Here is a 121,896-nt window from a genome sequence, read left to right as displayed (position 1 = left end):
AAGTTCACTGAGTTTCTTAGATGTGTAAATTAATGTTTTTCATCAAATTTTGGAAGTTTGCGGCCATTATTTCTTCAAATATTCTTTCTGCCTCTTTCTCTCTCTTCTCCCTCTTTTATCCTCTGGGATTCCCTTTATGTGTATGTCAGTATGTTGATGGTATCCCATGGGTCTCTGATGATCTTTTTATTTTTCTTTACTCTTTTTTCTCTCTATCCTCAGCAAAAATAAATAATTGAGACTATATCAACCTCAAAAGCTTCTGCACAGCCTTTTTTCCTGTACAGGGGTCATACATTCTTGTGTCTTTGCCTGTTTGGTAATATTTTGTTGAAAGCTGGACATTGTAAATAACAGAATGTGGCAACTCTGAAAATCACTCACCTCTAAGCCTTTGGTTAATATCCAGAGTTCTGAAAAAAGTTGATTCAGACAATTTTTGACAGCATTCTCCTTGTGTTTGTAAAGGTAAAGATTTCTGGAGGTCTTTACTCTGCCATTCCAACTCACCTCATAATTATATTTAAGCCTTAGAAATAGCATTCTGGTTGCAGTGTGAGGGGTAATTAGAAGGAGACAAGCCTTGAAACAAGTTCAGTCCTGGGAAACAGTTACAACAATCCAGACCAGAAATGATGATGACCATAAATGAGCAGAGATGAGGTGGGAGGAAGTGAATGCTCTGGAGAGATATGAAGTCATTATAATCCACAATTTTGTGTTCTTTGTGAGAGGGATAAGTCAAGGTTCCTGGTTCAGGCACCTTGATGGAGTGTGGCACCATTCCCAAGTGGGGAATCCAGGGAGGAAGGGGATGCATGGCCCACGAAGCCAATAGTGGTGCCCACAAGAAATAGTCAGAAGAAACACCAGAGGTGTTTGTTGGATGCTCTAGTACCCAGTAGACCTGGATGTTGACAACCTGAAGACATGGTGACCAATATGATTGAGAGTCATGCCTGATAATCAGTAGTGCCTTGTAGGCAGTACCCAGCAGAGAAGGATTCATATCAGGAAAAGCATGGTAAATGCCACATGAGAGGTGACAGAAATTTTCAGGAGCTAACATAATTCATCCTCTGGGGAACCTCAGAAATATATCCAAGGAAAACAGGAACTTGCCAGGGGTTGGAAGTGCTACAATAGCAGGTGGAGTGAAAGCCAGGAAAACACACACAATCAATGTCAAAATGACCTCATTTTAAACTTCAGGTTACTGTGGCCTTATGAAAGACAAATGACAAATATACTTCCTGAGGCACTTTTGGGTATACGTCTTGGTCCAGGCTTGACCCCTTTTAATCTAGCCTACATTCTGTCCCATAATGTGGGGGTCAGGAAACACAGGCCTGCCACACTACCACCCACTAACATATGAGAGGACAGCATTAAGCAAAAAGCAATAAACAGGAAATGTTTGTAGCTGAAGAGACAAATGTGTCATGTTGTTCAAAGCTAGATTTTACACCAAACAGTCCGATGAGTACATCCTGTGTCTATTCTCAGACATAAATGCACGAGTTAAGGCCACAGAGGTTTCTTGTTAGCATCTCATTGCCTCTCATGGGAAAATGGGAAGTGAGACTTGCTGATGCCTTAGTCTGTTAGGGAGGGTGACAGTATGCCAGCGGGGAAGGCTGAACCGATGGGTCAGTGGTACAAACAATTGTAATGATGGGATAGGAAGGTGAGGGTTTGTTAAGATTTTCTGTCTTTTCGTAATCAGGAAAATTTTTTTTTCAATCTTTAAGCTAAATTCACCACAGAAGCCATGTTCTTCACTATGTCTTTCTCAGTGCAAGAAAAGAGAGAAGGAGAAGTGGAAGAGGCTGCTGTGAGGAGGGGGAGGCTGTTGGGGGGTAAGTCTGGGGGTGCTGGATGACCCGTGTGAAAAATAAGCCCAGGATTAGCGCATTAGCAAAATAGAGACACTGCGAATAAGAAAAAAACCACTTCCCTAGAAGCTACCTCTCCACTCTCTAATCCAAAGAGATCTGGACCATCAGGCCATCCTGTAGTATATCACATTGATCCATTGCATCAAGGTCTCCCAACCTCAGCACTATTGACATATTGGGCCAGATAATTCTTTGTTATATGGGGCTGTCCTGTGCATTGTAGGATGTTTAGCAGCATCCCTGGCTTCTACCTACTACACAGCAGTGGCGCCTACCTCCCTATTGTGACACCCAAAAATGTCTCCAGATATTGCCAATATCCCTTGTGGGGCAACATCATTCCCAGTTGAGAACCACCACATTTCATCAATGATACCACACTGAACAGGCAGGATGAGCAATAGGTGGCCAGCATGCTAGTGGCCTTGGTAAGACACGTATGTGTGAGAGAGTGGAAGGTCAATTCTGGACTGCCAGGTCAAACAGGTAAGGATGGGGTGCCACCTACTAGAATGCGGCAGATACACTGAATCAGTGATCTCCAACAGGAAGAATACACGGGTTTGAGAACCAAGAGATAAAAGAAGCAGAAGAAGCCATACTTACCATTATTCCCAGTTACCCGCTGGAGGGCTTTGTCCTTCAGGACCCTGGGCTCGGCAGGGTTAGATTTCCCATCTGCAACAAAAGTCCCATTGAACCATGACCTATGGCTGCCACCTGCACACTTTAGACTCCTAGTGTCCAGAACCAGCAGGCAAGAACAGCAGACTCATCTTGCCAGGATTAATTGACCCGGATCAGCAGGAGGAAAGGCTGCTGTTCACAATGGGGGCATGATGGAATTCGTGGAACTCCACTTGGGCAACCCTGGGTACTCCCTTGCCCAATTGAAACTGTGAATGTGCAAGTGTGGCAACCCCAGCCTAAGAAGAGTTTGGTTACCAGGGTCTTAGATCTCTTGGAAATGTGGGTTTAGGTCACACAACAGGTGAGCACTGACACAAACAGAAATGAAATCTGAAAGTGAGGGGAACTGAAAATGGATAATGGAGGAGGAAGACAGTGCGTACCAGTTGCAGCCCAGGATTGAGTGCACAACAATGACTGCAGTTCATCCTAGAAATCTTCCACTTTTAGTTGCCTCTAAGGAAGAGAGTCCTAGGGAAACCCTGAAGGAACAGATATCCAAACATGTGTGGAGAAATGGATCTGCATGGAACATGCCAAGGAGCCATGGAAACCATGAAGGTACACCACACTTGAAAGTTCTCCCTCCAAGAATAAAACTTAGTCAACTAATCTTTGTCAAGGGTGCCAAGAATACACAATGCGAAAGAATCGTTTCTTCAATAAATGGTGTTGGGAAAACCGGATAGCCACATGCAAAAGAATGAAATTGGACTCGTATCTCATATTACTCAAAAATTAACTCGAGGGGCTTGCCCAGTGGCGTAGCGCTTAAGTTCACCCACTCCACTTCAGTGGCCTGGGGTTTGCTGATATGGATCCTGGGCACGGACCAACAAACCGCTTGTCAAGCCATGCTGTGATGGCATTCCATATAAAGTAGAGGAGAATGGGCATAGATGTTAGCCCAGGGCCAATCTTCCTCAGCAAAAAAGAGGAGGATTGGCAACAGATGTTAGCTCAGGGCTAATCTTCCTCACAAAAACACACACACACACACACACACCAAAAAATTAACTCAAAATGAATTAAAGACTTAAATGTAACACCTGAAACTGTAAAACTACCAGAAGAAAACACAGGGAGAATACACCTTGACATTGGTTTTGTCAATGATTTTTTGGATATGACGCCAAAACTACAGGCAACAAAAGAGAAAATAGACAAGTGGGATAATGTAAAGGCTTCTGCAAAGCAAAGGCAACCATCAACAAAATGAAAGGCAACCTATGGAATGGGAGAAAATATTTGCAAGTAGTATATCTGATAAGGGGTTAATATTCAAAATATACAGGGAACTCATACAACTCAACAGTAAAAAAGAAAAAAAAACCCACACATAATCTGATTAAAATGTGGGCAAAGGACCTGAATAGACATTTTTCCGAAGAAGACATACAAAGAGCCAACAGGTATGTGAAAAGATGCTCAATATCACTAATCACCAGGGAAATGCAAATCAGAACTACAATGAAATATCACCTCACAACTGTTAGAATGGCTGTTATCAAAAAGACAAGAAATAATAAGTGTTGGCAAGGATGTGGAGAAAGGGGAACCCATGTGTACTGCTGGTGAGAATGTAAATTGGTGCAGCCACTATGGAAAACAGTGTGGAAGTGCCTCAAGAAATTAAAAATAGAACTACCATATGATCCAGCAATCCCACTTCAAAGGAAATGAAATTAGGATCTTGAAGAGATATCTGCACCCCCATGTTCACTGCAGCATTGTTCACAACATCCAAGATACAGAAACAACCTAAGTGACTGTCAACAGATGAATGGATAAAAAGTGTGGTATATCTATAGAATGAAATATTATTCAGCCATAAAAAAGAAGGAAACCCTGCCATTTGCCACAACATGGATGGATCTTGAGGGCATTACACTAAATGAAATAAGTTAGAGAGAGAAAGACAAATATCTTACGATTTCACTTCTATGTGGAATCTAAAAAATTCTAACTCACAGAGACAGAGAGTAGAATGGTGGTTGTCAGGGGTCTGGGGGTAGGGGGAGAAATGAGAGATGTTGGTCAAAGGGTACATACTCCCAGGTATAAGATGAACAATTTCTGGGGATCTAAAGTACAACACTGAAAAAAAGGAAAAGAAAAGAAAACTTGCCATCTGCTCCAAGGAGCACAGTTAACTGACAGCCTCCAGTTGCAACACTTTCAGGACCCCCCTCAGCTTCTGAGCCAAAGCCATGCTCTTCCCAGGCAGTTCCGAGCCAAAGGCTGAGCACAGCAGAGCTACCAGCTTCTGCCCAATACACGACTTCGCTACTGGTCAGTCTTTGCCCCAGAAGTCCCTACTGAGTTGGCCAAGGCTCTGTCAGATCTGAGGCTCTCCCTCCTCCCTTTCCTCTTGCAAGGGTCAGATCAGCATCACAGTCTGAAGACTTTCTCTGCCCACTTCTGCTTCCTCTCCTTTGTCTATAACAGACATTACTCTGCCCCCACCTGCAATAAACCTCCTGCACTCCTAGCTCGTTCTCGGCAGTGCTTCTCAGAGGAACTGATACAGCAGTATTGCCACCCCCATCAAGAGTGGTCCTAAGGAAAGTGGAGATGTATGTTAGGTCCTACCTGGAAGAAGATGCCACCTTGCACAGCCCTCACATCCCCCACCTCATGCAGCTCACACTGTCACCTGCTCAACCTTGGGTAGCACATTGGGATTTGTTCCTGCCTTCAGACAGGAGAGGCTCTGGGAAGAAGCACAAAATGCCTTCTAGACATTATTCCTCCCATGTCCTGGTTCTAATGCTTCTTACATTTATTTGTCCTTGCTGTAGTGGAATGCCCTGGGGGGATGAGTCCGGAGCTGGCAGAGGCCTAGTAAAGTGGCTGTCACCCAGTCTAAAGGTCTTCAGGCACCAAAGATGCAAAAACCTCACCAGAATCACAGTGTCCAAACATCTCCACTGACTCTCCATGGAGGCATACTCTTCCCCTGAGTCAGAAAAATGGGAATCAGGAGGATGGGAATTTATAATAGAGTTCACCTTTATTATTTCACTCAACTGATTATATTTACACACATATTTCCCAGAATTTGTCATCTGAGGGGTTATACAGAGAACAAAAGTATTAATGGTGACTGTCCATGCTCTTATAAATGGGTTAATCTTGAAGGTAGCCCACTCCTTTCAAAAAACAAAAGCAGATGACATAGATCCTGTCCTCAAAGCACGTATAAAGTGGTTAATATTGAAAACATCTGACCCTACATCTACCTGGCAGAAGACGCCATAGCTCTCATCTCATGTACCACCCACATCAGGCAGCTCTCAATATAAGGGGCTCAGCCATGGGGAGAACACCACCATCTTGGACCCAAGAAGCAACCTTCAGTATGGAGGCTGCGTGCCAGTGAAGCTGGGGCAAAGAGACAGAAGGAAGCTGAAATGTTGATGCTACACCTCAGACTGCCTACTCCTGGGCTTCTAGACACGAGCCACGATAAGCCCCTAATGTGTTTAAACCATTATTGTTTGAGTTCCCCGATTTTTCACCTAATTCCTAACCCTCAGGGATAAAAAAGGAGAAAAGTGCAAAGGGGTTTTCAATAACCTTTTCTAGAGGAAATCTAGAATTATACTTAGAATTTTAGAACCCTGCAAGATTGTCTAATCTTAGCAATTTTACATGCTTCTGATTTTTGTTTTAGTCTATTTCACTGTGATGATTAGCAATAAAATCTTTTGAAACCTCACAGACTCATGTTCATTTCCTCAGGGACAACAAGGGAGGGTAGACTGGGTCCCACTTTCCCTTCAGGCTTGGAAGGAGGAGAGCACTAAGGAGCAGCCACTACCTGGAGAAAGCAACCTGCTAGCCCTGAATCTTGCCCCAGTGGAGACACGGGAGCTCAGGGGGCTAGTGGGCATGGCAAGCAGCCCTGGGGAATGAGGAGGCCCACGGGAGTCCAGCTCCCCCGTCCTGCCATGCCCAGGGGTTGGCTGGACTGTGTCCTGCTCTCACATACCTGGATCCCCTGGTTCCTGAGTAACGATCTGTGTTCTGACCCCAGGCTGGCCTCGGCCTTGCTCCTGGTGTCTGTCCCGATGCCAATCCACCCACACAGGTGAGGTCACTCTTGTACTAGATTCTGACCCTTGACATCAGCCTAGTCTCAGAAGCCTTTTCCAGATTTCCCCACCTTATTTCTTCTTTCTCCTTTATAACCCCCTACCACCTGTCCAGCCTGATAATTTACTTACCTACAAAGAGCTACAGCATCACAGATGAGATGCACCTACCTCCCAAACCCTCAAAGTCATGGACCCTCTTCCCAGCCCACCAGTCCTCCCATGTCCCCACCCCAACCTCATGGTGTCTCTAATTGAGAAAGAGGCCCCAGGCATTTCAACTACCTATGAGAATATATTTTTTAAAGTCTCTAGTAATTTTGGGGGCTTGTGCTTTTCCTGGGCATTTTTCATTATTTTGCTGACCTTCTCCCAATCATAGGGGTATCCATGCCCTCCACATCTCCCTATTAGCTCATTGGCTATCATCAAAAGAACTTTTGCCTGGGCTTCCCTGGCTTGGCCAGTTTCTTTGTTATTAAAAGCACAAACTCGCCCCTCACACTTTTTAATTATCTTCTTAAGAGCTTTGTTATCTGTGTTCTTGAGGTACTCCTCAAGCTTCCCATCTCCTAGATCTTCCTTCCGGGTGAACACCACAATCGTATATTTCATAACTTCCTCTCCAAAGATGGTCTCCAGTTCCCTCACCACGTTTTCATCCTCCTGAGTGAACCGTCCCAGCTGCAACACCAGGACCAGAATCTTGCTCCCTTCTTCACAGCAGGACCAACAGCGTTCGACCTCCTGCTCCAGCTGGGATGGACCTCCCTCAGCACCGGGCATCAGGTGGAGTGAGGGAGTGTCCACAACCACAACATCCTGCCCTTCCCACTTCCTCCTGCTGCTCTGGCACGTCTTGGTGACTGGCTGCGCTAGAAGCTGAGAGGGGAATTTGTCCCTTCCAAGGATGGTGTTCCCCGTCGCGCTCTTCCCAGTCCCGCTCCTCCCCACGAGGACAATGCTCAAGGCCTCTGTTGAAAGGAAAGCGGGAAAGATTCGTGACCACGGGCTGATCAGGGTATGACATTCAAAGTTATGCCATACATTACAGCAGAGGATGCTCAGAGAGCTTCAAGGCAACCCTCTCACCTGGCAGCTCCATCCCCAGGCATGGGAATGGCTTGTTCTAGTCACCCGGTCTGCGAACTCAGAAGCAGGACTTGACCACAGTCTCTGCCCTGTGCTCATCCACTGACATGGCACTGTTCCTATATCTGAATCTGCTCTGCTCCTTCTTTCTACTTCTTCTTACCTTCTCTGACTCTCTGGCACATTGTGAATGCCACTGGCTTTATTACCCTTCACCTAGTCAGCTGGCCCTATCTACAACATCTCATCGTTGTCCTCCGCTCCTGCTGTGACTATGTCTTCCTACTGCCAACTAATGCTAACTACAGCAAAATCTCCTTGATGTAGTTGAAAAATTATTCCATAGACATGACTTCTCATGAGAAAAGGAACTACGTATACCATCGAAGGATTACCAGTTCCTTCAGCTGGGTCACACTAAAATCCATTTCTCATTAAAAACACGTGAAACTTAACTGTGTCTTTCATTTGTTAAAAGGCACTTCATAGTTATAATAATGAATATCTCCTAACACTGTTCTGTGTGGTGACAATTATGGAGAATAAATTTTCGTATATATGAAATTACAGATGCACAGAGATCTTACAAGGTGTATTACTGGGGGTTTCTTATGACTTTGCACTTCTACTGTGATCTCTCTCTCTCTCTCTCTTCCATTCAGGTCACTTCACAGTTCTGCTCAATTATGAATTCTTTACCAGGTTACTAGTATCTACCTCAAAACAAAGAGGGAGAAAAGCTCATTCTGTGCTCTTTCTTACAGGGGAAATCATTGAATTGCTTATGCGGAAGCTGCAATCCCATAGTTATGCTTTCAGGATGAAAAATAGATGAATCTTCTGACACCCCCATATTTGTCATGTATTTCAGTCCCTGCTTCCATAAAATCAGAGGGTGTGGTTCTCAAGTCCTCTCTAATCTGATCTAACCTACCCATCCCACGTTATCTAGATGTGTGAACCCTCCATCTCCATGAAGACTATTCCCTTTTGTTCCCTCCAAAGTGGCATGCTTAGTCCTACCTCCTTGCTTCAGATTGCTAGTGTACTCTCTGGAATGACTTTCAGCTTTCTGCTCAGCCATCTAAACTCTACCTATTCTCCAATGCCTGTTTCAAATTGGGCTTTCTCCACACAGCCTCCTCAGCTTTCTCACATGTCTGTACTTCATGAGGCTACCCAGCACCTGGCCCTCCAGGAGGAATTGAAAGGGCTCAGTAAACAGATATGACTTGGTCTGATGTTCTTCCCGGTGAGGACACTGAAGCAAAAGAGAATGGCATAAGTACTGCTGGGCTAGAACCTCAGCTCAGGTCCGTAGAACACAGAGCACTTAGTGGAAAGGGACTCCTGCTTTAGCAGTAGACAGGGTATTGTGACTGGGCTAATAACATCCATCTAGTGCCATGTGGGGGCCGCCCATCAAGAGCATTCAGGCTCCCTGTCCTGTCTAGTCAAAATGGCCTCCCCTCTCCAATAGAGAGAAGAGTAAAGAACCAAGAGAGTGGACAAAGAAGTCGAGAGAGAGAGAGTTGGGCTTAAGAGGAAGAGGAGAGTAAGCCAGTGATCCAGAACTATCTCATCACCAACACTGATCAATGAGCCCTGGACACCAGATACACTGTGAGGAAAACAAGAGATTGGAAAAGGTGAACTCCTTCTCTCAAGACCCTCACCACCCAGTTGGAGACATGAGGTAAGGGTCACGAAAGAATTAAAGACCAGATCAGGACAGCGTGCATGGAAAGGCACGTCTCACTTTAGTAAAATGTGATAAAGAACGGAAAAAGAGAAAAGAGTTAGTCAATAGCATGGACCTGTCCTTTTTATCTTCTCTATGCCCTTCAGAAAATGAAAACTTCTTGTATATTTTAGATCTATTTTTTAAGTATATATGAAATGTTTTCTACACATTGTTTACCTCTCCCTCTGAGGAAGCAGGGCTTGTTTCCATTCTGCTGCACCACGTTCACAATTTTTTCCAGGAGCTGATCCACCTGGTGTTGCTCCTCATCTCCTGTCACTCTGTAGTTGAAGGCGCTGTATCTGTCTTTACATTTCTTGATGAGCTGGTTGAGGGATTCATTTGTGTCTTTTAAGAACGTATCTACATTCTGATCCCCTAGATCTTCTTTCCTGGTGAGGAGGACGATCATGTACTCAAAGAACTTGTCTCCAAAATTGCTTCGGATGGTGTCCAGCACTGCCTCATCTTTCTCAGTGAAAGAGCCCAGCGGGCTCACCAGCAGGAAGGCGTGGGGGCCCGGGAAGGTGTGTTTTGAAAGCTCTGATTCAAGGACCTTTGAAAGTGAGATGTCTGGAGTGTCAATGATTGAAATATTCCTCTCTTTCCAGATTCTGCTCTTAGACCTAAACATCTGGGTTACTGACTGTTCACTGAATTTGGTCTCAAAGACTCGCTTCCCCAGAAGGCTGTTTCCAACGGTACTTTTTCCAGCCCCACGCTTCCCCACGAGCAGGACCTTCAGTTCTGACATCCCAGGGTTCCGCTCACATCCTGTGGCCTGCAGCTGCTTCTCCTCTGGCCCTGCGGGACAAAATGACAGATTCAGAGTCTCTTCTTGCACAGGACGCAGAGACGTGGACGGGTTTTATGATTTCTCATCCTTGTCAGTTTTTATAGATAATGGCAGTAGGGCACTGAACCAGTAGACCTCTAGTCCCAGAGAGAAGCCACCCATCAAAGTGAAAGCCACGAAAGGCGCCAGGAGCAAATTAAGAGATACATAAAGGGCTTCAGGTTTCCCAGGAACATGCAAATATTAAATTTGGCCTTCACTGGTCTTGGTCCTTAGGGTTCCTCTCATTTTGCTACCAAAAGTAAGTTCTGGGGCATGAAGTCAATGGGCTAAAAGCAGGACCAGGGAGAATCTGAGTTTAAAATGCCCCTCAGTGGTATATTCATAAAATAGAACAGAACTCAGCAATTAAAAAAAAAAAAAGAATGAACTACTGATATGCAACATGAATGGATCTCCAAAACACGCTAAGTGAAGACAGCCAGACACAAAACCACATGCTATGTGGTTCATTACATGAGGTTCAAGAGCAGACAAAATTAATCTATGTCAATAGAAGTCTGGAGATGGTTCCCTTTGGGGAGTGGCAGTAAGAACTTCTAAGCTGATGAAAATGCTCTGTATCTTTATCTAGATGGTGGTCACATGAGTATAGATATGTAAAAAGTCTTTGAGTTGTATACTTAAGATTTGTGCATTTTACTTTATGTAAATTATACCTCAATGGATTTCTGTAAAATCCTGCACCTCAAAACTGTCTCTCCACACAGCCCCATCCCCACTGTTCTCCTGTGGTCCAAGCTCAACACCAGACCTACATGCTGAGCAAATGGCAGAGCCAGCAACTACAAGGAATATTCACTGAGTCTGAGTCATCCAGGGCGCTATTGGTGTGGATCGTCACTCAGTATCTGAGTGGCAAGTCTGGGAAGTGGAGTGAACATGGCATTTAAAGAAAGCAGCTGAAATGCTAGTGACACCATATCCTTGCTATGTCCCCTTAGGAAAATTACTATTTTCCCCAAAATCACCTCAGACAAGCCTGTATTATATAAAAAGTCCTTTCCAACACCCTCATTCTGAGAGTCCCCAAAGTTCCCCACAATGTGCTATTGCCTCACTGCCATGAGTCAATAAACCCAATTTTGTTCAGGAAGAGGTATGTTGCCGGGGGTCTTGGCTGAAGGACATTGACAGAATTTTAAATCTCTACTGCTGCCTGAATTCACATATTTCTGGCAAAGTTTACTCATGCGTAAAATGAGAATAATGATAATAACACTTTGTTTATAGGGTTGTTATGATGAATATATATATAGGGTTGTTATGAGGATTATATATTATATGCTATGAGAATTATACGATTTATATATTTTCCAGCACATAATGTCAGTTGCAATTATCATTATTAAAATTATAATTATGATTATTATTTTGGGGAGTTCTATGAGGACAGAGATCTTGTCTATCTTACTCACTGCTGAACATTCAGTTCTTGCACAGAGCTGGGCCAGAAATAACCTGAAAGTCCATCAACAATGGGGTGGTTGAGTTAGTTGTGTAAGCCCATACTATGGACCAAATTGCATCTACTAAGCAGAACAAGGTAGAGCTACATGTACTGACTTGTGCAGTGTGCAGGATGTACCATTAGTGGCAATCATTAAATGGATGCTGAGCTCCGTCACTGAATTCTGCAAGTTAGTGTTATCCATGAAGGTCTGACTACTGCTTTCCCAGTAGGCATCAAAAATTGGGTAGTGCTGGATGCAGGGCCAGACAGAAGAGGCTGAGTCAGAAAGAAGCCGTAAGAGGCAAGCCCACCTTCGTAACATTTCAGAGAAGGCCAGGGACACCCATGCCATGGCCAGTACCTTTGCTGGTGCTGCACCTACTCACAAGTGTTAGGAGTTCCCTGGGAGACAAGTGGTAGGCACTGACCTGAGCTAGGTCTCCAGGTTGCATTTTTGTTCTGACTCATCTAGATAATTTTTCCACTTCATTTTGACATATAATGCATTCAAGAGAATACAAATAGGAGCTTAACATTTTTCTTTTTTTTGTGGTGAGGAAGACTGGCCCTTAGCTATCCTCCATTGCCAATCTTCCTCTTTGTGCTGAGGAAGATTAGCCCTGAGCTAACAGCTGTGCCCATCTTCCTCTATTTTGTATATGGGATGCCGCCACAGCATGGCTTTGATAAGCAGTGCATAGGTCCACACCCGGGATCTGAACCTGCAAACCCCGGGCTGCCAATGTGGAGTGCGGGCAAACTTAACCACTACGCCACCAGGCTGGCCCCGAGCTTAACATTTTTTAAGAATCATCTTACCATGGAGATTGTCCTTCTTCTGTGATGTAGCTCCATTCACAAAATCCTAGAAAATAGAGGAGGAAAACGATGCACACAGATCTAAAATCTCATCTTTTTGCAGAGTAAAGAAATGGAGACACAAGTGCAGTCATGTGTCGCTTAACAGTGGGGATGTGTTTTGACAAATGTGTCGTTAGGCGATTTCGTCATTGTGCGAACATTACAGAGTGCACTTACACAAACCTAGATGGTATAGCCTACCACACACATAGACTCTATGGCACTAATCTTATGGGATCACCGTCATATATGTGGTGTGTCGTTGACTGAAACATCATTACGTGGTACATGACTGTATATAATCCAGAGTGATCTGATGATTAGGATGTGGTCAAATCAAAGCCATGGTCATGGTCCATGCTGGCCTTTGTAGACCTGTTCATAATGATGGTCATTCTTGAGACCTCACTGCAACTGCTGCTGCTGCAACCAGTTTCCCAGAGTAAGAAGATGGGTCCTGTTCTCACTCAGAGGAGCCCCACAAATGCCATCTAACCAGGGCATTGTTCCTGAAGCTCTCTAACTTTACTTCTCCACAGTCCCTGAGAGTAAGAGCAATTCCTTCCAAAGTCTTCCAGAGTTTCTGCTATTCCTAGAGAAAATCCAAAGGCTTAGGAAGAGCTTCTGGACTCCCTGGAAGAAGAAACAAGCCCTGTAGTGCCTGTGATCTGCATTTGAAGAACAAGGGGAAGGAAGGAGGATGGGGATCAAGCTCCCCACAAAGCTCCACTGTCTTCTTCCCTCACTACACCCCTGGTACAGAGAAGAAGCTTCTTCTACCATGAGATGAAGTAAAATTTGGAACCTGCCCCATCCAGGTGGGCAAATGGAGGCCACAGAGGATGCGTAGCCAAACACACAACTGGCATCCCATTCAGCTGCCTGGTGAAGCCTTATACTCTCTCAAAATTTAAATTGTCATGGAACCAAAAAAGAAGGTGAGAACAGTGATATGCAATGTTGATGAATCTGCTACTCTTAGAGACTTCCTGTACTTTATTTTAGTGTTATCTTTGTTAGATCTCCATGCCAGACAAGGAAATTTCCCCTCTGCTTTCTCACTTGGCCCTACAGAAAACCATTAATACACTCAGTCGTCTCTCTCCCTGGGTCCTCTCCAGTCAGCTCAGAGTATCAGACTTCTTTCACCCTACACAGCCCAGTTCAAATTCTTTCATGGTTGTTTTGTTTTTTTTGTGTGTGAGGAAGATCAGACCTGAACTAACATCTGACGCCAATCATCCTCTTTTTGCTGAGGAAGATTGGCCCTGGGCTAACATCTGCGCCCATCTTCCTCCACTTTATATGGGATGCCGCCACAGCATGGCTCGACAAGCAGTGCGTCGGTGCACGCCTGGGATCCGAACCGGAGAACCCCGGGCCGCCGCAGCAGAGCGCGCGCACTTAACCGCTTGCGCCACCGGGCCGGCCCTCTCTTGTGTTTTTTAAATGCAAAAGATTGTCACAATGCAAATGTGTATGATATAAAAATTAATAATTTTTCCATCTCCAATCTACCAGAAAAGTGACAGTTTTATAGATAGATAGATAGATAGATAGATAGATATACATATCATATATAGAGAGAAGTACATATATATAGATATATAAGTTATATATATACAGATATATTCCTTCTATATTTTTCTATGTTTATACAAATACATATGAAGATACAGAGACTTTAGACTTATTAGGCTTTTTGTTCTGCAATTTGCTTAATAACATGTCCTGTACATCTGCACAAGTCAATGCATACAGATCAACCCCATTTTTTTAGTAGATGCTACTTGTTCCATAGTATGAACATACACAACTAACACAAACCATTCCTTTATTGATAGACCTTCAGGTTACTTCTGTCTTTACTATTTCAAAAGATGCTGTGATAGATATTCTTGTACGTACATCTTTACATATACAAATGGTTTTATTTCTGGATGATAGAGTCCTAAAAGTGGGAATCTTGCTCAGTCTTCTTTTTTTTTTTTTTGTGAGGAAGATCAGCCCTGAGCCAACATCTGTTGCCAATCCTCCTCTTTTTGCTGAGGAAGACTGGCCCTGGGCTAACATCCCTGCCCATCTTCCTCTACTTTATAGGGGATGCCACCACAGCATGGCTTGACAAGCAGCGTGGTGGTCCACGCCCAGGATGTGAACCTGCAAACCACAGGCCGCCCAAGCAGAGCGCATGCACTTAACTGCTGCGCCACCGGGCCGGTCCCTTGCTCAGTCTTTAGATTGTTAAAGTCCTTAATGTCCCCAGAATTTATTTGAACTGCATACACATCTATAAAAACAACAATAACAATAATAATAATAACTAATAGTAATTGAACACTTACCAAGTTTCAAGTATTTGCAAACAATTTTGTAAGCATTTCATTTAATCCTTAATACATAGCATTATTACCTCCGTTTTACAGAAAACAAAATGAAGGTGCTGTGATCAACAAAGCAGGTACGAGTTCTGTCCTCATGGACTTTGTGGGGATGCGCCCATCACAGATATATTTAGAGGAATCACTTGGTATTATGATGACTATATGAAGAGCACTGTGAGGGGGGAAGCTGTGGGGGCTCATCCAGGGGACAATCGGGGAGGACTCCCTGAGGAAGTGAGTTTAAGCTGAGGCAGATGGACACATAAAAGCAGATCGGGGATGGGGTGGGATGGGAGAAGGGAAGCCTCAGGCAGAGTGAACTGCAGGTTTGAGGCTCTAGAGTGGACATGAGCATAACTCAGGGACCAAAGGGAAGGCCAGTGAGATCAGCACATAGAAAGCAAGATAGATGGTGAGGGACCAGGTCAGGCCAAGGACTCTGAACTTGATCTGAAGACCAGCGAGGAGTCACTGAGGCATTTTAAATCAGAGGGTGTTCAGGTTACACTTAGAAAACTCTTTCTGTGCCCCTTCTCCCCTCTGCTTACATCCCTGTTCCAGGCCCCTTTCAAGGCAGAGACAGATGGTCATGAAGGAGAGAGAGAGCTCAGGCCTAGGAGACAAGAGAGCAAGTGACTTCAGTTCTCTTGAGCCTCTGGGGCCTCATCTGTAGAACACCAGCACACAGAGTTGTTGTGAAGACTTAATCAGTTCATGTATGTGCCTGGAACTTCGGAGGCGCTCAATAAATATCCACTTCCCCCCATTTCCATCCTGTTTGGGCTCAGTACTCAGCAGCTGTAAGAAAATTCATTCTGACCACAACTGCGACCATGCTGAATTCTTGCTTGCTTCACATTCTCCAGCACCTACATTTACAGAATTCTCTATACCAACATTCACTTACCTGCACTGAATCACTTATTGCTTTGTTTCTTATGCATAGGTCACTCCAATTGAAGGGTAAGCTCCTCAAAGGCAAAAGCTTGCATTTTTGTGTCTTCCGTAGTTATGAATACATTTTCCATTCCAGTTTAAAAATCAAATAAAATATCACTCTGGCTGTTGTGTGTGAAATGGATTGCAGGGTAAGGCACAAGAATGAATGAGGGGAAAGTTGTTGGTAGATTACTTATAAAATAGGACAGGCAAGAGGAGGCGGGCTTGGACCGAGTGGTGGTAGTGGAGATGGAGAGAAGCAGGTGGATTCCAGGTACACTGATCACCCCTTCGATATCAGCTGCAAGCTAGCAGTGGTATCAAAGCTGACATCTGGGTTTAGGTTTGAAGTTCATGGTGAGCAGGACAACCAGTTACTGAGTTGAGAGCAAGACTGAAGTCTTATAGATTTAAGAGGGAAAAGCAAAAGTTTGGACATGTTAAGTTTGAGATCCTACAAGAGAGCCATGTGGACATGTCAAGTAGCAACTGGAAAAAGGAGTCAGAACTCCGAGGAGAGACCTGGACTAGTATTACTAATTTGGAAACTGTTAGCAAGAGACAGAGCTAAAAACCGTAAGAATATGGAATCATCTGAGGAGAGAGTGTAGAGAATTGAGGAAAGGCTAGAACCAAGCCCCAAAGATGCCAAGTTTTACAGGTCATTAGAGGAGGACTCAGCAGTCTCTGGAGTAGCCAGAAAGAGAGGGGGAAAAGAGAAGAGGGTAGTTTTATTGAAGCCAAGGGAAGAAAGCGTCTAATGAGTCACTTGTGTGTCCAATACTATGAGGCTAAAGTTAGACAAGGACCTAAATGCATCCAAAGTCCAAGTCCAAAGGGTAATACTCAAAGTAACCAACCAGCTGGCGCCTCATCTTTCCAGACATGGATAAACATCTCCTTAAGCAATGCCTGTGTTCCATCACACAATGCAACATTTCACTTATTTACACCCATTTTCATCCTAATAGCTCTAGCACCATAGAGATCTTTGGAGACCTTAACAAGAATTCTCACCTGGAATCCAATGCCTTCTTTTCTGAAGTTCACACAATATAGTCTTGGGTTCTCATCCACCAAACGCTTGACCTTGCAGAGGAGCTCCCTCACCTGGGTGTCCCGCTCACCCTCACTTGCCTTGTTGTTGAAAGCACAGTACCGGTCTCCACAGTCTTGAACCAACTTCCTAAGAGAGTCATCGTCTTCAATGTAATCTTGCAGGGAGTCATCCCCCAATTCATCCTTCCGGGTAAAGACAATAATGATGTGCCTCTTGGCTTCAGCTCCAAACACCTTCCAGATGCCCTCGATTGTTTCTTTGTCCTCCGGCTTATAGTAGCCAATGGGAATTACCAGAAGCAGAACATGGAGGCTGGGAGCGGAGAGCTCCAAGCAGCGTTCAATGTTGCGGTGCCTGTCACTGGCACAAGCTACTGAAGAGAAAAGGTTGGGGGTGTCAATGACCACAACCTCCCCTTCTCTCGTGGCCCCCTTCTCCTCCTGGCACATTTTAGTCACCATCTGCTCGCTCAGCTTGGACTTGAACACAGCTTTGCCCAGAATAGTGTTTCCTGTGGCACTCTTTCCTGCACCATGTTTGCCTAGGAGGAGAAGCCTCAGTTCCGACATGGAGCAGCCTTCCTCTGACTTGCTCTCCAGACAGAGGCTCCTGCTTATTCTGTTGGGAGAAAAAGCAACACATCAATGTTCAACTCACATGCAGAGTGGAGAGAGGAACAGCAAGAAACTACATTTTCTTTTTCACTCAACTTTTTGGCCAAGGATTTGGGCCACTGAAGTCCTAGACTCAGACTAGACTGGGACAAGAAATCCTGTTTCCCAGGATCTTCCCTGGGCTCTTATTTCTGAAATAAACCCATTATTGGTAAAATGTCAAACACTGTTGATTGGCTAAACCAACAACCCCCTTCTCTATACACATCACCCACTCTACATGCTGAGGGAATCTAGGCACTCTCTGTGATGGAGAGAGTAACGCCCCACTCCTCCAAGATGTCCATGTGCTAATCCCCAGAATCTGTGACTACCTTACCTTTCATGGTAAAAGAGATTTTGCCAAGGTGATTAAGGATCTTGAGATGGAGAGATAATCTTGGATCATCCAGGTGAGCACAATCCCATTAAAAGAGGTCCTTATAAGAGGGAGGCAGGAAAGTCAGTGTGAGAAAAAGGAGATGTGAGGACAGAAGCAGAGGTGGGAGAGTGAGAGAGATTTGAAAATGCTACACTGCTGGCTTTGAAGATGGAGGAAGGGGCCACAGCCAAGGGGGATGCAGGCGGCCTCTAGAAGCTGGAAAAGACAAGGAAACAATTCCCCCAGAGAGTTCCCAGAAGGATCGCAGTCCTGCCCAACACCTTGATTTTAGGACTCCTGACCTCCAGAACTGTAAAATGATAATTTTGGGGTTTTTAGGAACTAAGTTTGTGGCAGTTTGTTACAGCAGCAAAACCAAATCATACATTCTCTCTCCCAGCTTCCCCTCCAACTAGGGATGTCCATGTGACCTGATGACAGTGGAAGGAACGTTGGCTTGGGCCTTCTGAGGATGCTGTTGTGTTCTTGACGGTAGCGGCAGACTCAAGTAGAGAGCTCCTGTTGTCACCTCTTCCCCCTTCATCTTATTTGGAATTTAAATGTGATATCTGGAATTGCGGCAGATATCACGGGGCAATGAGGTAACAAATAAGAGAACAAAAAGTCAACAGGCACCATCAGGCTAAAGGACAGCAGAGTAGAAAGATAGAAGGATCCCTGCTGACATCAGTGAGCTGCCAGAACACCCTCGAGACCACTTCTTTGTTAAATAAACAGCTAATATTCTTACAGTTTAAGCTGTTGCTACTCAAAGTGTGATTTGCGAGCAGGAATATTGGCAACAACTGGGATCATAGTAGAAATGCAGAATCTTAGGCGCCAACCCAGACCTGCTGAATCAGAATCTGTAATTTAACAGGTTCCAGGTGATTCTCATGAACACTCAAGTTTGAGAGACACTGGTGTACGCCACCGTTACTTACAAATTAGCATTCCCAACTGAATCAGAATCCACAGGAAGAGCCAAATTTCCCAACACCATTAGTTGAATAGTCCAACCTTTGTCCGATGATTCTGTCAGACACCAGGTGCCCCTATTTCCATGAGACTGTCCCTAGGTTCTTTGTTTTGTCCACTGGACTCAGTCTATTCCTGAACCAGAATGTCTTAACTACTAAAACCATATGACTTAGTATAACTTTAAAATAGATCTTAGTTATCTGTCGAGCAGCCCTCAACACCTTGCTATTGTTCAAAATTGTCTCACTATTCTTGGCTTTTTAATCGTCTACAGGACTTTTAAAATCAGGTGTCATTTTCTTTGGGAAATCCTGAAGGCCCCTGCACTGAACTGACAGCATAGTTTGAGAAGAACTGACATCTTCACAATGTTGTCATTCCCGCCATTCTTTTTGTTGATTAGTTTTAAATACGTTCTAATTTCAACTGATTTCTTTTTGATCCATAGATTAAGAGACGTGATTACTAAATTTAACAATGTATTGGGAGACTGGCTCTCTTTTTTGTTATTTCCAATGTTACTGCACTATGGTCAGAGAACAACATCTGCATAAAATACTTGTCCTTGGTTGAGATTTACTTTTTGGCCCAATAAGACTCTGGTAAATGTTTTGTGTGGGCTTGAGAAGAATGTGTAGCCTGTAACTGTGGGTATCTTTCACAGAGACCCCCCTCCATCTCTGCTACCTCAGCTCCAGTTCCCCAGAAGGTCCAGCATGCCCTTCCCTGCACTCCTCTCCCCTGTCTGCCTGGAAAATTCCTCCCCATTCTTCACACATAGCTTGAGTGTCACCTCCACATCAAGCCTTTCCTGATTTTTCCAGATTGAACTCATCATCGGCTCTTTTCTGGACTCCCGCAATAACATTATCCCTGGTCTCCCTGCTCCCACTCTCTTCCTAGAGCTTAAAATCCATCAGCAGCTAGAGTGCTCCTGCTAAAACAAGAGACAGATAATGTCCCTCATCCCTCCAAAATCCCCCAGTGGCTTCCCAGTCCCTCAAAGTAACAGGCAAGCCTTTATAGCAGTCTACAAGACCCTACCCAGTCTGGGCCCTGGCCGCCTCTCTGACCTCATCTCCTTCTCCCACCTTGCTTTGTCTGCTGTAGGCACATCGGCCTCCCTGCTGTTCTCCAAACTGTGACCTTGGGCCTTTGTGCTGGTTGTTCATCTGAGCTAGAACATTCTTCCCCCAGACTTGTGCAAGGCAGTTTCACTTTCTTTAGGTCTCTACCATATTGTCCCCATGGTACAGGAGGCCTTCTTCAGTGACCCTCTATTTAAGAGCAACCCGCCCCTCTGCGCCCACCAGCACCCCTGTCCCTGCACACCGCTCTGTGTTTCTCCCCAGCCCCCACTGCTACCATCCTTCACAAGTGCATCTACCTGCTTATCGCTTTCTTCTTGTCTCCTGCCTCTATAAGGTAAGTCCCACGAGGACAGGGACTTGTTCTGCTGTGTTCACCACCGTCCCTACAGCACAGAGAAGGCATCCCATAAACACTTGCTCAGGACTGAGGAGATGGTTGTTGACTTGAAGAACAAAGAAACGCAGCTGAAGATAGTGAAGAGTGAGAAAAGCCCCATTTCTGTGTAGCCATTTGACAGTTTGTCCCTTTTAAGAGAGCAGTGTCGTGGACCGCTGAAGGGAGAAACCGCACTGCAAGGACAGAGCCAGAGGAGGTGGAAAGGGAGGATGCAGACTCCTCCTTCAAGAGGCTTCACCACCAAGGAAACCCAGTGGGCTGAGGGGAGGAGAGCCCACCAGGGCCACACACAAGGGCCTGGGCTCCTCTCCAGAATCATCTGGATCTCTGCAGGACGCAAGAGGCCAAGCCCGCCTCAGCCTGAGACACTCACCCCAGAATGGTTACTCCAAGGAGAAATAGATGTCTTGGTTGCTTAAGTCCAGTAGCTGTTGGGACTCTTCTAAGAGCATCCTCTGACCCCGACACACCCCTTTATAGAGACACCCTCACCCAACCCCTCATCCCCTTACTCTCCGTTATTTTCTTCATAACACTGTTTCTATCTGATACTATTTATTGTGTCTACTTTTTTATTCTCCCTCTACTGCCCTTAGTATGAAACTCCATAAGCGCAGAGACCATGCCTGTCTTGTTCTGTGTACCTACGCCCTAATGTTGTCCCTGGCATACAGTATATGCTCAAGAAATGGTGTTAGGTGAATGATCCCGAAAGAGAGGGATGTGAGGAAGGGAAGAAAAACAGTTTTTAGAGTGGAGAGGGAGATTAAAGTGATGTCCCTTGAAAAGTAAAAGAGAAGTGACTTTATATTGTCTCCTGAGCCAGTGAAGTGGGGTGTTTTTGTACATTAACTTAAAAAAAGACACTAGTGGATAAATAACAAGCTGAAGGAAGCAGAGACCTCTAGCAGGTCTGAAGAAGAAAGGAATTTATTGCCCAAGTCAGCACCTCTGTTTACATTGTTCCCCGTCGTAGTTCATGGTGTGATTAAAGTAATGAGTCCGCTGAACCCCTTCCAGACGACGATGCCATGTTGAATCAGGATATTCTCCCTCTCCCTCTCTCTCTTTCTGTCTCACTCTCTACAATTGCCCAACCTTAACCATTTTCTCCCAAGCATATACAAAATACCTTGAAGGACAAAAGGAAACCAAACCCCCCTCCGTCCCCTCTCTTTACAGCCACATTTCCCTGTGATGAGCTCCCAGGCCACTCTGGAGACCCCAGCAGGGCAGCGGAGAGAAAAACGAGCTTTCTCTCCAGAACTCTAGTGGAGACTCTGAAGCAGGCTCCACCTTGTTCTCAGGATGCTCCCGAGGGGATGTGGCTGCAGGTCCAAGAACCCAAGGTTCCAGTGGTGCAGGGATTCCTCCCACAACAGGGGCAGCTCACACCCACAGAAAAAGGTGGTCAGAGAAGCTTCCAGAGCCCGGCCTGGGCAGGACTCAGTCCCAGCCCAGCAGGTCAGTCATGAGGAGGAAGGGAAAGAGTTCATGGGTGAGGACCCGGGTGGCTTACATGTAGGGAAAATCAGAACTACTGTTTTCGGCAAACGGCGACCACCTTCAACCTCAGCTAATGGATCCTAACTGTGCAAGGTTGGGAAACATTAGAAAAGTGAATGTGGAAAATCAGTGTCCAAACTGCCAGCCCCCTGTCCCCTGCTCCAGGGCGAGGCCGGCAGCCCCAACCGCTCCTGCTAGCCTACTGACCATGGCTGCTCTGGGGCACAATCAGAAGTCCAGGGGTTCCTGAGAGGGGGCCCCCTCCCCTCCTGCCTTCTTTTCCCTCCCCCTTCCACCAGGCCTTCATCTCAGCCCTGGAGGGAAGCACAGCCTCCTTCTACAAGGGCTGCCTGCAGGCTCCACTCCCCAGGGGTGTGAGCCTCTGTGCTCCCTCCCAGCCAGCTTGCTCCCCCCAGGCTGGGGAGAGCGCTGGATCAGGAGGAACCATCCCAGAGCCCCTGGATTCCGGCCCTCCAGGTGGCTCCTCTCACCGCCCGGGTCGGCTGCCTTTCACATCCTCGTCCCCACACGTGAAGGCACATATCCGCACACCACCACACACGTACCTCGGTCCTGTCCCGTGGCCTGTCACAATATCAGAACCTCCACGTTCCGCCTGCTCCCCTGCTGGCTGGGTGGAGGCAGCTGCAAGCAAAGGGAATCCTAACGAGGGCGGAGGGGCCTCGGGGAGGGAAAGGCAGGGGCGGGACCAGCTTGAAAGGCTCTGGGTCTTTCTGACTGTTTCCGAGGAGGAAGAGGTGTCTAGAAGTAGTTTTCACTACAAGAGAGGCACAAACGCAGTGAGAGGGAAGTTCAGAACTGATGCCAGGTCACAGGGTGAGAACCTCGGGCGCAGCCGGCATCAGGGAGGGAGGGACACGCGCACGCCCTCCCGGGGGCTGGCCCCGGGGGGTCGCTGACCCGCGCGGCCCTCGTGCAGCTGCACACGGACTGGACGGCGGGGACATGGGAGCCCCGGCTCTGCTTGGGGCTGAGGGCGCGGTGGGCCCCAGGCCGAGCTTCAGGAGGGTCCCTAGGAAGGACCACTGTGCAGAGGGAGCCAGCAGGATGTGCAGCGTGCTTCCGGTTCCCCAGAACGGAAATTATGGCGCCTGTAGGGGCCTTGGGCGAGGCCGGCGAGGTGGGGCCGGTGCTCTCCGCTGCCCGCTGCTCTCCACCGCCGCCTCTCCCGCACCCTAGACCCTTCCCGAGATTGAGGCAGAAACACCGAGACGTTGTTTACCTTCTTCCACCGCCTCCCCAACCCCTGTCCCCCTGACGCAGCCCTTAGGGCTTCCTTTAAAGGTTCCTCACGTCCCCTCCAGGGGACTTCCCTACCCCTGCCTGAGGAACTCAGGCGCTCAGAGCAGCGCTGCTTCCTGGGCCAAAGAATTCTTTCCCCAAGCTAGTAAAACACTTGAAATGCTACAACTTGGAGCTAGTAAAACACTTGAAATGCTAGAACATCCAGGTGGTACAACACGAAATGCTAGAACATCCAGCTAGTAAAACACTTGAAATGGTAGAACATCCAGCTAGTAAAACACTTGAAGTGGTAGAACATCCAGCTAGTAAAACACTTGAAATGCTAGAACTTGGATGCTTTCAAATAGCTCATAAAACGAAACCCTTTTCGTGAGAGAGAGTGTCAAAGTCCCTGGTCGCTGCTACAGAAGGATGTCAAACACTGAGCAAGACTTTTTTTATTTTATCTTATTTTATTATGGTAAAAAAAAAAAAAAAACCCATAACATTAAATTTACCACCCTAGCCATTTTTAAACGCACAGTTCAGGAGCATCAAGTACATTTACCTTGTTGTGCAAAGAGCTCTAGAACTTTCCCATCTCACCACACGGAACCTCTACACCCTTTAGACACTAATTCCCCCTCCAGTTCCTGTTCCCTCCCTGGTAACCCCCTTTCTACTTCTGTTTCTATGATTTTGACAACTTAGAAACTTCACACTGGTGGAATCAGACAGGGGTTGTCCTTTTGTGACTGGCTTTTCTCACTTAGCGTCATGTCCCCGAGGTTCACCCGTGTGAGAAGACGTCATCGGGAAGCAGAGCCTGAGCCCACACCGTCACACCAGGCTTGGTCTTGGGGCTGCACCTTGGCAGGAAAACTGACAAAGCCTCCCCATCCCCCACCCACTGACCCCCTTAGTGAAGGAGCACCGGCTGCAGGAAGACACCCCTCCTCCGTTGGGCTCTAGGTCAATTCACAGCAAATCAGCTCATCAAAACAATCAGACAAAAGCCTTCAACCCCGCCAGGCGGGTCATCCCAGATGTGTCACTCCAAGAAGTGGGGTCTGTTCAGGGACAGAGTTACAGGCCTAGAGGGATGTCATTTTCCCCAAAACAAGGAAGACAGCAAACCGAGTTAAAAAAAAGCTCGCTCATTCTTAAATGAAATATTAAGCATTTGAGGAGCACTCTGAATAAAACCAAAGCTTCAAATACCTCCTCAACGGTTTAGCAAGGTGATTATTTGCTGAGGTGACCATTTGCAAAATGGTCTTTCAGCAATTTGGCTTCTGGAGAATTGATTTCCATGGGGAAGGCTGCTTCTGATTCTGGCTGGGCCCTGATCTAGGGAAGGATGGGGGTTCCCTGCCCCCTAGTGGCTTTGTGGCTAATGACAGGGCAGCAAAACCGCTCCCCCAGGGGACTGAGAGCTCCTACTCTGCAGGTGAAACAGCCCTCCCCCCTCCCAGACTCTCAGAGAGGGCAGAAGGGGGAGGAGCTGGACTTCAAGAAATGGAATCAGCCAGGAAGGGATGAGTTACCAAGCAAGGAGGAGTCTACCAGGACCAGGCACGTATCAGACACAGTGGCTCAAAGACTTGCAGGACAAGTCCCCCACGCACTCAGTCAAATGATGGGAAGAGACTAAACCCAAGTTTATGAAACAGGGTAACATGAGCTGTCATGGAGATGTGCCCGGGGTGCCATGGGAGCAAAGGGGAAGCGCTACAAGCCACACAGGACCGAGAAACAACCAAAGGGGGAAACAAGCTTACAAACAAATCCACGAACCGCCCGTTGACTGTGGCAGGTGCTCTAACGGAGGAGATGATAAAGCACACTGGAGGAAGAAGCAGCACGAGGCCTGCCTGAAGTCTTGAAGGGCATGTTGAGATTTCCCTGCGAAGGGCTCTCGGCAGAGGGAGAATGGCGAACGCCACAGGCATTCCACGTGCTGAGAGCGGCTTGGGCGTGTGTGGGGAAACGGAGTCAGGCTTGAGGTAGGAGGATTGATTAGAGGCTACTGCAGTCGTCCAAGCTAGAAATAAGGACATGAAGTGATATAGTGACAGTGAAACTGGACAGTGGAAAGAGATTTCTGATATGTTTAGGGAGATGGAAACAGTGAAAGAATTTGAAAAAGATGAATTCAGCTTTGCTGTTACACTTGTTCAGGTTGCCGCATTGAAGGGAGTGCTTTCACAGCATAGACATTTATTATTTTGAAAAATTTAGTTATAAGTTGTTTTACTTCAAAGTCAGAAAATGTGTGTTTACTACAGTTTTGGCAGATGGCAGTAAAGTGTCTTGTAACTACATTTGTATATTTTGACAATTTTTTGATGGAATTAAATGTCTTATTCAAATAGTGTTCTTGTTGGCACAATAATTATTAAGAAATAATATGCTTATTTAAGAAGTTTTAATTTGAAAAAGGGACATCATTTTCTGATTAACATGAAGGCTGGTGGTGACCCCGGGCTGAATGGCTGTGGAACAGTCTGGAGTCCCAGCACTTTCTAGTGGCCCTCGTGGAGATAGGGCTGTGAGATGACAACTTCAGCTTGGGGACACTGAGTCTGGGCTATGGAGACAGGACAGGCAGAGAAGTCCAAATGGTCATGTTTCCCATCAGTTATTCCTGCCAACCCTCCCACTGAGAACTAAAATTAAACAGGATAAAAATAAATTTAAATCTTCTCAAAAGCATCCAAGAATCACTAAAGCAATAAGCAACCACCAGACCAAAGCAAGACCCTGGAGCCGTGAGCACCGATGCTTTTCCCTGAGGGCAGGTGACCATCCTGGAAGATGACAACCTCGGCTTCCCTGGGAGACAGGAACGTAAAGGAAAGCCCTGTGGGACGTGCAAAAGCAGAAACTGCCTTGGACAAAGGTACCCAGGCAGAGAAGACTCTATTCAAGGCTCTGATAACACGGGAGAGGGCCCAGAACTAAGACTGAACTCACCTGCTGGCACATCAGGAGGGATTTGAAGGGCTGGGGTGAGCCAGTGGAAAAGTACTGGAGGACGTGGGCCTGGGGGGTGGGGAGGTGGTCACCATGATTAGGCCAGGTGTGTTTGTTTACTGGCACCCCTCACAGGCTGCTACCCTCCCACAGAGACTGGGAGATGGGGGTGCTATCTGCCTTGACGGTTACATTTCAAAGGGATGGCTCCCACATCCTTGAGAAAGACAGTCCTGGGGTGTAAAACTGGCAGGTGGCTTTTTAAAAGGTTTCCATCTCAAAGGGGCAGAGATAGAATTCGCATATACAAGTTTTCTAAAGTAAATGCTGTAAGAAAAGGGAGGTCGGGGGCCAAGGATCAGGAGGAGACCAGTCTAAAGTTTAGACAAGCTGAGGGGAAAGTGAACATACTAGGCTAAACGTGGCCCTGGTCCACCCAACTCTCCACCTGCACCACGCCTGTGCCTGCGCAGCTGAGACTGGTGGACGGGAAACCTGCAAACCTGCTGGCTGACTTCACTTTTCATTCACGGTCACTGTCCTCAACGTGGGACGTCATCCCTCTGTGTTGTGGTCCATTCACTCTCCCACTCCCCTGGACAACTATTTCCTACCCTCTCCCCTCCCTAAACCCCCACCATCCTCCCATCCCCACTCAGTGGATGACCTCGCCTCCTCTTTCTCTAGGAAAGCAGAAAAGATGAGCAGAAAAACTCCCACAGCCGTCGCCACTGCATCTACCCATCCTCCCCAGGCTGTGCCTGCAGACTCCGCCTTCCTTTCTCTTCCAATGAATGACCTGCCCAGATCCCCAGCCAAGCCCAGCTCCCCCAACTGTGCACCAAACCCTGTCCTCTCATCACCCACTTGCTCCCGTGGGTCATCCCCTCCCCTGTCCATCCACACACCCCCTCTCCTGGACCACGGCCATCAGCATTTGACCTGCTGTCTTTCTCCCATCTTTAAGAAAGAATATTCTCTTACTCCGCTTCCTCCTCCAGCTCCATAACTTCCCTCCCTTACTGCACGTTTTGCTGATGAAGGTGTCTAGACTCAGGCTCCCTGGGGAAGAGGCCGTCCCTCCAGGCTATCATCCCCCAGCCCTGAGTGTTGGGGAGGGAGGGCTGGAGACTGAACACAGAGGGCAGCTGCTCCATCTGCAAATGTTCCCATCGGCACCTGGCAGGACTTTGATGTTATCACAAGGACTTCTGCCCCTGCCATCCAGGCTGCTGGCGAAGCAGAGGCAAGAGCAGGATTTTCAGTAAGCTGTCTTCCAACCTATTCTTTCCCTGGAGACTCTGGCACCCTGTGCCCAGGCCGCAGCCATCGACTCCGCTCTGCACCTACCAATTCAAGATAACCAGCAATTTCCCTGGGGTTTTCTCAAGTTTTTCTTTTTCTTTCTGGTATGTTTTTGGTTTGGGGGTTTCTGGAGGGATTTTTGCTTCTGCTGTTGGTTCCCGCAATCCTTGTCTGTCTCTCCCCTCTTCTCCAGAGAGGAGGCAGCAGAGGAGCAGCACCAGGCTGGTGCAGCCTCTTTGCAAGACCAGGCTGACCTTGCTCTCTCCCGGAGAAGCAGGTGGCTGCCCTGTGCTGCCAGCAGGTGCTGAGCAGGAGGAAGAGTTTAGAAAGGAGCACTGACAGGCCAATAAGAAGAACCCCTTGCCAGAGACCCAGTGGGCTGCTACCAGAAAATAAACCCAGGGGCACATGTGGTTTTGCTCCTAGTTCTCCACTTCCCAAGAGAAAACAGTCATGGGAACCTTTTCTCTGGTCTCTGCAGCTGTGAGAACCACCTTTCCACGCCTTGTAAGACCTGAAACAGCCTCTCCAAGGACAGTGCTCGGCACCTGGGAGAAGGGTGTGGCGGTGCCAGGGTGCTGGGGGCAGACCCAGAGGAGGGCAGACGGCTGCTTGGAGGGAACGACGCTGATGGGCTATCCTGAGCACTGGTTGTGCCTCCCTGTGCGACTGCTAAGCCAGACAAGTGCTCCCTTGTTATGATGATGAGAGTCATCCTCTCACCTCCTCAGCTGGCAGCAAAGGTATAAAAGAGTTGAATTGCTTCTGGAAAATTCTAGAGAGACACAGGCCAAGCACAAAAAGCCTAGAGACCTGAATCTGGAGTGAAAATAGAAAGTTCTTAAACCCTAAGTGACAGATAGTGGGAGCATTTGGTGTGGAGGGTGGGAATTGTGGGGCAGGGGTCTCCTCGGGCAGCCTTGCCCAGAGCCCAGCCCCTCTCGCCCTGGACCCTGACTCAGCAAAGGCACCATGGGCCCCTCCAGGGTGAGGCCAGTGGCTCCTTTGACCTTCCTACCCCTAGCTGAGTGTAGGTGACAACAGGCTCCAGGAGACATCCTGAAACTGGACCCTCCCTTGGGCCTATGGCCAGGCCTCAGGCCACATCCCCTGGAGGGAGGCCTCTCTCCCTAAGCCCCAGCCATGTACCCCTCTGCTCCCCGTACTCCTCTGCTCCGAGTACCCCTCTGCTTCATGTGCCCGTCTGCTCCGCGTACCCCTCTGCTCCGTGTGCCCCTCTGCTCCGCGTACCCGTCTGTTCCACGTATCCCTCTGCTCCGCATACCCCTCTGCTCCGTGTGCCCTTCGGAAATCCCCTACAGAGTGAGGAATCTTGGGGGTGCTCACTGGGGTGTCCAGCACAAAGCAGCCTTGTGAGTGTCTGTTGAACACTCAGAGGTCAGCATCTTAGAGGAACACAGCCATTCAGAGAGCTTAGCCTGCGGGAGTCCCAGTTCACACACGTGTGTGTGTGTGTGTGTGTGTGTGTTTATTGCTGACTTAATTGGGTCTTTTTCCAGTTCACACTTAACTCTCTTTCTCTTCTTAGCTTCTCCCTGCTTAGCCCCCTAGTGGCTTGCCCCACGACCCTGTCCCACCCCTCCCTGCCTGGAGCGGCCTTCCCCGGGCACACTCGGTCTGACTCTGTCCTTCTGTCCTCCAACAGCCCTGTGCCCAGAAACCCCTTGGCCTGGTTCTGTTTCCAGGGTCCAGCCTGGGTGGAACCCTCTGCTAGGTTGGTTCTTTCCCCTGGGAGTGCAGCCCTGGGCTCTCTCCACATCCCCCTCCTGAGTCCCCCTCTCCAGCTCCTCAACACCAGCCTTTGTTGGTTTCACTTTGTGCTGTGAACTCACAGCACCTCCCTCAAACACCTTGCATGCTGCCTTTCACACACCTGCTCCAGGTGAGGCCTGAGACCACAACAGAGCGGGGCCTTTCCAGCCCAACTGGAATTCCTCAGCTCCCCAGCTTCTGGACAGCACAGTGCCCACCGCAGCCCATGGCTTCCTCGTACCTCATCTGGTACGAGGAAGGACCCAGGACTGATCCCAGACCGGAAGGATGATACAGGCCTTGCCAGGAGGGAAAGCACCATCTTATAGGGGAAGACAAGGCAGGGGCATTCAGCCTCCACACCCACTCAACGGGGTGACTCACGGCTAGAAGGTGGCCCCAGCAAGAAGGTTTCATGCATCGAGTTCAACCCAAGGAAAACTCACCTCCATTCTGTTCATGGTGGAAGTGAAGAAATACGTGGCTGGAAGCAGCATGGAGGCCCAGCAGTGATTTCTAAACCTTTGTAGTCATAGAAAGAGAAAGCTTCTCATGTTATTCTTCCAGCCCAGAGTAGAAGGTCTGGAGTTTTATTGGGAGCCTTTTAGAAGTTCTGGAAATCTCAACCCACTGACAATTCCATTTCCATACCCCTACCCAGGTACAGGCCCCCTGAGCCAGCCGCCCTCCTCCCTCCTGAGGGTTCTCCTACCTCTCCCCATCACGCACCTCCTCAACCTGCCAGGTGGGAAGCAGGCAGCCAGGAGGGGGTGCTGTCCATGCCCAGGTTGGGATGAAGATTGAGGGGCACAGCCTGGAAACGGGCATTAGGGGAGGTGCTTTGGAAAAAGGGGTTGCTCCCCAACAGCCTCTCATGCCTTAGTTCTGGAACCTTCAGGGTGCAGAGAGCCAGACAGTTCTTAGCAGGAACCAGTTTCCCAAGATCACAGTAGACACGGGAGAGTGCAGATTCTAACCCAGTTTTGACACCAAGACCACACTCTTCCTACTACAGCCATTTCTGTATGGTGGCCGACTGAAAAGTCAGCAGATGCCTGTGCAACCCAAATATCTGCCTCTAACGTTCCCGCATCGCCCCCCGCCCCCCGCTTCCTGGAAGAAGATCCAGGGTGTGGGGACCAGAACCTGTCCCTCCTGGAAGTTGACATTAACGCTTCATTTCTTGATGCAATCTCTAGTCGTTTCTAGTGTTCCTCAGAATTTTTCTACATTTGGGCAAACACAGAAATTACTTCCAAAAATTCAAAAATCCTCTCTTAACTCAGAGAATTCTGTTACAGTTGGGCATCAATAGCTGAAATACTGGCACAGACTAGGCACTCCCCACCCGCAGCCCAAATCAGCATTCTGGAGTAGCCACACCGTCTCACCCGAGGGCTCAGAAGACGATCGTAATCACTCTAAAGACTTGATTCTCTCAAAAATCATTTATATCATTTTTCCTTTTAAAAACATTCAGTTCAAAAACAACAATAAAAGCCCTCAGAGCATCCCAGTGTAGAGTTACTGTTCTAGAGAGTCAAAAGTTGTTTCTTATTCAACTTTCCGCTGGACAGAAAAGAGCAAAAATCTTTGATGCAATTTTAGTTACTCACTGGCATTTGGAAAACTTTTCCTATTCTCCAGTAAATACAAAAAAGTTAATTCATTCTTCAGTGAATGCAACCACAAAATTATTTGGCTCAATTATCTAATTAGTTCATCTTTCTGCATCTTGACGGGACTGTATTGAAATCACCTCATATGTAAATGAAGCAAGGTGTCCCCTTGGCCCCTCCCCCTTCTCAGCCATCATGAACTCTTGGACCAGAAGAAATGGCTCAAACCAAAACTTTAAATCAGCCTCAAACATTTCCTCTCCCCTCACCAACTTTTTTAGGGGTAGCTTTTTTAGGGGTAAGAAGAGAAATTTCAAAACGCTGGAAGGATTAGGTACAAACATACTTTAATCTACTATAGAAATTTTCTAACACATGACAATGGCACAGAGAAGAGTGTCATGAGCCCCCAGTTACCTCTCACCCAACTTCAAATGGTCACACAGAGTTGGGTTGTTCCATCTCTATCCTCACCCCTCACACCCACCCCCAGACCCCAGAGAGCATTTCATTCAGTATGTTTCTCTGGAAGGTCAAGATCCTCTTATTGACATAAGCACAATGACCTAACCATAACTAATAAAAGATGAATAATTCTGTATTATCAAACATCCAATAAGTGTTCAAATTTCCCCAATACATCTACATTTTGAAGATTTACTTACAGATGAAACAGCCCCTACTTTTCAGCTGGTTGTTGTTTCTCACCCTCTTATTCCATCCTTCCTTCTCTCTCGTCTGCGGTCGGCTCAGCCTCCAGTGGGGTTGGTGCCCAGTCCCTTTTAGAATGTTGTCAGCTTGTATGAGCAAGCTTTCGTTGCTGGCTTTTCAGCTAATTCTCTTTGGAAAGTTACCCTATGTTTCCTTCTTATTTCCTCTTGAAACTCAGAAAAGAAACATATGTCTAATTTCTTTCCCTCCAATTTTCTCTTCTTCCCAGTATTCACCATCAGCCTTCCTTTCATCTCTAAGTGGACAATTTACTTTTACAAGTCTGCTTTTTTGACTCACTTCCATAGGACACTCTGAAAAGCCTCATGGTTCTATTTATTCATTCAACAAATATTTACTGACAACCTCCGCGGTGCCTGACTTGTACATTCTGATGTGAACGTAGCCGGCGGGTCTTAGGGCACCCGAGAAACAGCCCTCCTTACCAAGTCCAATTCATTCAACAGCAGTTCTCAATGTGCACTAGAGGGCGCCACTCTCCCGTTGGCATCGGTTACAAAAAATCCAGAGCAAGTGGATGAGCAGCCTATTTATATGCTTTTTTGTTTTAACTCAATAAATTTGACACATAACAGTGTGTAAATTTAAGGTACAAGGTGTTACTTTGATACATTTCTATATTAGAACATGATTGCGATATTTACCACATTGCATGATTATAGTACAATATTGTCGATATTCCCTGTACTGTGCGTTAGATCTCTGTGGCTTATTTACCCTCGTTGCAAGCTTGTACCTTTAAACAACATCCATCTTACCCCCCTCATCTTATTTAGGTTCTTTATACCTAGCCGCACAGTCAACCAAATGAAGGATCTCACACAACTTGCACCTTAAAGTGAAATAAATTCCATTTATTGGATGCATAGACAGAGAGGGAAAGATGGAAATTATATATTTCCCCAAACAGGTCCATTTATCCACTAGACATGGGCAGAATGCCTAGGGCTTACAGGTTTTATAAAATTATGAAAATGTCGAAGACTATTTTAATTCCAAATACCAGAAAACTGCAAAATTAAAATCAACAATTCTTCAATTAACTACCTACAAAGAGCAACATATCAGCTTTGCTACCTGTTAAATGTAGTCTCAAAAATATTTCTTTACATTTGAAACAATAAACAGGAACAGACATCAGAGGTAACCATGGGAAGGAGGTTTGTTCGGTTTTGGTTTTGTCTTGTTTGCTTGTTTTTGGTTTGGGTTGTTAATTACAAATAAATTGAATTTTAGCAAATGCTTTCTCTGCATCTATTGAGATGACCATGTTTTCTTCTCCATTAATCTGTTGAAGTGGTATATTTCTCTAATAGATTTTCTAATGTTGAACCATGCTTGCATGTGTTTGATAAAACCTTGGTCATGACATATTTTTAAATATATTTCTGGATTTGATTTGCCAATTTTTTATTTTGGATTTTTGTGATTATATTCATAAGTGACATTGGCCTAAAATTATCCTTCATTGTGCTATCCTTGTCTGGTTTCATCTTCAAGGTTTTACCAGCCTCATCAAATGAGTTTGGGAAGGTTTCCCCCTATTCTCTGGAGCTGATTGTATATGAAGGATTGTCCCATCCTTAAAGGTTGACAAACCTTCCCAGTCAAGGCCATCTGGGCTCCTATCTTAATCTTGGTGAATGAGGGTCACATTTGATTACTGATTCAATTACTCAAATTCCTATAAGTCTATTCAGACTGTTTTAAGTCTTTGGTAATTTATGTTCTTCTAGAAAATTTTCCATTTCAGGTAAATGTAAAATTGTCATAAATTGTTCATAGCATCTTTTATGATTTCAAAATCCCTACTGTGTTCACAGTTATAACCTCCTTTCCATGTCTAGCACTGTTGACATGTGTCTTCTCTCTTTTTTGCCAGAGGCTTGTCTATTTTATTTGTCTTTTCAAAGAACCAGTTTTGGTTTTATTGAGTTTTTCTAATATTATTTTGTTTTCTGTTCCATTAACTTCTATCTTTCTTCTTATTTTTCTCCTTCTTTGGGCATATTCTGTTGTTCTTTTTCTAACGTTTTCAGCGGAACTCTTGACTTCTTGATTTTCAAAATTTCTTTTCTCCCAATGAAAACATTTAAGGCTCAAGTTTTCCTCTAATTACTCTTGTAGTTGTATTGGCACAAGGTTTGAGATGTAGTGTTTTCATTGTCTTTCATTCATAAATATTTTATCATTTCCATTACAATTTCTTCCGTGATCTGTGAATTATTAATGTCTGTTTTTAAATCCTTGAACATATAGAAGCTTTTATTTGCTTTTTTTTATTTTGTGTTAGACCAACAGCTTTATTGAAAGATGAGGAGAGCAGAGCCCCCTCCCCACGTTGTTGGGGTGGTGTCAGCCTCAGGCTCGGGGTACCCTGGCAGCCTGAGAGCTGCTTTTGTTGTTGTTGTTAACAATTTCTAATCCTATTGCATTGTGTTCACAGAATATGACCTACCAGTGATAATTGGGGTTTTCTTGAGAGTTACTGATAAATGGGACTGCTGTATTCGCTGGCTCCCTTTCTTGATTTTCTCACATTGTAAGATTTCCCAAATATGCTCCAACGAGACCAAGAAAACAGTTCTATTTTATAATGCTCTCCAGGCACTAGGGAGAAGTGCCTATAATTTATACCAACCGGAAGGAGGCAACAGGAACTGAAAGAAGCCCCCAAAGTGACGTTTCTGTTCCAAGCCCAGCACTGTACCCAGAGCGTGAATCAGTCGAAGCCAACTCTCATGCAAGCGGGCCATCGCCTGTTCACTGGGGCCTCCCAGTGTCGGACACCGCGGTCCCAGACCCGCAAAACCTCCTCCAAGCCCTCGAGGGGTTTACACATGCGACAGTGAGCCATCAAATGATGCACAATCTGTCACTGACTGCAGATCAAGCCAAAAACACGAGAAGCTAAATCCTAAGAAAACAGTACACAAAAGGCACAAGGCATATGGGATAATCTACCGAACTAGAGATTTGCACAGTGCACGTTAGGGAGAAAACACAGAGCACTGGCTGGACCAGCTGGGCAGCCCAGGGCCTGTGAGCTGCCCCCTCTGAGAACACACGCTCCGGCCCTCCCTCGCGAGGAGTCCCAGCACTGACACTTGGCCCTCGGGCACCGTGGCCAGAGCTATTGGACCCGGCGTGTGCGCGCACCCAGGGACGCCAGCTAGAGACTCACTAGCAACGTTAGCAGTGCTGGGAGGATGGGCTCTGTCCAAGGGACACCCTAAAGGGACAGTGACCAGTCCCACCAAAATCTGCCTCGAAGAGTCCGCACGTGAGACAAAGCGGGGGCGGCACACAGAGCTGGTGGCGAGGAAGCCGAGGGCAGTGGCAGAAAAGAGGAGAACAAGCACTAACCACGAGCAGGAGGCACAGCAGCAAGCAGAAGGCAGCGGGGGCAGCAATGGCCAGTGGGCCCTGCTTCACCAGCCTGAAACACGCTGCCTCTTCTGCTCTGACGAAGACCGAGCCCTCCCCATCCCTAGACCTCTACGTGGTCCATTCTTCCTCCAGGGGCCCCACACACACCCCCAGTAATTACTGGGAGTGCTCACGGACAGTGGAGGCTGCCTGCCCCTCTGTCCCTCAGCCAGTGTCTCTCCCACCTCTCAGGACCCCACGGGCACCACCATGCCACCCGTCTCCAGAGCCCCTCTTGCCCCGCACAAGGACACAGTTCCCGCTGCTCCTATAAACAGGGCTCTCTTGAACCCACACCGTCTAAACCCAGTCCCAGGGGAGCTGCTGCCCCCTAGCAGGCTTCCACGTGCCAGGGGAAGGGCCAGCTCAGCCCCTCACCAGGGAGAGAATTTCAGGTCCTTCCCACTTCTCAGAGGCCCCTGTCTTCAGGTGCTCTGCCTAACAACAGCCTTCTAAAAATGATTATTGTTAAACACAACAGTGAACATGCCGGTCCGAAGCATCTGCGTTTGAAATGCTTCCCGAGTCCAAGGCTAGTTCAAGAATAGTGAGAATACTGGTGGGTATTTGTTCTATGTGGGTTTAACCAAAAGGGTCCGATGACCTTCCAAAAACAAAGAAGGTCTTCTCCAAGGTGACTTTCTGTCTCCACCGCCACAAACTGCAGTTCTCTTGCTTAAAGAAAAGAAAATCCAGTTCCAGTTCCCTGAGCACGTGCTACAGCGTAGAGGTGGTGGCAGCCGAAGGAAGGAGCAAGGCTGAGTCATAGGAACAGCTTCGGGACCAGAGGAGAAGGAATGCTGTCCTGGGGGCCACAGGGGCACGTGGGGGCTTGCTCACGTCTCCTGAGGCCTTGCCACATGGCCCATCACCAGCCCAAGTGGGTCTCGGCTCCTTACCACCCGAAAGAGCCCACACAAGCAGTGGGGAGGCAACTGTAGAATTTCAGACCTGAAAGAAAGAAACCTCAGAGGGCAGCTGGTGCACCGCTCGTTTCGTGGATAGGAAAATGGGCTCAAAACGGTAAGGACCTTGGCCAAAACCACACAGTCACTAGACCCCAAGCCTTGACCCCTGAACTAGATTCCTGTGCCTGGTCTCCAGCTGACGGGCCTCAGAGCAGCTGGTAAGGGGCTGCCACGCCAGCACGTGGGTCCTCTGGCCTGGCCTCTCACGAGGGAGATGGCCACCTCCAGTCTGTTAATCCATCAGCAGTTCTTCCCTGAAAGCCTGCAGGTGACCAGCTCCACACAGAGTCACCAAAAAAGAGACTAGTCATGATCTCTTATGTGTGCAAGATGCTCGGAGTGTGCACTCCTCAGAGATGCTGCCTTGGGTCGGAGTCCCCACGAGCAGGTCCTGAGACGAGGATTCTGTTCAAGGGGAACAAGAACTGTCGGGAAGTGCTCTCTGGAGAAGAGGAGTGGGAAGCAGGGTGGGGCAGGGAAAGGGGCCAGTGATGTGGTCTCAGCTGGAGACCAGCGTCCTCTGATCCCTTGGGGAGCTCTGGGCACACTGAACTTCAGAGCCGGCCCCTCCGGTGTCAGCGGTCATCCTTGAGGTGGGGTGGGCTGGGGGCAGCCCCCGAGGCTGGGCAGCTGTGCACCATCAGCAGCTTGGAAAGGGGATCTGGCACAGCTGCATCACGGCAGGCATCCTCTCACTTGGGCGTTATTAGGGTGAGGAAAGCGGGGCCTGGCGATGTTCTGAAGGGGGTCGTAGGAGGGTGGGGAAGGGGACGGGAGGGTGCACAGACCGGGTGGAGGAATCGCGCCAGGCCAGTGGCCTGCTTTCTCACCTGGACTGGCCCTTTTCTGGGCCTTTCTCTCCTGTACTGTCTTCTGTACTGACAGTAAATTCCCATGAGACCAGGCCGGGCAGGCCGGGCAGGACGGGCACCGCTGACTTACGCGCCTGTCCCCAGGGTGCGGTAGAGGCGACCGTGGCCCGGACCCTGGGCCCTGGCGGAGGCAGCGTCTTGTCTCTACATCCCACAAGCCTGCCTATGAGAAATGCCAGGCCTCCGTCTCCTCCCTTTTGGAGGTAGAGTTGATGGAACACCAGAGTGAAAAGGCCACCAGAGAGGTGGGAAAGTGACGCAGAGCAGAGCACCTGCATCACGATTCCCTGAGGATCCGGTTAAAATGCAGCTCCTGACCCGGAGTCCAGAGGGGGCTGTGACTTTGCATTTACAACGAGCTCCCAGGAGACGCAACGCTGCTGGTCTGCTGGTCGGTAGCAGGGGTGGTGGTCTGCCACCTGGAACACACTCGCCTGCCTTCTTGCCTCCGGTTTTCCCTGTGAACCCTCCCTGCCCCTGCTCGCGGACCGTGGACTCCGGGTGGGGCTGACCCCTCAGCGGCAGCGCTGCCCAGGCCTGGCCATTCAGAACACTGCATAGATGTGTTGGCGCGACACTGGTCTGGTAACAGGCCAACGAGTCAGCCCCGCAGATCCGCTCAGGGAGGAACCAAGCCTGGGCGGGCAGGGGGCTCCCTGTAAGCTGTGGCAGCCAACACCCAACACGAGGGAGAGCAGAGCCAAAGGCGGGCTGGTCCGGGTGTCCCATGGAGTCACTGCACTCTCAGTTACGTGAGGACTGTTTCCCCTTGTGGCATCAAGTGGAGTTGAACAAGTCCTGCCTGATTCCCTCCCCTCCCTCAGTCAAGTTTCAAAGGCCCTGTCCTCCAGTCACCACCACTGGGGATCCTCCTTGGCTGACAGAGACAACTGATGCAGCCCCAAATCTGGGTCAAAGAGCAAGGCACAGAAGGAACTGTGGGGGATCAGAACTGGCCACCCCAAAATGTGTCTCTTTGCCCTGCCTTGATTATTTTTAAGAATAAAAGACTCTAAAAGAAACTTTGGTCTTCCCCCTAACTGCCTAAAAGAATTTAAGATAAAAGGCCTGTCCCCAGGACAGGCCATCACCATGGATAACTCTGGGTATCGGTAGACTTGGAGGGTCCTTGCTAAGCCCAATCTTATCTACCAAACATTTGCTTTTCCATCTCCAGGTGAATTGCCTTCTTCCCCTTTGAAGTTCCAAACCACTACACCCAACATCCTCCTTTGTCTTTAGCTGAAGATGATATTTAAGCTGGCAGTTCAGCCCTTTTGGCGAGTTACTCAGCTTTCCTGGGTTTCTCTCAAGTACACATGTTATAAAGCTTTGTTTGATTTTCTCCTGTTATTCTGTCTCACGTCAATTTAATTCGTATCCAGCCAGAAGGACCTAGAGTGGGTAGAGATTTTGTCTTCCTCCCCAACAGAATGTCCTGCAGTGAGCCTCAGCCATGATCGGGCCCAGCCCCTCACCAAAAAACAGGAAGGAACTCACTCAGCCAAGTCTCATGGCTGCTGGTGGCCGGCCTGACATAAACTCCACTCTCCAGCACTTTCCGTGACAGAAGACACGTGGGCTGTGAAATGACATGGTCAGTGGCCAAGGAGGGCCCCCTTCGGCAGGAGGAGGAGGATGGCAAAGCCCTGCCTCTGCACTGTGCTGTGCAGCTTACAGCTTATGCGCGTTATTTGTTTCCATGACTCCGCGGGGTAAGAGGAGCAGGAATTGCTTTCCCCGTGTGACAGATGAGAAGACTAACCTCAGGAGAGTTATGTGACTGGCCGTGACTGGCGAAGATCTTCGGTGGAGATGGCCCAGCTCCGGAGCTGGATGGTCTCTTGACATTCAGCCACCCACCTCTCAGGTACCGATGGGAATCACCTCGCAGGTTCTCAGGCCTCACTGTGGGCTGAGCAAGCAGTTGGGGCTACTTCAAGGAGCCCCAATATCCGTTATCCAAATGCAAATGGCGGTAATCATCCACACTGAGGGGGGAGCCTAAACTAATTCACTGCTGCGGCCTTTGAGCTGTGTTTCCTCTAGCCTTTGGCCACCGCGAGTTACCGTGAATGTAACTCCCCAAGAAATGATGGAGCAAGCCAGAGGCCACCGCCCTCTCCCAGCTGAGCCCCAAACGACAAGTCCTCACACCCGCTCACGTCGAGAGAATGTTTATTCCACTCGGTCAGCTCCGGCAGGTGTCAGTGACCTACAGAAATATCCAGTCTGGACAAGCATTTACGCACACTGTTGCACAGCCATGGGGGGGGTCCCTCCTGTCCCACGGCCCCAAGTAGGGGAGGACCTGAGGCCTCCTCTGGCCATTATTGCCCAGGCGAGCCAGCCCACAGCCCAGTGATATGCACCCACCGGTGAGCTCACGGGCCCTCTCCCCTTTGGCACCTCCCAGCACCAGCCACCCCACAACCTCTAGCACCTGACCCATCAGCCAGTCGACACGTATTTCCTGAGGTTACAGGCCCAGCCCTGTGCTAGACCCTTGTCCACCCGGAGCCCACAGTCTCGTTGGAGATTCAAGACACACACACACACACACAGGAAGCTGGAGTGTAAGACTGCACATAATACCCAAGAGTGAGATGGTGATTAACACGGGTACTGCTCAGAAGAGGAAGGGGGAATGGAGGCTAGATGGTTAGAGAAGCTAGGCCCTGGTGGAGAAGAGGGCTGAGCCGGGGCAGGGGGTAGGGGCACATTTCAGAGCAATACTAGGGAAAGCAGAGGCAGGAAGGCAGATGGCACAGTTACAGGGTAGAGGGGAGAGGAGCTGACAATCAGCAAAGAAGGGGTGCGTCTGGGAGGTTCCCTCCAGTTGGCCAAGGATCAGAGCGAGTGCAAGCTCCTGGAGTGCAGAGTGCCTGCTCTTTCCCTGCTCCTCCCAGAGTGGTCTGTTATCCCAGGACGAGGCATACTGTACATGGTCAGTAACAAACTATGGCCTCCCGACAACCCTGACAGAACCCAGCCCCACCCTGGGCCCTCCCACCTAAACACAACTCTGTGCCCCCACAACGCACATCACCAGGGTTTGATCTAAATTCCACGACTAAAGGCCTCGCCCCACCCCCAAGGGTTTCCCTAAATATAACCCACTTTGTGAAGTCTGCTTGTCATCAAAAACCCACTCCAGGCCTGGTCGGTCACACCTTTTCTGATGGGCGGTTCATTCTGGGGAGGCCGGTGAGCACTTCCAGGCTCTAAGCCATCCTGTAGACCTGAGGAGTCCTTGCCCTGCCCCTGTCCTGGCATCCATCCGCCCCTCCACTCGTTCCGCTGTGCACTCAGAACACAGAGGCTTCCCTGCCCAGAGCCGGCCTCCCTCATCCTCCGCAGCCTTCCCCACATCATGCCAGGCTGAAGCTGCACGCCTAGTCTGGCAGGAGGCACCTCAGCCTGGGCGTGGCTGCTGGAAGCAGGATTCTTCTCCCAGTGTAGACTCACCAAAACTCTCACGTCCACCCAGCGTCCACCAAGGTTCCAGCTTTCCCCACCACCTTCTCAAGAAAATGAGAGCCCAGGCCTGGAGCCTGGGGCTGCATCATGAAGGCCAGCGGCCAGATAGCCCGAGCAAGCAACTCCAAACCAGAGAAGAACAACCCAGCCACGGGAGCCTCCAGCAACATCTGGGGAAGGGAAGCAAGGTTCAGAAACCTGCTGCACTATTCCTTAGGTCTGGGAGAAGAGAGTGACTAGAAGGGGCCCCTCCGCAGAATTCTTTATTCCTGAACAAGGGAGGAAGGATCGGCAGGGGGGGAGAGAGAATGCTACTTGTATGGTGGCCCCAACCCGGGGCTCTGCATCAGGTAAGGAGAGCGACGGGTTAGGTCCCAGGGCCGAGGTTCTCGGCCTGGAGTCCAGGAGCCCCTGGCATTGCTTGTAGATTCTTGGTCTACACAATATGTGTGTTTTCCTGGGGAGAAGGTTCATAACCTTTGTCAGACTTTCAAAGGGCTTCAGGCCCCCAGAAGTGCTAAGAACAACTGCCCTGAACAGAAAGTGAAGCCTGCAAGTACGGCTCACACCCGGGGGAAGGTTCTGTCTCTAGAGCCAGGTCTGCTACCGACGGGCTGTGTTCTCTTAGACCAGTCACTTCCTGTCTCTGGTGGGCCAGGCAAGAGCAGAGAAGCAGGCTGTCCACACAGGCACCATCCCTGTTGCCACATGAGAGTCAAGGTCTGCGGCCAGGCGGCCAGGACGAGCTCTTCCCCAGCTGTGACTCCCAACAGGTTTGGGGAGTTTGTCCACCAGGGCACAGAACCGGCCTCCAACTCCGGGCTCCATTGGTCCCTTCTGCCGTCACTGCAGGGCACCTCCCGAGGTAGGTCTTCTTAGGAGTGTCCTCATGCTGGGGTGAGGGCCCCATGGGGTCCCATTCCCAGTCTCTGTGCCCAGAGGTGCCTTGCACACTGCCCAGAGGTCCTGCCCACTCCGCATCTGTTCAGAGACAGAGACCAGGGTCAGGTCTGGGGCTGTGACGCGGCCCTGCCCAGCCACTCCTCAGCCACCCCTCTGGGGCTAGGAGGGAGCAATCAGCTGGGGCACCCTGTGTCTGTCCAGGACTTTGAGCCAGTCCTCTTAGCCCCCTACCAAGCACTCAAGGATTACTAATCCCATTTACAGATGAGACAACTTGGGTTCAGGGTATTTTGGTGACTGGCTCCAGATGTCCCAGGTCCCAGTTTAATCCCTCGATCTCTGTCACTAAATATTAGTCCGCATTACAGGATCCTAGGGGCAACAGGCAGAGGGCAATTGATCCCAGAGGAGCCGCAAAGCTCTGAGGAATGGCAGAGGGCGGGGCGGGGTCTGCAGCACCCAGCATAAGACTAGCCATGGAGCCAGGACTCTGTGAGGGCATGTCTCCTCCAAGTCCCAGTGTCCTTCCTCCCAACCCACTACTGGGGACACCAGGTCCCCTCCTGGCACCCACACCACCCAGTGACGCCCCTGCCCAGGCTCCTACCACGTGATCCCTGGTCACATTCCCACATCCTCAAAGCTCATTTTCCCACCAGTAAGAGCCTCTCTTAAAGGCGATTCAGTAGAGAGGAAGGGTCTTGGGGTCCAGAACCCAAAGCGAGGCCAAGGCTTGCACCACTGTATACCAAGTGCTAAGTGTGATTTCGGGCAGGCTTGTGGAAGCTTCGGTTTCCTCCTCTGCCAAATGGCTGAGGAAGCCCATGCCTCAGAGCGCCACCATGGAGTCAGAGGCCCCGCGGGCAAGTCCCAGCTCTCCCTTCTCACAGCACGACCTTGGTCAAGGCTCTCAGCAGGGGGCCTCATTTTCTCTTGCCTGGATGACCCCAAGACCCTCGAGGCTCCTGCCTGTCCCACTTCCATCTGTCCCCACAGTGCCTTCAGTTCTCCTGGAACTGCTCGTCGACATCACTGTGCCCTTCTCATTAAACATCGGTGTCCCCTGTCCCTGGCCACAGCGTCCTTTGCAGGGCAAATATGAGCCTCCACTATCCGACCCCGCCTCAGAAGCCGCCTTCCACACCTTGCTCTCCCTAGGGCACCTCCATCGTTCCGAGGACCCGGCTCAAACCATGGAACTGCCTTGGGTGACACTTGTCACCTACCCCAAGAGCGCTTTACATCTGTCCCCCACCGAAGCCTGCATCACCCTGTGTGAGCACCGGCATGCACCTCAGGCACAGACAGGGCCCTGTGTCTGTGCCTCCTCCCGGGAGCCCAGCCCAGCACAGTGCCTGGCACACAGGGGCGCTCACTGTTTCCGGACCAGTGGCGTCACCCTCTCTATCTAGTAACGGTAATTACGATCCTCACAATACCCCAGGGAGGAGAAGTCCCTCATCTTTGGCCTCAACTTACAGGTGAGCAACTGAGTCAAGAAGTGAAATAACTTCCCAAGGACACCAGATAGTAAGCGCTGGAGCCAGGAGACCTTGGGGGCTGGGGGCGGGCCTGGGGATTGTGGAGAGTGGCCCTCTCCAGGTCGCTTTCAACTCTGACGTTCTGGGAATGAAGATCTGGTAAGAAGATAGTCAGAGAGAGACCTGCAAGCCCAGTATGTCCCACCTCCCCCACCTGTCCCCACCCGACATCAAAAATCACATCCTCCCCCCAGCCTGAGAGGGGCGCCTACTGGCCCTCGGGTCTCACCTGCTCTAGGCCGGGTGAGCCTGAGGAGGAAAACCAACACAGGGACCCAACGCAGCCGTGTGCAGCCAGCCGGAGGGTCCTGGGGGAGGAGCGGAAGGAGGCAGCCCAGGCCTGGCAGGGGCCCACTCCTTCAAGACCCCAAGCCAGCCCTCCCCGTGTCCCGAGATCCCATCCAGAGTGGGCGCCGCGGCCCAGCGCCGTCTCCGGGGGTCACGGATGCGGCTCTGGGGCAGGAAACAGCCGGCAGGCCCGGCGCGCATCATAGCACGCGGCCTAAATGGGCCGCCTGGCCGTCGGGCCCGTGGCCATGGCTGCGCTGGTGGGTCTTGAGCGAGCCCTCGCGCGCGAAGCTCTTGCCGCAGCGGGCGCAGAAGTAGGGCCGCCGCTCCCCGAACACGCCGGGGCGGCGCGGGTGCGGCGCGGGCAGGCGCGCGTGCGTGCGCTGGTGGTTGAGCAGGAAGCGCGGCTCGCGGAAGCAGCGGCCGCACTGCGCGCACTGGTGCGGCTTCTCGCCGCTGTGGATGCGCTGGTGCGTGAGTAGGTTCTGCTTGAGGCTGAAGCAGCGTCCGCACTCCGGACAGGGGAAGGGGCGCTCGCCGGTGTGCGTGCGCTGGTGCACCTCGAGATTGTGCTTGACGCTGAAGGCCTTGCCGCACTCGGGGCACACGAAGGCGGCCGCGCGGCCCGCCCCGGCGTGCGCCTTCTGGTGCCGCACCAGGCTGGGCTGCTGCGAGAAGGTCTGGCCGCACAGCGGGCAGCGGTGGGGCTGCTCCTCCGGGGGGTGGTGGATTACCAAGCCTCGCTCGTCCCCCAGGCCCTCCTCCCCGTCCCCCGCAGGGGACCCGCCCCCGGAGGACGCCAGCTCGGTCATGGGTACTTCCAGCTGCAATCACCAGCCCCTAGGGAGGCAGAAGCGGAGAGAGGAGTCAGGGGGGACGGGAGGATCACCAGCCCCAGCCTCAGGGAGGACACCCCACTGGCCTCACACAGCTTCCAGCATCAGCCCCCTGCAGTCTTGTTCGAGCCAGTGTTCCCCTGGGGGAATGCCCTCCTTCTCCTCCACCCCTTAATCACATCCTGCCCCTCTTTCAGGCCCTTCTCCAGTGCCACCTCCTCCTAGAAGCGTTTCCTGATCCCTCCTAAACTTCAGGGCCCAACCCTGTGACCCTCACTCATCACACTGCATGCGGGTCAGTCCTGCCACCTCTGTCTGCAGGCCCCGTGAGCGTTTTAAGGTCAGAGCTGCCTTCTTTATCCCCAGCACCATGCACTGTGCCTGCCACAGAAGGCATTGGATAAATGCCGATGGATAATATTCAGGGGCTCCTAGTATTGTAAGTTATCCTGCACCTGGACATGTCAGCTCTCCAACCAGATTCTCAAGGAGGGGGGTAGGGAAGTGCACCCCAATCTGGAGGGAAGGGTGGGGTCACCAGTGGTTGCAAAATATTTTTGCAAAGCTTAACAGAAGAAACAAAACAAAACCCTGTACTTGAAAGTAACCTTATTAAACATTAAAGGCAGCAGCTCTTTTTTTTTTTTAAATCAACATGAGGCATGCCTGTAAGAGGTCTACAAGTCACTGAACCAGAGTGTGGGCTCCGGGGAGCCAGTCTCAGCCTGATTCGTCCTGGCATCCCCACAGCAAAGCTGGCCCAAAGCTGAGCAGCACCCTCAGTGCTCAACAAATGCCCCCAGGTTCAGCTCCATCCAGTTCAGCTAGTTCTCCAAGGGTCCTCTTCCCCAGGGCACTGTGTTCCTCTTACATTGTTTCCCATTGTCCTCACACAGCCCTGAGGAATGGGCAAGCTTATTGAGCACCACTTTATAGATGGGGAAACAAGCTCAGTGAGGTCAACAGACTCGCCCAAGGTCACACAGCAAGGTGAGCGAGGACTAGGCCCCAAGTCTCCTGACTCACTGTTGAAAGCTTTTCTCAATATACTAGCTGCTCACCAACTAAACTCCCCTCAAAATACACAGACACACATACAAGGCCACCACCACCATCCTGGCTGCCACAGAGCCATCCATTCACAGAGGGCACTGCTTTTGTAGGACACTGTCTACTGCCACCACCCCCATGCCTCCACAAAACCCTGGGCTTCTGCTCCTGCAGAGCACTGAGGCCTGCTCCAGAGCGAGCTAAGCTGGCCACTCCCCTGCATTCCCCCAACCCCATCAGGGCAGCTGGCTGGCCATTCCCCTGGCAGGCCTTCTCCACCCTTCCAGATCTCACTGCTTACTACAACCTCAGTGGATCTGTCTGCAGAGTGGGGTCTCAGAGATACCCCCTCTGTCTTCCCCTACCCTCAGGACAGAGAGGAACACACATTCACCCTGGGGAAGGGGACAGGCACTACTTGCAATATACCCCACCCACAAGTCTTTCCCCAGACAGCTGCATTGACATTTGCAAAGACAGATCATCTCCGTCCCTTTGGTGGCCAATCTCAGCCTGGCCTCTGGGCAGCCTCCTCACTCTCCCCAGCTGTACCCTGACCAAGGCCCGGCCCGCATCTGAGACGGTCCAAGGCCATGGCGCCCCTCTCTCCCCCAAGTTTTTCCATCCCATCCCACACTCACAGCCCAGGCTGCGCCCCTGTTCCTCCAGTCTCCACGGTGGCTCTTTCCTCTAGAGTCTGCGCTGCCCCACGCAAATACGGTAACTCTCCCGCAGCGACTCCCGCGCCCCTTCTCCTTCGCCCCCATAAAGACGGCCAGCCTCCCGCACCGCTGTTCTTATCAAATAGCTGCATTAATTGAAAGTGTCGGCCCCACCCACCCGACCCCTGCGCAGACCCTGCCAACTCCTGGGGCCCGAGCGACCCTGGAGAAATATGGTAAACTCCACGGCGCCACCCCACCCCCACAAAAATACGCAGGCCTCCTACCCTACCGCCGCAACCCACCCCACCCCGCTGCAAGCCCCGGATCCCTTAAGGAATGAATGCCACCCACTCCCCGCTCCCTCAGCGTTCCGGGGGAACCACGCCACCCTGGATAAATACGTAATTAAGTCGCGGAGCTCCCCACTCCCGGAAAGGGTCTGCGCGGCTCCCGGCAACTACGGTAGCGCGCCCGCAATGACCCGCCCCCAAGGGTCCGGCACTGGCCTCGGTAAATACGGTAATCTCCCGCCGCGGCCCCAGCCCCGGCACGGCCCGGGACTTACATGGCGCCGCCTCCCGAGCCCGCCGCCTCCTCCGCAGCGCCGCAGTCGCCCGCGTAGCCGCAGCCGCACAGCAGCCCCGTGAGGCTGGGAGGTCTAACAGGCCAACAACCTGGATGGCGGAAAAAGGAGGGCTGCGAGCGCTGCGCCCGCCCAGGCAGGAGAGGGAGGCAGGCGGGGGCAGGTGTGCGGGCAGAACGCCCCCCCGGGCGGGTCACCCCAACTTCCCAGGCTCCCCTGCCCCAGCCACTCCCATTTCAGGATTCCCGGAGGCCCCAATTCAGCAGTTAGAACCTCCTCCTCACCCCCTCATCCGAGGGCAGGGCTACCCCAGGCAGGCCCACAAACTGCCCCCAGCGCCTAGGCAGCAGCGTCTAGGGGTGCTGGTGGTACAAAACCTTGCCTTGCAGGAGAGAGAAGTGGGGGTGAACGCAGAAGCCCCTGCTGCGGAGCCTTTCTGAGTGGGGGTTTCGTGGGTGGGAGACCGAAGTCAAAGGGGCCGAATCAGAGGTGCCAGAGCTGACGGTTTTGTCAAAGCCACCCTACTATACGGCCCGGGTTCCATCACTGCGATGACGGGAATGGAAGAAGAAATTAAACCCCTACTGTCCCCTCCTCCTCAGAATTGAACCCATTAGGTCAAGCGAAAGATATCCCATAAAAGAGTTGCTTATGACACCCAGGGGAAGCAGATGGCGTGGACACGGCTGGGCTGAATTCCATTTTCCAACTGTCATTTAAAATAGCACCCTTTACCTATTCATTACTTCTCTTATTACAAAGCCCTTGTATATATTATCTCGTGGGAGCCTTCCAGTAACCATGTGCTGTCTAGATTATACAGATATTACTATCCCATTTTATAGATGGGAAAATAAAATTGAAACACAGAGCAGCTTCCCCCAGGACCCACAGCTCTAAGTGGCAGAGCCCAGATGGGAGGGCAGGTCCACCACCCAGCTCACTCTCCCTGCACCACTCTGGTACCTAGACCCCAAAACAGAAACAGGGTGTGTTGACCTGGGATCGAAAGTAATAATCTCGTCCAGAGTGAGAAAGTGCCTCAGAATTTACATTTTATAGATAAAGAAACTGAGGCCAGAAAGGCCAAGCGATTTTTTAAAGTTAAAAGTGCTAGAGGAACAGCAACTGGCCTTTTTCTCTGGGGCCCCTCTGCAGCTGCCAGGTGGAGGGAGCAGCTGGGACTCCACAAGGCCCAGGCAGGGCTCGTTCCAGCAGATGGTGGATGTGGCTATTGAGGTGGCGCTATCCCAGCCTCATGAGGTCCCCCCTGCAGCTCTGCAGGGGCCTAATGTGCTTTTCAGAGCCTGGAAACTGAAGAATTCCAGGTGGGGTCCACCTGGCAGGAAAGCCAATCTTGTATCCCCAACACCAGCCCTGAAGGTCAGGCCCGCCTGCTGTCACAGCTCGCTCCCGGAACCTATCCCAGCAGGTCCCCCCGGGGCAGGCTCAGCCTCCCGGGGACCCACCCCCATCCATGCTGCTCCTGGGGCACCTCACCAAGGTATACAGGACTATGAGTTAGACGTCCCAGGGAGATTGGTGTTTCAAATAGAGGCAACAGGGAGGGAATTCTGGGAAGCCCAAAGAAATGAATCCACCAGGATAGATGTTCCCCCCCAGGGCCAAGCATAGAGTTCCCATGGCATTGACAGCAGGACCTCTCAACCACTGATGACAGCCCACACCCACCCTCCACTCCGGCACTGGAGGTTCGCTCCTGGAACAGCCACACCTCCCAGCTTTCCAGCCCTTGTTGCAAAAGTTGTCACCTGCCAGAGTTACCAAGTTTCATCCCTCCTGCAGGCTACAGGAGAAATGGGGACACTTATAAATGACCAGGGTTTTCAAAAGCAAAATCAATAATAGACCAGAGGATGTCGCCCATATTTTCGGCAGCATTTTCTAGGTAAGCTGTGCCGAAATAGAAAGGAAAGGAACCCAGCAGGGGGCAGGGTAGGGGGCAGACAATAGCACCCAAAACCCACCCCGACTCAGCAGTGGGGCAGAGGACCAGGGTTCCAGGGGCCTCCGTCCTCTGCTCTGCCACTGGATGATTTCTGCTGAGTCACTTGTTTCTCTGGTTTCATACACATACACCCCCCATCCCCCCATCTCCCCAGGTTGTTCTCACGGGCTGTGATGAACACAATAGAATGGCAATGTGGAAACGTTCTGCAAACGCAGCCATGCTTCTGCATACAGAAGGGCCAGAGGCCGGCATGGCCATCACCACCATACCACAAGGCTCAAGTGACAGCTGGACGCTGGACCCTAACAAAGGCCTGGGCTGCTCACAGCCAAGGCATCCCAGAGAACAGCTGGCCCGTGGCCCCCATGTGGGTAGAGGTGTGTACTGCTCAGCCAAGCCCTGCCCAGGGCCCTGCACTGTACTCTGCCCCCACCCCCACCCCCAGGGCACACCAGACAGACAAATGATCACCCCGTGTGCTGCCCTGTACAGCCCCAGACCGCTGCTCTCACAGATACCAGCCTGGCCATCCTCCAGCTCCTTCTGCTCGGGGCTGCATCCCCAGGGCTTCCGCACTCAGCTGGGCCACCACCTCCCCCTGACCGGCTCCTCCCATCTCCCGGGACTGGACAGTGATCGTTCACATCCCCCTCCAGAGCATCTTGTACAACTTCAAATAGGGACTTAGCACCCCTTTGTTTCCCCCTAGGTTGTGAGCTTCAAAAGGCAGGCACTGTGTTTTCAGCACCTCTGTGTCCCAGGTGCCCAGCATAGACTAGCCCCTCAGTGTCTGTTGAATGAACGAATGAATGCACTTTGCAAGCAACACTTGAGAGCTGTGGAGGGAAAAGATGCCCATGGCCAGCCAGTGTGCCAATGTAGCGTAAGGGACGGGGAGCTGCAGGCAAAGCTCCAGCTCCAGCCACAGCTTCCAGGGCTGGGAGACACTGCAGGGACCCGGAGGGAGCTGTGGGCTCCAGGTGCGAGGTCTCATCTGCTCTGAAGTCCTCTTTCCTTGAAGTTAAAACCCAAGATGTGATTTATGACATCAATTCAGCCAAGCCTTTAAACTTGTTGCAGGCCTGCTTAACACCAGGGATAGTTACTTTCTTATGGGCACTGAGCTCTATGGGGAAAACCCTTTCCTTCTCTTCCATAGTACAACTTCCACTTCTACAAATGTGGTGCAAGCAGCCACACATGGAGTTTATTAAAATAATGATTATAACTGCCCTCTGTCGAGTGCTTGCTGTGTGCCAGGTACGATGCTACATGCTTTACATGGGTGACTTGCCCAAGGCCCCACAGCTTAAATGACAAAGTCAGATATTAGCCCCAGAACTGTCTAACTCTGTCCACTATTTCCAACCACAAAAGAAAGCTCTTTCTAGCTTTGGGCAGCTGGTGGGGGAGGCAGGGAGCTTCTTCTCAATAGGAGCAGCATTCTCAGGGCGATACTGTCCAATAGTCACCTGTGCTATTTAAATTTTAATTAATTGAAATCAAATAAAATTTAAATTCAGTTCCTCAGCCTCACTAGCCACTGGCGGCTGGTGGCCATGGTATTGGACAGCACAGAGACAGAACATTTTCATCATCACGAAAGTTCTACTGGACAGTGCTGGTCTAGGGCACCTCCCCGTCCAGATCTGGGTAACCTAGGAGACACCCTTCTCTTTTTAACCCAAGGGACAACCTACAGGATACCATTCATCTCCCTCTCTTCTCCACCACCACCCAGTAAAGGCAGTGATATGTGAGAATATACTATTTTTGGCCCCAACACTCCTCCTCTTGCCAAAAGGTCAAGGATATTTCTTTACCAAACCCGAACTACTTGAAAAAAGAAAGGTCTCAGCAGAAACCCCCACTCCCGCCAGGTGCTCTCTCCCAGTCAGTGTACCTGTCAGCTGGCCTCGCAGCCCACTCTCCCTCGGGCAGCTCCCTGGGACTGGGCAGTGGGGAACTAAGCCCTCCCAAGGAGGCTGAACACCTTGCTGGCTGACTTGAACCTCATGTTGCTTGCCAAGGGACAACCATTTTCCAAGTACCTGGTTGTGTTTCTTGGCTCCCAGCCTGCTCCTAACAAAAGACACAAGCATGATGCAGGCAGTCCCAGGAACCCCAGCTCCACCAAGCTCACGTGGCCTGTTGGAAGCTTCGCTGCGGGTCCCCACCGCAGACCTGCACTTACCTGGCTGTGGACAGGAAATAAGTCCTTTAAGATCTTCATTTATTCGCTCATGGTTGTTTTCTCTTCCCCTATGCAACCCTTTTATCTCAGCATGCTCTGGAGTATTCTGGATTGTAAACCACTAGGATAGGGCTGACCTTCTTGTCTTTGATTTTCTGGTGTGCCTCTTCCTAAATATTCTCTGACCTAGTTTTATTATTTTTAAATGAAAGGGAATGAAAATTGAGGTTGACAATGCCAGGCCACCCTTGGAGAAGCCTGTGATTGTGACAGTAGAAGTAGCTTGGCTAAGAGGAGGCCTGGGGCCTGCAACATGACCTGGTGGACTAGCGCGACTGTCGCCATCCCCCTCTCCTATATCACTGCCCTGCCTAGGTCACTGACTTGTGGTGAGATTAGACGAGATGGTGAATAAGAAAGCCTTGCTAAGAGAGCCGGGGCTGGGAACAATTTATTCAAGAGCTGACTATATAGACTGTTCCAAGCTGTGCGTGTATTAAAACGATTTTCCACGAAGGTCCATGAGCTCCTCGAGGGTAAGGACCATGACTGCTATTGACTGAATTGTGTCCTCCCAAAATTCATGTATTGAAGCCCTGCCCCCCAATGCGATGGCATTTGGAGACAGGGCTTTTGGGAGGCAGTTGACATGAGGTCGTGAGAGTGGGGTCCTCGTGATGAGTTTAGTCTTTATAAGAAGGAGAGAGATCAGAGTGCTCTCCTCACTCTCTCCCCCTGCACCTTGATCTTGGACTTCCCAGCCTCCGGACTGGGAGAAGTCAATGTCTGCTGTGTAAGCACCCAGTCTGTGATATTTTGTTATGGCAGCCCGAGCCGATGAAGACAGTGGCTTATTCATCGCACCATCCCTGAAGTCTGACACAGTGCCTGGTACACAGTAGGCTTGTTTAGTAAGTCAGTGCTGTGCCATCCCGACCTGGTCAACGGACATACACCTCACTAATTCTTCACTCTGATAGACTTGGCCCCATCCCCATTGGGACTCAAAGCACCCATTTGTGAGAGGATCAGTCACCTGGAGTCAGTGAACAGGCATTCTCACGACTTTGCATAGGGAAAAAAGCTGCCATTAGGTCTCATTAACCCCAAGTCAAACCAACACAGCTGTTTGATTTGACCATTAAACATAGGGCATTTGTGGACGATAACACACTCTATTGTACAGAAACTCCTGCCCACTGATCTCTTCAGCGTCTGCCTGCACTTCCCCTTGGGCACCTGACTCCACAGGACTCCAGTGTTTCTGCAGGTCTGTCCTTGCAGACAGCAGCTCTCTAATGCAGGCATGGGACTCCGGGATGCCTTCCTGGAGGAGGTGGGCTTGCTCGAGTTAGTCTCAGGATTTGCTAAGTGGCAAAGCAAATGACTCTTGAGCCTTCCCCACGGTTAAAGCAGGTTTTGATGAGATCCAAGGCCCTTGGCCTCCCTGAGCAGGGCAGACTGGGGGCAGAGCTGCGGGAGACGGGCAGGTCCTTACCAGAAGACAGGGAAGTACCCAGGGCTGATGTGGGTCAGACTGGGTGCCTAGGAAAACCTTTCTGATTGGCTTCCTGCTGGGCCTGAGAGCTGAACTCTCAGAGGAGCTTACCTCCCAAATTGTGAGATTCTACACAGCATGGTCTGTGACCAAAGACCTGGACCAGGAGTCGGCAGCCCGGGCTGAATGCTAACCATTATGGGCGCTGTCACCTGGGTAAGCTGGATCACCTCCATATGTCTTTTTGCGACGCTACAACAATTAGAGCTCCTGCCAGATGAAGGGATTAAACAAAACCTGGAGAGAGGGGTGACTGGAAGCCAGGGTGAACACCGCAGCCCCTGGAGAAGGCAACACTTCTCTGAGTTCAGAGAAGAACCCGGCAGCTCCTGGGAGGCAGGCACAGTTCATCCTCCTACAGAATCAAACTAGGGTCCCCCCTTTTTCCTCCCACCTTCCGGCTATCCAACCCTGGTACCCCAACACCCATCCCTCTCTGCAATTCCCTCTCCTCTTGTGGGAACACACAGCCCAAGGTTACAGCCCAGCTAGAGCCCTGGGTTTTTCTGCCAGCACTAGCGTCCCAGCACCCTGCTTTGGAAAGGCATGAGGGTGACCTCTGGGGGGCTAGGGGCTGAAGGAGCGATGAGGGAAAAGATCAAGTTGTCTTAGAGAGAGGAAGAGAACACTGCCCTCCACCCCCAGCAAGTACTGAGCCTGGGCAGCTGCTATGCTCACGGCCAAAGCTCCCCGTCCTGGTCCCAAGCACACACAGAGCCAAGTTCAGTAAGGGAATCTTAGAAAGGGCATGAGCCCACGTGAGACAGTCAATCCTTCATTTTCCTCTTCTGCAACACCGCCATTGATAAGGATCCAAGTTTGCCAATCAGCCACATGGCAGGCCCCAGCCCACAAGCAGGAGCAGCACATTTAGCTCTCTCCTGCCGCAGTCCCTCCTCAAGCCACCAAACCTCAGCTGAGACCACCCTCCTTGTGCCCCAGCCCCTGACCACCACACACATACCAGTCCTAGGGTCAGGGCAGCCTAGGGTCCCGTACTCTGTGCAGCAGGGTACTCGGGGTTAAGGACCATGGAACCATTCACTCCTTCCAAAAATGTACTGAATGGCCGTTAAGTGCAGGGCCTGCCCTTGGCACTGTGAATACGCTTGCCCCGCCTCAGTCACAGCTTCTGGCTTCCATCCTCGGTGTCTGTGAGTCTGTGAAGACTCTCCCACGGGGACGGCCCCTGGCCATCCCACAGCCCGAGTGTGACACGCTGGTGCTACAGCTGACCAGTCCAGGCCTGGGCCATTTCACACCAAGGAGCCTCTCCCAGAGCACCCACAGCCCAGTCACTCGGTGCCTGAGGGCTGGGGTCCCGCCTCTGAGGAACTATACAGGCGGAGGCTCCAAGGCGAAGAATATTTGATCTTACTTCCTCCTTCTGCCCGCCCCGGAACTTTCTCGTTCCCCCTACGGGATGCTTCTGGAATTCTGTTCTCAGGCCTTCAGAGCCTTGAGGAAACCACCTTTTGATAGCGTCTTACCCCCCGGGGTCCTAAAAGCCACTATTCCTGACCATTCCCCACTCCCCACCCGCACCCCCGCAAGCACCCCCTGGGGGGTCTGCTGGAGTCCAGGCGCGCTAAAGCGCCTCGTCCTTGGCGCTGGGGGTAGGCGCCAGGGCCCCCCGGTGGACGCGCTGGTGCTTGAGCAAGTGCTGCTTCTGGCTGAAGCCGCGGCCGCAGGCGGCGCACAGGTAGGGCCGCTCGCCTGTGTGGTTGCGCCGGTGGCGCGTGAGGTTGGGCTTCTGGCTGAAGCGGCGCCCGCACTCCGGGCACGGGTAGGGCCGCTCGCCCGTGTGGATGCGCCGATGGATGGTGAGCGCCGACCACCACGAGAAGCTCTTGCCGCACTCGTTGCAGATGAACTGGCGCTGCTCGCCGGGCCCGGCCAGGCCCGCCCGCGCTCGGCCCCACAGCACGGTCCCAGCACCCCGCGCCGGCTGGGGGCTGCGCGGCGGCGCCGACAGGCCCGGGGGCCCCTGGGCCTGGGGCTCCGAGCGCGGTGCGGCGCCCAGCCCGGCCTCGGCGGCGGCGTGCGCGCGCTGGTGGGCCCGCAGCGCCGCGGGGCTTGGGCAGCTCTGGCCGCAACTGGGGCAGCGCGCCGCCTGGGCGCCGCGGAGGTGCGTGCGCTGGTGCTTGAGCAGGTGCTGCTTCTGGCGGAAGCTGCGGCCGCAGAGCGGGCAGGGGTGCGGGCGCTCGCCCGTGTGGTTGCGCAGGTGCCGCGTGAGGTTGGGCTTCTGGCTGAAGCGGCGCCCGCACTCGGGGCACGGGTAAGGCCGCTCGCCCGTGTGGATGCGCTGGTGGATGTTCAGCGACGACCACCACGAGAAGCTCTTGCCGCACTCGTTGCAGATGAACTGGCGCTGCTCGCCCGGCCCCGCCGCGGCGGGGACTGCGGTCCGGGCCTCGGGCTGGCGCCACCACCCCTGGCAGAGGCCCAGCCAGGCCCACTCGGGGCGCCCCCGCGGCGGCCCCGTCCGCAGGCGACGGCCCCTGCGGGCCGCGGCGTCCCGGAGCAGGTCGTGGAGGCTGGCGCGGGCGCCCTGGCGGTCCCGGGCGTGCGCGCGCAGGTGGATGCGGAGGCCCACCTGGTGGCGGAAGCAGCGCTCGCACTCGGGGCACGAGAGGGTGGCGGGCCGAGAGTGGGTCTTCTGGTGCTTTAGCAGGTGCTGCTTCTGGCTGAAGCGCCTGGCGCACTCGGGGCAGCAGAAGGGCCTCTCGCCAGTGTGGTGCCGCTGGTGGCGCGCCAGGTTGGGCTTCTGGCTGAAGCTCTTGCCGCACTTGCCGCACAGGTACGGCTTCTCCCCGGTGTGGGTGCGCTGGTGGATCTTCAGGGACGACCACCAGCTGAACCTCTTCCCGCAGTCCAGGCACACAAAGTGACCCTCGCCAGCAGAAGGAGCGGGGTTCAGGGGGCCAGGGGCTGCCCCTGGAGCCCTACCGGCTAGCCCTCGGTCCTGCTCAGTGGGAGGCGCCCACCTTGGACCCCCGGTCTCCTCCTGTCTCCCTAAGGCTCGAGGCTTCCCCATGGTCTGGCATGGCGGGAGGCCCCGATGCTGCTGGAAAATGTTTTCCTTATCCTTCTCGGAAAGGGCGCCCTGCGGCACTGACGTCTGCAGCAGCCACTCCGGCTTCTCTTGCTTGATCTTCATCAGCAGCCCATCTCCTGCGGGAGGCAAACGGGGAGAGGACGGGAGAGTCATTCGCTGTCGTGGGGTGGAGAGAGAGCCCGAGAGAGGAAAGAAGTGCTGGCGGGGCAGAGCATAGCGGAAGGTAAAGCGGGAGAAAAGAAAGCAGGAGGAAGATTTTAAAAGGGAGAAGAGGAAAAGGAGAAAGTGGAGAGGAGGGGAAGATAGAAAGGACCATAGGTAAGGGCAGGTTGGGGTGTGGAGATAGCAAAGAAAAAGTCCAGGAAAGGAAAGAGGAGTGAATGCTGCTGTGCCAGTCACACACCGCTGCCCGCCTTCTCTGCCCGAGGCCCAGGAGAGGCAGAGGTTAAACAGACCAGTCAGAGAAGTCTTCCCACCCAGGGAGCAAGCAGAAAATGGCCAAGTTTCAAAAGAGCTCCTTCTTTTTCTAAGAGGCTCCATGTGCTAGGTGCTTGCTAAGCAAGTGCATGCCCAGTCCCTCCGTGGTTGGGTGTCCAAGCCCCACATCACCACCAGGCCCTCTCCAGGGCAGCTGCCATAGTGCATGGGCACCTCATCTTCTTTGACCTTGGCTGTTTGGCAATCTCACCTTTTTTCCACAAAACCAAGAACAAGAAAGTAGGCCAGAAAAGTCTCAGCACCCAGAATAGGTGCAGCCTTGTCCTTGTACTAAACCTAGTCCATTTTACTCTCCAGAGTCCCCCACACACTGCGGCTAACCCTCTGGTACACCGTGCTCAGGCTGAACACTGTGCTCAGGTCTGCCGGCGCTGTGTTTCCCCAGCTCGTGGACATGAGGAGCTGTGATGGAAAAGGTCTACTACAAACACCTAATGCAGACTGCATGATTCCATTTGTATGAGGTTCAAAAGCTGGCAAAACTAATTGGTGAATTAGAAGTCAGGATAATGGCCCCTTAGAGAGGGAACGGTGATTGGAAGGGGGCCTGAGGGGACTTCCGGGCTTCTGGCAATGTTCTTTCTGGATCTGGATGCTGGTTACGAGGGTGTCTTTACTCTATAGGAATTTATAGAGCTTGCAACCGATGCACTTTCTGTGTGTTATACTTCAATAAAAAGTGGGTGAAATGAAACAGTTGTCAACAAAGAAGAAAGTCTAAACAGCAGGTTCCAATATTAAAAAGACAACAAAATAAACCCAAAGGAAGTAGGAGGAAGGAATTAATAAAGATAAAAGCAGAGATTATATGATAAAAGGAACAGATAAATATAAAAAGAATCCTGAAAATCCTAAAATACTATGTATAGATGTTATATCAATTTGAAAAATCTATATAAAATGGATGATTTTGTGAGAAAATATAAATTAACAAAACTGACTCAAGAGTAGGTAGAAAACGTGTCTATATAAACTATTAGAAGAGACTGAAAAGAAAGCCAAAGTTCCACCTCGAAAATGGGTAACAGGCCAGTTAACTGTATAAACTAGTTCTACTAAAACTTCAAGGGAAGAATCACTCCCAGCTTACATAAACCAGGACAGTGGCTGGGAGAAGAGGAGGGAGGGAGCCTACTAGCATGATCCAGTAGCAAAACAAGACAAGGGTGGGGTGGGCAGGAAATTGTAGGTTTATTGTTCTTTCAAAGTAGACACAAGAGACAAACAAGCAAGCAAGCAAAAACATTAGCACAGCAGGTTCAGCAGTAGTAAAAGAACAACAGGTCATGACCTTGCTGGGATCTTCCCCAGGAAAGACAAGATGGCTCAATATAATTCACAACATTAATTCTTTTTAAGTGAAAAACCTTATACCATCTCAATAGATGCAAAAAAGTCATATAAAATTCAACACCATTTCTAGAGGGAACGAAGGAAAAAGCAAAGGAGGGAAGAGGAAATAAAAAATGAAGGAAGGAAGCTCTTAGCAAACTAGGAATATAATATAATATAAAACACTTTCTTAGGTTGACAAAGGAGCTACACTAGAAACTGCAGCAAATGTTAAAACCAAAGCCAAAAGGTCAGAAGCCCATTCAGGTTAGGACAAGACGAGGATGCTCACTGCCACTGCCACTCCTCAACACTGTCCTTGAGGCACTAGCCAAAGCAGAGGGGAAAACAGAAAAATAGGGCCAGCCCCTGGGGTCTAGTGGTTCAGTTCAGCGTACTCTGCATCAGCAGCCCGGGTTTGGTTCCTGGGCGCAGACCTACACCACTTGTCTGTCAGTGGCCATGCTGTGGCAGTGGCTCACATAAAAAATAGAGGATGATTGGCAATAGGTGTTAGCTCAGGGTGACTCTTCCTCAGCAAAAAAAAAAAAAAAGAAAGAAAAAAGAAAAATATATGTAAATATTGGAAAGGAAGAGAAAACTGGCATTTGCTGATGATTATTAACCTAGAATGTACAAGAGAATCCACTGACAAAGTATTAGAAATAAAAGTTTCAGCAAGATTGCCAGATACAAAAACAAAAATTCATAACTTTTTGTGTGTGTGTGAGGAAGATTAGCCCTGAGCTAACATCTGTTGCCAGTCCTCCTCCACTTTATATGTGGGACACCTGCCACAGCATGGCCTGAGAAGTGGTGTGTAGGTCAGCACTCAGGATCCAAACCTGTCAACTCCGGGCTGCCAAAGCGGAGCGCATGAACTTAACCACTACGCCACTGGGCTGGGCCCCCAAAATTCATAAACTTTAAAAAATGGCAATAAAAACTATAATTACTGAGAATATACCTAATATACATGCAAAACTTATATAAAGAAAAATATTAAACTTAATTGAAGAGATAAAGAAAATGTAAGTAAAAGGACAGATACATCATATTCCTAGATGAGAAGGCAAGAAGCTCTTTACTGCAAAACGAATGTTTAAATTCAGTGTAATCCTAATTAAGTAACTTATAATATTTACAATGTGCATAAATCACCCAGAAAATTCTAAAACTGAGCAAAGAAGAATTTGCCTTATACAACATTAAAAGCTAAAATACTACCACCACACACCTATTAGAATGGCTAAAATCCAAAACATTGACAACACCAACTGCTGGCGAGGATGTGGAGCAACAGGAACTCTCATGCATTGCTGGTGGGAATGCAAAATGGTACAGCCACTCTGGAAGCTTGTTAGTTTCTTACAGAACTAAACATACTCTTACCATACAATCCAGCAATCACTCTCCTAAGTATTTACCCAAAGGAGTTGCAAATTTATGTCCACACAAAAACCCGCCTACAGATGTTTTTAGCAGTTTTATTCATAACCATCAAAACTTGGAAGCAACTAAGAGATGTCCTTCAGTAGGGAATGGATAGACAGTGGTACACCAGACAATGGAGTATTATTCAGCAATTAAAATAAATGAGCTATCAAGCCGTGAAAAGACATGGAGGAAATGTAAATGCATATCACTAAGTGAAAGAAGCCAGTCTGAAAAGGCTACATATTATATGATTCCAAAGATATGACATTCTGGAAAAGGCAGAACTATGGAGACAGTCAAAAGATCAGTGGTTGCCAGGGGCTGGGGGGCGGGGCTTGCAGGGGGAAGGGATGAGTAGGTGGAACACAGGATTTTTAGGGTAGAGAAACTATTCTGTATGATACTGTAGTGGTGGATACTGGACATTATGCACTTGTAAAACCCACAGAATGTACAACTCAGAGAGTGAACCCTAATGTAACTACAGACTTTATTTAATAATAATGTATTAATAAAGGCCCATCAATTGTAACAAATGTACCACACTAATGCAAATGTTAATCATAGGAGACACTGGAGGGCGGGGCTCTAGGGAACGCTCTGTACTTTCTGCACAATCTTCTGTAAACCTAAAACTGCTCTAAAAAATAAAGTCCATTAAAAAAAAGTTTTGGCTGATGCAGTTGCTATTGATTTGGCTGCTCCACGGTGAGCCTGGTGAGGTGAGGCTGTGGATCAGATTCCCTTCCACCAAAGGAAAAAAAGCTAAATACAATAATTAAAATGGTGTAGAATACACACCATAGACAGATCAATGGAACACAATCGTTTGATATACAATGCAAGGTGGCATTCCAAGTCAATGGTGCAAGGCTGGCCTATTCACTGATTTAGGACCAATTAACCATCTTTTTGGGAAAAATATTAAGTTAGATTCCTAGTTCATACTGTTTATAAAAATCAGTGCCAAATGGATTTAAGTGCTGGTTTAAAAGAAGAAAGTACAAGTATTAGAAGAACTAGGAGAATTTTTTCAGTATCTAGAGGTAATTAAAAACTTTCTCAAACAGGATACAAAACATAAAAACAAAAGCTACCACAAACATAAGTAAAATAGGAATGATAGTTTGGGGCAGCATTTTCCAATAGAGCTTTCTGTAACAGTGAAAATGTTTTACATCCGAGCTGTCCAATACAGTAGCCTCTAGCCCCATGTGGTGACTGAGCACTTGAAATTTGGCTAGTACAACTGAGGAACTGAATTTAACTTAATTTAAGTCTAAATTTAAATTTAAATAACCATATATGGCTAGTGGCCACATATTGGACAGCACAGGTCTAGGAGAAAATGTGTGCAGATACATAATAGATCAAGGATTAATATCCAGCATATATAAAGGACTCCAGTAGATAGGACGAAAAGAGGGTTAACCTCACTAGTAATCAGCAAAATGCAAAACAACAGTGAAGTGTCTTTTCACCCATCACACCGGCAAATATTGAAAAGATTGATAACATCCCTACTTCACAACACATGTGGAAACTACAGAGGGCAGGGGGAAGGTGTGCTGGGGGCATAAACTAGTTCAGTTCAGTTCATAAACTTTTTGGAGGACAATTTGAAAGTGATTACTAAAATTATAAATGTGTATAACCTTCCACACAGCATTTCACTCTAGGTGTTTATCCTAAGAAATATTTACATATAAGTGCAAAGAGGAATGTCCAGGAACATCCACTGAATATTGGTAATTAGCAAAAAATGGAAGAAAATCTAATTACCCATCAATAATAGTTTAACAAAATTATCACTTCCTTCATAATATGGAATACTATGCAGCAACTTAAAAGAATGAAAAATACCTATGTATACTGATGTGAAAAGACTTCCAAAACATTTTGAGAAAATAAAAAAATCAAAAACCAATACCAATCATTTGGTCCCATTTATGAAAAATAAAACTATATATTCCTCTCTATGTATGTATATATGCATGACCCAGGACAACTCACACCAAACTGAAGATGGGGGTCACCCTGTAGATGATATGGACAACAGAAGGACTGGATGGAGAGGTCAAAGGGGACCTTCACTTTATCTGTATTGTTTGAATTTTTATGAGAATGTTCAAATATTATCATTTAAAAATCTTTAAAATATTTTAAGAAATAAAGAAAAAACCTCCCCTCTAATCTGGCAGCCTTTAGTTCTAGGGCCAAAGAGCTCTGCTCCACTCCACAGCCTTGCTGGCCATCATGAGGGCACAGAAACTGATAGTGACCATGGGGGATAAGGGTTTGGGTGGGGGTGTTATGGAAAGTACCCGCAAGGGGGCAGTTTTCCTCCTGGCAAAATGATGTTGTGAGGCCTCCCCAGGTGCTTGGTTGTGAGAAATCATGTTAGCAGGAGTAATAGTTTGAAAATGAAAGTGGCGATTTAAAACTTATACTGGCAGGAATTGAATATACAAGTGAAATGAGTTTAACGGATTATAAAAATGTTTCCTTAGACGCACTGCAGTGTTGGCCAGCGGAAGTATTTAATGGGGCTACGTGTCCAAAATATACTCAAGCAAGAGGGGCACCACTGTCCCCGAGTGACAGGGAACCCATTAGTGCCCCAGAGCCCCACAGAAGTCACTGCCTTGCCCTGATTAAACCTGGCCTTGACATCCATCACGGTGGCTGATGGCTGTGAAGCCTTGCCCTCCCCAGCGGGAAAGATGGCTCCGGCCTGAAGGCCCAGAGAACACTCACGTCCACTGCTATAGGGCACCGGGCAAGTACAAGGGACACGGCTGTGTGAGGAGGCCCTGAAGCTCAGGGATGTGGTGTGGACGCTGTGAAGGGCATGTGCTGGGACTTTAGTGGTCACAGGGCACCTTCCCTCAGGAGGACAGGCCTCTGGAGGGAGTCCTGAAACAAAGGGAACGCTCCTCAGTCAGCACAAAAGGATCATTTTTTAAAAATTCTGAATGGTTCAGATAAAATAAAAAGGTGCTAAATGGGGAGCTATTGCTTAATGGGTACAGAGCTTCTGGCGTGATGAAAAAGTTCTGGAAATGGTGGTGATGGTTATCTAACATTGTGAATGTAATTAATGCCACTGAACTGTACTCGTTAAAATGGTAACTTTCATGTTATGTATATTTTACCACAATTCAGAAAACCATATAAAATAAATAAAAATTAAAAGGTGCTAAAAAGAGGTAAGTGCTCAATAATCTGAAAACTTTGTCCATCAGCATGAGTCATTCTCTAAGCCTGGCCAGCAGGCGGCAGGTGCTGTGGAGGGCCCAGAGCTGGCAAGAAGGAGCTGCAACCCAAGGGGGCCCGCAGTTCCCGGTGCCTCCCGGATCCAGGCCGGTGTCTTTCCACCTCTTCCCTAAGACCAGAGGGTGCCTCAGAAGTTGCCGTAGGGGGAGACTGGGCTCTGGAGGACTCCATCGCTTACATCTGAATTAGGGTTCCACTTACGAGTTTATCTGGGAAAAAGGGTCCTTCTAAAATACTTGGGGGCCGGCCCCATGGCTTAGCGGTTAAGTACGCACACTCCGCTACTGGCGGCCCGGGTTCGGATCCCGGGCGCGCACCGACGCACTGCTTGTCCGGCCATGCTGAGGCCGCGTCCCACATACAGCAACTAGAAGGATGTGCAGCTATGACATACAACTATCTGCTGGGGCTTTGGGGGGGGGGGGAAGAAAAGGAGGAGGATTGGCAATAGATGTTGGCTCAGAGCTGGTCTTCCTCAGCAAAAAGAGGAGGATCGGCATGGATGTTAGCTCAGGGCTGATCTCCCTCACAAAAAAATAAATAAATAAATAACACATTTGGAACTACCTACCCTACATTTTCCTGCAATTACGGTAATGTCAGCATCACGCACACCCAGGGCTCTCAACGCTGGAGTGACAGCCAGCCGTGCAGGCAAGGAGGCAGCCGGACTGGGAGGTGGTGTGGCCACAGGAGCCAGCCCCAGAACAGCGTGGTGTGCGTGTATCACACTGGCCCCCTTTGAGCAGGCTGCTTCGTTTCTTCTTTATCCTACTGCCTGAATTTTGTCTCAGTAGTAGGTCCATTGAAATGATTATCCTGGGAGGCTAGAGGCTCTGGGTCTATGGACCAACTGCCCTGGGCAGAGAGGGAGGTAAAGAAGCCTGAGTCACTGGGCCAGCCTCGGGGCAGTGTTCCCAGGGACTGCGGATGCTCCCGAACCCCACTCCCTCCCAGGGCCAGAGCCATTCTTGCCCCAAAGCTCGCAAAAGAGGCTGTGAGAGCTGGCCTCAGACGCTGGGGTCTGCTCCATCCCAGAAGTAGGGATCCTGGGGAGGGGCTTCCGCAAGAGCACGTGACTGTACAGGGGAACTTTCTGCTTGCAGCAGCACCTGCTTGGGAGACCCCACAACCCGACTGCCATATTTCCTCTCAACCAGCTCTAAGTGGTGCCAGCTGATACAGACCGAGAACTCGGAGTGACCCCAGGAAGCTTCAATGGACCAAACTGAAGACACTTTCCTGACCCACGAAGAACAGGCTTGTTTCAACCACTCCTCCTACCCAGAGAGCTGGTTTTCAACGTTGATTAGCATGCCCACCATGGACTCCCCATTCCAGCACTTAACAAACACCTCACTCTCCCTGTGTGGCAAATTTCTACACAGGGTGTGTGTGTACGCGTGTGTCCCCTTGCCTGGCAAGTCATGGCTGGGCTTTGTCCTTTTCTTAGCTCCCACAGTCTGTCTTTGTTCCATTCTTTGACATGACCCTCAATGTCCTGGTCCTGCCCTGCAATTCTACAGCCCATAAGCTACTAGTGAGGGCAGCAACTCACGCTCAGCTTGGCGGGACAGGGAAGACAGATCTGGGGGAGGAACTGCGGTTGGCTCCCACCTTCCTTCTCTCTTACCTGTGCTGGCGCCAGCCAGGCCACTCTCCATCCCTGGAGGCCCCTTGGCATCAGCGCGGCAGCTCCCTGCCCTGCTGTCTGCGGGTGAGATGGGAGCAAAGAAAGAGAGTTGGTCTCGGGGACAAGGACAAAATGGGATTCTCAGTCCTCCTGTCACCTCATAGAATGCATTCCCTCTTTTTCAAGAGCTTTTCTACCCATGACCTCAGTTGAAATGTGCAGGGGTTTTTTTTAAATTGCACACATACCTGCTAGGCAGGTAAAATAGGCATAATTCCCATTTCATGAAGAGGAAACTGAGGCCAGAGAGGGCCACTGACATGGCCCAAGTCACAGAGGTGGCTGAATGGCAGAGCTGGGCAAGATCCCAGGTCTTCTAACTCCCAGACCAGACCTCACGCCCACACTCTCAACATCTGCAGGGTGGGGTGTGAAGGTTGCCACACGTGAGAACCAGGAAACTCAAGGAAGTTTAGAGACCCACTGAGTGGTCATGCAGACCCCCTGGAAGGTCCCCCTCTTCCAAAGTCCCCTTCCCCATTCCAGCACACACCTTCCAGGGAGCCTCCCAGCCATCCCTCTCCCTCCCAGAACACACACAGTCCATCCAGGGTACTAGTTATTAACTAGCTACTAGTTAACTAGCTCGCCAAGTTGGGGCTCTTCTTCCTCTTTAATGCTCAAGTCCTTGAACATCTGACTGGCTCATTCCATGCCTGGAACATGATTGGGATGAGTCCAGCTGCTCAGTGGCTTCAGGCTCTGCACTGGCTCCCTCAGCGTGGAGTGCTCTGCCCTAGATCTCTGCAGGGCCCCCTTGCCTCTTTCAGGTCTCTGCCTAAATGTCACCTCCTCAGAGCAGCCTTCCCTGCCTACTCTGTAAAGTCACAACGAGAACTCCACCTCACGTTCCTCCATGACACTTTTCACCACCTGACGTGATATTTACTTATCTGTTTATTCCCGTCACTGCGCGGACATGAGCTTTTCGTGCTCACTGCCGAGTCCCCAGAGTCTGGGATAGAGCCCCCACACAGAGGGCGCTTAACATCCTTGTGTGGCATGAAAGTGCTGCCCGCTGACTACACTCACATGGGCTCATCTTCTCCACGCTGGCACCTGAACTGCCTAAGAATAGGGATCTTGTTTCATATGCCTATATCCCCTTAGCCCCCCGCACTCCCAATGGGCGCCAGCAAGGATCTCGGGTGTCTGCTCAGCTCATGCTGTGCTACCTGCACTACCAAGGGGCTTTTCCGGGTGTCAGTCAGCGCTTCCTTCCAGGCCCCTCGGCTCAACCACCTCCCAGGAAACCAGGCTTCCCTTGCTCCCCACCTCAGCAGGTGGGAGAGCCTCCCTGAGACCCCATCCTTAGGGTCTCACCCCTCCCCTCTCCCAGGTCCCCTTCCAGCAGCCACTCCGGGGACAGAGACCCAGGCTGGGAATCCGGTCCCCACCCAGAGAGGTGGGGGCAGGGGTACAAGAGTAAATACAAATCTGAAAACAAGAAAAATCATTTTCGCTGCTGCAAAAAGGGAGACTTTCCCCATAACCACCATCTCTTTCCTTAGAAAACTTGTCATTGTGAATTTTTCTCTGCCCCTTTGAGATGTCTGTAAATCTTTTTAAAAGCTAAATAAGCCTCTTGCCAGCTTTACACCCCAGGACTGTCCTTCTCAAGGACCTAGGAGCCAGCTCTTTGAAATGTAACCATCAAGGGACATGGGGCCCTGTCTCCCAGCCCCCATGGCACCTGGCCCCACGCTGCATAAATACCTCCTGTCACAAAAATAGGAGAAGTGTATTTCTCCTTTGGATAAAGGCAGTCTGCTAACACAGGTGGTCACCCCAATTACCAGGTGAATTTAGGATGAACTCTGTGTGCAAATGGTGCCGTTCAGTCCTCTCACCTGAGGACCAGGTGTGGCATCTGCTGGGCTGTATAGCAGGGTGAGATTTCTTTCTGTCTTTGCAATCTCTTAGCGGATGGCTGGTGATGTGCATCTCATTCTGGTTTAATGCTTATTCAGTTAAAAAAAAAAAACAAACTGTTCTCTTTCTCTCCTACTTCTGTGGGGAGCTTTTCTGAGTTGGCAGGAGATTTTGTTTTTAATTCTGTTTCCCCAGCAGGGGTCTGTTCCGCACCCCTACTGTGGTTTCTTATAGACACTAAAACCCACCTGTGGTGCAGAGAAAAGGTGGCCACAAGAAGAGGGGAGGAAAAGGCCACTGTGGGGCCCTGATGGATGCTATTGCTCCTGCCTTAGCGCCCCTCTTCCCTCCGGGTTACTCTGTGTCCCACAGCTGGGGAAACCTCTCACCAATTGGAGATTCAACATCTGCCTAAAAAGACTCAGAGGACTGGCGAGCAGGGAGGCCACCTCGACACGGGGAAACTCACACGGGGGCGCCAGAGGCCGGGCCACAGTGCAGGGGGGTGAGGACGGAGGGAGGGCCTTGGCCTTATTCACAAAACCCGGACACAACACAACAGAGAGCCCTGGAGCCCAATCAAATCAGTCCTACTTGATCCATTCTTGTCTTCCAAGAAGTATTAGGACGTACAAATTGCCTCAGGGACAGAGGGCTTCAATTCTTGGTGAACAATTCCCAGGGAGTTACCAGAGCAGCTCCTCCTATCCCTAGGCACCTCTGTCCGGCTTCACCAGGGCTCAAGGAAAGCAGGGCTGGTGGTCCAAGGAGGCACAGAGTGGAAAGGGAAGGAAAGGGACCCTCATGGGCCCCAGGGGAAGAAGTAAGAAACGAGAGGGCAGAGGTAGAAGGGGAGGCACAGAGCACAGGATGGGAGGCAGGTAGGCCATGTCTCGGGGGCCACCTCACCTCTGTGCTCAGGTGGGATGTGTCTGGAAACAGGCCAGCAGGTGTCCTGCAGACAAAACCCTGAGATAGCCAAACGGAAAGTCCCCGCGAAGCCAAGTCTTTCCAGGTCAGCGAGCCCCAAGCTGCACCTTCTCTCTCGTTCAGCCTTCCGCCCTGCTACGCCACACTGCAGGCCCCTTCCTACACACTACCCGCCGGCCCCACCTGACACATCCCTCAGCTGACCCAAGAGATGCCCAGGAACCTGGCAAGCAGGCCACCCAGCAAAACGCCCCGGTCAGAAAACAGGAGGCAACGGGGGCTGGCCCGCCACCCCCACCAGTGCCCACATGGAGTCTCCAAAGGCCGCTCAGTCTGTCACACAGGGGCAGACCCCAATCTCCAGTGACCTTTCCCCTCCCTGCCCAGCAAGTTCCATGGGGAGCAGGGCACACGCAGGGGATGGGTCTCGGGACAGCGCCTGGCCGCCTCCCCCTTCCCAGCACCTGGCCCTGGGCCCGGCCCTCCCCACACCGGGCCAGGCTGCAGTTGGGATGCGAGCCCTCTCAACAGGAAGGCCTGCGCCAGGCAGCTGCCATGACAACTGCCAGACCACACAAAGCGGGGATTGTGGGCTGCAGCAGGTGGTGAGGTCTGGGGACAGGGGAAGGTAACAAAGGAGCTTTGGTCTTAGCAGAAACTTGGGGATAGGCAGGGGGCGGACAGCAGTGGGGGTGAGGAGAAAGGCCACAGGCCGGGAGAAGCAGGGCAGGGACATGTCTGGATCTCCCTATGTCCTCCCCAGCTCAGGCCCCGGGAACTTTTGTACCAGCCAAGCACATCTCTCTTCACAGACTTAGGCCCCAGGTGGGGAAGGAGAAGGGGATGGCGCCTCACATGTCCTTTGTCACCAGTGGGGCGGGGACTGGCCACACGCCTTCCATCAGGAGCTGAGGCTTGGAGGGGTGACATCTCCCGACTCTAGCCAAAGGCCCAGCTCCCAGGCCCTGCTCAGCCATGAGCCCCACCAGGGCCACATCAGGCTGCTCGCCTGTACCCACAACCTCCACCCCCACAGGAAACAGGGACAGGAGCCGTCTTCCCCAGGCACGCCCTCCATGTGCAGCAACCCCCTGCCCTAGTCCGCCACACCAGCAGGGGGCCATGCTCCTCCACCTTTCCCACATCTTTCCCAACCCCCAGCCGATTTAACCCCACCTGGTCCCCAGTGCATCGCCTACCCCACCCGGCCTCCCACCCTTTCCCTGACTGGACCCCCCTCAGCCTTATTTCCTCAGTGGTTCCAGTTTCCCTGTGGGCAGGCCCCGCCTCTCCTCTCCTTGCCCTGACTCACCGTGCAGGCTGCGCAGGTCAGAGCCCAGGGAGCAGGTCCAGGCCAGCGTTGCAAAGGGGTGGGCAAGGGTGCATGGGCTGCAGCCTGTCTCCACCCCCCGTGAGGTGAGTTCTCAGAGTGCTCCCTGAGTGCAGAGGCTCTGCCTCTCCTACCCTCATTACTGAGAGAAGCGGGGGCTTCCCTGATCCCCTCGATATTGATCTGGCTATGGAAAGAAGAGGGTGTGGTCAGCCAAGACTCCAACAGGGAAAGGGAGAGTGCCACCTCCTGCTGCGCGCCAACCGTGTACCAAGCACAAGCATTGCCATTCCATCCTTCACAACCATGTATGGCTAGGGAACCACAGGCTCAAGGTCACACAGCCCGTACGTGCTGGGGCCAGGACTGAAGTAGGGTCAGCCTGCCCCACGGCACCTCTTAAGAGAAGGTACGGGAATTACCAAACCATTTTCAGGAGTTTAGCTTCTATACCCACATATGGTTATTTAAATTTATATAAATAAAATTAATAATTCAGTTTCTCAATCACACTGGCCACATTTCAAGTGCTCGACAGCCACATGTGGCTAGAGCTGCCGTAACGTCAGCGGAGAAGATTTCCACATTCACAGAGTTCTATTGGGGGGCATTGCACTAACTGTCAGCTCCAGGAAGGAGCTGCCCAGGAAGGGGGCTGCCCCGCCCGGTCCCGCACATGCAGAAGGTGAGTGAATGAATGAATGAAACAAATGGGGGACTGAAGAGGGGGTTCCTCTGGCCTCAGCGCTTCATCACTAACCACAAATACATCAGCACTAGTCAAGGATGTCCTCCACCTGGGAAACTGATTTCAGTTAATATCAGTGGATGTTTCATTTAAAATATCCAGTCATAGGCACAGGAGAAGAAACTGGTATAAACACGAAACGCACACATAAACACATCTGGAGACAATCATATCTACATCTGACACAGCTAAGTACACAAACTTCAAAGATGCAAAAGTACAGAAATATGACAACACCTGGACAACTACACATGGGAAGTACAGAGAAATTGAGATATCTGAAAACCCACAGAGACACCGACAGATCCTCAGAGACACAAGCATGCCGACAGGAACCATATAGCACAAGTCACACCAGTGGAAACAGAAATGCGCATCTACGCTGACGCAAGTACCCTCACACGTCCATGCCCATCCCAGCGGGCATACTGCTCCCAGGAACGGAACTCAGGGGGAGAAACGAGTGACACGTCCACAGCAAGCCAGGAAGCTCTGACCAGAGACGGAGCAGAGATGGGAGGTAGTGTGACAGGGGACAGACACCTGTTGGGTTACCTGTGCTGGGGGAGGGGCAGCATGAGGCCAGGGAAGGCTGCAGCCGGCTGGGGAGAAGCTGGAGTGGGACAGAGAGCCCTAGAAAGAGAAGTAGGCTCTGCCCAGCAAGCCCAGGGCAGCCTGAGACCCCTCCCAAGGCCATGCCTCCAGGGGGTCTAGCCCAGGAGGAAACAGGAGGTCCCTTCCCTTTCCCCCGTGACCCTCAGCCCCCAGAGGCTGGCTCCTCAGCCAGGGCTGCCCCTTGCAGGCCATGAGCCCTGAGTTCCAGCCCACCTGTCCTTGGCAAGTCACCGCACCTCTAGGCCCAGGTTCCCAGTGGTGAAGGTGATTGACAATACCTGCTCTGCGGGTTAGGAGCACCAGGTGAGGCGGTCTGTGGAAACCACACCTTCTGAAGCTATAAACCAGCAGTGTCTCTTCTCTCCCATGATAACGGCCTGAGAACAACCCACGCTCGCATATTCCAAGCCCTCTCCAAACGCCCCCACCGCCGTCACTCTTCCTAAACCATTCCTCCTTCAAGCTGCTTCAGAGTCTCCGGAGGCCCCAGCGCCCACACAGGGGCCCCAAACACTGCTCACCAACCTGAGCCGGCCTCGAAGGAGGAGAGGGCATAGACCAGCCTTATTGTCAGGACAGCCTGCAGAGCCGTGCGCTCTACAGAGCAGCCTCAGGTACAGCATTGGACCCCCACAGCCCCGGCGGAGGCTTGGTGGGGAGAGGGGCTCCTCTGGGCTGGTGAGGGTGCCTAACCCAGTCGCGGTGGAGGGGCTGGGTGGGCAGTGGGGAAAGCAAGAAAAGGAGGCTGGGGGCCTGAGCGCCAGGCAGGGGCTGGACTAGAAGCCATGGACTAGAAGCATGTGCTGGCCTGTGGCTCAAAGGCTCATCTCAGGTGAGCCCCGATGGCCTCACACCCCAACTTTGTTGTGGGGAGGGAGCCAGTGCGGCCTCTGTCTCCCAGGACCAGTTCCACAGCCACCAGGCCCTCCTCCAAGGCCAATCCTACAAAGGCCAGTCCTACAAAGGCCAGTCCAGCAGGAGGCCTGTCCCCTGGGTGGTGCTCTGGCGGGCCTCTGGATAATCAGCTCCCTCTCCAGGCATCAGTCCCCTGTCCCTGGACCCACCAGACCTCACACCCTCCTCTCATCCAGAGTTTATGACCAAGGAGGACACACAAACCAATTGCCAACAAGTGGCTTTAAAATGTTATCGCAAAGCCAGGACACCTGCTTCCCACCTGATACGGCCCCGTGCCAAGGGACAGACAAGCAGGCCCAGAGGTCCTATGCAGACCAGGTGAGAGCCGCGTCCATAATTTAGAGGCTGGCCTCCACCCCGCACCCCAGCTTAAGGCACGCCCAGCTTAACCCTAACCCTCTACAACTCCCACAACGGCTCCCCAGCCGCTCAGGGCCTCCACTTCATCTTCCTCTCCCTTCACCCACCCTGCTCTCCAAGAACACCTCCTCCTGACTCCCTGGATCTCACTCAGCGCTGGATCAAGTGTCCCCCCGTTGTTACCCGTCCTCCAAGCCCTGTCCCTTCCCCCTCTCCTACTCCAGCGTCTTCACACCTCAGCCTCCCACACACTGCAGTCCTCAGTCCCAGGAGAGGACAGCGGTGGGGCAGGGGAGGGGCAGGCCATCACCCACAGAACTGGAATGCCGTAGTGGAAAGAACCCAGGATGGGGAGGCCTGACACCTTGGGCTCAGGTTTGTTTCTGGTTAGCCATGTGACCCCGGGCCAGCCACTTTCCTCTCTGGGCCTCAGTTTCCCCAGCTGCAAATGGAAATAATCACACTTGCTCCTGTGTACAGAATTATTATATCAGGCAGGGGGAGAGTGGGGATAGTGTAAAAGGACTCTGAAAAATGTTCAAGGTGCAGGACGAATTCTTTTCAGGTCTCCTCCCCGCTCCCCACGCTGTAAGAACTGTACCTCAGGGGTGCCCTGGTAGGAACAGCCAGGTTAGTGACTTCAGTTGCTTCCACCAGCATTCCCTGGGAAGCAGCTCCATGGATGGCCAGGCAGCCAGGTCAGCTGCCTTATGCCGACATGCCTGCCCACCTCCTGGAGGTCCCTAGTTGAACCCCAGGCCAGTACCTGAGACACCTCCTTCCAGGACCGACCGCTGCCTCCACCTGCCCAACACGCACACCTTCGCTGGGACTGTCCCAGCCCCACCTTCCTGCCCCCAGGCCTGTCCTAACCCACAGCGTCCCCCTCCTGTCTGTGCTCATCCGTCTCCCTTTAGAGAGGAGAGAGCAGCACCCGTATTCCTCCACCCCAAGTCCAAGACTCAGGAGCCTGCCAGGGCCGGGGACCCCATTCCCTGATCTGAAGGCAACGGACAAAACCAACCGCTAACAACACTTTGAACAGGTGTCACATTTTAATTCAGAAACACTTTTCCACTCCTTGCTGCATTCTAAGGAGCTTGGAAAGGGTAAGGAGTGTTTCCCCCTTGTCGATTAGGAAAGCAAGGCCCAGAGGTGCCTTTCCCTGCCTCAAAGAGAGTGAGACCAAGCCCTCCCTCCAGGCCCCCCCCCAAACCTCGGATTCCTTAGCTTAACCCTCGCAGGGGGCAGGTGCGTGGACAGACAACCCCCCACCCACTCTGGGCATCCCCTGCCTCTCCAGGGGTACAGGGAGTCTTCATCAGGCCTCTCAAAACCACCACCACCACCACCACCCTCCTACCACAGACGCAACCCTCACAGTGCCCCGGTCACCAGCACTCTTTTTAATCCCTGCAAGATATCCCACTGCTGCTGCCTTAGTTCAGGCCTCACCACCTCTCAGCTGGAGACTGCACCCCTTTATAGCTTATCTTGCCCCTCCCACCCCATTCACCACCCAGAACTCAAAGCAATTTTCCCAAAGTTACAATTTGGACATGTTTCTGCTTTGCTTAAAATACTTCAGTGGGGGGCCGGCCCGGTGGCGCAAGCGGTTGGGTGCGCGCGCTCCGCTGCGGCGGCCCGGGGTTCGCTGGTTCGGATCCCGGGCGCGCACCGACGCACTGCTTGGTAAGCCATGCTGTGGCGGCGTCCCATATAAAAAGTGGAGGAAGACAGGCACAGATGTTAGCCCAGGGCCGTCTTCCTCAGCAAAAAAAGAGGAGGACTGGCGGATGTTAGCTCAGGGCTGATCTCCTCACAAAAAAAAAAAAAAAAAAAAAAATACTTCAGTGGGTCCCCAGCACTTTCACATTCAGCTAGAAGTTTCTTGGCAAGACAGTTTAGAATCTGGCCTCTGCTCACCTTCCTGACTGCACCCCAACCCACCCCACTGTCCCAGCATGCGGCTCCCTGACCTGGCATGTCTTCGCACGCCAGTGACCAGCCTTAGAATACCCTTGCCCAACTCTCCTCTGCCCAGCCCAGACCAGGAAGCCTCTTTGGAGATGCCAGGCTTGGTTAGGGGCCCTTCTCGGGTTAACCTGTGCTCCCACGCAACCCAGTACCATACACACGGTGTAATTATAATTTGTCAGCCTCCACAACAAGCCTGTAAACATCTCAACACAGAGAGTGTTTCTCCCCAACACCCAGCACAAGGTCCCACGTGCTGTAAACCATTGATAAAAATTTTAATAAAGAAACATCTAAATAAAAGAAATTTAAATCCAAAACAGATTAGAAGCACAGAATCATGGAACCTTAGAGCTGAAAGGAGACTAATACCCTCTAATCTCTTCCTTTCACAGATGAACACAGGAACCCAGAGCAGCTGACAGTGGAGCCTGGACATCACCTGGCCTCAAGCTCCGGGGCTCTGACCACACCCAGCCCCAGGTCTGGCTGACCAGGACCCGCTCCAGGCTCCATCCTGCCCCAGGGGCTGGAGAGGGCAGCATCTCTATAACCTCCACCTTTACAGGGAAAGAAGTCCCCAGCCCCTACCCCCTACCCCCACCCTCACTGAGATCTTGGCCCCTGTGCCCATTTTCCTGGAAGGGAAGTTTCAGGGAGACCCCTCACATACACACTTCCAATTTCCACGGTGCTTCCCTCTCATTGTTCTCACCTCATCCCGATGCCCACTCGTTTTATCATTTATTAAGCTGCTACTACTTGTCACTCTGCAGCGAGCACTGGGGTTCCTGCCCTCCGGGAACTCGGCCTTTCGGGGAGATTGACACAGCTCCTGGATACTGGGACACCGCTCTGGTCTAGCGCGCCCGGAGGGCCCGAGGGGCGTTGCCCCCGCTCACCTCCCGGTTCCCCGCTCTCAGGACGCTCCCCCCCCGGCTCTCTGCCCCAGCCTGCAGCCCCTTCCCTTGCACGACCCGGGCCCCTGTCCACATGGGCTGTGTGGGATGGGGAGAGTTCGGGGCCGGAGCGCGGGGGCTCAGGGGACCCCGAGACCGCCTCCAGCCCGAGGCTGGGTGGAGGCAGCGCGGGAGGAGCGGGCCGGGCGCTGGCCCCACAGCACGGTCCGTCCCTCCGCACGCCCCTCCCCGCCCGGATTCACAGAGACTCGCAGGGAGGGGACAGGAATAAATACCTTGACTTTGTGGCTAAGGTTAACGGGACCTGCCACCCCGGGGCGACTTCGGCACTGGGCTCTCCGGCCCCGCCAGTCCCGGGGCGGCGGGGCGGGTGCGCGCCCCTGATTGGCTGGCGGGCCTGGCCGTCCCCGGGGCCGCCCCGCTGCCCGATTGGCGGCGCCGCTCAGATGACCAGCTCGGCCCTATCGGAGAAGCCCGCGGGGCGGCCCCTTTGTTCTCCAGAGCCAATGCCCGGGGTGGGCGAGCTGACCTCGCCTCCTGCGGGGTCTTTCTGGGCCCCGCGCGGCGTTAACGCGTTGGCCTCCGGGCGCGGGGCCGGGGGCTGGAGCTCCGGGGAGGAGGGGCGGGGGCGGGGGCGAGGCCGAGCTGCTGGAGACCCGACGGCGCCGGAGACCCCGCTCTTCCCCACCCCGCCGACGCGCGCTCTGAAATCGATCCAGTCACTCGGCGACTCTCAGTCCGACTCAGGGACGCGCCCGCACCGCCCTTGGTGCCGGGATCTGGGGAACAAGACGCACGAACCCCGCTCCGACGCTCACACTGGCGTGTGCATTGGACACAGTGGTGGTAATTGGCAGTGCAGCACACCTGGTGTAGAGTGAGAGGTGCGTGTCCGTGCGCCTTCCGCACCCGCGTGGCCCAGGCACGTCGTGGGCGCGAGATAAATGACCCTGGGGTCTCTAGGAGAGACTCAGACATCGTTAGGTCCAACCCCCCGCCCCCACCCCGGTCTAGTTGAGGAAACAGCGACCTGCGGAGGTTCCGTTCCTAGGTCGAGTGTCACCGCTGATTTAGAGGTAGGGTCCAGACCCCCAAGGAGTGTCTCTATTCCTGGAGACCTTCAGGAAAGAGAATTTTCTCATCTACCCAGCCTGATTGGAAGGAAATTCTCCTTTATGTCAGTAGAATTCCTCACACTGCTACCTCAAGGGGGCCAGCTAGGTCAACTCCCGCTGGCAGGATTCTCTCCTGAGCTGCTTAGAAACCGCCTTTGAGACACGAGGTTGACACAAACAGAAGCTGGGCCTCTCTCTCAGTCTTGCTACAAAGCTTACTGTTAAGCTGGTGGACCTTATTTTAATGAACCAGTCAGCAGCTGCCTACTAAGCACTTGCCAGGTGGCCAGCTGCTGTTCGGCCTCATAACGCAAGGAAACTGGGGGACCGAGTTTCTGCCAGTTATGCCACAACGTTCATGTGCAGCTTTTACAAAAGACACTTTTTTCTGTCTCTGGATTTTGACTTATTCATCTGTAAAAGAGTTAATAATTTTCTAGTTATATATGTACCTTATGGATTTGTGCAGGACCCTAACTGGTTCTATGGTTTATAGAAGCATTTGTAAAGTATAAAACCCTACACAGAGGCCCGATACCACCAGGCCATCAACTCTTCAAGAGTCTCATTCGTCTATTTTCCAGAGTACCTGGTGGAGGTTCAGTAAAGGCTTGTTCCAGATCTGCCACTGGCTTCCAGTGGGCAAGTCACTTCCACTCTCGGGGCCCGTTTCCTCCTCTACAGATGAAAGACGTCCTCCAGATTCACATTTCATAACCAAGGGTACTTCAGGGTGGGAAGAATGAAGCACATCTGGGATCCTATTTCCATTAAGCAAAAAAGGGGGAGGCTACATATGTGTGTTTGCAAATGCACAGAAAAAATGTCTGGAAGGACACTCGCAAACTCTACATGGTGCAAAGAGAAAAGACATAGGGAGTGGAGTGGGGGAAATGAAGGAGGACTTTCACTTTAAAAATAAATCTAAATATGTCTGCACTGTTTAATTTTGACACGATAATTTAATACTTTTGTAACTGTAGAAGAAAAAAGAGAGAGAAAAACTCTGGACTCTTCAGAACAGAAGGGCAGCTCCTGTCAGCACAGCACTGACCCATCCAACGCAGGCAGTTCCTCCAAGACGCAGGCCAGCATGTGCCACGCTGAGCAAGGACTTGGGGCCCACCAGGCCCCCGAGGGACTCAGGACCATGGGCAAGTTGACTCTGTCCCTGCTCTACCAATCCCCTCAAGGACACTTCTGTGGCTTTTCCTGACCTTTGGAACTCTCCTCCCATCTCTACCCAAAAGCAGTGGGCAGCACAGCACTAGAAGAATCTACATCTGCCTTCCCCACACGCCAGGCATTTCCTTTAAAAGTGATGATTTTTCAAAAAGTCAGGACCCCTGGTCAGATTCCCTCTCCATCATCCTTTTCCCTAACCCCCTCATACTAACCCTAGATGTCTGAGGACCTGTCTCCTGCTCCCTGCCCATCATCCCCCAACATCTACCTACTTCCCTGGTGTCCCCCAAAAAAACATTGCTCCCTTTCCTTAAAGCCCTGGGCTCCCCTAACGAGATATAGTTAAATGATGCCTTCTTGACGCAATGCCCTAGGCTCTGAAAGATCGTTTACCATCGACTAGGCAGGTTTTTAAGTGTCCTCCTAACCCCATAATCCAAAACGAAGCTTTGAAGCTATCTGCTGCCATCCTACACACTTGGAGCCCCACCCACCCCACCTCCTCTCTCTACGCATTGTGTACACGTACATGTCCTCCCCAGACTTAGGATCGTAGGGGTAAGGACTGGGTCTTATCTTTGTAAACCCCCGTTTCCATCACAGCATCAAGCTCGTGGCAGGCACTTAATACTCATCTTCACCAAAAGCGCAGCACACTCCATTCCCCGGTAAACCCGCAGCGGTGGTCTGGAGTACAGGTTCCAGGCGTCTGGCAGACCCCAGCTGAATCACCTCTGGTGATTATAGGTTAGATGACCTTGAGCAAATGTTTTCTTCTGTAAAAGAAGAGTACCTACCGCACCAGGATTATGCGAGATAATTTAGGTCAACTTCTTTGGAAGGTGCCACTCCCATAAACAAACTGCTTCTTATGATGCACCAGACTCTGTGCTAGGGATCTATGCAGAAATTGCTAAGACAAGCAGGAAAAGGGCCTATTGATGCCTGTCAAAAATAGGCACTCGGGCCGGCCCAGTGGTGCAAGCGGTTAAGTGCGCGCGCTCCGCTGCAGCCGCCCGGGGTTCGCCGGTTCGGATCCCAGGCACGCACCGACACACCGCTTGTCAAGCCATGCTGTGCCGGCGTCCCATATAAAGTAGAGGAAGATGGGCATGGATGTTAGCCCAGGGCCAGTCTCCCTCAGCAAAAAAAGAGGAGGATTGGCAGATGTTAGCTCAGAGCCGATCTTCCTCACAAAAAAATAAGTAAATAAAAATAGGCACTCAAATCTCTACGAAGCAACCAGTGCAGGGAAGCGTACGTAGTAACAGATGTGGGTAAGCGTAGCAGGCCGGCCAGGGACGCATTGCAGGACAGAATCAAATCAGACCTTCCTCCCCATAACTGGCACCCAGAAAGTCAGACTTGACCCCACACAAGGCTGAACCTCTAAAGAATTAGTCCCACGTGCTGGGTGTGGCCCTCCTCCCCCCACCATGGGGAAGACCAGAGGCAGGGTGCAGAGATCAACAAGTCAGGGCACTTGGCCTGTTACCAAGGCCCCTGCAGCCCCCCTCCTCAGAGTACAGCGTGCTGCTCCTCACTCAAATCCACAGCTCCCCAGGAGAAAGGAACGCTTCTCAGCCACCAGTTCTAAAACCAAATCTTTATTTTCTAGTTTGAAAAGGAGGGTAAGTGGTTGTCCTGTTTAGTTCCAGAGAACAGAACAAGGCCCAATAGGTAGAAATTACAGGAAAGCAGATTTCATTCACTATAAGGAAGAATTTCTAACAATTAGAATTATCCTACAGTAGAACCAGGGCCTCAGGAGGTGGGGACTTCCTATCACCTCAGTGTTCAAGCAGAGGCTGGGCATCCATAGGCTGGAAATGTGGGATAGGAAATTCACCCCTATTCCCATCAGCTGACCCTCCGTCATCAATGGGGCGGTCCTTTCCACACGGGTTAGTTCTGGGAGTGAGGAGGGCTGCTGTTAGACAAAAGCCTGGACACAGCTGCTGACAGCCAGGGGATGCTCTAAGCGCCGCGAGGGTGGTGGATAAAGCAAGTCAGACCGATGGGGAAATACCAGGGGGTTGACCTTCTCGGAGGAAGGGGATGAGCTGAGCACTAACAGTAGACGGGTCTCTCCAAGTCTGGGTACCAGTGCAGGGGCAGGACGGAGGGGACAGGGTGGGACAGGTTAGAGCAGCTCAGCTTCACCTCCTAGTGCTGGAAAAGGCCCAGGTACTGCCTAACAAGGCTGGCAGGTTCTCCCAGGTTTAGCCAGCTGGCCCACTTTTCCTCCTGAGCACTCATTTACTAAGGGCTGTACCACACCTACCTCCAAGAAGGAGATGAAGGAACTCATAATAAAAGACTGGGACGTTAAGGCGTTAACACCAGAGGAGAAGGGTCTTCCTGTCCACTGGTGGCCCCTCCAGCCGGAGGGCTCTAAGTGGGGGGCTGCTATTGCTACTTTTCCAGGGCACAGGACAGTGAGGACGGAACCTTAGCAAACACCCACTGGAGGCTGGGGTCTGGACGCTCTGTAAGTTGCTTCCCTGGCCGCCTGGGCGGGCTTGACCTCCCTCTAACTAGGCCCAGCTCACTCCCCGCCTCTCTCCCATCCCTTGCCCACACCAGCAGCAACTCAGGCCCCAAGGCCCACTGCCACGTTCCCGGGTGAATGACGCCCAGGCCCGCCCTCCCGCAGCCTCCACAGCCCCTGCCCTCTCAGACATCATGCTTCTTCTGATGGGCCAGGAGCTTCTCCTCGTCATCAAAGGTCTGGCCGCAGATGGCGCAGCAGAAGGCGCCGTCCCGGATGTGGCTCTTGCGGTGGGTGATGAGGTTGGACTTCTGGCTGAAGCTCCGGTCGCAGTCAGGGCAGGCGTAGGGGCGCTCGCCCGTGTGGATGCGCCGATGGGACACCAGGTTAGACTTCTGGCTGAAGGCCTTGCCGCAGTCGGGGCAGACGTAGGGCTTCTCGCCGGTGTGGATGCGCCGGTGGGCTGCCAGGTAGGGCTTGTGGCGGAAAGCCTTGCCGCAGTCCGGGCAGACGAAGGGCCGCTCGGGGGCGTGGTCACGCCGGTGCGCCGCCAGGTGGCTGCCCTGGGAGAAGCGGCGCCCACACTCCTCGCAGGCGAAGGGCCGCTCGCCGGAGTGGACCCGGGAGTGAGCCACCAGGTGGGTCTTCTTGCCGAAGTTCTTCCCACACTCGGCGCAGGTGAAGGGCCGCTCGGCCGTGTGCTGCCTCTGGTGGGCCCGCAGGAAGCGCTCCAGCCGGAAGCTCCTGCCACAGTCATGGCAGCTGTAGAGAGATGGGGGGGCTGCCGTCTGGTCCTGCGGGGGCTCTCCTGGGGCCTCCAGCAGAGGCTCCGGTGCAGGCTCCTGGGCAGGGTGCAGCGTGGCGTCTGGGGTGGGCTCTGTCGAGGGCTCCAGGGGGCCGCCTGGAAGCTGGGGACTCCCCGCGCCAGGAGCGCCCTGGGCGGACCCTTCGGATCGCTTGTGGATCTTGCTGTGAGACAACAGATTGGGTTTGTGGCGGAAGCGGCGCCCGCACTCGGTGCACGGGTAGGGCTTCTCGCCAGTGTGGATGCGCCGGTGTGAGGTCAGGTAGGGCTTATTGGTGAAGCGCTTCCCACATTCCGGGCACTGGTGGGGCCGCTCGCCCGTGTGCACTCGGCGGTGGGCGATCAGGTTGGGCTTGTGCCGGAAGCGCTTGCCACAGCAGGCACACTGGAAGGGGCGGTCAACGGCGTCTCCACCGGGCCGGGGGGCGGTCACCGCAGGGCGGCCCCTGGGCCGAGGCCCGAGAGCCTTGGCTGCTGCCTCCTCCAGGGCCTCGGCTACATGAACCCGCTTGTGAGCAACTAGCTGGTCCCACTGGGCAAAGCTCCGGCCACAGTTGCCGCATATGAAGGGCCGCACCTCAGGGGCAGGGGGGTGGCACTGCCGCAAATGAGCTCGAAGCTGCTTTCGGCGCCAGAAGCGTCTCTCACAGTCGGGACAGGCGATGGGCCGCTTTGCAGCTGAGTGGGCCCGCAGATGCAGAACCAGGGCCACCCAGCCTCGGAAGCTCTGCCCGCAGAGGTGGCAGGCAAAGCCCAGGTCTGGGGTGGCAGCAGCATGGACCTGGCAGTGCAGTGCCAAGAAGGGGGCGTGTCGGAAGCGACGGCCGCACTCAGGGCAGGGCAGGGGCAGCCGGGCCTGGCAGCGTCTGGCATGAAGCCACAGGGCCACCCAGCCCGGGAAGTGCCTTCGACAGTGCGCACAGCGATGGGCCCTACCCGGGGCTTGGCTGCCCGACGAGGATGCAGAAGTGCCTTGTAACCTCAGCCCACGGGGCTCCTTCTCCAGGGTCTGGGGCGACTCCTGGGAGGGCCCAGAAAGGAGTCGGGGCTGGGCAGGGCCCATGGCCAGGGGGCCCCTGCAGCGGCGTTCCAGCATCGGTGCTTCCTCTGCTGAGGGTGGAAAAGCACAGTCACTCTAGAGATCAGCTCATCCTGCCCCCGTGCCTCCCCTGAGGAGCCCACCCTCTGAACTCCCAGCGCCCCTGAATCTAGACTACTCTTCCACTTCTGTGTATGTTCCGTGTGCTTTCAGTCTCAGGCTTCTACATGCCATTTCAAGTATATTTGTCATAAGTCTTTACTGATTCCTGGAAACTACCAGACGGGAGGAACTCGGACACTTCTTGAAATCCCCCTCATGGCAGCCGCCCTGTATCTGGCATGGAGTAAACACTCCAGTGTTGGCTGCCTCAGGACTCCCTGGAAGACGGGGTCCCCTCTCCCAACAGGGCCTTGCACTTTTCCAGGTGCTTCCCCACGGCCCCCCGCTTGTTTCTGCTATGTCCTGTTGCCACATCTGAGCTTCACAGCAACCCTGTGAGGCTGCATGAACAGACACTATGCTTCGTTTGACAGATGAAGCAACTGTGAGGCATAAAAGGTGACAGGACTTGCCCGAGGGGACACAGTAACCAACAGCAGAACCGAGATTTGGGGACAGGTCTTCTAAACTCCCAGGCCAGTGTTCTTCCCTGAAAACACCTGGGTTTATGACCATCTCACTGAGAGACATTTCCATAGCCTTTCATTCCTATTATCCTCTCCTGGGCTCTAATCACACAAGGGGGAGGCACTTTCAGCCTCCCTAACCTCAGCCTCTCAGGGTGGAAGCCTGAAGAGCGAGCGAGAACAGCCCTTCTCAGAAACAGGAGGGGAGCGCTGGAAGCTACTCCCAGCATGGCCTGACGCCGGGCACTGCCTGTCCAGACTGCCCACACTCTGCCCGCCTGCCCCCCTCCACCCACACACACGATTAGGACATCGAGGGAAGGAAAGCTCTCCTGAATCCAAGGAACACTCAGCCTGCTGCCCTCGGGCGCCTGGATCCCTGGCTATGCCTCCGGTGGGGTGGTAGGGATTACTGGGGCAAGAAAAGGGGAGGAAAGAAGAGATTGTAATCTCTGTCCCCTGCCCAGTCCTGCCCCAACCCCGCAGGGGCTGCCCCACATTCAGCTCCTCCACAGTTCCGGGGAGCCCGGATTCCTGCAGGAGAGCCTCTTACACTCACTGAGGGGTGGGGTGGTGGTTAGACTCCTCAGGGACCCTCACTGCCTGCTCAAAAGCTCCAGACACATCCTCCGAAATTCCCTAGAGCCTGCACTCCCCTCCAGGAGCACAGAGGTGACTCATTCCCACCCGCCAGACTGAGCACAAGTAAAACTCCCAGGGTATGAGAATGTGATCCTTCCCCCCACAGGTGCTTTCCTTCCGCCAGGATGGGGGGGCCTGAGCGCTGGGGCTGTGGAATGGTTTGGGAACCCAACAAAGAAGGCCAGACTCTACCCTGGAGACAGTGGAGCTGGAGGTGAGGGTGCTTCCAGCTCCTCCTGGGAATGTTCCTGGGGAGACTTCTGCGGCTGCAGCGCCTGCTTCGGCCCACACTCTGGTAGCCCCCAGATGTCAGAGAAAACTGCAGCAGTAAAGACACCCCTACCCCCATGGCAGAGCTCAGACCTCAGACGGCAGAGAGGCCAGCCTTACCTGTGGGGAGGGGAGAGAAAACAGGCATGAGGCTCTGAGCTCCTCTAGGGCAGTCATCTTTGTGTCCTCGCCAGCCACCACCTCCTCCCCCACCCAAGCCTCACACCCCGCATTAAGGTCACTACCTTAATGGATTCTGGATTAATAAATGAATGGGCCCCCTTTACCAAGGAAGTGCACAGCTGCAGTCTGGGGGTCACTTCCTCCACCGGTAAGGTCACAGCACGAATTCTCCATGCTGATGGCCAAAGGCCGGCCGATGGTAGGAACTCTGGAATCCCTGCTGGCTCCCCTTCCCCCACCCTCCTCCCAACAGGAATTCCAGGCTCGTTTCCCAGGGGGCTGTGCAGGCGAGCTAGTGCGACCAGGACTCGGTCAGAATCTCCCTGCACATCCTGGATGGCGAAGTGCCGTGGAGACCCTACTCCTCCCTTTTGTATTCGCGCGTGTCCCCCTCCGCGCTCGCGGACATACGGCCCCGCGTTCCCCGGGTGGGCCCTCTCGGGTCCCCGCGCGGCGCGCCGCTCGCGGAGCCTGTGCGCAGGTGCGCGCTCGCCGCCACCCCCCCCGCGGTGCGGCCGTGTCCCCCCTACACAGCGCACACAGTCACGCGCCGGCAGGTAGGGCTGCCCCCGCCACGGCCCCGTGGAACCCCCGCGCCCTGCCCGGGACGAACCTCTCCGGCGGGGTGCGCGGAAGCGCGTGGCGCGTCCATGAGTCCGGAACGCCGGCGCCGGCGGCCCGCTCCCCACCCGCCGCCGCGACAGCAGCAGGTTCGAGTTCACCACTGCCAGGCCCGTGCCCGGCCCCCCCGCCGGTTCCCAGCGCCACGTGACTACAGGAGCTGCCGAGGGTCAGTCTCGGGCTCGGGCCGGCGGCCGCGGCCGGAGGGCGGGGCGGGCAGCGGCGCTGGCCGAGCGGGTCCCTCCCCCGCCCCCAGAGCTCCATCTCCGGCCGGGCCGGGCCGGGGACGGCCGCCGGGGGCAGACTCCGTTGCCATGGCGACCACAGCCCGATCTTCCGGGACAGGCCCGGCTCAAGTTTCCCGACGCTTTGTCCTGACTGCGGACGAGCGGCCTTGGACGACCGCGTGGCCAGACTGGTCACTCGGCTCGAGCCGCCCTCGCTGGCTTCTTAAAGGCTCCACGCTCGCCGGAGCCTTCCGAGGGGGCGCTCCCCGCCCCCGGGCCGACCCCTGCGCTTCTCCGGCCGCCTCGACCTTCGGCCCGCTGCGGAATCTGAGTGCCGCGGGGGGTGTGGCCGCGCTGCGCTCCCCTTGGTCGGGGGCGCGCGGCTGACCCGAAAGTTTGCCTTCTGGTTTGTTCAGAAGTGGAGAAAGAAAAGGCCCGCTCGTGTGAACTTTGAAAAGGGAATGCCCTCTATTCCAGAACTTGGCAAAGAGCGGGGCCTGGCCTCGGGGCCCGCGGGCCGCTCGCGCACGGGGGACATTTCTCCGGAAACGCGCAGCAGGCAGTTGGCGAGCGCGGAGGCAGGTGCGAGCCTGCGCGCGTGACTCAGCGACTAGCAGGTGGCCTTGGCTTTCCAAACGAAGCACTTCCTGGGTTTTCCAGGCTACGCTTTTCAACAAAGGCAGTTTTTTAATTGTACAATTATTTTTTAAACTGTTAAAAAATCTCTTGCATAAATACGAAATAGAATATAAAAATCTCTCATACTTTTAGCTCCTCGAGTGAATTACATGTAATATTTTGGTATGTATCCTCCCATTTTTTTCCCTGTGCTTACCCATGCGTATTTGACATAATTGGGATACTGCCGTGCAAAGATGTATTCTTCCCTTTTCACTTAACATTGTGAATTTTCTCCCATTTTATTAGATATTCTTTTATAACATGATTCTTAATAGCAGCATAAATGTACAAATAAATTGTTCATAAATTTTATGTTTTTCTATATCATTATAGAGTCATCTTTTCTTGCACATGCCTGATTTAAAAATTCTAGAAGTGGGGAACTAATAGGTCAAAGACAGAGTATATTTTTTAAATGTTTTCCAAATTCTCTTCCAGGAAAACGTATTAATTTTCCCTTGAGAAATGCGCATTTTTCCATATCTTTGACAAGACGGGCTATTTTTTTCCAATTTAAAGTCGTTTTTTCTCATCGTTTTGAATTTAATTTCCTAGATTGCTAATTAGCTTTGTTCTTTCACATAGTTATTTATTGCCTGTTTGTATTTTCTTTGTTGTGAATTTGCTTATGTCCCTTTGCCCACTGTTCTATTTGTCCATTTTAAAAAGTCAAGAAATTGGTTTTATTTTACACTGTTGGGGGTCCTCCTTATAAAGTAGACAGTGTTTATGGTTTCTGCCTTTGGGGATATGTTTAGAGAGGCCATGCCACCCCACCCCACCCCAAATTAGATTTTATGTTTGTATTTTTATCAGAAAATGAGTTTTAATAACTAGTAGTGTAAGTACTCCCCCTACACACAGATTCCTTTTTTTCCTCCAAAATTTCTTGGCAAGCATCACTCATTTCTTCTTCCCAGTGAACTTTAGAATTTCTTGTCAATATTTTTTAAATTTCTCACAAATATTTTAAAAACACATTTGAAGAGATATAAGATCCATATCTCTCCACTTGTTTGGTTCTTGTTTTACCTCTCACTGTACAGTTTCTATTTGTAGATTAAATGTATACCTTTTATACTTTTCATGTAATAAAATTCGCAAATATGAAAAAAACACCTGTCAGATCATGTGGTTTTGGGGTTCAGAAAATATAGTCATAGCATATTGTAGAATACACGTCAAGGTTGATGAGTACAGAAGAATGGATTTTTCTATCATCAGTGCGATCAGAAGATACTCCAGTTTCTACCTAAATACTTAGTAATCATAGTTAGTATTTAGAGAGTCCTTATCTTGTGTCAGACACAGGGATAAACTCTTTACATACTATCTCATTTAACCCTCTTAACAACCCTAAGAAACATACTCTTCTAGTCTTGTTTTACAAATGAAACAACTGATACTCAGAGATGTTAAGGAATTTGCCCAAGGCCACACAGCTGGATAGTGGCTGTTAAGAACCTGGCCCCACGCTTAACCCCTAAAGTTGTGTGTGTGGGAAAAGCACCAAGTGTAATTGTGAAATATCTGTTAGTTCATGAGTAAATGTGACACATCTTTTGCTGCTTGATGACTACATTCCCGCTAAAACCCTCACAGGGGACTTCCTGCACAGACTCACAAAGTATCTGCATCGGTCTGTAACCAGTCTCTTAGCAGAAAGGCTCTGGGCTTAACCAGGGCCCTGAACTACTCCCTCACTCCCCAGCCCCCACTGGAAGAAATGTCATCTCGCCCAGTCAGGAGTTCACCACCTGCTCTAACTTCCTCTTTTGGCACAGCCAAAGGAAGCTAAGTATAGTGTGTCTGGGCCTTCGCTCTGCAGACAGAAAATGAGCGGCAAAGGAGTTGTGAGGGATTCGTGAGCCTTTATGCCAGTCAGAAATTCCAGGCCTTGGTATTTGGGACTTCACTCCTCAATATACCTTAGGGAAGGTGGTGCAGCCACCAGCCAGATGGCGTAGCCCAATGGCGATTCTCTCAGCTTTGAGAGAAAGAGAATATGGGACCCGCTGGACAGCAAAAATTGTTAGGGGCCCTGGGGGGATCCATCTTCCCCTCCAGAAGTGCCGGTTCCCTCTACCGGATTAGACGGCAAAGCAGGTGGGCGTGCCAGGGATGAGGGGAACAATGGCTCCAGAAATCCTCCGTGGAGATGCCCAAGTGTAGTTTAGAAGCAGCCCTGTAGCTGCAAGAGGGAAAACCGCACCCACCTCTTGCAGATAGAGTGTCCCAATCCTCCCCACAGGCTTGCACATACATCCAACAAATATTTATTCAATGCCCACCATCTGCCACTGTGCCAGGTGCTGGGCCTTACCATGAGTCAGACAGAAACAGTCCGTGCTGTTTTTCCACAATGTGATGGGTGTTGAGAGGACTTTTAACCCTGGTTTAGTGATGGAAATATCTCTTGGGTTGGTATTTAATATGGAATAAAACCAAATGCTTGTTGACAATTTCTGAGTGATGACTGTTGAAAAGCTGGAGGAGACAAGGGAGCAAGAGAGAAGAGAGGCAACTTCATTCTAATGGAACTTACTTTATTGTGAACTTCTGCTTCCAACAGCATCCCGAAGGCAGATTTGGAAACTCTCACGGAGCTGATCCCAGGTGTTTGCGGGCAATTTGGGGAGGAGACAGTGAGCAGGTACCACCTGGGAGTGCCTCACGCGGGCACAGTCACCTGTGCGAGCTCACACAGCCCTCCGTCCTGTGAGCCCTCCCAGCGTCTGGACCTGGAGAGAGAGCAGCCGCGGCCCAAACTGAGGGAGGCCCTGACTGTCCCAGGCTAGCATCTTGGGTGAAAGGAGTCTTGCTGGGTCATGTGGAAACCCTAAGGAAAAGATCAAAGTGCTCCTACTTCTGCAGTTCTAAATATATCCTTGAATGCATGAACACATGCAGAATGCCTTTCTCCTATAAGAAAAGCTCTAGGTAGGGAGCAAATGTCGCCCCCCAAGCTCTGCTGCACAAGACACTTTTCTGTTGCACATCTAGTTCCAGGAGACTGTTTTTCTAAAAGAAGAAGAACATGGTTGGTCAAGAGGAAACCAGGTAGAGATCTCAGATTTCCTGTGGCGAGCACCAGTGCTTGGGCGCCATGGCTGTGAGGCCCTGCTCACCACTTCGAGCCTCTCCCCATGGCCACTGCGCCCACCTGGCCCCTGCAGCAGCTGCCTCCTACTCTCCCTGCCTCCCCTCTGGCCACCGTGGAGTCCAGTCTCCTGTCCTGATCAACCCTTTTAAACATAGATCAGGTTGCTCACTCCACATGGTGAAAACATGGCAAACCGCTGCCGTGGCCTCTAAGGTTCCACCTGGTCTGCCCGTGCCTGCCTCTCTAACTCCGTGTCACCGAGGTCCTGCTGGACACTGCCCAGCAACAATAGCTTGTTCCCACCATGGGGCCTTTGGAGCTGCTGTTCTCTCTGTCTACAATGCTCTTCCTCTGAATCTTTACAGAGGTCAATCCTTCACTTGATCCAGATTCGGCCTCAAGCATCCTCTCCTCAGATCTCACTTCCCGATGACACTCTCTCCTCTCCACACTCTCACCTGTACACTATATCTCATTCCTGTGGCTGCTGTGACAAATTACCACAACCTTGGTGGCTTAAGACAATACACATTTATTCTCATACAGTTCTGGAGGCCAGAAGTCCAAACTCAGTTTCACTGGGCCGAAATCAAAGTGTGGGCCATGTTCCCTACAGATTCTCCCTGGGAGAATCTGTTTCCTCGCCTTTTCCGGCTTCTAGAGCTGCATTCCACGTATGCCCGGGCTCAGGGCCCTTCCTCATCATCAAAGCCAGCAGAGCAGCATCTTGCTTCAGTCGTCACACTGCCTTCTGTCTCTGCTGCAGTCGGATCTCCCTCCACCTCCCTCTTATGAGGACACTTGTGGTTACATTAGGGCCACCCAGATAATCCAGGATAACTGCGAGGGCAAACACAAATTAAAACTAAGAAAAATAAGTTTTAATACTCCCTGGTGCCAAAAGGGAGAGACTTTCCCTACAGCCACTCCTTTCCTTAGGAAACTTGTCACTGTGGATTTTTCTCTGCCCCATGGAGATGTCTGTAAATCTTTTTGAAAGCTAAATAAGACTCTTGCCAGCTTTACAGCCAAGACTGTCCTTCTCAGGACCTGGGAGCCAGCTCTTTGAAATGTAACCATCAAGGGAGAGGGGGGCCCTGTCTCCCAGGCCCCATGGGAGTGGGGGAGCCTAACTTGGGTGGACGCCTGGTTTCAAATTGCAAAACTACCTCCTGTCATAAAGATAGAAGTGTATTTCTCCTTTGGATAAAGGCAATCTGCCAGCACAGGTGGTCACCCCAATTACCAGGTGAATATAGGATGAACTCTGTGTGACAAATAGTGCTGTCAAGTCCTCTCACCTGAGGACCAGGTGTGGCATCTGCTGGGCTGTATAACGGGGTGAGATTCTTTCTGTCTTTGCAATCTCTTAGCAGAGGGCCTGTGATGTGCATCTCATTCTGGTGTAATGCTTATTCAATAATAAAACTGTTTTCTTTCTCTTATACTTCTGTGGGGAGATTTTCTGGGCTGGCACGAGATTTTGTTTTTAATTATATTTCCCCAACATAATCTCCTCATCTTGAAATTCTTAGCTTAATCACATCTTCAGTCCCTTTTGCCATTTAAGGTAACATGCACCATTCCAGGGATTAGGGCCTGGACAAGGATTAGGCCCGTTATTCAACCCACCACCCACTCCTACCCCATCATCTTCAAGCCCCTCTACTCAGCTTTATTGTTCTTCATAACACTTATCACCTACTTGAAATTATTTAGATATTTATTCATTCAGAAGGCTTTTGTCTAGTTACCCACTACAATATAATGCACAGGAAGGCAGGAATTGGCCTGTCCTTTTACCCTTCGTTGTATAATCAGCCCCTAGAAAGGGGTCAGGCCCACGGAAGGTACTGAGGAAGTGGCTGTGCCCACAGGGAAGAGGAAATGTACGAGCTGCATCCCTCGGTTACTCGAGTCGATCAGACCACAGCGCGTGGCCTCAGCAGCAGTCTGAGCCAGGTGTTTACCGGTAAACTTCAAACTCTCTTCCTTTGGCTACTGCTTGTTAAACAGGTGATGCGAGTCCAGCAGAATTTGTAGTGAGAGAAAAATACCACTTTTTCTTATAGAAAAATTCCAATCAGTACGTGAGTGAGGCAAAAAACAGGAACCTGGAAAAAAACTTGAGTCTATAACTCTCCCACTTGAAGGACTCTGACTGTAGGTAGCAGTGCCTTGAACATATTCTTTTACCTGGAAGATTATTCCAGAATAACTGGAATGCAGGAACCGTTAGGGAACCTCCGGCTGAGAGGGGGCCTGTCGTGGCCAGAGTCACACGCTCGGCAGGGAGCGTGCTCCGCTCCCTGGCAGCCACGTTTACCACCGCTTGGCGGTTTGCTCTTAGGACCATACGTTGCCAGGAAAAGCTGCAACAAATCATCTTGGTGTCTCAGCCATGAGAGAAGGAACTTGATTTCACCTAGAAATCTACATTTCTTCCCTCTCAATGTCAAATCTAATCTATTATTCCAGTGCTATGTCTTTTAACTCCAGACTGGCATCAGATTATATCTTCTTCAATTTAATTCAAAGATGGATTTAGAAGCCAGTGTGTGTCTGATCTTGGCTTAAATTTACTAAAAGCCAAGCTTGATTTGGAAACAGAAGACAATTCTAAACAGAACCTCTGCAAAGTCTTTGCAATTTAGCAGAAGCAGGTGTGTTTTCAAGTGTTCTGTCTCCGTGAGTGGCCAGTGCTGCTGTTTGTGAGCGTGATCTACACACATTTACCAAATAACAAAAATATTACCTCTAACCTTAGCTCATTCCTACCCAGACTCCTCTCCAGTAGAACCACTTGGTGACTTGGAGGAATCAGAGTCTAAACCTGGCTTCAACTCAGTGCCTTCTGATCGGCTCCAAGACCAAAACTGGGTCACAGTTAAATTTGGTGCCTTCAGAGTTGGCCAGTGAAGTCGCAGAGAGTCTCAGAACTGGTTTGCCTTCGCTATCTTAAAACATGAAAAGAGAGTTTCCTCTTAACAGGATTTAAGAAGGTTTATTTTTTGGATGTTATTAGAAATTACAATATAACATCTTTAATGACTTATACAGTAACATTCTATTAAATTCCTACATTCAACAAATAATATACTAAATAAAATTAATTTTAAAAAGAACACTTGAAAAGTATTTAATGTCATAGCACCTAAACTACCCTAAGTGTCTTCCGCTGGCTGAGATGCCGGTATTATCCGTGCCGGCTCTGGTTCATAGTTCCAACAAATACTCAGGTGGTGTATAAAACCATTGCAACAAACTGGCATGATTTATGGGGCAGATAGAGTTAAGAGAAGTTCTCGGGTTAAACCAGGAATCAAAAGTGATTATAGGCTACCACAAATATCTAAGAAAATAATTCCACAGCCTTGTTATTTGAGAAAATAGAGAACTCGCCAAGTTTAAAGCATAAAGGACCTAGTTCATGCTCACTATCTCCATCTAGTGGTAAACCCTTGAGTGAGGTTTAGTGGAATCTGTTGGACATTTGGCTTGGTATTTGCCTTCTGACCACTTTGATTTAGGAAAGTATTTTGCACTCATGAATCTGATTCTTTATATGTACTTTATAAAGGTGCAAATTCCTTGTATTCGTTTGCTGAATTTCCTGGAAAGAGTAATTATAAGTTTCAAAATTTTAATGGAATGTTACATTAATGTTAAGGTGAACCCATTGATTAAAATCTGAGTTTCATTTCCTGCTCCATTAAAACATTAAAAGTGGCATCCTGATTTCTTATATTTTTTGAAGAAACAGTAGGATTCATATGTTTATTCTAGATAAGGCAATTTTAATTTTTTTAAAGCTTGTTATTAGCCATCCTGACCTTCTTCTTTGGCTCACAAAGCACCTGATTATTGTGTCACACAGACGAAAACTTCACTTTTTAAATAATCAGGTTGAGTGCATAGCACCAAGTCTTGGGAAAAGATTTTCTCTCTGCATGTGTACGTGTATGTGTGTGTGTGTACGTTTGCTGAGATTGCCATAACAAAGTACCACACACTCGGCGTCTTACACAACAGATTTATTCTCTCACAGTTCTGGAGGCTGGAAGTCCAAAATCAAGGTGTCAGTAGAGTTGGTTCTTCTGAGGCCCCTCTCCTTGGCTTGTTGATAGTGGAGTTCTCCCTGTGTCCTTACGTGGTCTTCCTTCTGTCTGTGTCCTAATCTCTTCTTATAAGGACACCAGTCTTATTGGATTGAGATCCATCCATATGATCTCATTTTACCGTAATACCTCTTTAAAGTCCGTATCTCCAAATACAGTTACATTCTGAGGTACTCTGGGTTAGGACTTCAAGATATGAATTTTAGGGGTACACAGTTTAGCCCATAACTATAACTATAAACAGATAGGTAAATGATAGATAGATAGATAGATAGATAGATAGACAGAAATTTTTCTCTAAGTAACTCGTAGACTCTGGTTAAACATGGTGGATTACACATGTGTGTTCATCCCTATCCCTTCCAAAACTCCATTAAAATGACAGTAAAGGAATAAAAAGGTATTAATTCAAAAAAGGAAAGAAGATGGCAGAGGAGACAACAGTGGACGAGACACATGACACGTTTTACAAGATGGTGGGGAAGGAACAGCGGTGAATGACTGAGTAGAGCAGAGTTCCTGCAGGGGGGCGGGGGTGATCTAAAGGGAGCAAGAGACTCAATCCACTGAACATTGAGAAGGCTCTGGACCGCGAGGCACCAGGCGCACAGGAGACGGGGAAGAGGCTGGGCACATCAGAGGAACATCCCCACCCCTCCACCGCTGCTGGAGACCAGAGGCTCTACTCTGTAGGATTGGAATCAGGTGAGGGCAATGGCCAAATGAAAACAGGAGGGGAGAGTCCAAGTCCCCTTGCTGATGGTCACTCTTAGCCTCCTGACCCCACTTGGCACCCAGAACACGACCAGCCAGGCTCTACTCACAGGCAAAAGCTCAGAGGACTCTTCTTTGAAACTATAAAGAAAAGATCTATTAATAATATCAATATTTAGGATCATTCAAACGAACAAACAAAAAATCAGGCTTACCACCTGATCAACTTACATTGCAGACTACAATTGACAAGGCCCCAACCTCCCACGGAGCTTTCAATCGGGCATCTGTGGGATGCCTCCAACATGAAAGACCAAAACCACAAACGGACATAAGGAGCAGAATGGAAGTTTTCAAAAAGAAATCCTATATTTACAGGATGGTATTTTTAAATAGGAAAGAGCTTTTTGATTTTTTTTTTAAAAACATAATTGAAATTTTAATTTAAAAATTCAGTAAAAGGTTTGGAAGATAAGGTCAAGAATCTCTCTCAAATTCCTAAGATCAGAAATGAAAGTGGGACATTACTACTGAGTCTACAGAAATAAAAAGTATTATAAGAGAGTACTATGAACAACTGTACACCAACAAATTGGATGACCTAGATGAAATGGACAAATTCCTAGAAACACAAAACCTACCAAGGCTAAGTTACAAGGACATAGAAAATCTGAATTGACCCATAACTAGCAAGGAGATTGAGTCAGGAATCAAAAACCTGCCAACAAAGAAAAGCCCAGGACCAGATGGCTTCACTGGTGAATTCTACCAAACATTTTAAAGAACTAACACCAATCCTTCTCAGACTTTTCCAAAATATTGTAGAGGAGGGAACACTTCCTCAATCATTCTATGAGGCCAGCTGAAAAGCCATTTGAAATTCTCTGTCTTTGAAGGTTGTGTTGCAACTATTTTTCTCCCAATTTGGTATTTATCTTTTGAATTTTTATGCTGATTTTTTTTTTTACCATGGAGAAACATTTGATAATCGTGAAGTCAAAGTCATCGATCCTTTCATTTATGACATTTAGGTTTTGCATTACACTTCCCCAGTGTGAAATTAAGCAAATAAACAAAATCCTCATATTGTCATCTGGTACATTTAATTATTTCATTCATCTGGAATTTATCATCGTATAAAAAGTGAGGTAGAGAACCAATATTATTCTTTTTTCCCCACAAGGCTAGCCATATATCCCAACAGCATTGACTGGATAACACATCTTCTTCCTAAAGATCCGAAATGGCACCTTTATCATATACAAAATTCTCGTATGTATTTGGATCTATTTTTGATGTTCCTATTCTGTTCCATTGATTTGTCTATTCATTTGTTAATACCATAGTTTTCATTATTTTAGATTTTTATTATGTTTTAATATCTAACAGGACATCTGGGCATCTAATAGGACAACATTACTCTTATTTTCATAAGATTTCTGGCTATTCTTGCTTGTTTATTTTCCTTATTAATGTTAGAATCAATTTGTCTTTTCTTGTTAAATTTAGATATTAATTACATCTTTATAATATTGATTCTTCCTATCTCTTTATTCTAGGTTTCTTTCATATCCCTCAGTATCATTTAAAACTTTTCAATACTCCTTGTGTTTTTTATTAAGTTCAGTCCTAGAAATTTAACCTTTTTTGTTACTGTTAATGGGATTTTAAAAAATTATATTTCTAATTCTTTTATGTATAGGAAGCCTATTGATTTTGTATATTAATTCCATATTCTGTCACCTACTAAATTCTCTCATAGTTGCCAATGATTTATCCCTGTTAATTCTCTTGGATTTGGTAGGCATACAATCCTATCATTTGCAAATAATGATATTTTTCACTCTACCTTTCAAATTTTTTTATCATTGATTTTTCATGCCTGCCTAATTACATTGGCTAGTATTTCTGTAAAAATGTAAAATAATAGTAATAGAAGACTTCCTTTTCTTGATCCTGAATCATCTTGATGGGAAAGTTTTTTATTTTTCACCATTATGTTGGTGTATATATATATATAATTATGTTAAGTATGTTGCTGTATATATAATTATGTTAATATGTTGGTATATATATATAATTATGTTAAGAAGGTATTTATAATTTCCTATGTTATCAAAGGTTTGTTTTTTAATTAGAAGAAGATATTGAATTTCTTCGAATGTTCTGTCAGGATCTTTGACAATGATTATATGAGTTTTTTCCCCTTTGACTGATTAATATGGTGTCTTATATTAATGGATTTCTTCAAATTTCTCTTTTCTAATTCGTACTTTATTTTTATTTGTTTCTTCCTTTTCTTTTCCAGTTTAGTTAGTTCTTCTCCTAGTCTCTTGAGTTAATACTTAATTCGTTTATTTTCATTTTTTTAAGTAAAGAAAAGTATTTAATTTGCACTTTTTGAGATATAGCTCATTGATTCTGATATATAATGTTTTCATTATTATTATTTTTAGGAATTCTGCAATCTGCTTTTCTTCCTCTTGGATCCAAGAATTATTTAAAAGAGGTGTTTTGGGCTGGCCCCGTGGCTTAGCTGTTAAGTGTGTGCGCTCTGCTACTGGCAGCCCGGGTTCGGATCCCGGGCGCACACCGATGCACCACTTGTCCGGCCATGCTGAGGCCGCGTCCCACATACAGCAACTAGAAGGATGTGCAACTATGACATGCAACTATCTACTGGGGCTTTGGGGAGAAAAAGGAGGAGGATTGGCAATAGATGTTAGCTCAGAGCCGGTCTTCCTCAGCAAAAAGAGGAGGATTAGCACGGATGTTAGCTCAGGGCTGATCTCCCTCACACACAAAAAAAGAGGTGTTTTGCTTTTTTTTATTGCCAAGTGGTAGGATTTTTTTTTGTAATTTCTAGTTTTATTATTAATGTCTCTTTCAATAATCAAGTTAACAAAAGGTATAAGAATCACATGCTTTGATTAAAAGCCAAACCTCAGGATTTAGCATCAGAAAATATTACTTTGCAAAGTCTTTTCAGGACCACCTGCCATTCCTGCAAACAGGTCCTGGGCATGTTCTTAGTCACAAAGAGCTAACGTTCCATCACGGAAACATGAAAACTAAGGCACATACTCAATTCTACAGCAATCCATGAGACTGAGTTCCTTGTGCATCCCCCTTTATATTCTGAAATTTGTTTTCAATGAATGAACGAAAGGAAAGACGCTTCCCTGGTGCAAAAAGAAAGAACGAAAGAAAGGGAAGGAGGGAGGGAGGGAGGAAGAACAGATAAACAGGAATGAGCAATCTTGTGGAAGGCAGTGTGCCTGCCCCACTGCAGGTCTCCTGCCTGGGAGGGCTCTGGGGCCAGGAGGGCCAGCGGAAGGGGTCCTCTGTGGCCAGGTGGCACACGCCTACCTGCATCTAGCCCCACCTTTTTCTGCTGTCCTCCTCCAATCTCTCCACTGCCCATCTGATTCCATTCCCTCCCATCTCAGAAACCTTGCCTTATTGATTACTCCTCTTCTATCCAATTAAAACAAAACAAACCGCACCCTCCCTTGACCCAGCTTCTCCCCAGCCCGGCCAGCTGTTTACCTTCTCCTCCTTCCCCTCACAGCAAATGTCTAGGAAGCGTTGCCCACACTTTCAGCTCGGTTGCCTCCCTCTCAAGTCTTCTCCACACCTTCACTGTTGCTTCTGCACCCACTCCCCGACCCCCCACTGCCAGCTCTTGCTAAGGTCACCCCGGACTCATTAAGTCCAATGGTTTCGGTTACCAGCTTAGTGGACCTCTGAGCACACAGTGCCGACGCCACCTCCTCCTCAAAACCTCCTCTTCCCGGCTTCTGTGACACCTGATCTCCTACAATCTAGTCCTTGCTCCCATCCTAATCTCTCTGCTCTGATCTCTACCTCTATGCAGATGATGCCAAATTTTCCATGTGCAGCCAGGGCTATCCATGCATCTCCATGCTGCTCACCCAGCATCTCCACTCACACACCCCACAAACACTCAAATGTCTCTTCTCAGGGCCTCCCCCTCCCGCGTCCCCCTCTCCCTGAGGGCCATCACCATCCCCACTGTTGTACAAGTCAGAAACCTGGAATTCACTCCTGCTACCCCTCTCCGTCAAGCCCACCTTCAATCTATCCCACGCCCTGCTGCTTGTGTCTCCTCGGGATGTCTGTTAGCTTCTACTTCTCTCCATCTTCCCTGCCCCCATTTTGTCCCAGCCACATTCATCTCTCACCTGGACAACCACAACTGTCTCCCACCAGGTCGTCCTGCGCCCAGACTTGTCTCCTCTCATCCACTCGCCACACAACCGCCAGAGTGAGCTTTCAAAAATGCTATTTGTTTTGTGACTTCAAGAGTTTTTAAAATTATTTTTATATTTTAATAGACAAATTATACACAAGATATGAAATTTTAAAAATATGGAAGGTATACTGTTTCCCCCTCTCCTCTTGCCTCAGCCAGACAGTTCCTCTCCTCAGAGGCAACCACTCTTACAAGTTTCCTGTTTTTCCTTCTAGAAATATTCCATGCATTTATGAACATATGTGGGTACACATCGTTCATAACCAGCATTTGACATGTGGTTAGCGTGACTGAGGTATTGGAGTTTCAGAACAAGAGACTAATGTTTCCCGTATTGCTTCATTCCACTGTCTGATGCATATTGAAAATATTTGTGCTCACTTTTCTGAACAGACTCTATGCTAGTGTCATGGACACAGTTGTTACAATTGTTCAGTATTTAAGCGCAAATGCTATGAAACATTGCCAGTTTATGGGACTGTTGAAAGAAATAAAAGACAATGAATTTAATAATCTTTTCTTCGCCAATGCACATTGGTTGAGTCATGCAAGGGTTTTACCAAGATTTACTGTATTGTTAACTCCAAGATTTTCTTGAAACAGAAAAATGCTAACCAAATATTCAATAATGAAAGATAAAAAATGGTCATTGTAAGTTTTCTCACCAATATCACATTTATCAAGGTAAATTTGAAGCTCCGGGGAAAGGAAAAGCTCATTTGTGACCTAGCCAGACAAATATAAGAATCTCAAATTATTTTAATAATAATGATCAATAGTTATAATTTTACACACTTTCCTCACATGAATCAATATATAAAGGATTTTAATCATAACAGACAGCATTATGTAAATTGGCTGCAAAAATTACAGGAAAAATTTGAAGAATACTTGGTTGATATTGATAAATTCAGAGTTGTTTTGAATTTGTGTTAATTATACTGAGTTGACACAAGAGTTAGTGAATTGACTTAACTTGGAGAGGTATAGTTTTGAAACTGATATGCTTTTGCTTCAAGGTCATATCAGTTCTTCTAAAAACCATAAACTAGTTTTGTCCATGTGGTTGTGAATGTTAAAGGAAAACGTCTTGGTACTCAGTTCAGTTACTGGAAAACCTTGAAGTCAGTTTGAAACAACCTGGATATGTGACTCTCCATTTTCAGCTGTGATGCCTGGGAAGGTCATTAACCATCATCAAATAGCTCAGCCCTGCTGTTGCCCTGGGTTGGGATGTGTCACCTGGGGCTGATCTCCGGAATGTGCACTAAGGGGCCCCAACACACCCCCACCCATGACTGCCTGCCGGAGCACTGCCCTCCTCTCTGAGTGCCCACCTCACATTCCCTTCGCCCAGAGGGGATTTTTTCCAGCTGTGTGACCTACATCGTATTTGTACACCGCCCTGGGTCTCCTTCCTTGCCAACCGCCAGCACCCTGCTCCAGTCCCCTCCCTCATCCCACACTGATGCAGCCCCCTGCCCTGTCCCCACTGTAGGGAGGATGACTTCCCTGCTTTCCTCAGCTCAAGTCCTACCTTGTCCTGGAAGTTTTCTCTGGTCACCCATCCCCAGGACATCCCCCAGCATGGGGCTCTGGGCTGGGAACTATCTTCTGTGTGTGCATGTAACCCCACCTGGAGAACCAAGATCCTGTCTCTCCTCTCTGCGTAATGATAGTCAACAACTCACAAATGGGAAGGAAGTGCCGATAGTGGGATTCCAAGCACCAGAACTAGCTAATTAAAGCCAAGGATCTTTCTGGGCCCCCAGAGCACATTGCAAAGCAAGCTCTCAGCCTCCTGGAATCCTGGCAGAGGTGAATAGGGAAGGGAAAACAACCTTATGCCAAACACTGGGCCATCAGTCACCTTCCACAGATCGGCTCATTTAATCCTCAGAACAACCCCTCAGGTAGGGTTCTGGTCCCCACCTTGCAGAGAAAGAAGCAGAAGTTCTGGGGCTTTGGGAAGTTAAATGAGATCCTCTATTTCAGGTCATTAGCATTGGGCCTGGAACTAGAGAAATGGACATGTCTGCTGGTGAAAGAAGGTGTCTAACACCACGGTCATCTCCAAAGGAGATGCCTTCCTTCTCAGCGTGGCTTTAGGGCTTGGGGGGCAGGGGGAGGGAGACTCCTCAAGATCTCATCTGATTCGAGGATGTCTGTACTTCTGGGAAGAATTTCCTGAAATGAGTGTCCGGGGGCCGCTGGGTACTGGTCACCCGGGAAGGGCCTAAGAAAAGGGCAGCCCTCCCTGGAGGCAGAGTGGCAGGGAGGACAATCCCATAGCCCACGGAGAAGAGGCCCGGCGGGTGCCGAATGCTTGGGCTCCTGGGCCAGCAGGAGGTGGGAGGGGAGGGCAGCTCAGCCAGGGTCAGGGTCAGGAGGCTGGCCCGAGGCGAGGCAGGCGGCTAGGATAGGGAGGGAAGGCGCTGGAGGCATGCTGCCCAGGAGGCCGGTCCTGACTGGGTGGGGAGGAGCCTCGGCTGTGCAGGGAGCTGGAGGGGGCCCAGGAGGTGGGAATGGGAGGAGATGGGGGCCGACCCGCGGGAGGGAGGGGCGGTGGCGGGGCGGGGGGACCGGGAAGAGGCTGACCGCCTGGCCAAGAGTCAGCCGCGAGGAGTGTAGGAGACACCCCGGGGCTCCAGAAAGGAGGTGAGGGGGGGAGGCAGCTGCACAGGAGGAGAGGGGGCGGGCCAAGGGCGAAACCGGTCACCTTGTCTGTGAGCCCTCGCTGAGGCAACACCCTGGTTGCCTTCACTGAGGGGGCCCCAGTTTCCACATCTGTGGCTTTCCGGTCCTAAGACCACCGGTACAGACAGAGTCCTCGGGGAGGGGGAGGGTCCACCCCTCAGGGGACCCAGTCATGGCTTGGGGGACAGGATCACAGGGGCTGGGAGAGGGGTGGTGGGGAATGCCCCAGAAAAAAGGCAAAGGAGGGAGAGTCTGCCTGAAGAAGCAGCCACGGGTGGGACGGAGGCGAGACCCCCATTTGGACTGGCAGCCCCAGGCAGGGAGGGTTAAGCATCCTTCCTCCTTCCCACCCAGCTCTGGGCCCCTCCCACGTGTTTACGTCCTCCCCAAAATATTCAGCCTCCAGCTCTTCCTATGCCCCGCTCCTCCCCCTCCACAAGTTAGCCTGGGGGGCGGGGGGGTGAGGGCCAGGGGCTGGGACCCCAGGAGCCACAGACTCAGGGTGGGCAGAGGATGGCGACCTGGAGAGGCGTAGGTGGGGGGAAGCAGGGGCTCTAGGGGCAGCGGGCAGGAGAGGGGTCAGAGTTGCAGTGGAGAGACAGAGTGGGCCAGAAAAGGGGGGAAGGGCCACAGCGGGCCACAGGACTGCTTCCCAAGCTGTTGGCCTGAGGACAAAAGGACTCAGCACCTCCCCAGGGAGCAGTGGGGGGCAGGGTGGGGAGGAGCAGGAGGATCAGGGGGTTTCCAGGGAATCTCCGCAAAGGGGCACATCCCGTCCCTCCCCCTCCCCGAGCTCTGCCCAGCATGCCCCCCACCTCACCAGAGCTCTGCTCGGCATGCCCCCCACCTCAGCCGCGGTCCAGGGAGTTGGTGGCTCCTCTGGCTGGCATGAAGAGATGAGGGTCACAGATACACCCTTTGCAGGGCCAGCGTGACTGAGGTGAAGCCATGTGGCAGCTGCTGATCCCGCTGGCCCTGTGGCTGGGCACGGCACACTTCGGCAGGGCCGAGCTCACGGCGGCCCAGCACCAGGGCCTGCAAGTGGCCCTGGAGGAATTCCACAAGCACCCGCGTGTTCAGTGGGCCTTCCAGGAGACCAGTGTGGACAGTGCCACGGAAAAGGTTAGTGGCACCGTCCAGGGAGGGGAGGGGGTTAGGGCCGCAGGCCAGGAGACCGGCACCATCCCGGGAAGCAGGAGCAAAAGTGCTTGGACTCTGTGAACACCAAGCTCTCCAGAGAAAGGGCACCACCCCAGCCACCTCCTTGGATGTGCTGTCTCACTGTGGGGAGGTGGGACAGGTCACATCCAGGAACTGCTCTGCCCGCTCAGCTGGCCGCTGGCCTTCCTCTGTCTGTCTGTCTGTCTGTCGGCAGCTCTTCCCAGCGGGGACCTTTGTGAGGCTGGAATTTAAACTCCAGCAGACGAGCTGCCAGAAGAAGGACTGGAAGAAAGCCGAGTGCCGAGTCAAGGCCCACGGGGTGAGTGAAGGCACCTGTGTGATGCGCACGTGCTTGTGAGAGTCTATACAATCGGGGTTTGGGTGGAGATCCAGCGAGAAGCTCTGAAGTTGGAGACCCCACTGTGGAGCAGCCACCCTAGAAGTTCACCTGGCTCAGTCTGAGCCTGTGCTTGTGATGGTTGTGGCTGGGCTGGGGGCCTGGACAGGCAGGAGGGGGCAGGGTCGGGCTACTCCTCAGAGGACGTATGTTCTTCAGAGTGGGTCCACCTTCCATCAGAGTTCCTCTCTCAGGCCTCAGGTCACTGGGAGAAGCCCACGGTGGGGTTGGTCTGGCCCCCAACCCAGGCCTGGTGAATTCCCCGTTTTCTGTGAGTCTTTAAGTGGAAATGGCCCAGCCTGGGCTGATTCATAACAGGGCTTGACTATAATCAGCCACTTTGGGGACAAAATCGCTGCCATGGGGGAGATCCGTGGGCCGGGAGTACAATCATCCGATCTGGACTCTAGCTCCGGCTTTGCCCAGCACCAGCCCTGTGACTTCCTAGGTTCTTTGAAGGCCTCAGTTTCCTCCATCTGTTAAAGCAGGGACTAGATACACTGCGGTTTTCCAGACTTTTATGCCAGGACCCTTGCGTTCAAATCAGATCTTACAAATGCAAGTAAATATAACAGATGACAGCAGTGCCTCTGGTGGAAGTCAGGTAGGGTGGACCCATCTGGGGGAAAAGTCCTGCCTACACACACACACACACTCACTCACTCACTCACTCACAAAGTTCCATAGTTGGAAAACCGCAGGATGGTTGGACTTATAAATTTCCCAGTCCCAGCGGGGGCTGCACCTGAAACCAGCTGGCCTGCAGGTCTGCCTGGCCCTCTGCTCTAGAGCCTGCCAGGGGCTACGATCCCCACGGCAGGCAGCCCCCAGCTTCCACCCTCGTGGAGCCGCATACCTCCCCTCCACCCCATGCCCCCCTCCCCAGAGGAAGCGGAAATGCCTGGCCTGCATCAAGCTGGACTCGAAGGATAAAGTCCTGGGCCGGATGGTCCACTGCCCCATAGAGACACAGGTTCAACTGGTAAGAGTGGGCAGAGAAGGAGGCCGAGAGGTTAGGGAGGGGGGCTGGTAAGAAGGATAGAAGCTGGGCCCATGGGAGAGGTCAGAGGCAGAAGCCCGGAGGACGGAGGAGTGAGGAGAGTGAAGGAGGTGGAGAGTGGAGAGGGGGGGTGAAGAGAGGGGTGGGGAGGTGAGGAGGAGCTCTGGGCCCGGCCCGGATATTCCATGGAGGATGTAGAGGTGGGGCATGGCAGAGGATGCCAGCACCCTCCCTGGGAGGCCACCCCTCGTCCCCCAGGCCCCCAGCACCGCTGCCGGGCTGAGCAGCTGCTGGTGCTGGCAGGAGCTTGAGGAGCACCTGGAGGCTCAGTGCAGCAGGGTGGAGCGGGCCAGCGAGGACCCCCGCAGCTACTACTTCCCTGGGACAGTTTGCCTTCTCCAGGGCCTGCCCCCCAGCTGAGGCCCCACTGGTAGGTGGCCAGGAGGGAGGGAGGGCAGAGTGCAGCAGGGACAGCCCTGGGGCGGGGTGTGGGGATGAAGAGTGGGCTGATGCTCGGCTGCTTCTGCGGCTGCAGGAGGCAGGGAGGAGAGGGATTCGGAGACTGGGAAGAGAGCCGGACTGGGGCCAAAACAGCCTCCCTCACATCCAAATTTTGTTTTTTTTTCCCCTTTCCTGTAGAATTTTCATCTGGCTTCCCGGACAGCTGTGGGAGATAACCAGTGAAAGACTGCCCTCCCTTCCCTATGCCCAGGGAGGACACTCCCATTATACCGAGATAATAAAAACTGCTCTCCAGCTGTGTTCTCTCCTCCCCTTGCATCCCCTCCCTCCCCTCAGCTCAATTGGTAGGAGGCCCCAGTAGAGGAAAGTCTGGGATGCTCCTGTCTTACAGGGAGAAGGTAAGGCCCCCAGGGGTTGCAGGATACTACCTGTCTACACCAAGAAAGCAGAGGCAGGGGGCCTCCTGTGTGCGCCTCCTCCTTCCTGCAGGAGAGAGCAGAGGCGGCAGGGGCCCCGTCTTGCTTTCAGGAGCTCATGCTTGGCAAAAACCAAGCACACCTGTTTGAAATGACAGGCAGTGATGCAAATTAAAACAGAATATTAATAGGAATTAGCGTGGGGAGAATGGGCAGTGAAGGCCCCAGGGAGACACAGGACTAGGGGGCCCACAGCACAGGGTCATTTGGACAGGCAAATTTGAAGGTGGGTAAAGCCAGCTTCCATGCCCTACCCACGTCCTCTCCCAGGGCCAGCTGCGACAGGAGGCACGCCATCCTGCCCTTCTCACCTTTAGCCTTAGGAAGAAGCAACTTCTTCCACTAAATCTCAGGCCCCAGCAGCCAGGAGTGGAACAGATCTGGACACGGGCTCAGCACGGGGCCTCCTCCCAGGCGCCCAGTGTAGGTGGCAGGACAGCCTCACACTATGCCAGCTGCTGCTGGAAGGCCCTTCCACCTGCTACAGGCCACTCAGGAGGTGTGTCCCTGAAGTATGTGGGCGGAGGGTGTGGATTTTCCTTGAGGTAGGAGAGGGAGGGAGGCGGCTGCTCTTAGGCACAGAGATTCAGGAAAGAGCCCAGTTTGCAGGGCCAGTGACCACCATGATGAAACGTGAAGGCAAGTGCAGAGGCAGGAGGGACAGGGCAGCTAGGCCACGAAGTGCCAACCCCAGAGTCACGTGCCAGGCTGTCTCTGGCCACAGCCATGGGGCGCATTCAGAAGATGAAAGGACGAGGTGGTTGCCCGCAAGGCTGAGCGCCTGCTGGGCCTGGGCCAGGCTGTCGCTGGCCTGGCGGTCCAGGTCGTGGCACTCCTGCAGCGTGTCCTGGAACTGCCGGCAGGCCTCCTCCAGGATGGAGCTGCTCCGGGTAGGCCAGGACTCCCAGTACCCGGGCTCCACCCAGGGCTGGGCCTCTGTGGCTCTGGGGCCCGGACTGGAGCTGCGGTGCAAGGAAGCTGTCCAGGTCCTGGCACAGCTGGTAGAACTCACTGCCACGCCCCTGTCACACGCTCGCCATCGACGACCTTCAGGCCCGGCAGCAGCTCTCGGACCACAGCCGGTAGGAGGGGCTGGCACACAGCGGGTTGCTGAGCCGGGCCAGAGGGTCCCAGAGGCGCAGGTACTCGAGGCCCCACAGTCCGGCCAGACACTGCAGCTGGCCAGGGGTGGCCAGCAGGTTGCCCGCGGCATTGAGACTCTGCAGGTTCTCACAGGCGGCCAGTGGCTCCAGCCCTGTCAGCCGATTATTGGCGACGTTGAGCACAGTCAGCTGGCGCAAGGAGGCCAGTGGGCCCAGCTGGGTGAGCTCGTTGCCCGACAGGTCCAGCCACTCGAGGCCCAGGCACTCGCCCAGGCAGCCCAGGTCCACCAGCCCCAGGCCCCGCAGCTTCAGCAGCAGGATGGACTCCAGGGCAAACTCGCCGGAGCGCGCCTTGAGCAGCTGGGGCGTGATACGCACCCCATCAGCCTCTCCTGGCTTCTCCTCCTGAGGCTCCATGAGATGAAGTCGGTCCAGGCGGCCTGGGCCCTGGCAGTTCCGTCACAGGGATGCAGGTGCCACTGGGAGTCAGCTGGCTGCTCACCCCAAAGAAGGCACCATCGACTCTGCTTGGGCCAGTGCCAGAGGCCTGTTTCCGACACCCCCACTCAAGGGCCAGAAGGTCCCTAAGGAGAGACAATTAAACAGTAAGCAGGCCTCTCCTGAGCACCTGTGACCCTGCAGCAGGTGACAGCACCAAGTACCACCCAGCTTGTACCTCCAGGGCCAGAAACCCAGATGACGTGGCAAGACCTGAGGACCAAGTCCAAGGTGCAGGAGGGAAGAGCCCCTCTGAGTGAGGTGGGCCAGGCACAGGCCCTCACCTGTGGGGGTCCCCGACTCGGCTCTGGCGGTTATGGCCGTGCTGGACGGAATTCAGGCCCAGTGTTACCAATTCTTCCCATTTTCCAAATCTGCACTGGGGGGCAAAATCTCATTATTTTCCTTTTTGGGTAACTGTTCATGATCTAGCCTTTCTAATTTTGAGGTGTTTCTTTTTAAATACATTTATTTTTGAATAGATAGTAGGTCACCCTCATCACCAATCTCGTTTCCTTCCTTGGACAGGTGTGCATATGCAAACACACACACACACACACACACATACAGCGCGCGGCCCCTTACTTTATTCTCTCAAAATGTCCTTGACTCAATCTTTAACGGTAGCAACGAATTCAACCTGGTTTCCGGCTTGGGTTCGGCTTCCGTGGGCCAACTTGTGACCTCTGGTTGCAGCTGCAGGCCTGAGGGCTCCGGCTTCAGTCTCAGACGAGGAAACTGAGGTTGAGCGGGAGAGGGGACGGTGAGCCTGGGGGGCAGTGGGGCAAGTGGCAGCACTGCTGGTCCCCACGCCATTGCTCTCCGCCCCCCGCCCCCACCCACCAAAACTCGCTTTTGAGTCTGGCACCAGCAGCACAGCATCAGTCACCATCTGCCAGGCAGCACAGTCCCACTTGCAAACATGACATTTCCAAAGAGGGCCAGTGGTGGGCGGGGGGGGGGGCAGTCAAGGCAGCTGTCCTGGAGGGAGGGGCACGGTGGCACCTAAGTTGGCTCCAGAAAGGCAGGGGAGGGAGGGGCCTTTCCAGTCCCCAGTGGCTGTGGGGCAGCATCAGCCCAAGTGCTAGTGCCAGACTGTGGAGCATGAGGGACGAGGCCACCCACACAGGGCTCAAGGTTTCGGCAGGGAGGAAAACAACAAGGGACCTCTGCTCCAAGTGGCAGCTTCCCAAGCCTGCAGACTCTGGCCAGGCCCAGGCGAGGCAGGGTGACGCCTGCAAAGAACCATGAGACCATTCACTCCTGCTGTTTACAGACCTGGGCCTCCAGAGTCCCAAGTCTGTATTTACATAATCAACGCCACTTTTTATTTCCCCCTCTCCAGGGAAACCAGTCCAGAGTTCCTCCCACACCCCCCACCAGGGACTTGGGGAGGCTGCTAACAGATCTGACCCCCTCTCCCCATCCTTCTCCACCCTATCTCTGAGCAGGGAGTCCCCACGTCTTTACTTAGCTCTCTCTCTTCTAGGCTGCAGCCCTCTAGCTCGTTCTTCATTTCTACCTCATTCCTTTCCAAAAGTGATCAGACGCATCTCCTAAGAAGTCTGGCTTACTCTATGCAAATGGGATCTGCTGGGGTCTGTGAGCAGTGATGATGCACTCACCTCTGCATCTGCTTAAAGCTGCTCTAGCCCACAGGATGGGGGTGCACGAGGGACACTGGGCACTAGAAACCCGCCATAAAAGCATTCGAAACAAGGATCCCACCGAGGGCGATGAGTGATGGACGGGAGGGAGGAGAGTCTAGACCAACTTCAGGGATCCGGCCACATGACTGGATGCAGGGGCTTCCTTCTCAAACATGTGGGATGTAGACGGGACAGGCTGGGGGGCAAGAAGCCACCAGTGTGAGGTGACTGTGTGGCATCGGTCCTAGGAGGACCAAGGAAGCTCTAGGCTGAAGGGATTGGGCATCCTCTGCAGAGAGGTGCCCAGCAAGAGCATGCAGCACCCCTGGCTGGCCTTTTTGGGGACACAGACCTCTTTAAGCATCTGTAAGCCTCTCTTCACGAATATGCATATCCTTCCCAGCCACACACACTATTTTGGGAGTGAAAGTGGTCAGGAACCCCTGGGATACAGTGAAAAAGAGAAGTCAAGGGCTAAAGCAGGGAGAACACTAACATTTATGAGGCTGAATAAAGGGTACGGATGAGCAGCCAGAGGGAGAAGAAAATGTGAGGCTTTCAAGGAGAGAGCGAACAACACGGTTAAACACCCCACAGCACTCAGACAAGACGCGGCCGCCGGGTGGGGCAGTCTCAGGCTTCGTGAGGCCACAGCCGGACCACGAGGGTTCGGGAGTGACGCCCTGCGGAATGGGGTCAGTGACTGTGTAGATGGAGATGGTGGCTGTGAAGGGAGGGAAGGAGGGGAGTGGCAGACAGCGGGAAAGGAGGGAGAACTGCATGTGCGCTCCCCACGTTACAGCTGGGAGGAGCCCTTTTCGCAGAAGACGAAACAGCGGCGCGGAAAGATCACATTAACTGGAAATCAGGCCTTCCACGCTCCCAAGTCCTGCCTGGCAGGAGATCCATGACCCTGCAGCACTCCGGCCTGGGTCCAGCCCTCGGGCCCTCCAGCAGTCAGATGGTTAGATGAAGGACAGCACCTCACAGTCTCGGTGGAAACACTGATTCTCCCGGGAGTCCATGACCTCTGCTCTGCTCCAGCGTCCTACCTCAACTCCACACACCTCAGCAGGCAGCTCTGGGCAAAACCGAGGCCAACCAGTGCCCACCCACCACTGCAAACCCAGCTAACGCACAGATGGGCAGCACAGCAGGCCCTGCACGATGGGAGAATGGCTCATCTACATCCAACCAGTTGAACATTCCTCTCTGAAAAACAGGAGTCATGCTGGTCCTGCTATGGAAATGAGGCCTTGGCCCAACACGTGAGTCTGTGAAAAGGACTCAGTTATGTGGATGAGACTGTGACCAAGACACAGCTGACACTCAGATCTCCTGAGGAGGCCCATCTTCCCCTGCTCAGCCAACCTTTCCGAGTCTCAGTTTACCTACGCAGGAAATGAGCCAGAAAATGATGCCCGTGAGTCAGCCCGGGAACGACAGGGCTAAGTCTAGGGGAGAAACGGTTCAACCCAGAGCAGCCTCAGGTGGACGGTCACCTGGCCGCTTCGGTGAACTGCGGACCCTACCTCTGCCCCATCCCTCCCGTCCCCAGCCTAGAGCAGGCTTCTTCAAGCCTGGCACTGTTGACAGCGGAGGTGGACAGTCTTTGCTGTGGGGACTGTCCTGTGCACTGTAGGATGTTTAGCAGCATCCCTGTTTTCTACTCACAAGAGGACAGTAGCAATCCCCCCACAAACTGAGACAACCAAAAATGTCTCCAGACACTGCCAAATGTCCCCTGGGGCACAAAACTGCCCCCGCTGAGAACCACTGCTCAGACGGCAAGCTTCCAGCTAGTCCTCTTCCTTTCACTCCTCTCCATCCTTCTCTCGTGTCCCCACCCCGCTGCCCCTCCATTCCAGGCCTCCCCCTCTCCACAAACACTGGAGAGCCAGCTCAGTGACGCCAAGAGCAAGGGGACGGTGCCTCTCCTAACAGCTCAAGGGATGGCAGCAGAGACCAGCAGGACGCCCCTAGGGCAGCTGTAGGGCGCATCACATTCCTGCCCCCCACCCAACCTACTGAATCAGAACTTGGGAGGGAGGCACAGGACACCGTACAGCACACCGTGTTTTTTAAGACACTCTCAGGTGATCCTCATTAAAGTTCGAGCTGCATGTACAATTTAAGGACGGGAGGCAAGAAGAGGTCCAGGGCTGGGTGCAGGGCAGCCCTGACCTTACCACCCAAATGCACTTGACCGACCTAGAGTGCGGACGCTGGAGTGCTTGCTGTCCCGCTCCTCCCCAGACAGGCCTCACTCCCGTGAACACATCCCCTCCCACAGCAGCGGCGGAGGAGAGCCCACCTGAGCCCCAATTCGGGGGCCACACTCTCATTCAAATCATGCTTCTCCAACCATTACACAGATCTCTACAAAGCTTTATTTAAGAACACACAGTTATTACTACACTGTTAAAATGAAAATACAGCACACTAAATAGTACAGAGAGTGTCAACTCAAGAAAAAGAAAAGAAAATATGTCAAAGCATTAACAGAGGCTGAGTGGAAGGATTATGGCTAATTTTTCCTGCTTCCTTACATTCTCAGTAACTTTCAAATGTCCTGTAGTGAACTGGTCATAGTGACACAGGACAGACGACCCCTCTGGGGGGGCAGGGGGACAGGCCTCTAGGCTCACCCCCTGGCCAGGGCCCAAGTACAAGTTAGGCCTGGGGCCTGCCTTGCCCTGCCTCTACCAACCTGCCGCCTCAGAGCCACCTCTCCTGGTGACCCCGCACCTCGGGAGAGCTAGACTCACGTCTGTGGGGTGTGACGGGCCTGCCCCAAACACTGCTCCTCTCCCGCTCCTTCTCCCACCTGACCCACCAGTCCCTGATCCCACGCCCTCGGGTCCGGTCCTGCACTCTGCCCTGGAGGAACTCTGGGTTACTGGTGGGTCTGACACACATCCTCTGTCACTTCCAGGTAGCGGACTTGCCCTTTAAAAGTGGCCAGGGACAAGGAGGGCACTGTAGGTGGGATAAATACTCGGCCCCCTAGAGCCTGGGGAAGCCATAGAAGCTCTGACCATAAGCTTTCACCATAGAAAGGAAGAAACTCCAAGGTTTCCAGCAGTCTGGAAACAACTACAGGTGAGAACAACATCTAGGGACTGCATGTCCCAGCTCGCCTCAGCCCACTCACCCTCGTCGGCTGGGCAGTCCCATCAGTCAGGTTCTCCGGCCACTCTGGGATCTATGGGAAAGTCCAGACCCCAAGAAGACTGGGGTCTGTGCACACGCACACACACACACACACACACACACACACACTTCCCTCTCACCATGGCTGCTCTCCCTTAGGATTTCTTCCTTTCTACAGTGACAGCAATTCCTGAAAGAGCTTCCATGGCTCACCCACGCTATAGGAGGCTGAGTACATAGCCCACCTGCCAGCACCCACGCCTCCCCTTGTCCCGGCCACTTTTTTTTTTTTTTTTGTGAGGAGGACCAGCCCTGAGCTAACATCCAATGCCAATCCTCCTCTTTTTTGCTGAGGAAGACTGGCCCTGGGCTAACATCCGTGCCCATCTTCCTCTACTTTATATGGGACACCGCCACAGCATGGCTTGACAAGCGGTGCGTTGGTGCGCGCCCGGGATCCGAACCGGCGAACCCCGGGGCCGCCGCAGCGGAGAGCGCGCACTTAACTGCTTGCGCCACCGGGGCGGCCCCCCGGCCACTTTTTGAGAAGCAGACTTCTCCAGGCAAGGACCCCTTGACCCACATGAACAAGCTGCACGTAGGGCCCTTAATACCCACCAATATTTCAAAAGAGCATTACCATTTATAAAACTACAAAGTACAACTCACAGTCACTTAGGAACCGAGGAAACTTTTTCTATGCACACACCGCTAGAGATAAATTAAGCAATGGGGGGATGGAAAATGACATCTCTCTGAAAAACAAATGGCAATCTGACAAGAACTGAGAAACCATCCCCATTCTTTCCAAATAGGTTTAAGATTCTGGCTGTCCCTGTCTAATGGCCTAGGACGCAACACTGTGCTCTCTCCTTTTATCTACTACAGAGTTCCTACAGGCAGATTTTGAGGGCATCAGACCATGAGGTCAGACTCACTGGCCTGCTCCCCCTCAGCCAGGTCTCCACCAGGGAAGATAAGGGGTGGGGGGGTGTAGTTGGGGAAATTCTCCAGGTTGCTCTTCAAGAAGAGGAGATGCTCAACCGGCTCCACCGAGAGAGGAGAGCTGTGCTCCACGATGGCAGGGCTGTCCAGGGAGGCAAAGACACTTCCAGAGAAGGCGCCCGTGGCAGGGCAGGACAGATAGACAGTGGCCAGTCTTGCCAGGGCTGGCCAGACCTCCCGCTTCTTCTCCCAGTAAGCCAGTGGGTCCTCCTGGGTGCCAACTGTCTCGTTCTCACGCAGGTACTTCTTGACGATGACGCTGGCCAGGTGGTTCTCAGTGACGAGCGAGGCTCCGCTCCTCTTGGACGCCAGCAGCCCTACGCTTTCCAGCTGCTCCAGCAAGCTCTTCTCCCTCTGGCCCAGGAGCAGAGACCCAGAGCTGCTGCCTCTCTGCACAGGCTCCTTCAGGCCCTTCCCCTCGGCCCCAGGGCTCTGAGCTACTCCGCCATTCAGGGTAGCGTCCACAGGCACAGCCCTGGGGCTCTGCAGAGAGGGGGAGGGAGGCAAGGAGTATTCAGACACCATAATCTCCTTCACCTTGTACACAAGAACTTGCTTCCAGTGGTCAATGTCGGCCCCCACAGGCAGGATGGCCTCGATCTTCCCCTTGAAGCGGGGGTCCAGGAGGGTCGCCAACACAAACTCCTCACGATGGAAGAGCTCATTGAGCTGGCAGTCTGTGGAGAGCTGCAGGGCCAAGCCCTCGGCCAGCCGGACGGCTGCACCCATCTCCCCGCCGCTCTGCTCCTTGAAGTGCCCATGCACCTGCTCCAGGAAAATATTCAGGTAGCGCAGCTGGGGCAGCACCTGGCTTAAAGACGTCTGCGCCGCGCCTGCCTCCCGGAACACCACCTGGAAAGGCTGCAAGAGCTTAACCAGACTGTCCGTCAGGCTCCAAAACATGGCCGACAGGGCCGTCTCGGCCTTCCCCAGCTGGTGTTTCTCCTCATACTCTTGCAGTGGCTGCTGCTGCTCCACTAGCCACTCCATCAAGCGGTAGGTGGAGACCCAGTGGTCAGAGAGCTCCCAAAAGGGCTGGTGGGCCGGGAGGCCACACTGCCGCTGCAGCTGGGTGAGGAGCCGCCGGGCCTCTGCAGAGCCTTGGAAATGGCTGCAGATGGCCCTGGCTGTGCCCAGGATGATCTGGACGCTATGATGGTGACACAGAAAGTTTTTCACCAGGGAGTCGAGGCAGTGGGCAAAGCAAGGGACCTGGGTGTAGCCCTCCATCCTGACTGTCTGCTCCAGGCTGGGGCAGCCGCTCGAGACCAGGAAGCCTGGCTGCAGGGAGCCACGGCCAAGCCACAGGCTGACCTGCTCCCGCAGCTCCCGCTGCCGGTCCTCCAGAGTGCTCTCCAGGGGCAGGCCTCGGACCCAGAGCACGGCTCGCTTCCTCAGATTCCCCACCACCACCTGCCGGCTCCCCGGCTGTATCACCCCCCAGTGGGCAGTGATGGCTACATAGTCCACAACTGAGACATGGGCTGCCCTGGACACAGTGAGGTGGAGGCGGCTGCCCTCAGCCCACTGCATCTCCTGACACACCTGCTCGCCCATCGCCTTGTGGAGCAGAGGCAAGGCTTTATCAGAGAAAAAGGCTGGAGATGGCAGATGGTAGCAAGGGTCCACCTGCGCCATAAACTTTCTGAAGGGTGGGGACGAAACAAAGGAAAGTGGCAGTGCCAGGCTGCAGAGCAACTCGGCGATGCTGTGGTTCCAGGCCTGTGCTCGGGGCTGGTTGGGGGCATATATGCCACCCCTGTCCTCCCCAACTGCCATGGGAGGAGCAGCAGGTTCATCTTTGGTGGGAGCAGGCAAGAGTGGTGGATCCAGTAACAGCTGCTCAGGCCTGCCGGGGGTCGGCTGCCCATCACTGTCACTGTCTTCCAAAGGTGAGGCATCTGGACAGCATCTTGGGGATGGGACTCCCTCACAGGCCAGGCTGGTGGCACCTGCGGGCAGGCCCTTCTGCTTCTCCCCTACTCCTGCCTGCTTCTCCCCTGGGCTGGCTGCAGCCGGCCTTCTCTCCCTCTCTAGCCCATGCTTACTCACCAGGTGACAGACCAGGCCTGAGGTTTGGGACTGCCCCTTAATTCTGCCCTGTCTGATGCTGGCGTGACACAGAGTGCAGGTGACGTGGCAGATGTTCTTGCAGTCGACGGTAAAGAACCGTCTGACATCCAACGTGGGCTTCTGACCTGTGGTGTCCAGAGGGCCCGGGGAACACCTGGGAGAAGCCCAGCCCTTGGTCTCTGCTTTGATAGTTCTGACCAGCTTCTTCAAGCAGGGCGGCTTCTGGAGGCTCAGCAAGGGTGACTTCTCCCCCACACCAGGAAGCAAATGTCTCTTCTTCCACTTCTTGAGGCGCCGCACTTCTCTGGCCAGACAGGCTATGAGGATGTCAGCTCGCCTTGCCTCCTCATTCACACTAGGCTGGCCCACCTCTGCCCTGTCCAGCCTGGTCGCCTGGGCCAGTGCTGGGGCAGCAGGGGCCTGGCCAGAGCTGAGCACTGGATCCCTCCACTTCTTTCCTGCGGGCTCCTGCTCCTCTCTCCGTCCACGTGCCTTCTGCTTGGACACCTTCTTCTCAGGCTGCACAACGGGTTTCTGCTGAAGCACAGACTTAAGGCCACAGAGTCTAGAGTCTCCCTTTGGCTTATTCTGCCCAGGGCTGGGCTGGCACTTTGCACTGGAGGCAGCTGGGTGAAGACCAAGCCTCCCCAGGGAACACACTCTTCTCTTCTCACTACAGACACATAGGCCCAGGGCACCTTCTTCCTGCTCTTCCAGGAAAACTTGGACAGGTGAAGGGACCAACAAGCTATTGGGGAGGAGGGAGGGCTTCTTCCTTTGCAGGAACAGATCCCTCTCACTCCCCTTTTGGGAGCCGGAGGGTCTGATCTTCCTGTGGCCACTGCCGGCCTTCTCGTCTACATCTACAAACTCAAGTTTGACCTCAGTCTCTGGCAGGCCCCCCCTGGCACCCCAGCCAAGTCCATGAAAGGTGTTGGTAGCCCTGGTGTTGAACTCAGGGCTGGGAGAAGCCAGGGTGGCAGCGGGGCTCTTGAGTCTGGTCATGGTGGTGTCAGCACACACAGGGGGCTCCTGCCCCACTGATCCTGAGGGTGTATGTCTCTTGGGGGGCTTTTTGACTTTTTCTACTTCCAACATGCTTAGGAACTTGGAGAAATGAGAAGATGGGCCCAGGCTGCAAAGCAAGATGAAAAGAATGGCTCTCAGCTGCCCTACTCAACTTTGGGAACCACTGAGGGAGAAGGCCAGGCCCAGAGGGTAGAGGAGAGAGACGATGGAAGGTATAGTGAGATAATATGAATCAGCCCCAGGACAAAACTCTCAAGACCTCAACCTCTTTGGCTAAGCCTGATTCCTTGAGAGTTAGACCGACCGGAGCAGCCCTCACCAGAGCCCCACAGCCCTCTGCACACCAGTGATTTCTGTGTCCATCTTCTTGGCCAAACTAACTGATGTTTCTCTTTTTTCTTTCAACGTTTACTGGGAACCTAGTAGGCACTTGGCAATTTTCCTGTGTTGTGGCTACAGTATAAAGCAGGTGAGGCCCTGTGTACACGAGGCCTCCAGGCTGGCGGGAGAGACAGACGTGAATAAAGACTCGTGCACATAAAACCAGAGCCACGGTGCAGGGCGTGAAGGAGCACGGCGCAGGCTGGGTGACCCCAGGAAGGGGACTGACTTCGCCAAGGGACCAAGCAGGTGCCCTGGAAGAGAACAGGCCAGGAGGGAGCAGAGCCTGCTGGTCCTGTCTCTCAGCGTTCGGGGAGTAATGCAGCCTGAGGCTGCCTAAGCCAGGGGCCTTGCTTAGATCCTTTGAAATTCCTTCTCTAGAAGTCAGCCTCCACCAGGGAACACAGGATGGAGTGGATCCTAAAGCCAGGGCCCTAGTGTCCTCTCCCTCTCCTTTCTCCATCACAGAGAAACTCTGGTAGGGCTGTTTATACTTTCCCATCTCCCACTCCCCTCAAACCCCACTCCTCTCTAGCTCCAGCCCCCACAACCTTGGCTCCTTACCAAGGTCCCCAACAATCCCCTTGGCACCACCTCCAGGGGACTTTTCTGCAACATCCAAAGCACCTGCCCACACCCTCCAGTTGGAATGCTGTTTTCCCGTGGCCCTGGGACCCCACATTTTCTTGGTTCTCCTCTCACCTGCAACTCCTTTTCAGCCTCGGTTCTAGTCCTTCTCCCTCTGCCTGTCCCTCAATGACGTTTCCCAGGGTTCCTTCCCAGGTCCCTTCTTCTACACTCTCCCAGGGCAGTTTCACCTTCTCCCTGACGGGGACTACATTTACATACCGACCACTGCCCAGCCTCTCTCTGGCTCAGAATTCTCTCTCAGGCTTCCTCACCTGCTCTTCCTACAGTCAACTCAGTCTTGGTAAACAGGACGTCTGTTCACCCAGAGGCTCAGACCCCAGACCTAGGCATAATCCTTAACTCCTTTCCCCTGCTTCATCTTCCTGGAGATTAGGTCAAATTCAGGGCTCTCAAAAGAAAAGAGACATGAAGAAGTCAGAAGAGAAACACATGGAAATAAAAACAGCAACTGAAGGGGCCTCTGCCCACAGAGGAGTGTGGGCCCCGTGATGCTGAGACACCCCTTCCAGCCGGAAGAGCCTCAGAAGGAATGAGAGGCAGTCACCTCGAGCCCGTCCCTCGAGACCTCAGGCAGCTACCACTAAGTTAAATGTCTGAAGCCCACAGGAAGTGGTGCCGTGTAGGGGCTGGATAAAGGTGCCAATGAAACGTGAGACACTGTCCTGGTGCCAGAAGTGCTCTAGAATGTCAGGACTGGAGGGGACTTACCTCAGCTCCCGTTTATAACTGAAGAAATGGAAACCCAGGGGGGCAATGTGGAAGACCACGGCTGGCTCTAGGCCTCCAGAAGCAATCTGTAGGCTTCATGGCTCCTAAGAACACAGAACTGGGTACTGAAAACAGGCCCGCGTCCTACCTGCCCTCACTGATGATGATGGAGAAAGGGAAAAAATCTGTGTTAGGACTGTATCCTGGGTCACACCCCAGAGCCTTCATCTGAGGACCTACTAGTCTATGCCAGTGCACTAGCCTGTTCTCTTCCCCACTCAGCCTTGTGCCATCACTACGTCTGTATTCAGCAGACACTCTTGATCTACTCCACCATTTAACAAAGTCATCAAATATCTACCAGGAGCCAGCACTGCGCCCTAAGGATACGAATGTAGGAGAGTAACTGCCCAGCTGGCACTCAGGGCTCAGGACGGAAACGGGCTCACGGCGAGGCTAGAGCAAGACAAGTGGTGTTGATTCTGTGGAGGCTGGGCCCCGGGCAGACCTGGAGATGAATCGAGTCTCGGACAGTGGCGTTTAGATTCTATCTTGTAAGGGGTTGCTTACCTTAGGCTACTCCTTCAGGATCCTTAACCCCTGACAGACTCCCCAGGTAGAGCCGGGACCTTGTGCAGTCATGGCACCGACAGTGATGCCAATCCTCTCTCTCCCACTGAAGCATGAGGATGACAGCGAGGCTGATGCTGTGGAGAGCCAACCTGGAATCTAAATGAACCTAAAATGTAAAATTTAAAAAGAAAATCATCCACAAATTCCAGTACTTTGGTTATTAGTAAGAAGTTACTTGTGACACGTTTCACAACAGACCACACAGACACACTTGAGAACAACTACAAGACAGACTCTTGCAAGGGCGCCACAGCAGGGCTGCATGAGGCAGGCACAGCACTGGGCAGCAGGAGGGGAGGAGGCCGGAGCGGGTAATGGCAGAGGGAGTAGCGGGGCGGGAACAGTCAGGAGAGCTACTCACGAGACAGATTATGCTTGAGTTGAGACGTGGAGGAGGAAGGGATACAGAGGGACTCTCTAGTGATCCCATTTACTAATACAGTTCAGTTTTGGATATACTGATTTCGAGGTTTTTCTAGAACAAATCTTCAGAAGTAGATGTGACAGACACATGGGTCAGGGGATAGAGGTCTGAGCTAAAAATACAGATGCATGTAAAAGTCTCCATAGAAACTGAGGGGAGATGCCAGAGGGAGAAGAGTGGAGGGTGGTTGCCCAGGCAACGCTGACAACGTGAGGAGGGTAGAGGATGTGCCGACTTCAAAGATGACTGACAAGCAAATGAGAGAGACACAGAAAAACCTAAAGTGATGTTAGGGAAGCTGAGGGAAGACTTTCCAGAAAGGACAGACAGGGTCAAAAGTCACTTTAGTAGATCAAGACAGTGGAGCCCGGGACTGTGCAATGAGAAGTGGGGGATGCAGGTACTTGCGATGTCCGAGGTGGGGTGGGGAAGGGACGGTCACGCTTTGGGAAGGGAGGGAAAAGGCTTGGCTATGTCTCTAAACAGAGAAAAGGAATGCAGTGAGAAGAGGTAAGGCTAAATATACAGGAGAGAGGGGGAATTGACGGCAGCAGCTTTCTGAGGGAGAGGGATCCAGGGCACAGGTGGTGGGAGGGTTTATCCTGGGAGACAAGAAAGAATCTATTTTTTCTGACATAGCAAAGAAGGAAGGATGGCTGTGGTGGTAGGCAAGTCCTTGGGTGTGGGTAGTGCAAGGAACTGAGGCAGTTTATGCCCAGGAGCCTACAGGTTCCCAAGGGGAAGCCATATATTCGTAGAGGCCAACCTGCTGGCTGAGCCTGAGACGGGAGGTGCCTCAGCACTTACATGTGTGTTGGCTCCACGGGTTAGGGCTTCCTTCCAACTCGTCTTACCAGTCCCTCCTCCACGTGCCTGTCCAGAAGGAAAGGGGCCATTTTTCTATTTCTCTTGTGCCTGCCTCACCCCAGGGCGCTGTGCAGAGCTCAGCCCACTCTGGGCATTCAATAGCTGTGCTGGCCCTTTCTCTAAGTTCTCACTCTGCCCAGTCCCACTGGCCCTCCATTCGCTCAGCTTTTGCACTGGGGGAGTCGGGGCGGGGGGGGGGTGTCTATCTAGCCCCAGACCCCAGGGGATTTCAAAGCACTTGCTGGGCCCCCAAGTCCTCGGCTTCTCATCCCCTGACCAACCCACCTGCGAGGAGATGAAAAGGTGGTGAGGAAGAGGAGGAGAGAAATGTGTGTAAGGAAAAGAGTAGAGCAAACCACTATATATTTTTGGGTTTTGTCCCAAAAGTAAATTTGGCTACTTGCAAACCCTAAGAGAGATATTAATAATCATGCATCATTAGATTTCACATTATGCAAAAGGCACATAAAATGAGATCTGTTTTAAACTACATACTTGAGCTCTTTTCTGGGAGGCTGCTTTCCATAATGGATTGAGAGCATGAAGTCCAGAGCCAGTCTATGTGGGTTTAAATCCTGGCTGCTACTCACCAGTTGTGATCAATGCGCTAGTGTGCCTCGGTTTCCTCGTCTATACCACAGGGATAATAGCACCCGCCTCACAGGCTTGTTAAGGAATAAGTGAATGTAGGTATATAACAGTGTGGTTAAGGGCAGTTCTTGGCACAGAGTGAGTGATGGATACGAGCCGCCGTCCAGTACACTCTGGCCTCACCTGGCGTGTTTTAGGCGCGGGGCACTGGGACAGGGAGACTGGCCTCGGAGGGGGACACCTGGGCCGTCCGACGCGCGGGGCAGGTCAGTAAAGCCTCCCCCACCCCCAAAGTCTCAGCGTCCACGTCTGTGAAGTGGGACCTACAACACCCCCTCCCCCGCTTACCTAAGGCCAGGGGTCCGGGACGGGGCCGGCCGCCCGCCGTGACCCGGCAGGCGAAGCCAAAAAGCCGGGCGCGACTCCCACCGCACCCGCTGGCGCCCACCCACGCACCCACGCGCAGCGGCCGGAGCCCCCGGGAGGGGCCACGGGTCCAGCAGAGCCGGGGGTGTGGCTCCGGCTCCCGGGACGCGCAAACGGCTACTTCCGGAAGCAACAGCCCACAGAGACCCCCGCGTCAGCGCCCCCCGCCCACGGTTGGTACATTCCTCCAGCCGACAGCCGGCACCGAGTGCGCAGGCGCGGACGGCCGCGGCCGGAAGCAGTGGAGTCGCACCGCCTCCTCGGCCGGAAGTTGTGCGCTGCTCCCGCTGTGTTTCATTGTTTCGTGGTGCTTGTGTAGCGGTGTGCTCTTGCAGGAAGCAGTCAGGTGCCTTCCCGGCCGACGGTGGCCTGGTGTTTCTCCGCTAAGGGCTCTCCGAGGCCCCTTCCACCCCGGGGTATCTGCGCCGCGGGAGTCTGACCGAGTGCCACCCGGGTCTCATGCACACGTGCGGACAGAAAGGAACCACGATACTAACGATAACGATCCACATGTTGAGATCTCTTCCCGCCTTGAAGACTCACCCAGCATTTCAGGAAACCCACTCAGGGTGTCTGCTGGGGCAAATTCCAGCTGCCCAGTGATGCCCCAAAGGCCTCGCCCGCGACCTGGGGGAAGAGTGTGCCGGCGTCCGCTGGAGCGCTTTGCCACCTCTCCAAGCTGAATTGTCCAGGGCCAAAGAGGCCACGTTCCTTGTGCTGAGTGGAGAGTGCCTCTCTTTCCCATGTTGGTTTGGTGCCCAACTCTTGTCTCACAGGTTACCCTGAGCTGCTTTCCACCTGTAGAGTCAGACAAATTTGAGGGTCTAGGCTGGGGGCACCATTGGGCCTTGGGCAGTCCTCCCTATTCATCCTCCCAGGGATGGTCTCAGTTTTTTCCATCTCCTTCCAGTGCCCCTCCTCTGGCCCCAAGCAAATCAACTCTAGGCTGGTCTAATCCTCCAGCTTGGGCTAAAACTAGGACCACTGCAACAAAAGTATACATCATTACACTTTATCAAAGTTGTTTTTAATCTTCTTTGATTTTCTCCTTGCCTCAGAGATAGAGGTAGTAGTTTCTCCGTTGTACGGATGAGAAAACTGAGATTCAGTCAAACAGCATGTTAAAGTAGGAGATGGGAAGAGCCACAAATGATTTTAAAGTTGTATTTTACATGAGGGTCCATATATAATGGGCTCAGGGCTGGCGCCTTTGCAGTATTAACCCAGAGGCATTCTAGAACCAGGGATGAATTAATCGTAAAATTGAGAGACACAGGATAATAAACTGAAAAAAACTATTATAAATGATAAGAGAATTCAGTAAGGCGGCTGGGTTTAATATTAACATATAGAAGTCATAATTCTCCATATGTATCTGCAAACAACCACCACTTAGGAAATACAAAGGAAGGAAATATTCCATTTTACTAGCAATAAAAAATATTAAACATGGAAAAAGCTTAACAAGAAATGTACAAAATCTATGTGAAAAATATAAACATTTAAACATCACTAAGGACTACAAAACGAATATCTGAACAAATGGAAAGGCATATCATGTTCAGGGTTAGGAAGACTCAATATCTTAAAGTATCAGTTTTCTCTAAAATAATCTACAAATTTAATGAAATCTCTGTAAAAAATCCAACAAGAGCTTTTTAGAACCAGACTAGGTGATTCTAAAGTTCAGAAGGAAAAATAAACAAGAATAGCTAGAAAAAAATTGGACAAAGAGTTGTAATGGTTGGGAGTAGGTAGGAACAAACCCTACCACATATAAAAATATGTTTAAAGCTACTACAGTTGAAACATTGTGTACCAGTGCAATGTATTAACTGCCAGATTAATAGAATGGAATAAAAAGTCTAAAAACAAGCCCAATATATTGCTTAAAGAAACCATGGTACATCCATATGATAGCATATTATGCATAGATTTTTAAAAATAAACCTCATGTACTGATATGGACTGATTTTTCAGGATAAATCATCAAGTGCAAAAAATAAAAAATACAAGGTAGAGAACAGTGTAGGTTTTTATGTGCTTAAGGAAAGAATGTATGTATATATAATATATGTGAGAATGTATGTGTTTGCTTCTGTTTCTGATAAAGGGATGTTCAAGTCTCCAACTGTAATAGTGGATGCATCTATTTCTCCTTGCAATTCTATCAGTTTTTGCCTCAGGTATTTTGATGCTTTGTTGTTAGGCAAATACACATTAAGGACTGTTATGTTTTAGAGAAACGATCCCTTGACGTGTTTGCTTCTACATGCATAGAACCTCCCTGGAAAGGTAAACAAGAACTTGTAACAGTGACTTCAAAGACTCTGGCTCCTTCTACATGCATAGAACCTCCCTGGAAAGGTAAACAAGAACTTGTAACAGTGACTTCAAAGACTCTGGGAGGGAGCCTGCTTGTGGAGGGGTCAAAGCAGGGACTTGGCACTGTGAACTGATTTGTATTTTATTTCATAGGAATGGACTAACTATACCAAAACTGCAGTAAAATATTTTTAATGCTAACAAGGAATTAGCATATAAATGTGCAACATCTTTTTCTTGTAATATTTAATTCTTTCCATTCTGGGCATCTTTTCTATATCTGTTGGCTATCTGCATATCCACTTTTGAAGTGCCCATTCAACAAGGTTCGCATTTTAAAAACAATTGGGTTGTTTGTCTTTTCCATATTGATTTACAGGAGTTGTTAATATTTTCTGGTTACATGTCCTTTGGCAGGTGTATGTATTGTGAATATCCTCTCCCAGTCTGTCTCTTGCCTTTTCCTCCCTTAATCGTGTATTGTGATGAACAGTTCATTGCAATGAAGTTCGATTTAATCAACTTGTCAATTTTCTTTTATGGTTAGTGCTTTTTGTGTCCTTTTAAAGAAATCTTTGCCTACCTCATGACTTGCATGTATTTTAAAAATTATTTTTAAACATAAAATATTTCAAACATCTAGAAAACCACAAAAAACGTTTCAGACACCTGCAAAAATATCTGAAAGAATAACTATATGTTTGCTTCGAGTCTTTAATCCACCTGAACTTTACTTTTGTGCCTGATCTGGGGTAGCAAGTAATCTTAACCTTTTTCTATTTAGAGAGCCAATGCTCCTACAGTCCATCATTTCCTCACTGATTTGTTCTGCCTCTTCTTTCATTCTCATATACATAGGGTCTATTTTTAGGTTCTATATTCTGTTCTGATGTCTTTCTATTCTATAATTGTTTATCCCTGCAGGAATACATCTCTGGTTTTTTTAAGGCATAATTTAGATCCAATAAATGTTCCAATTTTAACTGTACATTTCAATGAGTTTTGACAGATTTATTCACCCACAGAACCACCACCACAATCAAGATATAGGATATTTCTATCACACACCACCCCCCAAAGTAATAGATCCCTTTTGCTTTTTCCCAGCTATCCTCTCAGCCTGGGTCCCAGGTAACTGCTAACATGCCTTCTGTTATTAAAAATTAGATTTATGGGGCCGTCCTGGTGGCGTAGTGGTTAAGTTGGAATGCTTCGCTTCGGCAGCCCGGGATTTCCTGGGCCCGGATCCTGGGAGCGGACCTACGTACCACTTAACAAGCCATGCTGTGGTGGTGTCCCACGTATAAAGTAGAGGAAGATGGGCAGGGATGTTAGCCCAGAGCCAATCTTCCTCAGCAAAAAGAGGAGGATTGGCAACAGATGTTAGCTCAGGGCTAATCTTCCTCACACACACACAAAAAATTAGATTTACATTTTCTAGTGCTTCATATAGATGGAACTATACAGTATGCACTCTTTTATGTCTGGCTTCTTTTGCTTAACACAGTGTTTTTGAGATTCATCCATGTTGATGTGTGAATCAGGAACTCATTCCTTTTTATGCTGAGTAGAATTCCGTTATATGAATATAGCACAATTTGTTTACCCACTCACCCTGTTGATGATTTGAGTTATTTCCAATTTGGGGCTGTCACAAATAAAGCCCCTATGAATATACATGTACAAGTCTTTGTGTGGGCATACGTTTTCGTCTATCTTAGGTAAATAAGATAGCAGTGAGTGTGGTGGGTTGTATGGTAAATTTTGCTTAACTTCTTAAGAAACCACCATACTGTTTTCCAAAGTGTTTGTGCCATTTTATATTCTTGGCAGCAATGTTCAAGTTGCTTCAAATCCTCACCAATACTTTGTATTGTCAGTCTTTTTCATTTTAGCCATTCACTTGGGTGTGGTGGTACCTCATTGTGTTTTTAATTTGCATTCCCAGATGACTAATGATGTTGACTATGTTTTTGTGTGCTTATTGGCCATTTGTATGTCTTCTTTTGTAAAGTGTGGGTTCAAATTATTTGCCCGCTTTTAAAAATTGGGTTTGTCTTATTGTTGAATTCTCTATATTCTTTATTTATTTATATTTTGTTCAGTTATTTATATATTCAGGATATAAGTCCTTTGACAGATATATGTATTCAAGTATTTTCTCCCAATTTGTGGTTTGCTTTTCATTTTCTTAACAATGATTTTGAAGGGTGGGAGAAGAGATGGGGCTGTCTGATCTTACCCCACCCCTACACACACACACACACACACACACACACACACACACACACACACACACACACACAGAGTCTTCCTCTCTCTCTCTTCCTGGCACTACATTCTCTAGGATTAGGGAGACTTGTAGCTAAAATATAAAAAGAAATTCTATAAATCAATAGGAAAAAGACAAAAAACCTAATAGAAACACAAGCAAACAATACGAACAGGCAAATTAGGGAGTGGAAACTCAAATGGTCAATAAACAGATGAAGAGTCAAGCTCACCAGTTATTAGGAAAATGCAAGTTCAAACAAAATACCATTTCACACACATTATCTGATTGAAAAAACAGAAAAGGCTGACTACCAAACGAAGTCCAGGAATTCATACAAGGTTGAGAAGAGTGTAAATTGAAAGAATCACTTTGGAGAACAATGTGGTGATGTCTTGTAATGTTGAAAGTAAACATTGCCCACAACTCAGCTCTTTCTTGTGGAGATGTACAACCTAGAGAAGTTCCTTGTGCACATATATGAAGACATATGTGGGTGCTCGTCGTCTGTAACAGGAAGACCTGGAAGTAATCGACTGTCATCAATTAGGGAGCAGAAACAAAAAGTGTATATTACAGTGAACTAGATCTCTATGTGAAAACATTGTATCAGTCAGCTATGCCACCACAACGCTGCATCATAAAACACCCAAAAATTCTGTGACTCGTAACAGCAAGGATTTATTTTTTTTTCACGTGACCCTACTTCCACTGAGGCTTGGCCAATCTAGCCTAGGTTTGGACAGACTTGGTTCCAGGTCATTTCGTGATTAGTCTGC

The 121,896-nt window shown here is 51.2% G+C and overlaps 7 protein-coding genes across 28 annotated transcripts; 1 reads left to right on the top strand and 6 right to left on the bottom strand.

The window, feature by feature from the left end:
* Positions 1 to 5,581: 5,581 nt before the first annotated feature.
* Positions 5,582 to 29,844, bottom strand: GIMAP8 (GTPase, IMAP family member 8). Its single transcript, XM_058535233.1, has 8 exons — positions 29,830 to 29,844; positions 26,306 to 26,374; positions 23,006 to 23,287; positions 22,651 to 22,853; positions 17,032 to 17,692; positions 12,650 to 12,695; positions 9,699 to 10,325; positions 5,582 to 7,659 (listed from the first exon to the last, which is right to left on the bottom strand). Exons 1-8 carry the CDS (start codon positions 29,842 to 29,844, stop codon positions 6,971 to 6,973), a joined length of 2,592 nt encoding a protein of 863 aa, XP_058391216.1. The 3' UTR covers positions 5,582 to 6,970.
* A 10,885-nt stretch (positions 29,845 to 40,729) lies between these two features.
* On the bottom strand, positions 40,730 to 46,490 carry LOC131399005 (zinc finger protein with KRAB and SCAN domains 1). Of its 4 annotated transcripts, XR_009217051.1 has the most exons (3): positions 45,743 to 45,980; positions 43,157 to 44,055; positions 40,730 to 41,464 (listed from the first exon to the last, which is right to left on the bottom strand). XR_009217051.1 is itself a non-coding variant. In XM_058532969.1 (2 exons), exon 2 carries the CDS (start codon positions 44,025 to 44,027, stop codon positions 43,416 to 43,418), a length of 612 nt encoding a protein of 203 aa, XP_058388952.1. In that variant the 5' UTR covers positions 44,028 to 44,055; positions 46,332 to 46,490; the 3' UTR covers positions 40,730 to 43,415. The 4 variants fall into 4 exon arrangements, 3 of the variants coding, with proteins under 3 accessions (XP_058388952.1, XP_058388959.1, XP_058388944.1); XM_058532969.1 differs by lacking the exon at positions 45,743 to 45,980 and adding an exon at positions 46,332 to 46,490 and having other exon boundaries at positions 40,730 to 44,055; XM_058532976.1 differs by lacking the exon at positions 45,743 to 45,980 and adding an exon at positions 46,168 to 46,309 and having other exon boundaries at positions 40,730 to 44,055.
* A 6,342-nt stretch (positions 46,491 to 52,832) lies between these two features.
* Positions 52,833 to 73,374, bottom strand: ZNF775 (zinc finger protein 775). 3 transcript variants are annotated; one of them, XM_058532819.1, is made up of 3 exons: positions 73,313 to 73,374; positions 63,308 to 63,385; positions 52,833 to 55,247 (listed from the first exon to the last, which is right to left on the bottom strand). In XM_058532819.1, the coding sequence occupies exons 2-3, from the start codon at positions 63,336 to 63,338 to the stop codon at positions 53,662 to 53,664; spliced, it is 1,617 nt and encodes a 538-aa protein (XP_058388802.1). In that variant the 5' UTR covers positions 63,339 to 63,385; positions 73,313 to 73,374; the 3' UTR covers positions 52,833 to 53,661. The 3 variants fall into 3 exon arrangements, with proteins under 3 accessions (XP_058388802.1, XP_058388811.1, XP_058388806.1); XM_058532828.1 differs by lacking the exon at positions 63,308 to 63,385; XM_058532823.1 differs by lacking the exon at positions 73,313 to 73,374 and having other exon boundaries at positions 63,308 to 63,756.
* A 3,550-nt stretch (positions 73,375 to 76,924) lies between these two features.
* REPIN1 (replication initiator 1) lies at positions 76,925 to 82,244 on the bottom strand. 6 transcript variants are annotated; one of them, XM_058532803.1, is made up of 3 exons: positions 82,010 to 82,244; positions 81,136 to 81,262; positions 76,925 to 79,740 (listed from the first exon to the last, which is right to left on the bottom strand). In XM_058532803.1, exons 1-3 carry the CDS (start codon positions 82,046 to 82,048, stop codon positions 78,014 to 78,016), a joined length of 1,893 nt encoding a protein of 630 aa, XP_058388786.1. In that variant the 5' UTR covers positions 82,049 to 82,244; the 3' UTR covers positions 76,925 to 78,013. The 6 variants fall into 6 exon arrangements, with proteins under 6 accessions (XP_058388786.1, XP_058388777.1, XP_058388791.1 ...); XM_058532794.1 differs by having other exon boundaries at positions 76,925 to 79,743; positions 82,010 to 82,242; XM_058532808.1 differs by having other exon boundaries at positions 76,925 to 79,743; positions 81,136 to 81,333; positions 82,010 to 82,094.
* Positions 82,245 to 97,735: 15,491 nt separating this feature from the next.
* Positions 97,736 to 100,841, top strand: RARRES2 (retinoic acid receptor responder 2). Its single transcript, XM_058532781.1, has 5 exons — positions 97,736 to 97,794; positions 98,758 to 98,955; positions 99,209 to 99,313; positions 100,278 to 100,373; positions 100,695 to 100,841. The coding sequence occupies exons 2-5, from the start codon at positions 98,782 to 98,784 to the stop codon at positions 100,809 to 100,811; spliced, it is 492 nt and encodes a 163-aa protein (XP_058388764.1). The 5' UTR covers positions 97,736 to 97,794; positions 98,758 to 98,781; the 3' UTR covers positions 100,812 to 100,841.
* A 529-nt stretch (positions 100,842 to 101,370) lies between these two features.
* Positions 101,371 to 103,698, bottom strand: LRRC61 (leucine rich repeat containing 61). Its single transcript, XM_058532769.1, is given in 5 exon segments — positions 101,371 to 102,293; positions 102,295 to 102,351; positions 102,353 to 102,411; positions 102,414 to 103,016; positions 103,109 to 103,698. Coding segments are annotated over 4 exon segments (930 nt in total). The 5' UTR covers positions 102,850 to 103,016; positions 103,109 to 103,698; the 3' UTR covers positions 101,371 to 101,915.
* Positions 103,699 to 103,787: 89 nt separating this feature from the next.
* Positions 103,788 to 116,701, bottom strand: LOC131398826 (zinc finger BED domain-containing protein 6-like). Of its 12 annotated transcripts, none has more exons than XR_009216996.1 (5): positions 116,443 to 116,701; positions 114,150 to 114,318; positions 113,580 to 113,736; positions 104,932 to 105,022; positions 103,788 to 103,911 (listed from the first exon to the last, which is right to left on the bottom strand). XR_009216996.1 is itself a non-coding variant. In XM_058532704.1 (5 exons), the coding sequence occupies exon 5, from the start codon at positions 111,906 to 111,908 to the stop codon at positions 108,648 to 108,650; it is 3,261 nt and encodes a 1,086-aa protein (XP_058388687.1). In that variant the 5' UTR covers positions 111,909 to 111,945; positions 113,580 to 113,736; positions 114,150 to 114,318; positions 115,444 to 115,509; positions 116,443 to 116,698; the 3' UTR covers positions 106,952 to 108,647. The 12 variants fall into 12 exon arrangements, 9 of the variants coding, with proteins under 9 accessions (XP_058388687.1, XP_058388677.1, XP_058388694.1 ...); XM_058532704.1 differs by lacking the exons at positions 103,788 to 103,911; positions 104,932 to 105,022 and adding exons at positions 106,952 to 111,945; positions 115,444 to 115,509 and having other exon boundaries at positions 116,443 to 116,698; XM_058532694.1 differs by lacking the exons at positions 103,788 to 103,911; positions 104,932 to 105,022 and adding exons at positions 106,952 to 111,945; positions 113,123 to 113,259 and having other exon boundaries at positions 116,443 to 116,698.
* Positions 116,702 to 121,896: the final 5,195 nt, after the last annotated feature.

The sequence above is a fragment of the Diceros bicornis genome, chromosome 3, assembly GCF_020826845.1.
Source record: "Diceros bicornis minor isolate mBicDic1 chromosome 3, mDicBic1.mat.cur, whole genome shotgun sequence".
Taxonomy (NCBI): Eukaryota; Metazoa; Chordata; class Mammalia; order Perissodactyla; family Rhinocerotidae; genus Diceros; species Diceros bicornis.
This window is presented reverse-complemented; position numbering and strand designations above follow the sequence as displayed.

What these genes read in the sequence shown, in the direction of transcription:
- GIMAP8 (XM_058535233.1), bottom strand. An exon ending in CCCTCCTGATGTGCCAGCAG is followed by an intron (nt 23,288 to 26,305) that starts GTGAGTTCAGTC and finishes AATCTCGGGAAG; the next exon opens with GGTCTAGGGTGCGGGAGAGG. An exon ending in GGCCACGGGACAGGACCGAG is followed by an intron (nt 17,693 to 22,650) that starts GTACGTGTGTGG and finishes TTCTCCCAACAG; the next exon opens with AATAAGCAGGAGCCTCTGTC.
- LOC131399005 (XM_058532969.1), bottom strand. Translation starts at nt 44,027, where the DNA reads ATGACCGAGCTGGCGTCCTCCGGGGGCGGGTCCCCTGCGGGGGACGGG.
- ZNF775 (XM_058532819.1), bottom strand. Translation starts at nt 63,338, where the DNA reads ATGGAGAGTGGCCTGGCTGGCGCCAGCACAG. An exon ending in CCTGGCTGGCGCCAGCACAG is followed by an intron (nt 55,248 to 63,307) that starts GTAAGAGAGAAG and finishes TGCCTCCCGCAG; the next exon opens with GAGATGGGCTGCTGATGAAG.
- REPIN1 (XM_058532794.1), bottom strand. Translation starts at nt 82,048, where the DNA reads ATGGACGCGCCACGCGCTTCCGCGCACCCCGCCGGAGAG. An exon ending in CCGCGCACCCCGCCGGAGAG is followed by an intron (nt 81,263 to 82,009) that starts GTTCGTCCCGGG and finishes TTACTGCTGCAG; the next exon opens with TTTTCTCTGACATCTGGGGG. An exon ending in CCAGCTCCACTGTCTCCAGG is followed by an intron (nt 79,744 to 81,135) that starts GTAGAGTCTGGC and finishes TTCCACCCTCAG; the next exon opens with CAGAGGAAGCACCGATGCTG.
- RARRES2 (XM_058532781.1), top strand. Translation starts at nt 98,782, where the DNA reads ATGTGGCAGCTGCTGATCCCGCTGGCCCTGTGGCTGGGCACGGCACAC. An exon ending in GCCGAGTCAAGGCCCACGGG is followed by an intron (nt 99,314 to 100,277) that starts GTGAGTGAAGGC and finishes CCCCCTCCCCAG; the next exon opens with AGGAAGCGGAAATGCCTGGC. An exon ending in TAGAGACACAGGTTCAACTG is followed by an intron (nt 100,374 to 100,694) that starts GTAAGAGTGGGC and finishes TGGTGCTGGCAG; the next exon opens with GAGCTTGAGGAGCACCTGGA.
- LOC131398826 (XM_058532704.1), bottom strand. Translation starts at nt 111,908, where the DNA reads ATGTTGGAAGTAGAAAAAGTCAAAAAGCCCCCCAAGAGACATACACCC.